At 45.4% G+C, this 144,179-nt stretch overlaps 2 protein-coding genes, 2 long non-coding RNA genes and 1 pseudogene across 5 annotated transcripts; 3 read left to right on the forward strand and 2 right to left on the reverse strand.

Annotated features, from left to right (window-relative positions):
• Positions 1–4,343: 4,343 nt before the first annotated feature.
• Positions 4,344–14,322, forward strand: LOC146175295 (uncharacterized). Of its 2 annotated transcripts, none has more exons than XR_014701926.1 (3): positions 4,344–4,527; positions 4,616–4,780; positions 14,013–14,322. It is a non-coding gene; the product is annotated as an uncharacterized LOC146175295 (long non-coding RNA). The 2 variants fall into 2 exon arrangements; XR_014701927.1 differs by lacking the exon at positions 14,013–14,322 and adding an exon at positions 10,127–10,296.
• A 9,741-nt stretch (positions 14,323–24,063) lies between these two features.
• On the forward strand, positions 24,064–87,918 carry LOC146175296 (uncharacterized). The gene is made up of 3 exons (XR_014702201.1): positions 24,064–24,183; positions 77,920–78,231; positions 84,001–87,918. It is a non-coding gene; the product is annotated as an uncharacterized LOC146175296 (long non-coding RNA).
• On the reverse strand, positions 44,763–54,271 carry LOC146175297 (uncharacterized). Its single transcript, XM_084584302.1, has 4 exons — positions 54,240–54,271; positions 53,645–53,772; positions 48,466–49,283; positions 44,763–44,933 (listed from the first exon to the last, which is right to left on the reverse strand). Exons 1-4 carry the CDS (start codon positions 54,269–54,271, stop codon positions 44,763–44,765), a joined length of 1,149 nt encoding a protein of 382 aa, XP_084440428.1.
• On the reverse strand, positions 57,942–60,051 carry LOC146175298 (uncharacterized; annotated as a pseudogene).
• Positions 87,919–117,915: 29,997 nt separating the features above from the next.
• On the forward strand, positions 117,916–125,176 carry LOC146175299 (uncharacterized). Its single transcript, XM_084584727.1, has 5 exons — positions 117,916–118,142; positions 119,800–119,941; positions 121,560–121,648; positions 124,530–124,749; positions 124,994–125,176. The coding sequence occupies exons 1-5, from the start codon at positions 118,092–118,094 to the stop codon at positions 125,074–125,076; spliced, it is 585 nt and encodes a 194-aa protein (XP_084440853.1). The 5' UTR covers positions 117,916–118,091; the 3' UTR covers positions 125,077–125,176.
• The last annotated feature ends 19,003 nt before the right edge of the window (positions 125,177–144,179 follow it).

Genomic DNA, 144,179 nt, shown 5'->3' on the forward strand with positions numbered 1-144,179 from the left:
GTAAGAGCTTAGGTAAGCAATTCAAATTGGGATTGCTAGTATTTAGAAGTTAATGCGTCTGAGAAGTGAAAATATCTACGATATAGCTTCGCTCCAATAAATCTCGCCCTGTTTACGATTCCATTATTTTACTCGCGCTTCATTTGCCACTGAGAGGAGTCAATGTGAGGTTACAAATTTACAACTTAAGCATTTCACATGTTCATGAGAGATATCCCATTGACAATAGGAACATCACTGTGATAACAGCTAAAGCACGTTCAGCGAACGTTGGTGCGGTAATACGACGCAGTAAGCAAAACACGCAGCAAAGGGAGCGGAACGGAAGGCTTTGAGCAATGCGACAAGCGTCTTGGGGGCAATAAAATCTCACCTCCACCGTTCAATTAAACCATGCAGCGATACGCCGCTCATGCAGACGTGTATCCGTAAAACAAGCCACCACTTTTGCGACGTGCCTGGGAGGCCGAGCCGACGAGCTGTGACGCAGGCACTATAGCAGCATTGTCCCATCGTCCGCAAATGCACACATGCGGCGGCAATCAGTTTCTCATCGAGCACACACAGTCTTCGCCTTGCTGTAAAGCTCTACCACAACCAGCAGAATGAAATACTGACTGTTTGGTACAGATAACCCACTATGTACGCAGCACGCAACGATGAATGTTGAACCGGGGCCGATGACGCGCCCGTTCCGCGGATGAAAAAAGCTTTGGTGTGAGCCATTTCTGAACTTTGGGCAACTACGCAGCGGATAATAAGTGGCCGAGAGAGGCCGTTAGAAACAAGTTAAAATATTATTAAAAATGTGACACGTTTTTTCTTACGCAAGAAGCAAAAAGTGCATTCATTCCTGAGCGCGAATATTATGTCTATTTTCTAGTTCTTTGGAGTTCTGGCAGATCTTATTTTCTGTGCGCTAGTAATTTGCCTCACAGTTCGCAGGAGCCCTCACCATCGAGTTGATGCCGCTGGCAGTAGGCGGCTGCACGCGTTTTCTTCCAAGTTGCGCGACCAGTTGTACATTGACCTTGCCCAAACCCCCAAGATGAAAAAGGGGGAAACAGCGAAGAAAGCCTGCGGAGTCGGACGAGAAATCAGGATCGGGATCTGGGTTCGAGAGTAAGCGCTAGCAAAACACAAAAATGGCAACTATATTACGTCACATCCGCCAGAATACAAACGATTCCTCCTCGCCTACCTCCTTTCTTTTCGCGCATGCGCAGTTTATTAAGATCGCGCGGTGGCGACCGGCAGGTGGGCCGAAGAGCTACCGAGTGCAGAACTACAACTTTTGGCCAAAGGTAAACGTTGTTCTACAGTAAATAATGTCCTAAGATTGAATATTGTGACTATAAATTGCAAAAAGAGAGAGAAACAGCATGTCAGTGTGAGATTTATCCAATATAAGCGATGGCTCTTTCTCCTATTGGCTTAGTTTTGAGCAGCACAAATACCAATATTTCGCACTTAATAGGCAAAATTTGAAATAAAAAAACATTATGAAAATATTTATGGTTGTGCAATCACTTAAGGAATATTTTAGTGGCATTTCGGGAAACAGAAACCATTTATTGGCAACGTCTGCTTTTGCGCTTTCGCTACTATGGCTTTCGCGGTCTATGTACGCACCTTCAGATGATGATGATGACGAAAAAGAAACATCACCGTAACGCCACTCCACGTACCCGAGAAAACCCGACTGTCCCGCAACAAGTAGCACACCGGCCCATGATTCCTAGCGCGCCCATGGTGGCTGAACTGCAGCGCCCTCAGCTTTCCCTCTAGGTAGTGTAAGGAACTCTAATTTGCTGGGGAAGATGGACGAATGGATGAGGAACGCGTTCTGATAACAAAAGAGAGGTTAGAGGATTGGCGGAAAAAGTCAAGAGAATAAAGAGAGGAAAAAAAAAGGGAGGGGGGCAGATACGCATAGAGAAAGAGATCGGTAAGAGCGGACACTCCCATAGGGCCCAGCGGCCCATTTGACTGTAGTGCGCCAAGCGGCCGGCGGCAACTACTTCCGGTCTTGTTGAAAAGGCGCGTGATTTGAATGCTAGCATGCGCTGCGCCCTTCCCTGCCCTTTTGGCGCATTATTTTGGTTTTACTCGGTCTGCTAGTGTTTCTATTTATGTTCAGCATGCATAACATGAAAAATAATTCCCAGTTCTCTAAACTGGCCATCAACGCGGCTGCGCCACAGCCTTTGCAAAACAGTATTGCAGAAAAGACACCAAGTGCTTTGTGAAATGAACATTTATTTTGCTGCATATAAAACACACGAGACGCAACAGATGTAGACGGATGCATTGACAAAACTTGGCACACATTAGGCGATGTGCAAAATACAGTAAAATAAAAATACACAAGGCGAGAAACAGCACTTAGGTAGAGACAAAAAATAGCATAACGTTGATTTCCGAATGATGGCAAATGATATGTAGCAAAACAGGCATATACATAAACACAGATCCCAGTCGCGGCTACCTTAGCAAGGGTAACTTGTATTGTTCAGGGCAGAATGAAGTACTGACGCTTGGGGGAAAGCCACACCGTTCACTTGTCGCATCTGCCGTGCTTCGGCTGTAGCCCGTGGGTCCATTCGGTGCTGTTGGAAAAGGAATGAACATGATGCAGAAGGTTGCAATGAAATGTAAGGCCACTGCACCGCGCACACCTCTGTGCATGTGGGTGCGTACTGAAGACTTTATGAGCAGCAGTTATGGTCCAGAACAGAAAAGCTGTGATTCGTAAAATTGATACAAAAGCTACTCTTTCAACGTAGAGGTCAGGAAATGCATTTCTACAGTGAGTGAAATAACAGCCACTAAACTAACAATATTCCTCAAGAACACTGAACAGCTGAAGCAATGAAGCTTGCTGCATAATAAAACATTTCTCACTTTAACGTTGTCCCGTTAAATGCAACGCGACACCACGCAAAACTAGCCGCTCGCAAAACCGCGGCCGGCGGGCACACCATGTTGGCTTGCCCTTCATACGCGACTTTGTGAAGCGCGGACCACCGTGCTGAGCTAAACTGCCCGAAATGCCCCGCAGTTTGACAAGAATGAAACATTTCACACCTTGCGGTTGCCCTGTTAAACGCGACACCACGCAAAACTAGCCGTTCGCAAAATCGCGATGTCACGTCACCGCGGCGGTCAGCACGCCTTGTCATGCCTGTTAGCTTGCCCTTCACGCGCGACTTTGTGAAGCTCAGTCGCCGCCGTACTGAGTTAAACTGCCTGAAATACTGCACAGTTTGACAAGAAAGTCAAAAAGTCAAGAATGAAACGTTTCTCAATTTACCGTTGCTCTGCTAAACGCGACACTTAGCAAAACTAGCCGTTCGGCAAACTGCGTCAGCATGGCCGCACCGGCCGGCGAACACGCCATTTTGGCGCAACGGCGTGCCTTGGTGCCTTCACATGCCACTTTGTTAAGCGTGACGAGCTAAACTGTTGGAAATGAAGCTGTTTCCCGGGAACACAACATATTACACCTCGCCGTGGTTGGGAAAGGCCAGAGTTACGGCGTAACGAACTGCGAAACTTCTTGGCACCGGCTGGCATGGTAAGCGTAAACTGCTTGAAATGAAGCGTAGTTAATCAAAAACCGTTGCTCACCTTGCCGCCGTTCCAAACCGCTGTCGTTCCGCGCAGCAGCCCACGAGAGGTCTGCGCCGCACAAACGCGGCGAGGCACGAGCTCACAGCCGCTCCCTTCGACAACTTCTTGTCGTCTGCTCCGGCGGGCTACCGCTGCAGCGAGTGCCGTCGCGCGCGCGTCCGCGCATGCGCACGTTGGTGCCGCCATCCATTAATCGGCGGCAGCGCAAAAAATCTCGCGTCATTTCCTGGGGCCAGTTTTCACCGAGTGACCGCTCTTTACCAATCTCTTTCTCTATGAGATACGGGCGAATTAGAAGCTAAAAATGAGGAAGAGATAAATATATTTCTTTTAATTTTTTGGCTATGCGGCGCAAGCTGCCGTCCGATACGAAGGGCAGAGCCACTATCATTCATCCATGGGGACGGTTGGGGACATCCAGAAAGCTAGGGACCAAACAGCACTAGGTTTGAATGAACTAGGGAAGGCATAGGGACGGTTTGGAGTTGGGTTTGGCTGTATGTAAATCGTCAGCCAAACTCAACTCCAAGCCCTCCCTATGCCTTCCCTAGTTGAATCAAACCTAGTGCTGTTTGGTTTCTAGCTTTCTGGATGTCCCCAACCGTCCCCAACCACTGTACCCAACCAAGGTTTGTTGTATGCGTTGTGCACGTGTACCTTCTCTGCGCGCGAACTTTAGTTTGTTGCAGCCCACAGCGTCCATCATCCGCCATGGCATTACGAAGCGTCTCTGCGGTTAATTCCATCTGTAGAGACCTGCACATTTAGCTTCGAAGGCTACGCCGTGCGGCGCGCCTTGATCTGCGGCGCGCAGACTTTGCGATTGTATACGTCGGCGGCAACGACCTGTGCAACCCGGATTTCAGACCGCAAGATATTTGCGAGATCATTAAGGTACGTGATCTTACAAATCGTCGACGCTTTTTAATTGCAGTAATAAAGTCTCATTTATCATTTCACATCCTTGGCCCTCGTCCTGCAGCTTCTGGGTGGCGTGGGCATTGTTTTTGTCACGAACATTTTGCCACGCTGCTTCGGAGCAGACAATGAAGCAAGCCGCCGCTGGCTCAACGGCCGTCGATTACTCAACAAAAAGATCAAGAGGACTTTTCAGCTGATGAACCATGTTGTGATACTGAACCCGGAAGTGAGTATGCATGCTGTTTTGTGCAACGTTTGATCTCATGTGTGTCTTGATCTACGCATTACCAGCGAACAGAGCACAGAAGAAGCAAGCAGAATTGAGACCATATACTATGATCTGAGGGCTGATTTGCAGCAACATTTATTCATTGTACGTATAATCTATAAACGCGTTCTATATATCTATATCTATAATCTATATAAACGGTCTAGCAGAAATTTAGCGCCTGCATTTGGCCATGAACTGGCGAGCTCTTTCGGTAAAAAATAGTCTACTAGCATAATATTCGCCCTCTCTCCCCATTTCGATAATCTCAGCTTGGCTGTGTCAATTTACCTAATTTTTTTTTTGTTCACATGCCTAACATGCTCTAGCAAGTGTGAGGAGGCTGTATTAGAAACTGGGGTGACAATAGAACAGCATTATTTCAACATCATTTTACCATAGTAAATGACCAATTCGAAAATAGAGCTCATGATGGAAAACACTTCATAACAAAATGCAGCACATTTTTGCTTCGAAAGTAACGGGGTCAGAGACATGAACAACAATGTCTTGAAAAACACGACAATACAAAATAGCACATGACTGACAGTGCTGATTAATAAAAAGCAGTGGTTCTTTCCAAGGAACACTTGAAACTTGGGTAATCATGTGGAATGTGCAGCTCAGTTGTGCTCGAGGTAGGGTAAAACGGTGCCCGCTGTAAGCAATTTTATGGAAGAGGCAAATAAGTGCTGTTCTGTGAGATTCTAAGGACAAGAGGAACGGCAGTCTCTTAATCTTAGTAAAATTTCAGCTGTCATCTTGATCAATGAAACAAGCTGCAGCACTTTTTATGTGCTCTATGGAGTCAAGTAAGTAGTGTTGATGAAGGACAATGAAAGATGCATATTCAAGTTAAGGCAGAACAAACATTTGATAGGCAAGCTGCTGGGTGGAAGTGAGGTGATATTTTATATAGATGGACGGTTGTCTTTAGCAAAAGCTTTTTCTGTATTGGCTTTTCGTGAAAGAAAACAAAATTAACGCTAGGCACTTGTATGATGACACAACAGTGCCTGGACTTATGCAGTTAATAAGTAAAGAGAATCGGATTCTTTGTGACTAAATGACATTATCAGGCTTTTATAGCGTAAGGGGATTTTTCATAATGAACACCAGCTAGTACTGATCTTCCTGAAAAGCATTGTTGTCAATAGACAGGATTTTTCTATAAATAATGTAATACTCGGCAAATAGTCCGATGGCTGAGGCAATATTTAATGGCACGACATTTATGCAGGAATGGATTTGCTGCTCCATTCTGCTCCAAACTGCTTTCCTTGCTCCATCCTATTCGAAAATACAATATTGCACCATAACTTCTCCAAACTGGCTGCCTTGGTGTTTTGCCATTAAATTTAGCAGAACATGGGAGTCAGGCAGGTTCCTTATTCCGTCTTTCAGGCATTCTCCAACAAAGCCCAACAGCAGTTGACAATTCCAGATTACAAGGAATTGATTTCCATAATTGTGAACAATAAATTTCACTCAGAGTGTGGCTTCTCTGTTCGACACCAGAGTTCAATCTCTCCTGTCTCTTGCGTCGATCTGCTCTCCTCGATTTTGCCCTCTCCCTTGAAGTTTTTTTCACCTGATTGTTGGAAGATCCTTTTTCTTCGTTGTTTTCTTTTTCCAAATTTCTGAACGCCACAGTCGTGGTGGCTTCTTTGACCCCAGACCCCAATGGCCGTTACAGCCGTAAGTCATAGCTTCGAAGCACAGACTGAGGTCAGTTTGGAGTACACCCCTCCATAGAGTGGCATGCCTCTCTTCCAGCCTGTGTTTCATTTGCTTCTTACCGCCTTTCAGGCACTAGTCTTCCGGTCCCCATTACTGTTCTTCATCCCTCGTTTTGGGGATGTCTTTCGTCCATCACCACTTGTTAGGACGCAGAGCTCACACATAAATACGTAAAAAGACTACTGTTTGTTCTTTTAGTATTCGGTGCAAAACACATCATACACGACAATGGACTTTTGTCAAACGATGGGCCATTAATGCTGCCTACAGGAAAATATGATTCGATCCAATTCAATTAAGCAAATGTCAGAAGTGCAGCAGGTTGGTTGCATGTCAAGAGTTGCATGTCCATGCTATAAGGACTGTCTTAGTTCAAGCAATGGCAGCACACTGGTACCACAGTTATAAGTGTTCTTGCAATGGTAATACGAATAAAATTTTCATAAACTAAGAGATACACGAAGCATGATAAATATTTTTTTCGCGAGGAAATTTGAAACGAGAAACTAGTTTTTCTTTAGTTCCCCACTTCTTTCTATTCGCCACAATTCCTACCAGAGCTTGTTGCACCAACTTTCCAATATCTGTATACTAACACGCCTAGTGCATTTCGATGGAGCGGTCTTGATGCTGCACAAGTGATTGGAGGGAATTTCAAAAAATGTTATTTTTTTTGCCTCCCTAGTCTCCTAGCCTTTACCTCCTAGCCTTTTGAGTCACTGGTAGTAAGAGAAGCGAGAAAAGCAAACACTACAAACTACCACGAGATGTCGGCCAACTTGTCCAGCTACAAAGATCTACATGAGTTGTTCTGATGCTTCTGCTGCTAAAGCAAGAAGGTATTTCACCACTGAGCCTCTCTATTAACAACCATCTCAAGCCTACAAAAACGTAGTTGAAGCATTATGGGGTTGGCACCTTGAAGGTGCCAATTGCTACAAATGTTCTCACAAGTGTTGCAAAGCCATACAGGGCCTAATTCCAGTGTGTTGAAATTAAGGAAGCCCCAGCGTCTCTCAAGTGAAAGCATGAGGATGTACTGCCAAAAAGCAGTGAAGTAAACAAGCTAAAAGAGGAAAAGGCTGCTCTTTAGTTTTATCTATCCACCCTGAATGCACTACTGACAAATTCCCAGGAATTTTATAGGCACAAGCATAGGATGAAACAGGATATGCACAAGATAGGGAGCAGAAATATACTGCTCAATGATGTGAACTCCAAGCTAGTGGGAGTGCTTCAATGCATCAATGTGCTACACTCCACATTTGAATCAATGAAACCAAAATAGTCGAAAACTTTTAGTCAAACTTGATATTCAGTATTGTAGTGAAGCAAGCATTCTGTTTGCTGCTAGTCTGTTCTAAATTGTTGTTTAGGTCAGCTGTATTATTTTAATCTTCTGTACATGGTTTGGGCTGTTTGTCCTGACTCGACAGGGAGGCATGCATAGCCAGCGAAGCACTGAATGTTGAATTAAAATTCACCAAATGAAATTCCTATGTATTTCAGGGATAAAAAAATGCAGTTAATAAAAATGTTTGGCCCTATAAAACATGTTCCAATACATAATTGTTCAAAAATTCTCTTTTTATTGCTCCAAAGCTGCTCCATAATAGCATCATTACTGCCCCCTGGGCTACTCCAAAATGCTCGAGCGTGCTTCCAGCCCTTATTTTGCAGACCAAAAATAATAACGGGCCTATTATACTACCTTGTAGTATGTTAGGTGTTGTACTGTTTAAATAGGATCAATTATTGACAAAAGTGATGATGATGATTGACAAAAGTGAGCTGCTTACAAATTGAGAAAAAGTTTCTTATTCAAGCAATTGCTAAGGAATCATGGCCCAAAGATGATAGGTCAGCTATCAGACAACAATGTGGAAATGGAATGAAGGCTTTAGTATAGTCGAGGAATACATAGTTATTTTGAGGAGTCTTGTCTTCTGTGTAGCAGTAAGGCCCAGAGTTGCGTGGCTCATGATAGTATAGTTTTCTAAATCCGTGCTGTATTGGAAAGAAGGAACCTTCAGAAGCCTCCTAAAAATTGTGCCATGTTAGATGCAATGACGTGTTCGAGAAGTTTCATGACACATGCCAGTGATAGCAATGAAAAGCCGTTCACACAATTACCAACATGCCCATTCTTGTTTTTTTAAACAGTCAGTGGTGGTCATCAATGGTGTCTGGAGCATTTCACGTGGAATGACTGTTTCAGTACAGATGGTAGTGATAATTGCTCGCACAATTGTGAGCTTTTGAAAATGCAATGATTTTTGTCGCTTGGTGATCCAGAGCTCGATGAAGTGTCTTGTTCAAAAAAAAAGTAAAACTCAGCAACACCTGTATCCTCAAACTCCTGTCATATGCTGTGGTTGCTGAAATTCGGTGTCATTTGCAACTTGGGCTTGACATTGTTGATCTGCACAAGAAATAGTTAAAAGAAAACTTTTTGAATTCTTTGGAGAGGCATGCATGTCTTGGAACAAAATTTCACAATTTTCCTCCCTATCGTTGAGCAAATCTGCAAAAACATCACAAGATTCTAGCAATAGTTGTAAAGTGGTCCTGTGGACTTGCTCTTATTTGGTGCTGCCAGAGTTGTAATCTCACCTGAAAGGCACAAACATCCTTGCCTATTTTTTTCCTGAAGTTCTGCATTCAAGATGTTCAGAGGATCACATAACTATGTGAGAAATACAAGGGGAACAAAGCCACTTCTTATCTTACACCTAGTTTTCTCCTCAAGAAGGGGTTAGTTTCCTTTCTGAGGTACAAAAAATCTCTTCAGCACTTTTCCGCCAGCCATCCACAAGTCGCATCTCTGCTACTCCTGGATGATTTCCCAGTATTAGTATATTCTACCTCTTATTGCACAGATAGAAAGAGATTGTGATTGTGAACTCCCAATGGAGTGCACTGCACCAAATACAACGTCCATGACAGATTTTATGCTCAGTGACTTGCTGCATAGTACTTCTTGGTGGAAGGTGCAATGCACTGTAAAACACTATCTGTTGACACTGAAACCTTCGTTCTCAAATGTCCCACAAGGCTGCTCCTGGTTTCAACCTTAAAGGCTATCTGTCATTTGCAACACACACCATCCCTTCCTAGTGCTAACTGGTGTGTTGAACAACCCTTTCAAGAATATTAATGTCTTTTGCTGTAGTCGTACCTTTTATTGGGATAAAGTTTAGTAGTTCTCCTGTCACCTTGAGATCTTTGCACTCCTAATGAAAATGGCACACCAGGTGTAATCTCGAATGTCAATGTTTGTTGGCGAAAGAAGAAAATGCTTCAAAGTCCTCACACTGGTTCATCAAGGCATCCTCAATGTTGTGACTCAGTAATTTTTTACACAACCTCAAACAGGCAGCTTTTCACTGTAATACCTATCAGCAAAACACTTTCCAGATTTGACAGATATGGGAATTGATGCTTACTGTCACGATTTCTTAAGGTTCTTTGGCTAGATTTTGGAAAAATTCCTACTGCTTTTCAAGTAACGCTTTCAGTTGAGGCATATTTTCATTAGTGATATTTATTTATGATTTCTTACAGGGCCCAAAAAGACAGTGAGTGAGGAGGACAAAAAATGACATATGTACAAAAAATAAACAGTTAATACATGAAATACAAAGCACAAATGAACAGAAAGTATTGTGCATTACAAAACTTAAGGGTGCAAATTTTACATAGATTAAAGGTGCTTAGTAGCGGCATGAATGCAAAATATGGTAAGTACATGTCTAGAAAAAAAAAGGTAGTGGTCTTATTACTAATGTCAGTCATTGAAAAATTAAAGCGCACAAGAAACCAAAATAAAATTCCATAACAATGAAAAAAAAAAAATCGTGAACTGCAGAACAAAGATAAAGAATTGTTAAGATATCGCTACCCCGTCGGGGTGGTGCAGTGGTTACAGCGCTCGACTAGTGTTCCCAAGAATGCGGGATCGAATCCCAGCCTCGCCAGTCGCCTTTCGGTGGAGGTGAAGAGCAGGGTGCCCGTCTGCTGTGTGATGTCAGTGCACGTTAAGGAACCCCAGGAGGTCAAAATTCCGGAGTTCTCCACTACGGCTTCTCTCATAGCCTGAGTTGCTTTGGGACGTTAAAACCCCTCAAACCAAACCAAACCTGATATCGCAGGAGAAAATGTTTGCCTAGCTAGTCATGGAATGATTAATGGTTGCACATACACGCAATAATGGCAGGACGATCATTCCAAACTACAGCACATGGAAGTGCGGATGAATGAAAAGCTTGAGTTCTTCCGTGAGTGTGTTTTATGCTGCACTCGTTATGTAGGCAATGTGAAATGCATGAAACAGCTTCCAGAGGTAATGGAGGTGGCCTGGTGCTGTAAGAATATTTATGAAGTAACCATAAAAGAGCGATGGAGCAATGAATGTCTAATGGCTGAAGGCAGGTATCATGCTTGATCTGTGTTAACCTGCATAGCAACTGTAGTGTCATGGAGTACTTGTGTGTCGTGAGACAAGCAGCTCTATTTTGGATGGATTCTAGTGTGTTAATTAAGTAGCTTTGATATGGATCTATGCGGGTGATGCAAATTCTAGTTGTGGCTGTACGAATGCTAGGCATGCCTGTTTTCTTATGCTGTTAAAAGAGGTATGCAAGTTTCGATGCAGATACTCGAGTGATGTGGAAGCTTTCGCACAAATGGCATGAATGTGCGTGGGCCATGAAATATTGTGCATCAGATGAAGCCCGAGACACTGTGATGCTCTCTGTGAGGTACGAAAATTTATGATTAATACACTTGTGGCTTAAAATCTTGCATTTAGTAGAGTTAATATTCGTTTTTCATTTATTGCACCAGTCTCAGATTAGGTTCAGGTCAAGGTGATCAACTATGAATGCGGTCATCTGCGAAAAATTGAAGGGAAGATAAATCCAGTAGATAAATCATTTACAAATATTGAAAACAATAAAGGACCAAGAACACTGCCTTGAGGCATACCAGGTGCTGCATCACAGAGTGAAGAGGTGAAACTGCTGTCGAAAGTAAGAAAGGTGTGAAGCCATGTCAGTGTTAAAGAATCTAGACAAAGAGCATCTAATTTAAAAACAAAAGGGAGTGTGCAACACGGTTGAAAGCATTAGGAAAATATTGAAAAATGCACTTTGTTTGTAGGTTGCCGTATATGTTGAAATGCAAGTCAGTCGTAATTACAAATAGTTAACCAAATTTCTCAGGATGGCAGGACATGAAATGGTATTGTATATTGTGCTCCTTTGGCGGATAAAAAACTTTGGTTTGCTCTGCAATTCACTAAAGAAATACGACTGTTCCATTTGCGGCTGAAATCTAATTTTTATTTTCAACTTTATGCTTTGTTCATGTCTTCAACAGCGACCTTCCAACACTAAGCTTTCAGAGCATAAAGGCAATATTTTTACTGTATTTTACTGACTTTAAAAAAACATTAAAATATATATTTTAAATGTGCAACGCAAATTAGGGCATGCAATCCTTAAGTAGCATTTGGCGTGGCGACGCATCCTAATGCAGCTTTCCGAAGAGTATCACAAAGAATGACTTAGAAGCAGACAAAAAATTATTTCAAATCATCCCACAACAAGGAAAGGCAGGGGCCAGCTTAATTTTGTCTTCATCCTGGAAGCCCTAATGTTTGCCTGGAATTCCTAATCTCTGCTTGCAATAATTTGTAGATGTAAGCACGAATATTTTCAAACTTGTAGCCTTTCTCACATTGCATATTGTGGTAATTGCAGCGGTAGTTTTTCAGTCTATACCTAAGGGTAAGAATGAGGTTTTTGAAATGAAGGAGGAATAAGAACAAAGTTTTCAGCATGCTGCTGGCAATCAGGAAGGCCACACCTTGAAGGGAAAGAAATATGTGGCAGATGGAAATCCTTGCTTCCTCATTCAATACAGAAACAAGGACTTGGAAAGGGCTGCAGGCACTGCATGCTACCCCACATGACAAAAAAAAAAGACCTTACAGTCTGCTCACAGAGGCATACTCTGTGTGTAATGCGATTTGTGCCCTTAATGCCTTGAGAACTTGCTTTAGTTGCGAATCCCATTTTCTTCACAGCACTGAAAAAACATAATGCGATTGTTAATGCAGTGCCCCACAAGGCAAGTAATGGGCTAATTCACGGATTTAGTTCACCGTCGGCTACTGGGAACTGCATTTTCCATGCCCTTTATTGTCACCTCAGCGGGTTCTCCTCATACAAGATAAAAGTTAATCAGTGACTCACAGTGATCTGGATAGGGACAAGGCAGGATTTTACTGCCCTTCAGTTCTCACACCAAATTATAGCTACCTGCTGACACAGAGCAACAGGTAGCTGTGAGCGAGATCGCCTGGAAAGAGATAGACGCAATTAAAGATCAGTTTAGTGTTGTTAGGCTAAATGTGAATTAGGTTCTCTAACACTTCACATTTTCACTTTATTTTCAGGGCGCAAATATTAGCATACTGTCTTACTTTTCTGAAAGACCACTCTTTATAGTTATGTTGCTGCTACACGTATACTAAGCCATACAAACATATCCGCATGGCCTAGGTATAATATGTGTGCCTGACTCAGGATTCAGTGGTCCCATTCGCACCTCAAAGGAGCTACACAAATTGGCTGCTGCTGCCAACTTGGCCATGTCATTTCGTCTCATGACATCACATAGCCCTTGAAACGGTCAGTGGCCAGCCATGTCACCTGCCAGCTTCCACTTTCCACAAGCATGCTCGTGAGAAGGCCAGACAAACAGACATTGGAGAAATGCTGAAGTGGGATTCTTATGGGCGGCTGTTTAAATAAAAACATTCAACGGAACATTCGTTGATGACTCAGCTTCTCTTCAATGAAAAGATGGCTTAGACAGAGTTTTTGAAATGGTACGAATTATACCATTGTCATTTATTGTGAAGAGAGGAAATTTAGACTTTGATGCAAAATAGAAGGGGTTCTCTATCTTTCTTCTATATGCACTTTTGAATACAGTTAATGTTAATCCTGACTGCGCTTACATTAACGGGGTCCTACCTTTTTGTTTCCATGAAGTGACTGTCATTCCTGGCAATATGTTTTTGGTTGATCTCAGTTTAGAAACAAAGTTGGTGGTGAAGCTGAATCATGAGCTGACTTGTGAAGCCAACACATAATTCTGGAACAAAGGCTGGAATTTGAGGACCCAGCTCAACACATTCCTTCCCTCTGCAAGCCACATACTTGAGACTTTTATTATACCTTTCCAATAAATAGTCACTAGGCATCGTCATATTGTTCACTTGACTGCTTTTTGCACTTGGCACTAGCACAGTGGACGCTGCAGTGGAACTGGTTTTTCAGCAGCCTAGACACGAGAAGTGAACAATATGGTGATGACCATACATGCTTTCTAATTTGTCTCAATCTGCCTTGGTTCTGAAGAAAGTGTTTTTTTTTTTCAGCATCGCTTCCTGGATTCATCAAAAGCGCCCAAGAGACACTTTTTTGCTGACGACGGTTACCATCTGTCAGCTGGTGAGGGTATTCGGGAGGTGGCCGAGATCGTTGTCAGGGCCTTGGCTAAAGTGTACGGAGCAGGCATCCTTGGACCTTTCTCTAGAGCACCAGCCAGGCACATCATTTTTCGGTGCAGTCTCTGCGGTTCGAAGGGCCACGAGTACGGGGAGTGCTATGAGTACTGCAGGCTGTAGGACCTGCACTGTAACCTACAGGACTCATAGCAGTGGGTATTGCCGTGAAAGTGAGACCTGGGCCCGCATTCCAAGTTTACGTCGTTATCAAAGTGTCGCTATCTCATGTGACCTCGAGTCATCTGATTGGTGGAAACACCGGAACATTATCTTCCAGTTTCGTGGTGGCAGCACCCGGTTCTGGCATTTCCACCAATCAGATGACTCGAGGTCACGTGAGATAGCAACACTTCGATAACAACGCAAACTCGGAATATGGGCCCTGTTCGGTTTGATGCATGAGCTGTGCCCGCTGCTTGAAGACTGGGTACATCACCTGTGATCCTTTAATGTGCACTGACATGATAAATGGATGCCTTGTGCATGGCCTTAATTGAAACGCAGCTGCCGTGGATGCGATTGAAGGCATGACTTCAAAATCATCACTTAAGCACCTTAACCGCTGAGTGGTTCCTGTTATTTATTCATTTTATTTATTTAGAATACTGCCAACCCCAAAGGGGTCATTACAGGAGTGGGTTCACAAATGAGGGCAATAGGAGAAAATGAAGAAGTACGAAATGAATGAATGAATGAATGAAGAAGTACGAAAGTTACAGAACCAGCGCAAATAGTGGCTGCAACAATTTATGGGTCTAGATGGTGTACAGTTTGCTTCAGCAAAAAAGAAAAAAAAACACAATAACAAGCCAAATTCTTTTTTTTTTCCTATTCATGGTCAACGAAGAAAGGCCAGGAGCCTTGAAATATCAACCACAGCATGCTAACTGTGCTAACACAGCCTCAAGAGAAAATGAAGTATCAGAACGAGAAGCATGGTGGGATCGGTAAACTAAACAGTGCTACTACTTGATTTGAGTCATTTCTGCACTACCTGAAACATATGGCAGTACAGATGCATAGCACCACCTGTTCATAATTGGCAATACCCAATTAGAGCCATTGCATTGTTAAGGGGATTATGGCACTGTATGTACTGACACCGCAACTTGTAACCATATTAGGCCACAGTCAGTGCAAACCGTGCAGAAGCATAGCGAACAAGTGTCACATCCTAGCTTCCACGGTTGTTTAGTCATCTCTGAATTTCTCATTTTGGACGCCTTTCTCTACAGCATGCAATTTTATTTATGTGAGGCATTCAGTGGTTTCACATTTGTCCATGACTGAAGCATTAACCAGCAAGTTGCAAGGTGTAGTCATGAACTGATAACAGTTTCAATTTATCTTTTTGCCTCATCATGTAACTCTCATTAATACAATCCCTCTGGTAACGGCATTTTATTTTGTTAGCAATGCTCTGGACATAAAGACACTAATGCAGTTCAATGAATTTAACAAACAAGTCATCATTACATTACATTTGACTGCACAGAGGTGCCTCATATGTTGCTGGAAAAAAAAATAATTCTTTCAGAAGTTACAGTCACAAAAAGATGAGAAAAGAGTTCTGAAATAATCTTCAGAAAATCTCTACTGAACCTTCACGAAATCTCTACTGCACAGTTTCAGCAGAATCTGCAGTGGAGAAATGCGAAAGCCTGAGCGCCGCTACTGCATACGGTACATAGAGCGCCCCTTGTCGAACACAGCCAGCATTCCGTTGAACGCATCAAAGTTCACCGGCAATCTATAATTGTTTTACAGGAAAGGAAAGACACCGTATATGTCACTCGCAGAATCTCGCAGACAAATCTCGCTGACACGAGATTTTCACCATGAGCCTAGAAAGGCCTTAATAAAAAAGAAACTGAACACTTCAGCCCCCAGATATGACACGGTGTTTTTTTTTTTTTTTTTTTTTTTTGAGACTGCACAGTAAACGTTGAATATACTGGTGTGACTAGCCTAATAAGTGTTTAAAGCACTAAAGATGAACAGTATTCACGATTTTTTGCTTTTAGTTATCTATGTTATGATCTACCTGCTAACATTTTATTGTGCATGTTACTTTCTGTGGACAATTCTGTCATCTTTTGCTATCCTTGATCACCGTGGCGCCTCTAGTGCGACCTAAATGCCATGTTAACATGTTTGAAGGAAAGAAGCCAACAGTCGGCAAGGCCAAGGAAAGCGTTGGGAATGTTACTTTATGTCCTTTTTTTTTTTTTTTTTAATGTTTACTTGGATAATCACAGAAATTAGTAATGTAATCTTGTTTAGGGGAAAGATAATTAAACATGAAGTAGCAGAAAAAACAACGTGCCGATGGTGGGAACCAAACCCACGACCTCCGAATATCGCGTCCGGTGCTCTTCCAACTGAGCTACATCGGCCGCTGTCCCCCCTGCTACTTGCTTGGGTATTTATGTTATCTGTATACGAACCTTGAGAGTGTTCACCAGCTTCACCTTCAACCATAGCGGCGGACGTAGAATGTCCTTTGTTACCGCCAGCGTCACGTAGCACCCTCATTTCTTCTTAATTGATCTGCATGTTAACATGTTGGAATGCTTGGAAAAAGTGGCTCAATACACATCTAAATGAAAAACAGGTGTTTTTTTCTGTGACAGCACAAGCCCTAATTTCTCGTACAGTGTCTATAACACCACAGTAGTGAGGCACAAAATATTTTTAACTGTTTGTACTTGCATTTCATTCATGTTTTTTGGTTCTGCCTGTACTTGTTCAGTCTGCAGGCATGTTCGGATGAGGTCGTTGTTCTGAATTCGGGCTCGTGGCACTGTTAACACTCAAGCAAGTTCTTTTGTGGTCTGTACTTGTGCTCCAGATTGGAGGCTGTGAAATGGGCACCTACACAAAACTACCCATAATGTTTTCTTCATGAAGGTGCCTAGATAAATTCAGATAGTAGATGATTATAGTATTGGCTATAGAAATAGTAAGAGGCAGTTATTAGGCTAGTGTGCAGAATGCAATAGCTTGAGTAATGGATACCTTCTTCAGCAAAAATTCAGCAAACTGAAGCATTGGATTTGAGCCCGGAAAAACCAGAATGGGGAGACAAAATATTAAATTGAGTTCATATTGTGCTCAAACCCTGGCATTGTGCAGGATGTAGAAGTAATCGGAAATATGAAGTGCAGTGACTGGGACAGTAAGGTCGCAAATTAGTCTGCATTGTAAGAAGGAATGGAACTAAAAAGTAAGGCAGAAGTCCATCAATGGACTAGCAGTGAGAGAGAAAGTAGAGGAATTTTGGGTCCCGCTACAGAACAAATATGCTCTAAACCGAAGAAGACAACCTTAGCTTTCAAGCAGTGAAAGATAATTTGAGAGATATCATTACTTTTATTTTTATTTGTTTATTATAACCTCAAGGGTCCCCAGGTGGGACATTATTTGTAAGGTGATTCATTATCATCAGCCTGATTATATCCACTGCAGGGCGAAGGCCTCTCCCATATTTCTCCATTTTACCCGGTTCTGTGCTAGCTGCATCCACTTGACCCCTGCGAACTTCTTAATCTCATCCGCCCACCTAACTTTCTGCCGCCCCCTGCTACGCTTTCCTTCCCTTGGAATCCAGTTTGTTACCCTCAGCGACCATCGGTTATCCTCTCTTCGTACTACATGTCCTGCCCATGTCCATTTCTTCTTCTTAATTTCTACTAGAATGTCGGTAACTTGAGTTATTTCTCTCACCCACTCTGCATGCTTTCTATCTCTTAATGTTACCCCTACCATTTTTCGTTCCATAGCCCTCTGGGTTGTCCTCAACTTGGTGATTACAAGATGATTACAAAGATGATAAAGCCTCTGCAGTCTTGAAATGAGCAGGGTCATAGATTAGCACAAGACTGCTGGGAAGGTCATTCCAGTCTAGAATGCAGTAGTGTGGACACGATGCGGGATGACCCTGTTAGAATGGCCTGTGTGGGATGTTCGACCTACCGGTTGGGTAAGTTGGCTGTCACGAGGAGAACTATAAAAAAACTTGTGATAAAGGAAGAGGCATGAAATTTGGCGACGGAAAGCGAGAGAAGGAATTTGAAGCTTTAAGGTGGATATGCTAAAGTATCGTCACCAGTTTGAAAGGATAAAGCGAGTAGCATGGTTACGTACAGATTCAAGAGCTGTGATAAGGTTAGCTTTGTGCAGATTAAAGATTGCGCTAGTGTGTTGAAATTTAGATCGCACAAGTGTTTTGTAAGTTAATAATTTTAATGGAAAAGGAGCCATGCGTAGGTTACGACTAAGGTAGCCAATTGTTCGATGAGATGGATTTATTAATATGGTTAACATGGTAAGTTCATGATAAATCACTAGTTAGGGTAATACCAAGGTAATTAAATGAGTTAGTGGAAGTAATGGCAGAATCGTTAATTTTATCAGCAGGCGGAGTACAATTTTGGCAGCTGTGGAAAGTAGTACTGTCTTTGTGTTATTTAAAGAGATCAGCCACGCTGAGATGTATGCCATTGAGGTAATTTTGAAGCAGATGCGTCGCTAGGGTCATCCGCACCCGGTGCGAAAACGCCCCCCCCCCCCCCCCCTTTCTCGCGCATTTTTAAGCACAGAATCGCAACTTCCTTTCTACCTCTTCTGTTCTCATGGTTTGCTTTGAAGTCAAGTTCGCTATGCACCCAACCCCGCAGTGCGAGTGAATTGGCTTTTTTTTTTATTTGTAACACTTAGACGCAGTGATGGTGCCCCACGACAAATAATTCAGCAAAACATCAATTAAAAGCACATATTTTTGTAAAATGTAGAAAAACTAGCACTTATAAGTTGCGAGGAAATTCACTGAGCAAGCAACTTAAGACAGGTGATTGCCCAGTATGAGACCATAAGAAAAAATGGGCCTTATGCATTACGCATTGTGTAAACATTCCGTGCTTTTCGGTGTTTTGAAAGTGTAAGGCCTAGGAGCGAGAAAGGCACAGGAGATAAATGAAAAGACAAAGACTGCCGGAAAGATACTGCCAGTGGTCCTCGCTTGTGAAAGGAGAATGAACTACACGTACACAAAAAGAGGCGATGCGACGGAGCGGCTGCTGACAGTTGCCATCTAATGCTCCCGCGCACAGGGGTTTCCAATGGGTGTCGGGTACCTTAGCTGATGTTTACAGGGGATACACGCACATACACAGGCCGCTGCAACGTTAAAATGGTGTGGAGTCTCTGGCATAAACTAAGGCATGTGTTCAAGCACTCTCACAACAGACTAATTCGGTCTACGAGAAAATCCAGTCAGTGCCTCAGCGAGACCAATGAGTGCATTTTTGTGCCTTCAAACAATAATTCATTTCGTTCCCCCCCCCCGCCCCGCCTCTTCAAACGCTGCACCCGGTGCGGACCGCACCCGCCTTGCGACGCCACTGTTTTGAAGGACAGAAGTATCATTGGTGTTGGTTATAGGGCGGTAGAGTACACAGTCATCTACAAAGAGGCGGATGGTAGATATTAGCTTGGAAGGCAGGTCGTTCATGTATATTAAAGAGATTAAGGGGCCCAGGACTGTGCCTTGAGGCACTCCTGAAAGAACATGCGAGTAAGTCAATGAGAAGTTGTTAGCAAAACCAAATTACATGCAATCTGTTAAACAACTTCGGATCCGGTTGAAGACAAGTGAATGAAGATTTAAAAGGGACAGTTTGAGTAAGAGGCGGGAGTGAGGTACTTTATGGAATGCTTTCTCAAAATCCTAGAATAATGCATCGGTTGGGTATTGTGGTCAAGATTGGAATGAATATCATGCAGGAACAAAGCTGATTGGGTTTCACATGAATGACCTTTCGTTAAGACTGGATGGAAAAAGCTGACCGATGCTAGAAATGTAGCAACATTGTCGTGTTCCATGATTTTAGAGCATACACTAGTTAGCGAAATGGGTCGATAATTACCCGAAGATGATTGATCACCTTTTTTGGCTGCGATGACCTTCTCAATTTGCCAGTCAAGTGGAATGGAGCCAGTATCAAAAGACTGCTGAAAAATTAGTGAAAGAATAAGACTTGAAACATATTGTTACGGAGCACAGTATCGAGACGACGACGATGTGCTGGTGTGAAGTAGGGAAGAAGACGACGCTCAGGTTTAGCTAGCTTCGTTCTGTGGTGTGTGGTATGCATCTAACAGTGAACTAGCGTTTACCGTTGTGTACTTTTCCTTAACAATATTTACTGTTTTTCAAAGCTTTGGAATTAATTCCGCCGATACTGCAGGAAGATGAACATTTAAGTGAATTGGTTTGGTTTGGTTTGTGGGGTTTAACGTCCCAAAGCAACTCAGGCTATGAAAGACGCCGTAGTGGAGGACTCCGGTAATTTCGACCACCTGGGGTTCTTTAACGTGCACTGACATCGCACAGCACACGGGCGCCTTGCTTTTCGCCTCCATCGAAAAGCTGCCGCCGAGGCCGGGATTCGATCCCGCGTCCTTGGGAACAGTAGTCGAGCGCCGTAACCACTGCACCACCCCGGCGGGGTCATTTAAGTGAATTGATAAGTGTCCTCTGTTCTCCTGTTGTCATCGCTTGCCACCACGTAACAATATTATCATTTAAGTGAATTGATAATATTGTTACGTGGTGGCAAGCGATGACAACAGGAGAACAGAGGACAGAGAGAAGATGCTCGATGACAGTGAGATGACATTTAATGAATCTGTGTGCGGGCCTAGCGTGCGCGCTCCTTCCCGCGCCACTGCCTTCTTCCTCCTTCGTCCGTAACAATATTAACAACTTCATACAGTTGAATGTGATGCTGTCCATTGGCAGATGTGGCAATGGTGGAAGGTTGGAAATATCATGAGTGCACCTCAGAAATAGATGGTAGCATGGTTAGACAGGATACTGGTAAACTGTATGAGGGGATGAAATATTTGGTCAAAAAAAAACAAAAGGTGGGACCCTCCTACCAAAAAGACAGGATAGAACTGGCAGAGCTATTATAGCTAATCAACAGGCGTAAAGTGCCCAATTATAAAGCGCTATACGGAGAAAATTGAGCATAGAAAGAATGGCAGTAGCCTAAACGCAAGAGAACACTATGCGAGGCAAAAATTTGACCTATGCGCTCTATACGGAGAAAATTGAGCATAGAAAGAATGGCAGTAGCCTAAACTCAAGAGAACACTATGCGAGGCAAAAATTTGACCTATACGCTCATTGATAAGGTGGGCAATGCCATTACCAATATGGATGACATAGTCATAGCAGGCGAACAGTTCTGCATTCATCTATACAGTAGCCGAAGTAATCGGGACAATGATGAGAATAACAGTAGTGCAGGGCAAGCAGATGTTCAATCAATAACAAAGGACGGGTTTAAGACAGCTTTAGAAAATGTTAAGAGGGAAAGAAACTGGGTAAGATTAGGTAACTGCTTATTTTTGAAAGAGGGTAGGGATATTGCAGTACAAATATGTGTGCCATGACTTGAACAGCACCGAAATCTGTGCTGTTCAACTATATATAAATTTGCTATATATAAAATTGACGCTAACTATATATAAATTTGCTAAAATAATCACTAATAGAATCAGGGCAACCTTCGACTTCAATTGACCACAGGATCAAGCAGGTTTTCGGTAAAGGTTCTCTTCATGATAGTATCCATACTGTGAAACAGGTGATAGAAAAATGCTCTGGATAGAATTAATATAACCAGCCCTTTGATTACGCGAAAGCATTTGACTGGGTCGAAAGCTCAGCAGTCATGCTGACATTGTAAAACCAGGGTGTAGGTGAGCCACATGTGAAATTGCTGGGAGTTATCTATAGTGGCTGCACAGCAACTGCAGTCTTCAAATCATGTATACAGTGGAAAAAATACTTTTATATTGGAGCAGTTTATGAGATAGGATCGGGTAAAATGACCTGCCAGAACCCGGTTCCAAAATACAGATTTCGCCCTGCTTTACTTTCCTATTCCTTTCCTAATGCGATATCAGCATTATCAGTATGGTCATTTTCTCAATACTTGATACATTTGACTAAATGAAATATGCAAATTATGTACAGTTGCTTGATGTAATTGGCAGCAAACAGTACAGAATTATGCATGTTCCTGAATGGCCATTTTAAATCATAACATATTTTTTCATTTTCCTAGCATATCAACTGTTCAAGCTCATCATCACTACTACTAGGAAGCAGCTTTGTATATGCCTAACCTGTAATTAAATTCGATGCAGCTTCATGCCCCTCTTTGGCAAGCATGCTTTTGACTAAGTTGTGATACTTCATATCGTAAGAATTTCAGCCTTCCTCAAAGTTATTGCTTGCTCTTCTCATTCTCAGTATGTACGCGCATGACGAGGGAAACTGTCTGTGACCATTTTCCAGGGAGCACATTCTTGTGAGAAGTCGTGTTCATGCATATGTCATATGTGTGCTTTGAGTGCATAGTTGTGACCTCACACCCTGCTTGTATGTGTGTTTTATGAGAAGTTGTAAATGTATATTGTTGCGAACCATATTGTGTTACTGTGTAGTGTTTTCCATTTGCACCATTCATACTAGGCATGTGCCAAGCACCTCCGAGGCCAGAAATGTATGCGACACAAAATAGTGCAACAAAAACGTTACATTTTACAGTTTTTTATGTGGTCAGATAGGTAATGATTACATTTTTCCTTAATCATGCATTCTCCAGAGTCACCCGACCTGTCAAGGCATTTGACTATGAGAGGTCATTTTTTTTTTTTCCTCCTGAGCACACCCACCAACCTGTTACTTTCTTTTGCGTTATGGGTTATAAAAGGCGCTGTGGTTTATCAGCCTTATGCTTTGTAAGTGCCTGCTGTTTTGTCCACTAGTGTTTTATTTTGCTAAAGTGTGATGTCAATTGTGGGAAAATTAAGCGGGCTACTAAACATTACCTAAAGACTACCTTAAATTCATGAAATTTTGAAGTGAATGGCATATTAATATACAATATTGGGAATGAATGTCTGTTCAAAAATAACAGGTAAAGAGAAAGGTTAAACTATGGGTGCTCTTACAAATACCTCCACAGCCAACTTCGAGGTAGGAGAAAACGGGAAAACGAAAAGGCCGTGAGAAGTGCATTCAATTATAATAAAAAAAAAATAAAAAAAAAACTACGTGTAACACAGTGTCTTCTCGGTGTGGTCAGGACAATGAGGGCTGCAAATGTCGGTCAGCGAGTGTACCGCAGGATGACGGCTTCACTGCACTGTGTTTCTTGCAATGCCGTGAAGCTGCTCATATTGACAACATCGCCGTTTATCAAGAAGTATCGGTTAACTTTTAAGCATATATACCGCTCACGACAAGCGGAATACAGTGCCTACATGCGGTAAGTTTGAAAAGTTGTGCTTAGAGGCACGCCATGGGCACGCCGCGCGGGCTCATCTTGAACAGCGTGTGCTTTCTTTCGAACGGTGCGTAGTTTTTTATTGCTTGAGGTTTAGCGAACGCGTACTAAATAATTTGAAATTGTTATTGAATTTTTCTTATCATAGAGTTCCGTATGCTTGCATAACCTGCACAGAAATAATTTTGTTTTTGCAGTTGCTAAGAGGCTCTTTAAAATCGAAACCAGAACATATAGAAGTTCAGTATTCATTATTCGGTACATGTAAGAGTAATACACCTGTTGTAGTTAATATTTACTAATGTCAGAAGTAATGCACGACCAGAGTACGCAGATTAGCATAGAGTTAATATACAAACTCTGCAGCTTAGGCCTCTTTTTCAATGCGTACATATATAGATGCACGGCATTTCGTCTGCACGTTATTCCATGCTGGGGGCACTGAAAAGTTCTTAGTTATGAAATGTTGGTGTGCGTTTTGAAAAGCATTTAAAGCGCACAACTAAATTAGATAAGGTTTTCTTTTTCGTAATGTGCTTGCGTTCGCCGCTAGGAGTCTCAACAGCGCTTAGTAAAATGGCCGCGTCCGTGCTGCTACTTGCGTTACGTATCAAAACATGAAGGAAAGATTAATGAAAACATCGCAAAGAGTTGTGAAGACGTCAGCCTTGCTAAAGGTAATTAAGCTCTATGTAATAGCAACTCATGCACTGTGTGTTATAACCACACAATTGTTCGTTACCGGCCTTGGCTGATTTCAAGGCAGCTGTAGTCTGGTGCGTGGGGAGGCGGACAAATGCTGTTTTTACTTCAACATTATGTACCAGAGGCTGTTTAAGAAATAGTGGAAAGTGAGCAGTTGACTGTAAATGTTTCGCGTGATGTGAAGGCTTCGATTTTCAGCACACGGTGATTAAAATCAAACGTCAGGCAAGACCATTTACGTCGAGCATTGATGTTTCAGTAACAAGTGTGCATTGGCTCTGCTGTCTCTATGTTACTTAACGCTGGAGGCATGAACGTCCAGCATCTAGTTGGGCTACGCATCACAGCGAAACAGTATATTACCATTGTAGCTGATGAAATGGCCCGAATGCGACCATCTAGACAACCTCGTATTGAGAGCAATGGAAAGCGGTACGCCTAACTATTATAGGCATACGTCGTACTAATACCGCAATCTAAAGCTCCCCAACCATTGTGGCACTCAGCATTTGTGGTCTTTGATCTATTGCGCTGAGCCAGTAGGTAAACGACAAATCACCCAACCAAGGTATCGCGGAGAGTTTCAGACTTTAATGATACTACTATTTCCCGTTTGAATTCCGTTTTTCTGTTTCATTGACCAAGCCAAAATGCAGGTGATCCAAGCTTAAGGCCCCGCGACCCATTCAGTTCTCAGCAGCAGATGAGATTTGTAGTCGGGTACCGAGATAGGGGTGTGCAGATTGTCTGGTTCCGCTAAAAACGTCCTCGGAAAGAAGGTTCCCGGAATAAATGTTCCCGGAACAAACGCCCCCGGAAAGAAAGTTTTTTTTTTTTTTTTTGCGAAATAGGGGAACATATCCCCAAACGAGTGCAATCAAAGTAACGTATCGTAATCTCAGTCTTTCGCCTGCCCTGGAGATTGGCTTCTCTGGGATTAAATGCTCGGAAAATGGGTGTTTTGCCTAACATAGTGTGAAAAACGGCCGCAAGCGAGCCTTTACGTGATGAATTAACAAGAGGACACTAGTGTCGCCCCTGTTTGCTTATCTGACCTTGCATCTCCTTTTGTGATTTTAGCTTGAACCTGATTTGAATTTTTTGTGTATGTTTCTCTGCGTGTTTTCTCGTTCCACATGCTGCTGCAGCTCATTGTGCTATAAAGGCGTAGACTATGATTATACATGTCGAGTTGCAATAATCAGTGCGGATGCGCCCCATATCAGCATACATTATTGCAACAACAAAGATTATGGCAACGAGTAGTGGTAGCGTGGTGTTTTATGGCTTGACCTGCACTACATTATCGTGGCATGATCTGGTGCTGACCAGTAGCCTCGTCTTTTTCTTTTTTGCGCGCTGACCACCGGCTTTGGTGGCAGAAGCGGGGAAGGGCGTTTTAGGGTGGTCATCCTGATTTCCCTAGTAAAGCACTACTGGTAGTGCAGCTAGAATTTCGTACCGTGGACACCAGAACAGTTGACCCTCATCACTGAAAGATCTGTGAGGGTGTTTCAGTAATGCTTTCTACTGTGGGCGGCTACTCAAGGCTAAAATCGCGAAGATAGAGGATGATTGTGTTAGTAGCGCTTCGGTGGCTCTAACAGCGAAGGAAATGAGGTTTCTTAATGCAAGGCAATGACGCCGCTGTTGTCATCCACAGCTGGAGATTATTGTATCTTTGACTATCAGTGTCTTCACGTTTTATTGTTGTTTGTTCCATGGATATATTTTCGCGGGACAAGCAGTAAAGCGAGTTGAAAGTCAGCGCTCGTGTGTGTCTTCCTTCGTCCTCGTCTTTTTTTGCGCTGTTCACCCTCAATACTCAAGGCTACTAATTAGGCAATCACAGGACCCAGATGCTATACAATGCTTACATCTACTATCAACAGTTATTAACGTCAGCACAGAATGCAACAAAAGGTTCATTTTTTTGCGAAGTGAAATTTGGAAGGTTATATTCTGTGGGCAAAATTCGTCCTTGGGGATGTTTTCTCCTAGGAGTTGCTTCATAAGGGGCCCTTTCATCCAGGTACGGTTTTTCTGGCACCGAATTTTCCGGGGACGTTTTTACATACACCAGCAGATTACCTTGCACCCATGATATCTGTATGTACAATAGAACAGCTTATCTTAAATCTCCCTGTCACATCATGCTTCATGGTGTTAATGTAATCCAACGTATATTAATGTGATGTTTTGGTCTATATTTTTAAACTGCCAATAATTTAATGTGACATGAAAGTGTGGCTTGGTTTAGTTTGGATTACGTGTTTAGCTTCCCTAAGAGGAGGACTCCGAAAATGTGACCACCTGGAGTTCTTGAATGCGTACACATATTGCATAGTACACAAGCACCTCACGCTTAACTTTGAGCGAAATGCAGCAGGATGAACATTTTGCTCATATCAAACAGAAAATTAAGTTTTCAATGCTTCGCATATCTTAGGCATCTGAAAAACGCACAGCAACTACGGCTGTGATAATGCAACTATGGATGTTTCCACTGCCTAAGAAGTGGGGCTGAGATGCTGTCTGCTTCCTTGTCATTCGATTGATCATGCATTAAGTACCCACACTCAGGCTGTGTTACAAATCGGTATTCACCTAACCAAGCAATCGTTGCCCTTCCTTGATACATTCGCAATGGGATGCTGAGGCCGAAGTTTTAAGATTTCTGGCTGCCCTTCGGTCTGTCAAATGCATGTTTGACAACAAAGTCCTTTATTGAACACAGGCCACTTTATTCGGGCAGGCCACAAGCTACATTGGGGTCTAGCCAGGACTGTAAAACTCGTTTCAACCTGCAAGCTAGATTGCAAGTGTTCCATCTGGGCAACTGTACGCAGGGCAGTAGGCTCAAGGAAATGTAGCAGAACGGAGGTTTGGGCTAGTTGGTGATCACCCATGTTTAGGCAACAGCGCAAAAGGACAGAGACAAGTGGAAGGAGGTACACAACGACGACGCTGAACTTACAACTGGCTTTATTAGGAAAAACACAGATCAATATATACTCTACTCAATCAGCGCACATGCGCAGTGTCAAAAACATGCGTCAAACCCGGACATACTTATCAGGATAAAATCAATTTCAAATCGACATGCGTGTGCAATGAGCCTTTAACCTTTGTGAAGTAGGCTCATTTCTCTGGCTGATAAAGACACGGATGGTGTGCCGACACACCCATCTGTTTTTCTGATGATATGGAAAGCCTCAGCCAGCTCTCTTGTGCGCCGGTCATTATGCGCAAACAAAGCCTCTGTATCTACAAAAAATGGAACACATTTACATGAAAAGCAATGTTTGGCTAGGTTTGTGGCTTGTTTGTCTAATGCATTACAATGCTCCATGAGCCTAACGTTGATACATCGGCCAGTTTGGCCGATGTACGTTCGGCCACATGAGAGCAGTATTTGGTACACAACACCCTTTTGACACGGAACGTACTTACTCAAATGATTAATATTACACTTATGTCTATTGCGTCCTTCACTCTTCCTTTGAACGGCAGCCCCCAATTTTTCTAGTTTGTTAGGGGGTGAGAAAAACACATCCACTCATAGCTAAGCACGGAGTGGATGTGTTATTCTCAGCCCCTAACAAACTAGAAAAATTGGGGGCTGCCGTTCAAAGGAAGAGTGAAGGACGCAATAGACATAAGTGTAATATTAATCATTTGAGTAAGTATGTTCCGTGTCAAAAGGGTGTTGTGTACCAAATACCGCTCTCATGTGGCCGAACGTACATCGGCCAAACTGGCCGATGTATCAACGTTAGGCTCATGGAGCATTGTAATGCATTAGACAAACAAGCCACAAACCTAGCCAAACATTGCTTTTCATGTAAATGTGTTCCATTTTTTGTAGATACAGAGGCTTTGTTTGCGCATAATGACCGGCGCACAAGAGAGCTGGCTGAGGCTTTCCATATCATCAGAAAAACAGACGGGTGTGTCGGCACACCATCCGTGTCTTTATCAGCCAGAGAAATGAGCCTACTTCACAAAGGTTAAAGGCTCATTGCATACGCATGTCGATTTGAAATTGATTTTATCCTGATAAGTACGTCTGGGTTTGACGCATGTTTTTGACATTGCGCATGTGCGCTGATTGAGTAGCGTATATATTGATCTGTGTCTTTCCTAATAAAGACAGTTGTAAGTTCAGCATCGTCGTTGTGTACCTCCTTCCACTTGTCTCTGTCCTTTTGCGCTGTTGCCTAAACATGGCTCAAGGACAGAGGGTGTTGGACTGCTTTTGAAAGAAGGCATATCATACTCTGTATGCTATATGTAAAATGTGTTGAAACAGTGTGTGGTGGAAGGTTTATCTGCAAGAATGATGTTGGTACCATCTCTGCAGTTCAAGATCCTGAAGTGACCTGTCTTTCTCCTCTGCATGCTTACATTCCTTAGCACGTTTAGAAATGAAATTCTAATGGCTGACTAGTAACCTCAACCTTTTTAGTACAGAGTGGAGCAATGAAAAAGAGAATACATTTTCATTTTATGCTCAGCTTTAGCCTTAAAAGCTCGTCATGCCTATTTGTATTCAGGGAACTTCAAGTTTTGTTCTAGGCTTGGCTTTTCGAATAACTATTTCCATACGCCTGATACCAACCCGCATAGATGCATTACATAATCTGTGAAACCATAAATTAGACCTGTGTGCCTTGCCATTGCTACAAGTTGCTTGGAATAAGTGCACCTGGAACATTTGTTTAAGAGAGCAGATGACACTTGTTGTGGCATACCTACTCTAGTACTGACTTTTATAATAATGTAACAGGAAGAAATATGTTCACAAAAGAGTATTGAAGATATATACAGAGAGAGAGAGACGGCCAAGGAGCCAAGCAATGAGGGCTCATTCCTTGAATACACTTTGTCTTCCCCATCAACCACATAGCAGCATTGAGCCTCATCCTCTTTCTGCAAGCCTAAGGCCATGACTATATATTATTGTTATTAGCTTAAAAATAGCATCACTGTAAGTGTTGCTGAGCATCATTTGGTAATCTTTGCTTTTAACTGATCTGGGCTGCGCATGTACAACAGGTAACCAGAAAAGCAATGCAAGTGTTTCTTAGAGATTCTTGAGGAATTCAAAATTTTTGAACATGGAAATGTAGTTTAGTTTCTGCATGCCAAAAGTGAGAACACATGCTATAAATTGAGATTCAGCTTGTCGGAGACATACTGACGTCGATGTATATCGGTTTACCGTCGCCTCCCACACAGGCGCAGTGGCCGCAATTGCACTCACCCGTCAATGCGCGTGCGCAGGAGGGGCCCAGCAAACCGGTATACGTCTACGTCAGTACGTCTCCGGCAAGCTAAATCACTAATGATTCAAAGGAAAGCTGTGCATTTTCCTTACAATGGTTACTAGTGCATGTGCACCACCTGGTGCATTTTCACAACCTGCAGGTATTTATACTCTGGATAATCTATGAGGCTTAACATACCAAAGTGACTCGGGCTATGAAGGATGTTATAGGGGAGTGCTGTGGACATTTCGCCCACCTAGCATTCTGTAATGTGCACTGAATCGCATAGTGCAAGTGCACCATGTGTTTCACCTTCGTTCAGGGGTGGCAGTGCTTCTATAGGTACTCTGTTCTGCTTCAAACTGCTTTCCCTGCTGCATCCTGCTTCAAACCCGAAATTAGGCCTAAGACTGCTCCATACTAGGTGCCTGAATATTTTACCTTGAAATTTAGCAGAATGTGGCTTTTTGTCACACGGTAGGTCACTGTATTGCCTACTAAAAATGCGATCTGATTCAGACTGATTTAATTCATCAGGCCGGTGGCATGTTGTGAGTGGTGCATCGGTGCTATCCAGGCCGCCATAGTCGAAACGATGGAAGTGCAGCGGTGGCAGAGGTCTAATGCATATAGTGTGGGGCCAAAAACATGTTAAGTTTCTGTGAACTAGAGAAGCATGCAGCATGATAAGTGTTTATTTGCAACTAAATTGAAACGAACCACAAGTGATTGGAGGATATTGCGAAAAAAATGCTCTGTGAATGTTGCATAGCACATCTACCCAGCCTTTTCAGTCGCTGATGGCGAGCAAAGCAGACACTGCAAAGTACTGCGAGTTAGGAAATTTCTCCAGCTACAAAGAACTAAATTACTTGTTTCATGGCTTTCGCTATGAAAACAAGCGGGTACTACGCCATGGAGCCTTTTTGTCAATAACAAGCATGTCAAGCCTATTTCAAACAAAAGGATACTTTAAGTATTATGGGGATGATGCACCAAAGTTGCCAGTCACTAGAACCTTTCTCTAGGGTGTGGGAAATCTGTACAGGGCCTGTCGCCAACATGTTAAAATTGAAGAAGCTCTAGCATCACTCAACCAAAAATATGAGCCAGTGGCAAAAGGCAGTGAAGCAGCTAAATGACGGAAAAACTAACCTTTAGTGCTGTCTGTCCCCCTTAAGGCACTGCTGGCTATTGCTCAGAATCTGTCAGCGCAGGCATAGCATCAAAAATGGCATGCACAGGATAAAGAGTGGAAATGTCTTGTTTATTGGTGTGAGTTTCAATCTAGTGACGATGCTTGAGTGTATCCAAGTGGTAGACCTTGTTCAAATTGATCAGTTGAAGAGAGGAAGCAGCTTTTAGTCAAACTGGGCATTCACTTATAAAGCACGCATTCCTTTTTATGCCAGTCTGTGCCAAATTGGTGCGTATAGATCAGCCAATTTATTTTGAACGTGTACATGTTTAGCCTTCATCTTGTTTGTGATGCATGCATAGTAATCTTTAGTAGGCAAAGCAGTGAAGGTTGAATAAAAAGGAGTAATCTTTTTTTTTTGTATGTCAGGAATGGGCAGTCACAATTATTAATGTCTCTAGAAACATGTTACAAAACATGATTAGGATGCTGCAAAACTGACATTTAATTTCTGTAAATTGGTGTTACCACTGCTCCCTGGATCCCTGCGCCGCTCCAAAATACGCGAGCCTGTTTCCACTTGAGCACTGCAGTGGCTCGGGCTGGGCCAGCACATGAGTCGTTTCACTGGGCCTGGGCCGGGCCTGCGAATCAGGTTTGTGCCTGTACATAAGAGGGTTGATGTCTATTTTGATCCATAGTTGGAAAGTGAAGTACACTTGGGGCATTATAGCAATGAGATGAATGAAATAAAGCCATGCTTCCTGCTTTAAAAAATATTAAGATGTTTGACTTAATACACCGCCCCGGTGGCTCAGTGGTTAGAGCGCTCGATTGTTAGGCCACGGTGCCCGGGTTTGATACTGGCTGCAGCAGACCAGTTTCGATTGAACTGGCAAGTACGATAGATGTGTACTGCGTGGTTGTTGGTATATCTATGATAGCCATATACAGGCAAGAACGGTGGTTGCTATATTGCGAGCCTTCCGCGGATCTTCTTTCATTTGTACATACCATAATCTTCTTCTTTCTTTTGTACATACCATCGTCATCGTCCCGCGGCGCCGGCTCCAGCACACGCCTGGGTTCACCATCAGATTAAAACGCTGACACAGCGTACCTTGCCTTGCCGTCACGACTTTGGCGTCTCGACCTGGCCTTCTTTAACATAAACTCTTCTTTAACAGCTTTAACAAAATCTGCGCATCTTGACTAGTGTCGTCCTTATTGCCACTGCAAGCAACCTAAATTCCACGGCAGTTTTCCTGTCCGTAGAGCTGCATTGTTACTACACAAAGTATATATTATGTCCCTGACTTTTGGTGTGTTCTTCAATTTTGGAGGAGCTTTCAATTAATGCAAGAAAACAATGGTAGAAAAAAATTAGCTGGAGTTTAGCTCTAGTCAAATCCGGTAGGTTGCGTAGGCAAGGCCAACATATCTTTTTTTCCCTCTTCTTCTTCTTCTTCTCCAAAGGTCAACGGTCAAACGTGGCTACTGGCCGGGTTCCCGCAACGGGTTGGAACCTGGCGTAGTATTGCTTACGCAATAAAAGCGCTTTAACCTACCTGAGGATATAATTCTTTTAAGATTAAGATTTTGAAAAAGCATTTGATAAAGTGGCTTTAAACATATTTTATGCAAACTCTCACACTTGAACTGAAAGTTATTCTTGTTGCATTGGTAAAAGCATTTGGCACACACGCTTGAAACTGCTTCAGTGTGAGAATGCGAAAGCATAGCCATTTGTGTGGCTGCAATCTCGCTACAACTGTTTTAAATTCGTTGAAGTTCCTTCTTATAAAGTGCTGTACAACACTTGATATTTGGATCTTTTTGCTACAAAACGACAGATTCCAGTCCAACTATGTGTGGCCTGATAACACATAGGTGCGTTCGAGGCTTCACTCATGTTTATATCGTGCAGTGCTTCAGTGCGTGAAGGCCGGTCACATAACCCACCGCCTCAGCACATCCACTGCATTCCCCGATTGCATTCGGTGATTATTGCTGCAGTATCAGTATGCATCCCAAACATAAGTTATAGACCAACACCGTGTTTACAAACAAAGGGGGCGCTCGCGGCGTCGCAGCCGACTGGGGGTGAAAAATAGGGTTAGCGCCCATAGGAATACATGGAACCGAAATATTTCTAAGCAGTTTTCTCATTTCACAGGGTACCTGTGATGTCGTTATTCAGTACAAAGCAACTATGAACATCCTAGAATAGATGACGAAAGTATGAAATCTCATTAACAAGGCGAAGTATTTTTAAAATACCGCGAAACGTATGGTGGTGCAAGTTGGGAGGGCGACCCGTAGAAATACATGTAAACACAACTTACCGGAACATTTTTCTCATTTCACAGAGCATCAGAAGTGGTAGCCGGTCGTTAAACGTTGACCAGCGCTTTGAAGAAGTGTGTGATAAAGTATGGTGCGTCATTACGGAGGCAGTCTACTTTTAAAACTCCCCGAATGACCTGCGTTATGAATCCAGACACCGCTAAAAAGCCAAGCTGTGAGTAGCGAATCGCGCAGTTTTGCTTACAGTCTGATATGCTGCCGCTTAGAGTAAATAAGCTTGATAATACTGTCGCTCCAGTGATAAGTGCTAGACAGAATTACATTTAAAAAGTTGTTATCAAACGCCATACGACTATATGAACCGAACGCGATTCGCGCATTGCTGCAGACGACAGCGTAGCGGCGATACCCAACGCGGCCGCCTCCAGCTCCGGAGCGTCTGCTAGCGACAGCGCCGGTGGCGCATTGCAGTCTGCAACTGTGCGCGGTCAGTTTATCGTGCTGTGAACTGTCCCGCAAGTCGTAAGACTTGCAGTACTTGCAGTGTGCCATGCAACATGATGTCAGGGCGTGATACAAGACGTTCACCAAAAAATGAGAAGGGTTCAACGCTGCTGAACCGAGTAAATTGTTGCGGTAAGTTGTGTTTACATGTGTTTCGGGTCGCCCTCCCAACTCGCACCTGCATACGTTTCGCGATGTTTTAAAAATACTTCGCCTCGTTAATGAGAGTTGATACTTTTGTGACCTGTTCTGGATGTTCATGGTTGCTCTGTACCGAATAACGACATCACAGATGACCCGTGAAATTAGCAAACTGCTTTAGAATATTTCACTTCCATGTATTCCTATGGGCACTAAGCCTATTTTTCACCCCCAGTCGGACCACGCTGGCGATAGAAGCGCCACCGCATCGCGCTTACGTCACAGATCGGTGTTGGTCTATACACAAGAGTAGAAAACTGGGCAAGTTGGTATGGATTCATCTTGTTGTGGCACCACAGGGACGAGGACAGATACGGAGAAACACACCACATGCGTTCGCTAGGTACCGCTCCGACATGCTTGAGCCAACTACCCTTTGTGGCTGGCCTATGTGTCGCATGCCTGCTTAGTGTGCAGAGGGCTGGGGTTTAAACCTTAATGCCAAGCAATTAAATTGAATTAACTTTATTTTTCAGTGTACCACTTGCCTCATTTATGTTTGTTCTATAGTGTGCTGATAACATTAACTTTCGCATTAAGGGTTTTCAGAAGCTGCCAGCAATTTGTTTTGGCTACCATGAGTCTTCAATGTTCCCTGTAATGTGTAGTGTATCGCAAGGTACGGTCTTATCAAATGTCTTGAAGCCAAAGGATTTGTGCCCCGCCGGGGTGGCGCAGTGGTTAAGGTGCTCGACCACTGTTCCCAAGGACGCGGGATCGAATCCCAGCCTCGGCGGCCGCTTTTCGATGGAGGCGAAAAGCAAGGCGCCCGTGTACTGTGCGATGTCAGTGCACGTTAAAGAACCCCAGGTGGTCGAAATTTCCGGAGTCCTCCACTACGGCATCTCTCATAGCCTGAGTCGCTTTGGGACGTTAAACCCCACAAACCAACCAACAAACCAACCAACCAAAGGATTTGTCTGAACCGCAAAGTGGAGCAGTCAGGCTATCGTCGAAGGCCAAATGACATTTAAAATTCTAGGAAATCATTTATCACAGCAAGAAACTGTCTCATCGCATTTCACGGCTGTTTAGTTTTTAATGGTGCCATGACTGATTGATTTTGCACTTGAGATAAAAATCCTTGGCTTCAAGACTTTTGACCAAGACTGTGCAGTTATGAACAGTTTTAATTTCTAACCTGCGTTAAGTCTTCCAAATGGCAGCATCATCTAATGGAGCAACATTAGAAGTGCCTAATCCCATCTACAAAACAACTTAACACTAATTGAAAATTGCTGTTCTAACTTGACGTCCTTGAATGCTACTAATACCCCTGTCCCACGGCCAGTTTCAATGTCCCTTGAGTCGATGGAGATCGAACTCAATGGGGATCGGCCACTGCCTCACAGCAGTTTGAAGATTATTGAACTTGGTCAGCATTGACTCAATAGTTTGCGAATGACCATTGGAATGCCAAGGAATATTGAGAGCAGCCTTGTACCCACCCAATGAACATCTTCTGGGTTAAACAGTTCATAAACTAGTTTTTCAGGAGTCAAAAGGATTGTTCGATCTATAGAATGGGCAGTGTTCAGATGTAAACACATTGTTCTAGGGTGTCTAGCTGCTGGTGTGTGGCTGTGTGGAATCCTGCAGTGTTCCGCTCATGTTCGCCCTTTATCGTGCTTTGCGACAACTGAGACCAAGAGGCTCACATGTGCTTCTAACAATAGCAACTACGAACACAATGAAGACCACCAAGCCGTGGCAGCATCCTGGGGCAAAAGGAATGCCGCAATTGCACGTCATCGTTCCGTCGTCGCTTGCCTATGGGTTATGCAGTGCTGTGAGGTATTTGAATAACTTTCTATGAACAAACTTTCATTGAAAAATAGCTTTTAGTGTGATATCCACCCGTTGCACTTCATTTTTAATGGATGTTACCCGTGGCACTACCTGTTGGATCACACGCTCACTACTCAGTTGTCATTGAAATATGCCGTGCGGCAGTGGTGCATGTCGATGACCATCAAAAATTTCAATTGCCATTCACTTTATGGGCATCGAGATTGCCCATGTGACAGAGAGTGGAAGCAGGCTTAAACATTTTGGAACAGCTCAGGGAACAGTAATAAAGCCTATTTAGAGCAGGTTTGGAGCAATAAAATGATTCAGTAAGATGTGTTGTCGGCCTAGTTGGTGCAGTACTTCAGACATCTTATAGTAGCGCGAACAAAAACACACACAAGACAGGGTACAGGACGAGCGCTAACTGCCAACTGTTTATTGGAAGGAAAGAGGAAAGTATATTTAAACCCTCGGCCACTCAGGTGTTCATAGCCCCAATCACACTCACCCCACCCGGTATCAAAATTCATCAATTATTCACACATGCCTAGGCATGTGTGAATAAACACAACAAGGAAGCGATAAATAAACGATACAGATCTTAACAACAGTCAAACGTAGCAAAGCAGTGTGAAGACTTGAAGCAAAAGCAGTCAAAACTAAACAACGTAAAAATTAGAGCTCACAACAAGGTAATAACCAAAGGCAACTAGCAAAGAGGCATTAGCAGTCAATCCCTCGTAGCAAAAGCAGTGTCCATAGCAAAGCAAAAGCAGTCTAACAAAAAGCCGTAAAAAACCAGAACAAACAACAAGGTAACAAAAGCATTTTAACAAAAAAACCAACAAGGTAAGACCAAGGTAAAAAACCAAACCCAAGGGTAACTAACAAAAAAATTGTAGCAATAGCAGTCAATATCTCGTAGCAAAGGCAGTGTCATGTATACGAAGCAAAAGCAGTCAAAATCTAAAAATTAAACAAGGTAAAAAATCTATATATAAAAAAAAATATAAAAAACGCCACTAATACCAAAGACAGGTCGTCCGAAGCAGGTTACAAACAGTGGACAATGGAATACTCATTTCAGATCATATTATCGAGGAAAGATACCTCACTGCTGTAGAGCACTATAGAAGACTCACTGATACAGTCAGTCCCTCTTATCTTTATAAAGTACGCTTCCATGATTTCACGTGCGAGTGAATTGTTGCTCTTGCCAAGAATCCTAATCTCATACAGCCGAGGCTGGCAACCCCTACAGGACACGCAATGCTTAGCCAAATTAGAACCTTCCCCCGTTGTTAATGATAAGTCATGTTCCTGTGCACGATCGTTCACGCAGCGTCCAGTCTGGCCTACATACACCTTTCCACAAGACAATGGTATCTCGTAGACAACTCCGATGGCGCATTCCGCAAAGGGCCTAGCATGTTTCTTGCCACAGCCGCTCTCCTTTGCTCCTTGTTTGGCGATACGGGGGCATAGCTTTGCCATTTTGAAAGGTGCTGAAAACACCATCGGCACTTTGTACCTCCCCGCCACCTTCTTCAAGTTGTGCGACACCTTGTGCACATACGGCATGACTACAGGTTTACCTTTGCTTTCAGCCCTTTGCCGCGCTTTTCCCTTTATCTTTTGCAGCAATGTCTCAGCCACAGCCGCCACGATCGCACAGGAGAAACCGGCAGAAGAAAGCCTGCCCACCTGATCATTAAAACTTTCCTGCATTTTGTGCGGACACGACTTCATGAGGGCGGATTCCAGGCACAGAGCGACAATCCTCCTCTTAACTATTTTCGAGTGTGCCGAACTATAGGGCAACAGACCCTTCTGGACTCTGGGGTGATACAACCAGCAAACATTGCTGTTCGAAATGATCATGCGGATGTCTAAAAACTGTAGGCAGTCCTTCGAAGGCATTTCATGGGTAAATGTTAAACCTTTGTCATGCTGCCTAAACTGATTTAAAACATCATTCACCGTATCCTGTTACGTCATAGCATGGCTTTTGCTCAACAGAACTAGAAAATCATCCACGTGCCTGAACACTTTTAAAATCTTGGTGCCATCTAGGGCTGTCGTCAACGACTGGTCAAAAGGTCTACGACATCCACTGAAAACGCGAACCCGATTGATTACCTGGGGCACAACCAATCAATCAGGTTCGCGTTTTCAGTGGATGTCGTAGACCTTTTTTACTCCATACCACACGCGGATTTATTCGCATCGGTAAGGGCATGTGTGGAAGAACATGGAGAAGTGTCGTTCCAGAATTCTGTAGGCATGTCATTAGATGATTTTATGACTCTTCTGGAATTTTACCTCAGCAGTACCTTTATTTCATTTGACAAAGAGCATTATCTGCAATGCCGCGGCATTTGCATTGGTTCATGCGTAGCACCAGTACTAACCAACATCTTTTTATCGCATATTGACCAGTGCGAATAAATCCGCGTGTGGTATGGAGTAAAAAAGGTCTACGACATCCACTGAAAACGTGAACCCGATTGATTGGTTGTGCCCCAGGTAATCAATCGGGTTCGCGTTTTCAGTGGATGTCGTAAACCTTTTGACCAGTCGTTGACGACAGCCCTAGATGGCACCAAGATTTTAAAAGTGTTCAGATACGTGGATGATTTTCTAGTTCTGTTGAGCAAAAGCCATGCTATGACATACCAGGATACGGTGAATGATGTTTTAAATGAGTTTAGGCAGCATGGCAAAGGTTTAACATTTACCCATGAAATGCCTTCGAAGGACTGCCTACAGATTTTAGACATCCGCATGATCATTTCGAACAGCAATGTTTGCTGGTTGTATCACCCCAGAGTCCAGAAGGGTCTGTTGCCCTATAGTTCGGCACACTCGAAAATAGTTAAAAGGGGGATTGTCGCTCTGTGCCTGGAATCCGCCCTCATGAAGTCGTGTCCGCACAAAATGCAGGAAAGTTTTAATGATCAGGTGGGCAGGCTTTCTTCTGCCGGTTTCTCCTGTGCGATCGTGGCGGCTGTGGCTGAGACATTGCTGCAAAAGATAAAGGGAAAAGCGCGGCAAAGGGCTGAATGCAAATGTAAACCTGTAGTCATGCCGTATGTGCACAAGGTGTCGCACAACTTGAAGAAGGTGGCGGGGAGGTACAAAGTGCCGATGGTGTTTTCAGCAGCTTTCAAAATGGCAAAGCTATGCCCCCGTATCGCCAAAGAAGAGCGGCTGTGGCAAGAAACATGCTAGGCCCTTTGCGGAATGCGCCATCGGAGTTGTCTACGAGATACCATTGTCTTGTGGAAAGGTGTATGTAGGCCAGACTGGACGCTGCGTGAACGATCGTGCACAGGAACATGACTTATCATTAACAACGGGGGAAGGTTCTAATTTGGCTAAGCATTGCGTGTCCTGTAGGGGTTGCCAGCCTCGGCTGTATGAGATTAGGATTCTTGGCAAGAGCCGCAATTCACTCGCACATGAAATCATGGAAGCGTACTTTTATAAAGATAAGAGGGACTGACTGTATCAGTGAGTCTTCTGTAGTGCTCTACAGCAGTGAGGTATCTTTCCTCGATAATATGATCTGAAATGAGTATTCCATTGTCCACTGTTTGTAACCTGCTTCGGACGACCTGTCTTTGGTATTAGTGGCGTTTTTTTATATTTTTTTTTATATATAGATTTTTTACCTTGTTTAATTTTTAGATTTTGACTGCTTTTGCTTCGTATACATGACACTGCCTTTGCTACGAGATATTGACTGCTATTGCTACAATTTTTTTGTTAGTTACCCTTGGGTTTGGTTTTTTACCTTGGTCTTACCTTGTTGGTTTTTTTGTTAAAATGCTTTTGTTACCTTGTTGTTTGTTCTGGTTTTTTACGGCTTTTTGTTAGACTGCTTTTGCTTTGCTATGGACACTGCTTTTGCTACGAGGGATTGACTGCTAATGCCTCTTTGCTAGTTACCTTTGGTTATTACCTTGTTGTGAGCTCTAATTTTTACGTTGTTTAGTTTTGACTGCTTTTGCTTCAAGTCTTCACACTGCTTTGCTACGTTTGACTGTTGTTAAGATCTGTATCGTTTATTTATCGCTTCCTTGTTGTGTTTATTCACACATGCCTAGGCATGTGTGAATAATTGATGAATTTTGATACCGGGTGGGGTGAGTGCGATTGGGGCTATGAACACCTGAGTGGCCGAGGGTTTAAATATACTTTCCTCTTTCCTTCCAATAAACAGTTGGCAGTTAGCGCTCGTCCTGTACCCTGTCTTGTGTGTGTTTTTGTTCGCGCTACTATAAGATGTCTGAAGCAATAAAATGAGAATTTGGAGCATTCATATATTTTAGAGCATGCTTTCAATAATTGCAAGTTTTTGTTCCTGACACCAAAATACCCGATTTGATTCCTTTCTATTAAGTCTGACTGTTTTGACACGATAGGTTCAAACGTGGGGTTCACCACTTGATGTGCTCAAGCGCCACCCACCACTAGTTTGAAGTTGACATCAATGAAAAGCACATTTCAACTCTGTCTTGTGCATATCAGTTTAAACATATACCTTGCTGAAAAATTCCAGGGAACTGGTCAGCAGTGCCTTCAGGAAGGATAGACGACACTCAAGGATGGTAGTTTCCTCCTCCACATTCTTTTGCTTCATAGCCTTTTGCCAATGGCTCATCATATTTTCATCTGAGCGACTCCAGCGCTTCCTTAATTGAAACGCGTTGGCGATAGGCCCGTGTGGCTTTCGAGCATTTTTGAGAACATGTGAAGTGAATGGCATTTTTGTGGCGTGACTCCTTTTGCTTCATGTATGCTTTGGTCTGATGTATGCTTCACACGCTTGTTACTAACAAAAAGGCATGATGGTGAAGTACCTGCTGGTTTTCAGAGCTGAACCCTTAGAATTTGAGTTGTACTGTGTTGTCGAAAAACTTTACTAATGGCTCGAGATACCCGCCGTGACTGCTTTGCTCACTTCTCTCACCACTGACGATTCAAAACGTACCTATTGTGCTGCCTTTGTTTCGACTGAAGCGGCCCCTAGAGTGTGTACACGGAACTCACAGCATGCCACCGCCCCAGTGTGTTTCTCTCAGTCACTTAATCAAATTGCATCGAATCACATTTTTCTGAAGAAATATTATGATTTATAAATAACCCTCTGTGCAGCAAAAGTCTGTGTTCTGCTAAATTTGATGGCAAAACATTGAGGCAGCTGGTCTGGAGCAGAATGGAGTAAATGGAGCAGCACTTCCACCTCTGGTATAGGAGAACACTAGTCCCATTTCATCGTCATCCTGCAAATTATAGCATATGCAGCCACTAACCATTTCCTTGGCTACCTAAAACACCATATATTCGTCCCACCTGTAGTAGTAAAAGTAGCTATTCATTTAACTTTGATAAAAAAAATAATCTTGAATATGCATGTGCGATTTTGGACTCCCGTCAAACTTTAGCCCTTGAAATTCATCCTGAATCATGCTTTTCATCTATGAAATCTCAAGCTGACTTTCCCTGCATTGAACTGCACCGAAAAAATGAAAGGGTTCAACGCTGCTGAACCAAATATGGAGCGAAAGCATTAGCTGCGGGTGACAGAGCATTCTTTTTGTTTACGGACACGGCACACTGCGACGAGCGGTTAGACTTGGCGTAGTATTGCTTTTGCAATCAAATACATTTTTTTCCTTTCACAATATTTTGCTGTTCTTCCCCAAATGCTTTCGTCATTCATGCCATATTGACCACACCTGACCATTTGAAGTGTTTTTTTGCCCAGACTGGAAAAGTGGAACAACCTGGCAACAAAAAGACATCAGTCACAATCGAACTAATACCTATGTGAGTCGACCCCTAATGCAATGTTTTCTGCAGGGCAAGAGCTACAAAGAAATAAAGGGTTATTGTTCATCAATATAAGTGACAGCAGAGTTAACACTGCATCCTGTTGCTCTTTTTTGCATGAACTAAAAGCACGCAAAGAGTTTTGCTGGATGCATTGTTATTAGGACTATGCTGCGGCTTGGTCAGTCATGAAATGCATAAACAAAATGAAGGTTCGGTAGTGCACTGCTGCCTACCTTGACCTTGTTGGTCAACAAAGCCTGAACTTGTGTAAATAAATAATGCAACAACAAGCTGTGTTCCTTTGCTCCTTTATTTCACACCTCCAGAAAGGATAGAAAGCCTTGGAAACTCGTAGTTGCAAGCAGCACCCTGGAAAGAAAGGCACATTATCACAATGTAATTAGCACAAAGAGCTAAAATGAACCATTACAAATATCACCATCCTAGAAATCTAAACTGACTACAAAATGTCATCTAAATGTAAATACAGCCGCAACCACCGCAGGTAACAGCAAAATAGACAAAAGTAAAGCTAGCAAGTAAAAATAGAGGAATAGAATACCTTAAGATAAAAAGAGCAGGCATGCTCAGATGCTTAGAAAACCTGCAAACTAAGGAAAGAACAGCCCATTTTAATGGGCCATATGGATTAAGGTATGACTCATGCCTCACTAGACTGAAATGCACCCGAAAGTGAACACCTAATTATAGTAAAAGCTTTTGAATGAGTGATACCTAGAATTTAATGCCATGGTACTGTAAGCAGGTCAGCACAACCTAGATAGTTGTACAAAATTGTTCTATAATTTGACAATTCAGCAAGACCAAGATTCGGAGGGAGCTGTAAGGCATTGGCTCAGAATGCACACCCTACAAACATTATTAGACAGGGCCGAATTTAACAATATTCACTGCACTACAGTACCTAGATTGCAGGAAGCTCAAATGTGTTCCTCTATTGACCGTGACAGCCCGCCACCACCCAGACAGATGTCTGCACCATCACAGCACACAGCATTATGCCTGTTTAACCTATGCAGCAGGTAACATTAACTCCATTCATTATCATTATTGAACAATCGTTATTGAACAGTGCTTAAGGCAGAGATGAAAACTGACTTTGACAGGGTACCTAGACACCAAGCTCAAATTTTTCTCTATTGACCGTGACAGCCCACCGCCACTCACAGACAGATGTTTGCACCGTCACAGCACATAACATTATGCCTGTAACCTATGCAACTGGCAACACTGACCCCCCTGTTTTACCACAGCAAGATTTTGAAAACCAGTTAGTGGCTGCAAACTGAGACTACACTGCATTCATGCACACCATCACCATACACCTGTTCGTGCTATGCATGAGGGAACAACACTTGAGGTGACTGTCACACATGTAACACAACGCCAGTTAGTGGCTGAAACTACCCACACCGTGTCAGCACATCATCACCATACACCTGTTCCCACAATGCATGTGGCAACAACACCTGGAGGAAAATATCACTATGTTCCTCCAAGGCTAGTTAATGCCACTTGACTGCAAACTATGACTGCCCACACCGTGTGTGCACACTATCACCATACACCTGTTCACACAATGATGTGGCAACAACACCTGGAGGAAACTATCACTACGTTCCTCCAAGGCTAGTTAATGCCACTTGGCTGCAAACTATGACTGCCCACACCGTGTGAGCACACCATCACTATACACCTGTTCCCACAATGCATGTGGCAACAACACCTGGAGGAAACTATCACTACGTTCCTCCAAGGCTAGTTAATGCCACTTGACTGCAAACTATGACTGCCCACACCGTGTGTGCACACTATCACCATACACCTGTTCCCACAATGCATGTGGGAACAACATCTGGAGGAAACTATCACTATGTTCCTCCAAGGCTAGTTAATGCCACTTGGCTGCAAACTATGACTGCCCACACCGTGTGAGCACACCACCATACACCTGTTCCCACAATGCATGTGGCAACAACACCTGGAGGAAACTATCACTACGTTCCTCCAAAGCTAGTTAATGCCACTTGGCCGCAAACTATGACTGCCCACACCGTGTGAGCACACCATCACAATACACCTGTTCCCACAATGCATGTGGGAACAACACCTGGAGGAAACTATCACTACGTTCCTCCAAGGCTAGTTAATGCCACTTGGCTGCAAACTATGACTGCCCACACCGTGTGAGCACACCATCACAATACACCTGTTCCCACAATGCATGTGGCAACAACACCTGGAGGAAACTATCACTACGTTCCTCCAAGGCTAGTTAATGCCACTTGGCTGCAAACTATGACTGCCCACAACGTGTGAGCACACCATCACCATACACGTGTTCCCACTATGCATGTGGCAACACCTGGGGAATCTACTGCAGACATACTAACAAAGCCAGATAGTTCAACAAAACTGCAGACTACACACAAGCTCACCACTGAAAAAAAAGCAGTACCACAATTTCAAGGAAACCACAGCAGGCACATCAATGCTTAACCCTGTAATGCCCGGCTTCGCATATGTGTAGGGTTGGACTTTTTGGTTAAAGCAATTAGAAGTGTGCCAAAATCGTATTTCATAATTTGCCTGTCAACGAAAGAGGTCACCAATTTAACATGCAATGCATATGTAGGTAGCTATTATGAGTGAGTTACATGCACTTGTTGAAAATTTGCCATATGTATCACTTTAATAGCTTCAGCAACATCATGGAATACAAGGGATTTTTGTATCAACGTTACGAAAGATCTATCACTAGCACAAACCTTGATTCCTTGCCCTCTTGCTCAACTGCGATGATTGTGCTGTGAATATCAATGTCATTTACAATCACTTGCATTTTTGTCTGCAGGCGAATGTAATTTGAATTGCTTTTGTAATGAGGTTAGAACAAGCATGGCTTGAAGCACTGCCGTTTACACGTAAGCTATGGCATATAAACTGTTTAAGTTGGAAATAGATGGTAAAACATAATTAATCACACAATGTACAATACAAGCATTGTGAGAAACATGTAAAATTGTGAGAATATAGCCAAAAACTCCAATCCCAAAATATGATAGAGTATAAATGAATTAATTTTCGCTCGTACAAGTAGTATTCTTGCAGTAATAGTAATTTAGAACATATCTATCAATGGAAAGCAAAAGCAGGCAAAAATGCCAAAGGCTTGTGAAAAGAAATGTTAATGCAAAAGCAAAAACCAACTAAGCAAAACAGCCTCAAATTCTTAAAGCAGTTTTCAAATTTGCACCTTATTTCCTGTGACTTTATATTTGCACACTTTTATTGCCTGAGATATTCAGAAATTACAATTAGCTGTAACCATTTTGTCATGGAAATATTTGCAATGAGTCACAAGGTTTTTAGATTCCTGTCATCAAAGAACCATTATTGACGTTCAAGGCATTTACGTTTTCGACACCCAAGATTACAGAGTTAAGATAATGCTGCTGTTACATGGATCCTGTTGACATTAGGGCTGCTGTCTTGCATGCTCACTTTGTGAACTTGATGCAGCTGACGCAGAAATGGTGGCATTGCTACTTTTTGGCCAGTACCTTGACTGCTTCTCGTGCAGTTTGTTGGCAGGAGGTGGCCTAGGCAGAGGTGGTTCCTCTTCCTTATCAGCACATCTCCCGACAATCTGCTTAAGTATGCCAATTTGTTTATGCAGAGCTGCTGCCACTTCTGGGTCGGCTGAAGTCTTTTTACTGACTTCGCGTGTAAGAGCAGCAAGCTCAATGTCAATACCTGCGAGTACACTTGATTCTTGTGACTGAATCATGTCACTTTGAATACTCTCAAATAGTGCCTCAGGATTACTGGCAGGGATTGAATGGCCATCTGCAGATGCGTCCTCACTGACCAGCTCATGAACGGTACCATCTGCTGCCCGCAGCTCCCACTGCACAACTGCATGGATATGGTGGCACAGTTTAATGCGTGCAAAAAATTCTAACTTGTATTACAGCGCGAACCACAAGAAGGGACGACGACAGACAGAGTGAAAAGAGCGCTGACTTCCAACTGTTTATTATTCTGATATGCTACGCATTTATACACATTTGAAGCTTCAGCAGGAAAGATCAGGAAAAGCAATCAGCATGAAAGGCATAGGCGATAGGACAAGGCCCTAATCACCATCGATCGAGAAACTTCAGCTCTTTCTTGGTTAGTGCGACTGATGGCATGCTTACACACCTTTCCTCTGCACGAGCAATGTTCACCGCCTCAATTATCTCCCTGACACACTGATCATTGTGTCGAGCAACGATTGTGCTTTTTTGAAACTCGGGCACACAAGGTTTTCTGCGGCGACGTGTAGACTCATCGCCACAATTACGACAGTGCATGCTAAGATGGCCCTGGTCCCCATCATTTACATTCTTGTTGTGTTGTTTCAATCTGGTATTAATACACCTGCCGGTTTGTCCAATGTATTCGCGTCCGCAGGACAACGGAACGCGATATACAACACTTTCATCGCAAGTGGCAAACTGATTCTGGTGTCTAATCATGCACGATTTTTTCTTTTTGCTATAGCACGGGTTCGTTTTCTTGCATAGAACTGATAGTTTGAGTGGGGCCGAAAACACAACGTCAACGCCTGCGCGCTTTCCAATCTTCTTCAGGTTGTGGGAAGTCTGGTGGATATACGGAACGACTGCTACCCTTTTGCGTGCATCCGGGCCTGTCACGGCATTCTTTTCAGATTTTCAGATTGCCGGACTTGTTTCATTTTCTGGAGCAGGCCCTCGGCCACAGAAACTACAAGAGCCTCCGGGAACTCCGCGTCAGACAGGCGTCTAATTTGCAGGGCTAGACTTTCTTTAAGCATATGGTCACAGGATTTAGTCAGGGCATTTACAAAACAATATTTGACAACGCTGCGTTTTACAAGCTTCGAGTGAGCAGATTCAGCGGGTACTAAACCTTTTTTTCCCCGTGGTTCATACCTCCAACAAACATGGTTATTACAAAACTTTAGTCTTAGCTCCAAAAATCTAATGGAATGGTTGTTGGGCATTTTATGCGTCAAAATTAAAGGTGATAAGTTCCGCTTGAATATGTAAAGCACGTCTTCAGTTGTTACATGAAAATCCGCGTTGGCATTGTCAATTATGATTAAAAAGTCATCTACAAATCTAAAGACTTGGACAACACTTGTACCTTCGAGACATCTTTCAATTATTCTGTCGTGCATGGCTAAAAACAAGTCGCTAAGGACCGGGGCAATACATGATCCAATGCATACTCCGCGTTTTTGCAGGTAAAAACCTTTGTCCCAGGTGGCAAACGTAGATCGCAGGTACACATCAAGCAATTCTAGAAAGCCACTAACATTTAAACCACAACTGTTCTGGAACGAAATGGCACCCATCCTATCAATGGCCTGTTCAACACATGATAGCAAGGCATCATGCGGCAAAGAGTAAAAAAGGTCCTTTATGTCTATGGAAAAGGCCGATACACTTGCAGTCTCATGCTGCCGCAAGTATTCAACAACCTGTTCAGAGTTCCTAACAAGGAATGGGTCTTCAATTGTTAGCATGGCCAACTTATCCTGCAGAAAAAGAGCTAAACATTTCTGCCACGTTTCCTTTTCTGAAATAATCACACGAAGTGGACAGCCATCCTTATGAGTTTTTGCGGAAAAGAACATGTCTAAACAAGGTTTTTCCTTGTCCTGAATTTGCTTGACGAGTGTTTGTAATCCTAACCGCTTGCACAGTTTTTTTGCCACAGCCTTAGCTTTCTTTAGTTTTACTTCGCTCATTCTATTAAAATTGCTCTCGATAGCTTCGGAGGCTTTCTTCCGGAAGAGGTCATGCGGAAAAACGGCGAAACCACCCTCCTTATCAGCCGTAAGAACACAAAGTTTGTTGTTGCACAAAAAGTCAGACACAGTTTTTCAACGGCACAGTGCGTCTTGACCTCACTGCGCGCTCGAGAACATCCACTCCCTGGGATATACAGTTGCTTTTCTGATCTTCCGGTGCGAATCTTGCAACTTGTCTGACCATCGCCAACATTTCCGGCGCTTTCTTCCTAGGTTCAACAGCACACTTTGGCCCGAGCTGTAGGGTCCGTAGAATATCCCCCGGAATATCCGCGTCACCTTCGATGTGAACAGGGTTGCAGGGCCTCGCCTCTTTTTTGACGGGCTGGAGAGCTCGAAGCCAAGGTAGCAAGCCATGCCAGCGGATCTCCGTTAACTGATCGATGTTCCTACGGCAGTGCTGCTAAATATGTGCAGCCGTACAATAGGAGGCAGTCCTGTTCACTTGCACAAACAGGTACTCCCTGTAGAGCCGGACCTGTCTTCGCCATTCGGGCCGTAGAATCTTGAGGATCCGGATTCCGTGACCGACAGAAGGATTGATGATCCCGAAGTTCATGCGAATGGGAGGCGGCAAAAACTTCCCTCGTATGCAGAAAGACAGTGCGCGAGCCTGGCACGTTGCGTCGGCAACCAAGAACGAGAGAACACATGGATGAAGAGAACACGTCCCTTCTTGTGGTTCGCGCTGTAATACAAGTTAGATATGAACCAACTAGCCTGCCAAGCAACCGTTCTGCAAAAAATTCCATGCATGTGCACTGGAAGCTGTGGACACAAGTAACACAAACAAAGCAGCTTTGCGGGCACCATTTGTTGCACTGTGTGTCTGTCTTGACAACAGTGTACTCGACACACTCCTTGGACTGTGACTGCACAAACCACTTTCCATCAGAAAATCTGGTCACACCAGATTTGCAGATTTCCATTCCTGCAGTATGCTTTTTGAAGCAGTCTACTGTGCGATGGTTTGCCTTGGGTGTCTCTCGGCAGATAAGCTGCTTCATCAGCCGGTCACGTGCCAAATTCATCACAGATGCCAGCAATTTGTCAAACCGCCAGTTCTGAAGCCCTCCCAAATAACCTTTCTTGAGCTCATTATGCATAGACTCAAGGTGATTGTCAGTTGTCAGTCCTGCGTCCTGCCTGTACAAAAGAGCCCACTGTTCCGGCCGCTTGGCATACACTTTGTCAAAATACTCAACAAAATGTACCCATCATGCTCCTTTAAAGCACGGAACTCTGAGAGCTCTTTCAGGAAGTCTTCTTCATTTCTGCTGGTCCACATAGCAGTCAGCTTCTCCTGGACAACTTCTCTGCTTTGGCTATTACTTACCTTAGCCCTGTTGAGCTTCCAGTTCCGTCTCACATGCCACACGCATAGCAGGCGTTTCTCAGGGGCACCCATAACATATTCCCAAGCATTTGCATATGCTGGTGCATCATCTGACATGAATGCACTACAGGAAACTTGACTCCCAAGCCTGTCCCTGATGGCAATAAAAAACCTTACCATGACATCCTCTGACACGCTCCGAGACAGGAGAAAGGCACACGGAATGCCTGACCCATCATTGCCTATAACCATCACAGTTGCAAGTTGGTGCTTATACCTGTTTGTGCCATGAGTAGAATCAACACACACTGTTCTTTGGCCATGCTTAAGTAGCATATCGCCCTGGGTAGGAGTCATCAGTGCAACCACAAAGTCACCAATACCTTCTTTTGTCAGGTTATCTAGGTCTGCATACAGCAAAGCATTGCAGTTCTTCAGGTCTTTAATCCACATCTGAGTACTGATGTAGTCATCATGATTTTTCTCCACTTCATTGCCAATTTTAAACTTTCCCTTTACATTCTGAATATCTGACGAGGTCAGAAGGTGAAGCCTGTCCAGTGGAGCTCTGGCAGGCGAGCGTGCCTCTGAAAGAATAGCTCTACGAGGGACCTGCATCTTCAATCTGGATGCTATGTCCTTCTGGTCAGCAAGTGACAAGGGTTGGCACCGTAGCTCGTTGTCATGGCCATAGTGCTCAACTTGATAATCTACTACCACATTTTCATCACCTACAGTCACGTTCATTGTTGCCAAGCAGTGCTTCTCACACTTTACACTGCCATGAACCTTTGACTGACGCTTACCTTCTCCTGTCCCTGCACGATGACAAACAAGATACTTCTTTGTCTCTCCTGATGCCAGATGTTTCATACCCTTACACACGAAGTGAACCACCTCCTTCTTTTCTTCAGTCTTTCCAGCTTTCAAAATCTGTGTATAGGAACAATAAACATCAACGTGGACTAGGCTGGAGCAAAAAAACCACCAGAACTGCAATTATGCCTAACTGAAAGCAGCAATGATTGCTTCTCATTGTAATGTGTCCGCAAAATAATGCTACACTTTTCTGGCATTCATATGTTGTCCAGGTGGTTTATTCCCAGCTGAAGCACATCAAATCTTATGCTGATAGGTTTTTGTTACCATATTTCTTTCCAGCCATCTCAGTATGTTAGCATATCTGTCTTGGTTAATTTTAGAGTGCTTGTGTCATCGGCATACGGTTATGTCTACGTGGTTAGCTTGCATCCAAGAGACTATGCGCTAGACATGCAGTTTTCCTGCACTGTGTGCCTCACCGTGATGCTTCAGTGCATCGACAGCATGGTGAAGTATCCTGAAAACACGAGGGAACAGGTTTGTGAAGAGGCACCATTGCAACTGCGTCTCGCTGCAGAAAGGCTAGTGAAAGCACATACAATTCTGGAGCACTATTTCAATGCTGCCAACAAAGCAAAACGAAAGCACATGACAAAACTGGTAAAATCCATCATCCTCACTTGGATTCCACCTACAGATAATGGATAAGATTACTGTGATAGAAATGGTTTTCGACGTTTTTTTTTGGCCCTATTCGATAATTTGAACCTTTGAATAATTTAAAACATTTTTTCTAGCACCTTGTATGCCCAACTAACGAATGTTTACTATATTTTCAGTCACCGCAGCATAAAGAGTGTGCGTAGTACTGTGTTCTCCTAGAACAGGTAGAATAAGCAATTTGATTGGTTCGTTCATTTAGGCTAATATGACCATATTAGCCTAGTACCCAAAAACAAAGGCACCAAGAAGCGCTGTCAACGAAGGCGGTTGAGATGTTTGACTTTGGTTTGGTTTGTGGGGATTAACGTCCCAAAGCAACTCCAGCTTTGAGACACGCCATAGTTGAGGCCTCCAGAAATTTCAACCACCTGGGGTTAACTTGCACTGACATCACACAGCCCACGTGCACCTGGCTTTGATTATGGCTGCGGCTCGCTGAACAATGCAGGCCTTCGAGCCATAGGCAGAATGAAAGCGAGCCTTTTCTGGCCTATCCAGCCGCTGTGCAAGCAGACGTGAGTTTGGGGAGGCCACGGAGGGGCTGGCATTAGTGATCAAGATAAGATTTCTTTTTATGATTCAAACACGTACAGCTTGGAAAGCAGAAAAATAAAAATAAATTTGCTCGTGTTGCTTGTACCAACCATGTTTCAAAGCAGACGATGCTAAGAGCGATTTATCAACCAGCGCTTCATTCAGAAAAGCTAAAGCGGAACAAAACGGCATCCCACAATCACCTCGGTGGGACACCGTGACCAAAGTTGCAAAAGCAGGACTGTCCCACCTAAATCGGGGCCAATGTCTGCTAAAATAATCAACAAAGCTCAACACTGGCTGCGTGCCCAATCAGAAAAAAAATTCCACGGGTGCACTTTAAGTTGGTGCAGTAGTATAAAAACATTGCAAGCTCTGTGAGACTTGGTAGATTCGCCTGACACTACACTAGTGAACCTCAGCCACACTCGGTCGGGCGGCTTATTACCTAGGTTAAATGAAGGTACGGCGCAGATGGAACTTCAATGAAGACTATGTTTACTACTCAGCGCAAGAGTGTGTGGCAATTTACACAAGGTGTGATAGACCGCAGCAATGCATAGTGCTCTCAAGCCTGCACCAGAGAAGCTTATCTGTTCGTTTGAAGTCCAGTGATGGCTTGTTATTTTATTTTTTTTAACTGACAAAGCGGACAGCTCTGCCCACAAATCCCGTCCACGCTCCTCATGCGCCAAGAAATGTTTTCCACTAAAACTTGACACTGAAAGGGTCAGTGATGTCAACCATATTGTGCATGCAAACACTGCAACTGGCTAGTTATATGAAACAGAATAATCTGGCTGAAATGATTACATGAGCGGTGTGTGTGACTGTCGCAAAACTATCGCCTCAGCGGATCGAGCACATGAAATGCATAGCTTAATAATAAAACAATGAGAACCTTCTATACAATATCAAAATATATGTTTACAGCACAACTTTACTGGCGCGGGTTTGAAGTCCAGTGATGGCATGTTATTTTATTTTTTTTAACTGACAAAGCGGACACCTCTGCCCACAGATCCCGTCCACGCTCCTCATGCGCCAAGAAATGTTTTCCACTAAAACTTGACACTGAAAGGGTCAATGATGTCAACCATATTGTGCATGCAAACACTGCAACCGGCTAGTTATATGAAACAGAATAATCTGGCTGAAATGATTACATGAGCGGTGTGCGTGACTGTCGCAAAACTATCGCCTCAGCGGATCGAACACATGAAATGCATAGCTTAATAATAAAACAATGAGAACCTTCTATACAATATCAAAATATATGTTTACAGCACAACTTTACTGGCGCGGGTTTGAAGTCCAGTGATGGCATGTTATTTTATTTTTTTTAACTGACAAAGCGGACACCTCTGCCCACAGATCCCGTCCACGCTCCTCATGCGCCAAGAAATGTTTTCCACTAAAACTTGACACTGAAAGGGTCAATGATGTTAACCATCTTGTGCATGCAAACACTGCAACCAGCTAGTTATATGAAACAGAATAATCTGGCTGAAATGATTACGTATGAGTGGTGTGCGTGACTGTCGCAAAACTATCGCCTCAGCGGATCGAGCACATGAAATGCATAGCTTAATAATAAAACAATGAGAACCTTCTATACAATATCAAAATATATGTTTACAGCACAACTTTACTGGCGCGGGTTTGAATTCCAGTGATGGCATGTTATTTTATTTTTTTTAACTGACAAAGCGGACACCTCTGCCCACAGATCCCGTCCACGCTCCTCATGCGCCAAGAAATGTTTTCCACTAAAACTTGACACTGAAAGGGTCAATGATGTCAACCATATTGTGCATGCAAACACTGCAACCGGCTAGTTATATGAAACAGAATAATCTGGCTGAAATGATTACATGAGCGGTGTGCGTGACTGTCGCAAAACTATCGCCTCAGCGGATCGAACACATGAAATGCATAGCTTAATAATAAAACAATGAGAACCTTCTATACAATATCAAAATATATGTTTACAGCACAACTTTACTGGCGCGGGTTTGAAGTCCAGTGATGGCATGCTATTTTATTTTTTTAACTGAAAGTTCGGACAGCTCTGTCCACAGATACTGTCCACGCTCCTCATGCGCCAAGAAATGTTTTCCACTAAAACTTGACACTGAAAGGGTCAATGATGTCAACCATATTGTGCATGCAAACACTGCAACCGGCTAGTTATATGAAACAGAATAATCTGGCTGAAATGATTACATGAGCGGTGTGCGTGACTGTCGCAAAACTATCGCCTCAGCGGATCGAGCACATGAAATGCATAGCTTAATAACAAAACAATAAGAACCTTCTATACAATATCAAAATATATGTTTACAGCACAACTTTACTGGCGCGGGTTTGAAGTCCAGTGATGGCATGTTATTTTATTTTTTTTAACTGACAAAGCGGACACCTCTGCCCACAGATCCCGTCCACGCTCCTCATGCGCCAAGAAATGTTTTCCACTAAAACTTGACACTGAAAGGGTCAATGATGTCAACCATATTGTGCATGCAAACACTGCAACCGGCTAGTTATATGAAACAGAATAATCTGGCTGAAATGATTACATGAGCAGTGTGCGTGACTGTCGCAAAACTATCGCCTCAGCGGATCGAGCACATGAAATGCATAGCTTAATAATAAAACAATGAGAACCTTCTATACAATATCAAAATATATGTTTACAGCACAACCTTACTGGCGCGTGTTTGAAGTCCAGTGATGACATTTCTTTTTTTTTTTTTTAACTGACAGTCCGGACAGCTCTGTCCACAGATACTGTCACGCTCCTCATGCGCCAAGAAATGTTTTCCACTAAAACTTGACACTGAAAGGGTCAATGATGTTAACCATCTTGTGCATGCAAACACTGCAACCAGCTAGTTATATGAAACAGAATAATCTGGCTGAAATGATTACGTATGAGTGGTGTGCGTGACTGTCGCAAAACTATCGCCTCAGCGGATCGAGCACATGAAATGCATAGCTAAATAATAAAGCAATGAGAACCTTTTATACAATATCAAAATCACAACTTCACACGCTCAATCTGCCGGTATAACAATAGCGCATGCGGCGCCGCACTCACCTGCTACAGAAGAGAATTCGAGCTTGATACGCCTCGACACAAACCCGTGGACCTGCTCGTGGTGCCGCAAGAGGCCACCACGATGTGGAAATGCCACGTTAGAACAAACATCGCATGCAAACGAAGCGCTGCGATTAGGAACCAACGAGTCGGCAATGTCAGGGTGCTGTTTTCGCACGTGCCGCCTTCGGGCACTTTCATAGGTGAAAACAGCATTACACACCGAACAGTGATACTTATCTTGTTCAGCGGAGACCGCAGCAGGGATTCCCGCGCTACTTGCACTTTTGCTTTCCATGTCAGCGACGAAAAGAACAGTTGGATAAAAGCAAAGAGTTCAAACCGACCGCTCTGGCACGCGCAGCAAGGAGCAATGGGCACAAAAAATGTGCGCAAGAAATGTGGTCACGTGTCTAACGTATTACTACCACGTTAATAGCATATAAATGTAGCAAGTATAAAATATTTTGTTAGACAATAACTAAAATGACAAGATAAAGTTTTAAGCATTACTTTTATGCACTCTTGAATATGCATATTATTAACAAAAATACAACAGGTACAAAAAGCAGGGACGGCTGGGGAAATCCCTGACCGTGCTGAACCTAGGTACCCATCAGCCGTCATGGGGAAAGTGGGCGGAGCCTCGTGGGTTCAGCTCGCTATTTACTACGCTCCCGAATACTGGGGTTTAGAGATGCGAGTGGCCGGGTGAATAAATCGGCGGTGGAAGCTAGCAAAAAACGACTGGAAGATTAAAGTAAGATAATGTTAGTAATGTTGAAACAAAAATTTAATAAGTAGAATGATGGTCAGTTCAGTTTAGTCGTTCAGTCGTGTCCGACTCTTCGTGACCCTATGGACCATGTCACGCCACGCTTTCCGGTCTCTCACTATCTTCCTAACATCACATAACTTCATCTGCAGTGCCTCGAGGATGCCATCTAACCAATGCGTTCGCTGCCTACCCCTTCTCCGGCGACCCTCAACCTTTCCCAACATCAAATCTTTCTCCAGCGACTCCTCTCTTCTCATCAGATGACCAAAGTAGCTGAGCTTTAACTTTAAAATTTGACCCTCCAATGAGCAGTATGGGTTTATGGTTGACAATATTGACTGATTTGATCTTCTGGCAGTCCAAGGAACTCTCAAGAGTCTTCGCCAGCACCACAATTCAAACGTGTCAATTCTTCGGCGGTCAGCCTTTTTCACAGTCCAACTCTGGCATCCATACATCACAACTGGAAAGACCATAGCACGAGTTATACGGATCTTGGTTGGCAGACTAATGTCTCTGCTCTTTACTAGGTGGTCAAGGCTCACCATTGCTCTCTTTCCCAGAAGCAGGCGTCTCCTAATTTCATGGCTGCAGTCTCCTTCCGAGGTAATCTTGGAGCCCAAGAACAGAAAATCTGTCACAGCTTCCACTTCTTGTCCATTGATGCTCCAGGACTTGATAGGGCAAGACGCCATGATCTTTGTCTTTTTAATGTTCAGTTTAAGCCCAAACTTCTCACTCTCTTCTTGTACGCGGATCAGAAGTCTCTTGAGATTCACTTCACTTTCTGCCATTAAAGTGGTATCATCCGCATATCTAAGGTTGTTGATACGTTTTCCAGCAATCTTCACTCCAGCTGAAGACTCGTCCAGACCGGCCTTCCTCATGATGCACTCTGCATATAGGTTAAATAGGCAGGGCGACAGTATGCAACCTTGCCTCACTCCTTTCCCGATCGGAAACCAATCAGTAACACCATGCCCAGTTCTGACTGTGGCCTCTTGCCCTTCATACAGGTTCCTGAGGAGACAGATTAGGTGAGTTGGAACTCCCATCTCTTGGAGAGCTTGCCACAATCTGCTGTGATCTACGCAGTCAAACGCTTTTGCATAATCAATAAAGCAGAAGTAGATGGGTTTCTGGAACTCTCTTGCTTTTTCCATGATCCAGCGAAGGTTGGCAACTTGGTCTCTAGTTCCTCTGCCCTTGCGAAACCCAGCTTGCACGTCCGGAAGCTCCCGATCCACATACTGCTGCAGCCTACCTTGGAGGATTTTCAACATCACCTTGCTAGCATGCGAAATAAGCGCGATCGTGCGGTAGTTGGAACAATCTTTGGCACTGCCTTTCTTTGGAATGGGGATATAAACTGACCTCCTCCAATCCTGTGGCCACTGCAGGGTTGTCCAAATCTTCTGACATAATGTATGCAGAATGTTAACAGCGTCATGGTTGAGGTTTTGAAGCAACTCAGCTGGAATGCCATCAATTCCGCTAGCTTTGTTCTTAGCAAGGCTGGCTAAGGCCCATTCAACTTCACTCTTCAGGATGCCCGGCTCGAGATCAGTAATCACAACCGTCTTATGTTGGGTTTGCACATTCGGGTCCTTCTTGTACAGTTCTTCTGTGTATTCCTGCCACCTCTTCTTTATCTCTGAGGCTTCAGTGAGGTCCTTGCCTTGTTTGCCCCCTTTATCACACCCAGCTTAGCACAGAAGCTTCCTTTGATATCTTTGATTGTCTTATACAGAGCTCCAGTGTTCCTTAATTGGCTGTTGTCCTCAACTGCTTGGCACTGTATGTTCAGGAAGGCATTCTTATCTCTCCTTGCTATTTTCTGAAAATCCGCATTGAGAACCTTGTATCTTTCTCTTTCCCCCATAACTTTTGCCATCCTCCTTTCCTCAGCTATTTGCAAAGCCTCTTCAGATAACCAGTTTGCTTTCTTGCATTTCTTTTGTTTTGGAACTACCTTAGTAGCAACTTCTTGTATTATATCACGAACATCAGTCCACATCTCTTCGGGCTCTCTGTCTTCCAGATCTAATTCTTGAAATCGATTCCTCACTTCCACAGCATATTCTAATGGAATTTGATCCAGATCATACCTGAAAGTCCTTCTAGTTTTCTGCGTTTTCCTCAATCGAAGCTTAATTTTGGCAACAAGAAGCTGATGATCGGTGCCACAATCGGCCCCAGGCCTTGTTTTTACTGCTTGTATAGCGCTTCTCCATCTCTGCCGGCAAAGAATATAATCGATCTGATTCCTGTACAGACCGTCCGGTGAAGTCCATGTGTACAGGCGCCTCTTGGGCTGTTGAAAATGAGTATTCGCTATGGTCAGGTTGTTTTCTTGACAAAACTCTACTAGCCTCTGCCCAGCTTCATTTGGCTCGCCAAGACCGAACTTGCCTATAATTCCGGATATTTCTTCACTCCCGACCTTAGCATTCCAGTATCCTATGAGAAAAACAACGTCTTATGATGGGGTGCGGTCTAAAAGGCATTGTAGGTCCGCATAAAATCTCTCAACGTCAGCTTCTTCAGCAGCAGTGGTCGGTGCATAGACTTGGATAACTGTTATGTTCAAAGGCTGACCTTGGATCCGAAGTGAAATCATTCGGTCATTTTTGGGGTTGTACCCTAGCACTGCTTTGCCCATTCTTCTGTTTACTATGAGAGCGACCCCATTCCTTCTCTTGGATTCGTGCCCACAAAAAAAGACATAATGGTCGCCGGAGTTAAATTCTCCCATTCCGGTCCACTTGAGTTCGCTGATACCCAAGATATCAATGTTCAATCTGTCCATTTCTCGCTTGATGACATCCAGTTTACCTTGCGTCATAGATCTTACATTCCATGTTGCTATGTGATATATCTCCTTGCAACATCGGACTTTCCGGTCGCTTCCCGACACATCCACAACTGAGCGTCCGTTTGGCTTTAGCCCAGCCGCTTCATTCGTCCTGGAGCTACTAGGAATCGCCCTTTGTTCATCCCCAGTAACATGTGGGACGCCTTCCAACCTGGTGGGCTCATCTTCCGGCGCCATATGATTAATGGTATTGTGACTGGCCATAGGGTTTTCTTGGCAGGAAATACTGGAGTGGGTTGCCATTACCTTCTCCAGTGAATCACATTTTGTCAGAACTCTCTGCCGTGACCTGTCTATCTTGGGTGGCCCTACACAGCAGAGCTCACGACTTCATCGAGTTTCGCAAGCCCCTCCGCCACGACAAGGCAGTGATCCATGAAGGGGAGAATGATGGTATAGTTTTCTCCCTATATCTTAATTATTGTTTTAGATTTGTTAACTAGAATGATGGTATAGTTAACAAATCTAAAACAATAATTAAGATATAGGGAGAAAAATGAGCAGATAGCTACTGCTACCACCCCGTTTCAAAGGGGACGCTCCTATATTCCATCCATCCATCCCGAGGAGAAAAGTTTGCCGTCTGCTTCGCAACGTGGCGTAGGAGAGTAGAGAGAGAAAAACACTTTATTTAAGAGCGCAAATTAAGCACTCAACATATCCTTCGCCTGGTTTACCAAGGCAAGCTGGTCTTCCATCTGTGCCGATGACAGCCAGGCACTCTAGGAGGGAGGTGAAGGGAAGGGGATGTAGTTACTGGACTGGGCGGCTGGACAGGAGCAGAGGCAGTGTTCTAGATTGGCATACAGCGCAGGACAGTTGGAACAGGAAGGGCGGAAGGGTCTGAACGAAGACGGAAGTGGAATTGTCGGGAAGGTGTAATAAGAGTGTTCGCTTGAATCCTACGAAGTATATGTGCTTGAGCAACGTTGAGATGCCGATGGGGGCGGGGTACGTGCCTAAATGACGTTTTTAGTTGGCGGTAGTGTTCCTTAATTGTGAGTTTATAGGCCAATGCATCGTCGCACGTCGGGGGGCCTGACCAAGGGATCACAGGCGCCCGGATGTGAATATCGCGGGCTAGCTGATGAGCCAGCTCATTTCCTGTGATCCCTGCATGGCCAGGGACCCACTGTATCGTGACTGACGATGGAACCAACGAACGTAAGGCGTGGTGTAATGCTGTTTCTAGGTCCGAAGGAATCAGCCGACGCTGCAGCAAGCGAATAGCCGCCATTGAGTCAGTGTAAGTGGTGTACGAAGAAGTGCGAGGAAGTTCAGAGAAGGACATGCAGGCATGAATGATAGGCACAATCTCTAGAGTAGTGATGGGGGGAGGATTGCTGTATGGGCCGCATATATGAAGGGAAGGGTCCGCCTCCAAAGGGGTGAAGATTACATATGCCGCAGAACCGTTGTCCAATATGGTGGCGTCTGTATATGCTACTGTCTGTGTTGATAAGGGAGGACTGTGGTGAGCTGCCTGAGCTTCCCTGCGACCATTATTCACACAAGGTGCCATATGACGGGGTAGAGGGGCGAAGCGCATGTTGGAGGGAAGGGGTGCAGATGATTCTTCGATAGGCAGGTTGATAGGAGACAGATTTGCTTTCTCTAGGAGCCAGCGACCCTGCAAAGTGCCAGACAGTCGAGCCAGCTGCCTGTCTCTGTGGAGAACGAGTAATGTGGGGAGGGGAAGAAAAAGGCCTGTGTCGTAGAGCCTCTTGTTTGAAGTGTGTACAAGGAGGTTAAGGGATGCTTTATATAGGCTGTTGAGCGCTGATGAAGCTTTTATAGTTTGCTGTTGTGTGAGTTCAAAATAAGGAAGAGCGTATAAAATTTAGCTTATTGCTAGTGCGTGTACTGACTGGCTTGTTTTTCTTGCAATCCTGCTTGGCATTTAACAACACGCCTGACCAGGTGAGTAACGGAGCGGCACGTGCTAATCGCTGAATTGACACTTAATTGATTGGACCTTTCATGAATATTAATGCCTAGAATTCTGCATGAAGAAACCTGTGGGATAGGATGGTTGGCTAAATGAAGAGATATGTGATGATTGACGGATCTCTGATAGCGGGTACGCGATAAGAGGAGGAGCTCGGACTTTTCTGGTGCTGGCTGGAGCCCAGCAGAAGTTAGAAACTGGGATATATTATCGAGGCCTTGTTGAAGTGCTGCCTCGACCTCCCCTGGGGAGCCTTGTGTGCACCACAGCGTGAGGTCGTCAGCATAAAATATGTGAGACAAGTTTGGAATTTTTTGAAGTTGGCGTGAAAGTGGGGCCATACCAAGATTAAAGAGGGTGGGGGAAAGAACAGCGCCTTGAGGGGTGCCACGGGTGAGAGCAAAGGGAAGGGAATTCTCGCCTGCTATGCGGAAACATGCAGTGCGATCTTTGAGGAAGTTGCGTATGTATGAGTAGAGAGTGGACCCACACTCAGTTTCTTGAACACAGCGAAGTATATGATCGTGGGAGATATTATCGAATGCTTTTCGCACATCTACTGTGACTAGGGCATGGACTTGGGAGGAGGGCGGTGAAAGGAAGGTATGCTGGAGAAGCAAAAAGAGATCTTGAGTAGACACGTGGGGGCGGAAGCCAATCTGGTTATGTGGGAGAAACGATGTGGTTTCCAGATGACGTTGAAATCGGTCCAACACCATCCGTTCCATCGTATTGCCCACACAAGAAGTAAGCGAAATGGGACGGAGGTTTTGCAGTGCCGGCGGCTTGCCAGATTTTGGGATCATGACAATGGTAGAGGAACGCCATTCCTGGGGGAAAGTTCCCTCTGACCAATGTGTATTGATGAAGGAAAGTAGTTGCTCCTTGTCGTGCTCAGGAAGGTTCCGGAGTAATGTGTAAGTGATTTCATCATCTCCTGGGGAAGATGTTATGGAATTTCTCGCGAGAGCCCAGTCCAGATCTGCCAGCGTGAATTCCTCGTCGAGGTCTGGGTTATCTGGCCCTGAGTACGAGGGGTACGAGCATAGCAGTGGTGGGGGTATATAAAGATCCTGCAGTGTTTTAGTAAGCTGTGCTGGGCCATGTATGGTTAAGTGCTTATCTAGAGTTGGCACGGGGGGCGGTTGCGGACCAAGTAAAGCACGAAGTAGGTGCCATGCAGATTTTTGATGCAAGCTACCGTCAATCTGATCACATATTTTTGTCCAGTTCGAGTTCTCAATGGAAGCACAGTGCTGACGGACTTGAAGATCCAAAGATTCTACTCGCTCCCTAAGCTGGTAATTTTGGGGCTGCTCCCTGATCCGCCTCAGGATCCGTTTTCGGCGCTTCCACAGGCGGATCAGATGCGGGTCTGGATGCTGGCCAGGGGCCGTGGTTACCTCCTCTTTAGTTGCTTGTGCCTGCGCCCGCTTTACAGATTGAACCCACTCATCATACGATTCAGTGGAGCTATTTGAATTCACAAGAAGTTTGCGGAACGCATCCCAATTGGTGTGCTTGACTTGAATTTTACGTTTCCGAGAGCACATGTCTAATGAAATAATGATAATGTAGTGATCGCTAAAATGTTGTTCTTGAGTGTGAGTCCAGGATACATATGCCGATCCGAGAAAGAGTGTGAGGTCAGGTGAGGTAGATAGCTGACGACCTACACCTTCCCTGGTTGGGGTATCAGGATTATTAATTATAGTGAAATGCTGCTGCGTGATATACGAATGCAGAATCCTGCCTGGGCGTAGGGTGCTCCGATATCCCCAGCTGACGTGGGGGGCATTGAAATCGCCGCCCAAAAGGACCTCATACTTATTGGCGAGCTCTGCAGTGAAACTGAAAAGGGCCTTGAAGAGTTTGTGTTCTTTAGGAGGATTGTAAAAATTTAGAAAACAAAAAGGTTTACGTTTTGGGGAGGGGTAGAAAGCGAATGCAGTCAGGTGATTTGCAAGAGCTGTGGGAGGTTCTAAAGGTTCATACTGGAGATCCCGTCGAATGAATGTGGACACGAGGGGGGCCTCGTTTGATTGAGCATGAAGGGCGCGATACCCAGGAATATTCATCGCATGTCGAGTTTCTTGAAGTAAGACAACCTGAGGAAGGAACGGGAGGGTGAGAATCCACTGATGAAGGGGTGTGCGGTTGGATTTCAAGCTCCTACAATTCCACTGGATGACGCTGCATGCCGATTTAACATCCATTATGAAATATACGAGGATCCGGTTGAAGGGGAGAGTGGAGGGGGCGGCTGTGAAGGAGGAATGCCCGGCTGTGCGGGCTCAGGCGATCGAGGTCTTTTGAGAGATTGAAATGTTGCTTCCATAGGTGTTTGTGATGCTGAGAGAGCTGAAAAAGTCTTTTCTAACGAAACTACAACTTTGGTGTGCTCTTCTATGCGGCAGACAAGGGGGTTAACCATATTTAGAATGTTGGACACCATTTTCTCCAAGTTTGTCATGCGTTCGGTGAGTTCAGCTATATGTTGTTCACACGGAGCTAATCTTTCTTTCAGCAATGTGAGTTGTTGGTTAATGTGCGGATGGTTAAAGGGAGCTTGGATTATGGGGGAGGAATGAGTAAGGGGTACTGGATAGGGGTGAGGAGTACCTGGCAGATTCGTTGGTGGAGAAAGTCCAGGCGGGTTTGCGGGCAGTGAAGTGGACGGCAATCGTGCGTCCTCGGTGGGGTCAGCGTTGGAAGCCTTGGTATCAAAAGTGGGCTTCGGAACTCTTCCGACTGGAGGCTGTAGAATGGCCGGCTGGAGAATCGGTCGTTGTTGGGTGCACTGCTGTGACGGTTCAATAGGCGTTGCAGGAGGTGGAGACACACGTCCCCATACCGATGTTTGTGGTAGCGTTGATGTTTGCACGGGCGGAGGTGCTTGGTGCTGAACTGTGTGGCATGATGTGTCAAGTCGCTGATAGTGCGGTGCCTGCTGGTTTGCATTTGTCTTGGTTGTTGGCGCTTTTCGCAGCGGCTCTTTTTGTTGACTGCGACTGTTGCGCTTGGCGGGTGATGACGTCCGTGTAATGGCTTTTTGACGGTTTTTGCGCTCGCTGGTCGTAGGCTGCCTTGATACTGGCTTTGTCCTTTTGTTGTTGCACTGAGCATGTAGGATCGAAAGAGGGATGTTCACCGCCGCAGTGATAACACCAGGGAATACATTCATGTGTTGTCTGATCTTGATGCAAAGGAGTAGCACACGTAGGACATCTCCAGAAAGTCGGCACTTGGGGGCAATTCATGGCACGATGTCCGTAGGTCCTGCATCTTTCACATTTCAGGGCTTTTGGATGATAAGGGCGGCACCTGTACGATGCTCGCCGGAAAGCACTGTATGGGGTACAGTGGTGCCTTCGAATGTTATGAGAACTGATTCGGTCTCACCCATCATTCTCGCCGTGATGATGGTGGCTTGATAGCTGTCCAGGCAATTCATTCAGTGGTAGAAAGGCCCGCATCCACTCCGTGGATAACACCCTTGCACGAGTTGAGCGGTGCGGTGAGGTACGGCGTGCCTTGATGGATATGGTTGTTCATGCGTATTTCTTCCACTTGGGCGAGGCGCTTCGCGGCCACTTCATAAGCAGTTTTCAGGATGATGACTCTTTGCTGCGGCCGAGTCTGGATGGCCACTTCTTGGCGAATGTGGGCTGCCTCAGAGATGAAGGCGGATAAGATGGCATACGGTTTGACGGCTTCAAATCGCAGGGTGTGGGAGACGCACACTACGATGGTATGTAGTTCGTGCCTGGGGCGCGGCGTTCTTTCCTGGTCTTGATGGGTGTTATCCACCCTTCTTCTGTATTGGGATCGCAGTTGTCTGCAAATGCAGCTTCATCCGAGTCGACATCAATATCAATAGTGCCAGAGCAATGGGCAGGAGGTGGCGTAGAAGATGGCAGTAGCGGCGACGCAGCATCCGTCATTACGCTGCGGAATGTGGATGCTGGTGTCGAAAAAGAGCTGGCAGCGTCTGGAACCCGAGGCGAACTCGGGCGACGAAGATCACGGGACAGAGAAACGGCCGGGAACGCGGGGCTCGCCTTGCAGGCGCGCGGCGTCCCGGGAGGCCCGATTTTGGGGGCGGCGCGGTCCAGAGATCGCGTGGCTCGGAGCGAGCGAAAGTCACGTCCGTCCGCTCTCGGAGCCGCTGAAGGAATCCCCGTGGCGTAGGAGTGAGGCCCAGCGCAGCGAGTTCGAGCGTTGCCGTTGAAAAAAAGCGACGAATTCGGCTGGTAGTCGTGTTGAGGTGCAAAAAAAAAATAAAAAATAAAAATAGGAATATTCATGGGGGCACGAACACGGGGGGATTCCCTCACACGTGACATCGCTCAACAGAGAGGAAGCCGTGAACAATTAAGCAACCTGGCAAACTTTTCGAATAAAAAACAAACAGCCTGAACTGGACTCTGCGCGGAAGCACTGCTATCACCGAAGGTTAGGGTGCGTCGCTGAAACGTATGAAGAGTGAAAAACACTTGGAGCAGTGAAACTGCGCAACACAGCGTTTTTTTTTTTACCCGCTTTCGTTTCTTATGTTGCCTTAATTGGTTCGTTAATTGAACTATAGATTGCTTTACATTGTGTATTTCTGGGGAATACTGGGCTCATAGGCGTGTTTTCATTTTTATTCATTCACGTGGAATACTGGGCTCATAGGCGTGTTTTCATTTTTATTCATTCACGTTAGTGCTTCCTGCGATAGAAAACGAAAAAAGCAGGAGAGTGTTCTGATCACTAGGAATCACATATGAGTACTGCTGTGGAAGTGAGGAATCGATTACAAGAATTAGATCTAGAAGACAGAGAGCCTGAAGAGATGTGGACTGATGTTTGTGATAGTTGCTACTAAAGTAGTTTCAAAGGAAAAGAAATGCAAGAACGCAAACTGGTTGTCTAAAGAGGCTGTGCAAATAGCCGACGAAGAAAGGAGGATGGCAAAAGTTATGGGTGAAGGAGTATGATACAAGGTTCCCAATGCGGATTTTCAGAGAATAGCAAAGGGAGATAATGCCTTCCTGAACATAAAGCGCCAAGCAGTTGGGGACAACAGCCAATCGAGGAACACAAGAGCTCTGTATAAGACAATCAAAGATATCAACGGAAGCTTTAAAACGCAAGCTTGGGCACGTTGATAATCAATTGTGTCCAGGGAAGAAGAGATGGAAAGAATATTCGGACTTGGCTAATGCGACCGCTGACTTTGTGTGGCAAAAGTACTGTTTGTGAGCTCCGTGCGTCGCAAGCCAGAGATCAGAAGACCACGAACGACATCCATAAAACAGGCAACGTTTCCCTCCCGGAGGACGTACATCGAGTTCTCTCCCATGGTCCAAAATTTGCTACGGAAGAAGTACTTTGCTTTGGGCTAGTTGGTTCATGGTTGAAGGGGATTATGAAGACGGCGCGTTGAAAGTTGAAAGTTGGCGCCTGTCCTGTTATTTTGGTGTTCCTTCCTTGTCCTCGTCCCTTTCGCGCCGTCTTCATAATCCACTTTGCTACGGAACCAAAGAAAACGGCTGCCGAACTTCTAGGGATGGCCAGACTAGTCTCCAGAACGTCACCTGAGGCTGAGAGTAACAGGTGTGTTTCCGAGGGAGTTGATGCCGTGCTTCGCTACCAAGGTCCAGTGAACACCCTTCCTGTGGGGAAGACTGTTTCATACTTAAGACAGAATTCGTTGTGCCTGCTCCCGGCCGACAATGGAAGGGGGATTTATGGTATTACCTTCACATCTGTATATAACTAAAAGCCATGAAGCAGTCCATTCCTCCTTAAGTATTGCAACAAACATCTCTCTAAAGAAGGTGAAAGCGAAAGCTAAAAAACTTAATCTGGAAACACTAGGCAAATCTATCGAGAAAAGCAAGGGTCTGGGTTTACAGCTGTTCTTTAGTGCCAAACCCCACAAACCAGATTATCCTTTTAGAGTTATTATTTCTGAAAATGGTACGTGGCAGAAATGTGTATCAATATATTTGAAAGGAATCCTTAACATGCTTGCCCTGGATGATCCATCATCATCATCATCATCAGCCTGACTATTCCCACTGCAGGGCGAAGGCCTCTCCCATATTTCTCCAATTAACCCGGTTCTGTGCTAGCTACATCCACTTGACCCCTGCGAACTTCTTAACCTCATCCGCCCACCTAACTTTCTGCCGCCCCGTGCTACGCTTTCCTTCTCTTGGAATCCAGTTTGTGACCCTAAGCGACCATCGGTTATCCTCTCTTCGCACTACATGTCCTGCCCATGCCCATTTCTTCTTCTTAATTTCCACTAGAATTTCAGTAACTTGAGTTATTTCTCTGACCTACTCTGCGCGCTTCCTACCTCTTAATGTTACCCCTACCATTTTTCGTTCCATAGCCCTCTGAGTTGTCCTCAAGTAGAACCCTCTTCGTTAGCCTCCACGTTTCAGCCCCATATGTGAGCACAGGTAAGATGCAACTGTTGTATACTTTCCTCTTGAGCGATACGGTAAGCTGCTAGTCATATTCTGCGAGTGCTTGCCAAATGCGCTCCATCCCAATCTTATTCTTCTTGTTGTTTACTTTTCATTGTCCGGATCTGCAGTTACTACCTGTCCTAAGTAGACATATTCGCCTACTACTTCCAGTGCTTCGCTACCTAATGTAAACTGCCGTTCCTTCCCGAGGCTGTTGAATATTACCTTAGTCTTCTGCATATTGATTTTCAAGCCTACCTTTCTACTTTTCCTGTCTAGGTCATCAATCATTATTTGCAGTTCATCCCCCGAGTTACAGCAAGGCAATGTCATCAGCAAATCGCAGATTACTGAGGTATTCTCCATCTATCCTTATCCCTCACTGTTCCCATTCGAAGTCTCTGAATACTTCCTCTAAGCAAGCTGCGAAGAGTGCTGGGGATATCGTATCTCCTTGCCTAACACATTTCTTTATGGGAATTTTGTTTCTTTATGCAGAACTATGGTTGCTGTGCAGCCACTATATATATCTTCCAGCACTTTCACGTACGGCTCGTCTACCCCCTGATTTCGCAATGCCTGCATCACCGCCGAAGTTTCAACTGAATCAAATGTTTTTTTGTAATCAATGAATGTTATGTATAACGCTGGTTATATTCCGAGCATTTTTCTATCACCTGGTTGATGGTATTGATATGATCGATAATAGAGTATTGTTTCCGAAAACCTGCTTGATCCTTTGCTTGATTGCAGTCTAAGGCTGTCCTGATTCTATTAGCGATTACCTTAGTAAATACCTTATACGTAACCGACAGTAAGCTGATTGGTCTGTAATTTTTAAGGTCCTTAGAGTCCCCTTTCTTATAAAGGAGGATAATGTTTTCGTTCTTCCGTGGTTCCGGTACCGTCGATGACACCAGGCACTGCGTATACTGGGTGGCCAGTTTTTCTAGCACGATATGCCGCTCGTCCTTTAACAAATCTGTAGTTATCTGGTCTTCTCCGATGATCCATACTACACTAAAAGTTCAGTAGAAGTAATCCAATTTTTAGAAACCCATAGGAACAAAATAGTCATGGCTTGTTCGTTTGATGTTGAAGATCTTTACTATTCCCTGCCGCATGAGGGATTGTTTTCGTGCATAGAAGATTGCATAGACCGGCAAGGGGTGGTAACATATCAAAATGAGACAGGTCTGTCGGTGGGGGGCTTCTTAGAACTTTTGCGTATGTATTTAACGTCTACCTTCGCCAATTGGGACGGTGACACCTACTTACAAAAACAAGGGGTTTGCATAGGGTCATGCATTGCTCCAATGACTTGAGCAGGGGGTGATAGTAAAACGTGTGAAAAAGGCAAAGTCTAGTAATTTTGCGTCTGTACGCTAAGTTAGTAAGGTGAGCATTTTGTTTTAGTTCAGTGACACTTACATGATAGGCATAAGCCGAGTATATGAATCTTGCCGCGCGATTTTGTGTTGCTTCTAGTATGCTGGAAAGGTTATTTTGGTAAGGATCCCAGACAGCGCATGCATACTCTAATTTGGGACGAATAAATGTTAGATAAGCTAGTAACTTAACTGATGGGGGAGTTGCGCGCAGTGTTCGCCGAAAAAAGCCGAGCACGCGGTTAGCATCGTTTGTTACCTGCGTTATATGATGGGACCAATCTAGATCGCGAGTTAAATAAATGCCTAGGTATTTATACGTTGATACAGCGACGATTTCGGTGTTGGAGATAAAGTATTTTGATGATGGCAGGGAGCGACGACGATGGAAAGATGGTAATGATGTTTTCTTCGTGTTTAATGATATTAACCAATTATTGCACCAGGTTGTTACGCTTTCGATGTCCAGTTGAAGAGTTTGGGGGTCTTTGCTATTAATTATAGGACGGAAAATAACGCACTCATCTGCAAACATCCGGATGTTAGAGCGTATGTTAGATGGTAAGTCATTTATATAAATAAGAAAAAGCAGAGGCCCCAGGACGGTGCCCTGGGGAACGCCGGACATAACAGATGTACGTGAAGATGAATATTTATTAGCTAGAAAAAATTGCTGCCGGTTAGTGAGGAAGTTGCGAATCCATTCTAAAACAAAGGGATTAAGGTTCAGGCGGGTAAGTTTTAATAAAAGCCGTTTATAAGGAACTTTGTCGAATGCCTTTTCAAAGTCTAGGAGCACGGCGTCAATAGGAATATTAAAATCAATGTTAGAGCTTAGGTCGTTAATGAACAATGCTAACTGAGTGTCGCAGGATAAACCTTTGAGGAGGCCGTGTTGACTAGGGTGAAAAAAGTTGACCGATACTAGGAAATTCATAATATAAGAAAAGAGGACATGTAATTATGACGTGAAGGTGAAGAACCCTTTTTTGGAACTGGAATGACCTTGCCCACTTTCCAGTCATGTGGTACAACACCTGATGACAAAGATTGTTGAAAGATATGAGACTGTATGATACTAGTAGTGTGCTTCGTGTTTTTCAATACCTTTGCATTGATGCCGTCAGTGCCTGCTGATGATGTTAGTTTTAATGAGTCTATAAGTTTCAGAATACCATTGTGTTCAAAACTGATAGCAGGCATTAGCGGGAAGAAAGGGAAATTAGGGAGATCACCGTCGTGGGTGAACTGAAGGTTGAGTTCAGAACTTCCGCTACGTCTTGTTCTGCGATTACTGTCTTCGTCGCAAAGTGTCAGGGTATCGTTGGAGTCGGGATTGATGTGTTTCCAGAATTGACGAGGGTTTGTGCGAAGCATATTAGGCAGTGTAGATGCTTGGCTTGGAAAACTTCAGAGGTGTAAGATTTTTCGGCATCGTGTATTTTTGCCATCTGTTGGGATTGTTTGTTCTTGTGCCGGATCGAAAAAGCCTTTTTTTCTTGTTGTTGAGACGCTTGAGAGTATTAGTAAACCATGGTGAAGTAATGCGCTCAGTTATTGTGATTGTGGGAATGTATATTGAAATCAGTTCGCGCATTTTGTCCTGAAAAAGTGACCAGTTAGTTTCGAGTGTGCGTTGTTCAAAGTCGATTAAAAAACTGGTACAGAATGTTTCGAGTTCATTGGTAATGCTTTTGTAATCGCCTTTATCATAAAGTGTTATTATTTTGGTAGCCTTTTTTTGGTTTGGGCAGGTGGCTAAGAAACGGGGCGTAGATTACTGAATGATCACTAAGTCCCGGAAGATATGATAGCATTGATTCTGGGTGAGAAGTTAGAATCAGATCTAGAATGTTAGACGATTGTGTAGTTTGCCTTGTAGGGGTGGTGATCAGTTGAGTTAAAGCAAATGTCTGGCACGTGTTGATAAAATCACACTCTGAAGAATTTGGAGACGACTGAGTTGGGTTAGACCAGTATTGCGGGGAAGTTAAAATCGTTTAGTATGAAAATAGAAGCCTGTGAGAGTTTCGAAGTTGAAGGGCACTGGGGAACGAACGAAATGTCACTACCGGGGGGGCGGTAGCAAGCGCAGATCACTGTTGGCGGAAACGAGGCATTTGAGCAGATAAATAATATTTCGAGAGAGGACTCTACATTTAAGTTGCAGCACTGAAGGTTGCGGTGTGTGGCTACTAAGACACCCCCGCCTCGTTTGCCAACATGGTCGCAGCGGAAAACATCAAAATTTGGAAATATGGGATGTACTTCGTTATTGTGTATTGATTCATTTAACCAGGTTTCAGTTAGTACGACAATGTTGCACCCAGTGGTGTCAATGAGACTTGCATCGCGTTTTGGCAGAAGGCTTCGGATGTTAGTGTACAGAAACGAGATTGAATGAGGTAGCGAACAATGATGGGAACTGGCTGAATGCTACGGGGAGTTGCTTGTGCGATCACGCGTGTTAATAGGTATTACCTGTTGTGACTCGTGATTGAATATATATGTAGTATTTCCTATTTTCATCGTCTTGTGTCGAGAGTGAATTTTCCTGGCTGGGTTTTTGCAAATCGGATGAGTTTCTTACGGATTAGGCGGGTATTTGGGGAATAGTCTTCAGGAAGGCTGTAGTCCTTTTAGTTTCGTTGCATTAGTGAGGACTTGTTCCTTGACCTTGAAATGATTGGTCTATCTTTGTTCTCGTCGTACCGGCCAAGTCTTTGTGCCCTTTCTATGTCAATCGGCGCGATTGAAACATTGAGGTTAGTGCAGCAGAGATCAATTATCAGCTTTTCTGACTCCACCCACGTTTCGCGGTCGATGTTTTTAAAGGGGCCCACAAACACCTCCCGAGCACTCCTCACAAACTATCTCAGTCGCTAGATTATGCTGCGATACACATTTGAACGCAATAATACACGTCTACGCGAAGTGCAGCTCCCACCATCCCATTCGAAAGTTGGCGCGTTCTTTCCTTCGACTTTTGCCAATCCTCCTTCTCCTCTGTGCAACGCTGCTACGTGCATGCTTGCGACGTCACTGCATGCGCGCTGTTTTTTCTTTTTTTATTATGCAAGCTTGCCATAAGGCATATTATAAGAACCCGTGCAAATTATTTTCCGTTAGGAACCGGAGAAGGCTCCTGCTCTTATTGCTGTCGGTGAGCCATTTGGAGAAGTCCTCTTCCCTTGTTGCGGTTTATCTCCCCCCCCCCCTCCCCCTTTTTGCTGAAGGGTAAAGCCTCTTGGCACTTTTTTTTTTTTTTCTGTTTCCATCTCTTCATTCCTGACAGTGTCCCTTCTTTCTTCTCTTTCTTCTTATCAACGCCCATCTCGGTTTCACGTGTTTCTTTCCTGGCTGTCTCGGTTGGTGAACTTGGACGCGGCTCCATTCGCGCGACATTTCAGAGTGCGCTCTGTACAAACACCACATGGCGTAAAAAAAAAAAAAAAAAAAAAAACGAAAAAAAAAATGCTACAGGGCGGGAGTCATGCTGCGATAATAATCGGGCACCGAACAGAGTTTGTTCACTTCCTGTCGGCGCGCGCGTTCTCCGTTGCAGTCAGCTGACGCCGAACCGCGGCTGACAAACTACACCACAGCGCACAACTACGCAGTCCCCTTCTCCTCATCCCCTTCCTTTTCTTTACAATCGATCGTTATCTTTCACGAAGGGGCATCGTATAGTCAAACGCAAGAGGAGCCTAAACACGAAGGTTTCAAGGTTCGGGCGGTTCGGGCAAGGTGCACGAGAGAGTTTCCCTCCGCAACGCCCGGAAGACCGCTCTCTGCGATCTCGATTCTGAATTTCTAGTCTTTCGCTAACATCTCATGCCCTTGCTGCGGTACGGATATTATGGACCCCGAGCTCGAAAAGCGACTTCGGCTAATGAGTACCGAGAAGGGATTCGACCCCCATAAGTACACGCCGTTGAAGAATCCGCTGCTGAACCCCGACGATGATAGTATACGGCTTATATGGGTGCATTGGTGCGTGGGGTCGACTAGCGTAACATTAAAAAATAAAATCCCATCGTAAGCTCGCCACTGGTTTATTTTGAGCAGTGTAGTTCACAGTGATCATGACAAATCTTGCTATATGCATGCCACAACGCCGAGCAAGATCGCCTGAGTTAAAAAAAAATTCCACACTACTGTGATAACGCGTCTAAAGCTAATATTATCACAATCTTTTCATTTTACACTTACCGGCAGGGTTGGAAGAAACAGCGTTGGTACCGTTCCTTCACGCAGACTCAGTCTTGTTGGGATCCCCCAATCGCGAACCACATATCCTGGTAAAGCAAACGTAGATAAACGCTTTGTTCACCGATGCTGGCTATCCGATGAGCTGTAGCCACTGTTTCCGGAGGTTGGCGTTTTTAAGCACTTGATGCAGAATTTTTTTCCTCCCGTCACTAGCAATACCTTCGCAGCCAGGGACTGCACACTGTAACAACCTCCCGCTCATGTCCCGTCAACAACAATTCAGCGCTTCGATAACTGCATTCGCGAATTCAAGAGAGCGACCAGTCTAGCCCAAAACTGTCCTGCACCCGTCGCGCACACGACGTAACAGAAAATCAAAGGTGAGGTCAACGCCAGGGATGTATAGCGTGGCAACAAAACTTGCGAGTTCGTGCCGAAGGGCGATGACGATGAAGCAGACGACAAGAGGCCCCCGGCGGCGCGTCGGCAAGCAAGCGCGACAAAACGGAAGTTGCGGCGTGCGGCGCTAAGCAAAATAAGTAAAAGCGCAGATGCGTCAGTTGTGACGTGTCAGTGGGCGAGGCCTTGGAGGAGGGCCAGCCTTTGCGCGCGATAAAAAGTTGAAAAGAGGAGGAAAGCCGCGAAGGCGCATATATTCAAAATTTGATTGCAAATAACTGTGCTTCCAAATGCCGCATTTAAAAAATTTTTGCGGGAAGGTTATCTTACATCGACATTCTTTCACATAGGGAAACTGTATTGCTATGGCTGTTTTGGGCCCCTTTAAGGCCAAAAACACAAGGTTAGATCGATGGGCACGGTCTTCAGCGTCATCTACTCTATGCATCATATATTCTATTTTTTGCGAATTGTTTTCAGCCAGACACTGGACGTTATCAAGCTGGGCTTTGAGCGTGCTCAATGAAGCGCAGTCGTCTTCAATTTTTGTCAGCCTTATTTTAATTTTTAAGGAATAACAGCGCGGAGACGAAGGACAAGGAAGGAGACAACACCTGCGCTGTACTATCAACTGCAGTTTATTAGAAATAAACACGCAAAATATACTCTTTTCACAACCAATAACGCATGTGCGACACCAATCGCCAAACAGATACTTCAGTCTTTTGAATCAAGATACATTAGTTCACAGTCATGAACAGATACAGAAGGGGTGCTTACACAGGAGTCATGATTTTTATGAATATTAAAGGCTTCACTGATTTCCCTTGTTAGTTTATCTTTGTGTTTGTACAGAATTTTTGTTTCATTAAAAAGGGGAACACATGAATTTTTAGAACAATTCAGTTGGTTGTTAAGCGGACAGTTCCTGTAATGCAGAGCAAGATTTGAGGATGGGGCGCCCTTCAATGAAGTGTTGTGGTCACGTAAGCGGGTATTTAAGCACCTTCCCGTTTGACCTATGTAGGTCTTCCCGCATGTAAAAGGCACTTCATACATAACGCCTTCTGCGCAACCGACAAACCTCAAGTCATGCTTTATCTGGCACCCTCTTTTCATTTTTCTTTGTTTCTTTTCATCTTCCCTAGATTTTGCTTCAACCACGGCGCATATTTTTTCCAGCTTTTTGGGGGCAGAAAAAAGAACATCTACTCCATATTTGCTACCTACTTGCTTCAAACGGTGAGACATTTGGTGAATATACGGCAGGACTGCAATTTTATTTTTCTGTTTTTGGGAATGCTGAGGCGATTCTTGTCTACCGCACGATTTCATCCTTTTTAGTATCTTGCTGCATGCAAGAACTATGGTATCATCCGGAAACCCCGCTGTTCTTAGTCTTTGAACCTGTCGATTAAAACTGTCACTGATAGCATGTACACATGACTTATAAATGGCGGCACCTAAACAAGAAACAGCTATACCACATTTTACAATCTTGGAATGCGCGGAATAATAACTAAGTAAAGGCTTTTCAGATCTTTGCAGAAAGGACCAGCACACATGATCCGGCTTCATTTCCAGTCTAATATCTAAAAATTGCAGCTCATTCCCATTAGGCTTTTGAAAGGTGAATGTAAGGCCGTGTCCACTGTACTCAAAAACCTTTAACACGTCAATGAGCTGCCTATTGAAGTCACCGGGATCCACAAAAACAAGGTAATCATCGACGTACCTGAAGATGCGTTTTGTTTTGACCGACAGGTTACTTACAATGGCTTTATCTACATAGCTAAGAAAGATGTTGCTTAGTACCGGAGCCACCTTTGAGCCAATGCATACCCCCTTTTTCTGAGTATATACAGTCTTCCCATTCAACAAAGGTGGACCCAAGATAAAACGACAAAAGTTTCAAAAAAGCCCCCACAGAAATTCCGCATTTTGAAATGAATTCTTCTTCATCGTTATCATCGTGTATACATTTGCTAACAAACTGAAGTAGGCTATTGTGCGGGAGGGAATAAAACTAGTCCTGAACGTCTATACTGAACACACTGCACAAACCGGGATTATGAGACTTGAAATAATCAACAACACCCAGAGAATTAGACACTAGGAACGGATCGTCAATGGTGACAGAACCAAGATTTTTCTGTAAAAAACTCGAAACTTCGTACTGCCAAGTAGCGCGTTCAGTAACAATGCAGCGAAAAGGAAAATCAGGCTTGTGTGTTTTCACCGAAAAAAAAAATACATCCAAACTGACCTCTTTTGCATTCTTAACTGAAGACTGAAGTGCAGCTAGATTCATTTCCCCCAGCATCCGCAACGCTTCACGCTTTTTCTGTTTTACATTGAGGCAATTGTTTAAAGTTCTTTGCAATAGCTTCACTAGCTTTTTCCTTGAACACAATTTCTGGGCAAATAACAAAATACCCCTCTTTAACTTTTCGGAATGCAGAAATGGTGCAAAGCTACCATTTTTCATAGTTACGCCCCGAGTCTCTTTAAGAGCTTCAACACATTCTACCACGCACCTAGGCCGCTCCTCTTGCCGGGCATGACGCGAGATGGACCTGCCAGTTTTTCCTCTTTGTTGAGCGTAGGCTGAAAACAAAACTTCGGTCCGAGCTTCAGCACCTTTTGGAACTTCTCTGGCGCAGGTGTTCCTTCGTCTCCGCGCTGTTATTCCTTAAAAATATGTACCAACTAGCTCCGTGTTATTTGTCAGCCACGCACGGATAGCTTTCATTTAAAAGCGGCTTTATATTTCGTCACTACTGTTGCCCTTATCACCCCTGCCGAAGCGATTAGCACATGTGCACATTCAATTGCAAGAGCAGCATAACCAGTTCGCTTTGCGTAAAGAGTGGCTTACCTGCTGATTACGGGGAGGCTTTTATGCGGTGATGTAATGCGTGGAGAGGGTGCGCAGAAAAGTGGTTCCGGGGATGGTGCGACAGAGCATGAGTGCGGGTCTGGGGCGACGACAGGTGATGTAGCTGGAGTAGCATTCCTTCGGCGGGACTGCGTAGTCGCAGCGCTACAGTACACCGGGATGGAACACAAGGCAAAGGTGAGGCATGTCTGGCTTCCAGATTAACCAGTGAATGGCCACAGGATCAGCTTTCTAGATCTTAAACTGAATTTCAAGCCTAATCACACGTGTTGGACATACGAACCGCGCGCCGTTGCTTTCCTTCGAGTCCTCATATTCGAAATTAGTGAAATTATGCTATATTAATGCTTTAAGAAAATCATGCATCCATTCTAATTAAGATAGTTTCATCTGTCAAACTCGACGGCTTCAAAACGCAGGATATCCTTGGAGAGCTCAGCCATAAACCAGCGGACAAAAGAAAAGATAGCGGTCATTCCGTACATTCATCACCTCTCGCATAGACTAAAATGTATAGGAAATCTGGCAGGTGTGAAAGTTGTGCTTTCGGCTCCCATAAATTAGGGAAAATGTGCAAAAAAGTTAATTTTACGAGAAGCATTTGTCAGGGCTGTACCATAAAACACAAAGACCCTTATGTGGTTTGCCAAAAGGGGATGGTGGACTCTGTTTCACTGTCACGTGGAAAACATTATGTCGGACAGACGGGATGTTGTATTAACGAAAGACTAATGGACCATCACAATGTTTTTGGTACGGTAAAAGAAACTATGTGCATACACTGCAGGTACTGTAAAAGCGACGCTTGCCAGCCCTTTCTAGAGGAATAAATGAAGCAAAAATAATCAATAGGCATAATGACTAGACAGTTAGTGAAATTTTAGAAGCAAAAGAAATCAACAGGATAAAGGAAATTTGTATCAGCAGCCTGTCTATAGCGTTATCGGAACGTGAAGTAAGATTTATGAACACGAGAAAGTTATGCGTTGTGAAATTCTGGATGACACATGTTTCTCTTGCATATCTAACATTTTCTGGTGTATTGCTCATTTGTTCTTGTTTCTTTTATTGTGTGAACGTGTTCATATATTGATGCAAGCATGCAGTAAACTTGTCAGTTGAAAGTCAGCGCTCGTCTTGTTGAGCTTCCTTCGATCGTCCCTGTAAGTTTTTTCTTTCTTCGCGTTGTTCTACACAAAGGAAGCTTCTGTGCTCTTCCTGTGCTAAGCTGGGCGTGAATAAGAACAAACGAGGCAGGGACCTCACTGAAGCCTCAGAGATAAAGAAGAGGTGGCAAGAACTGTACAAGAAGGACCCGAATGTGCAAACCCAACATAAGACGGTTGTGGTTACTGATCTCGAGCCGGGCATCCTGAGGAGTGAAGTTGAATGGGCGTTAGCCAACCTTGCTAAGAACAAAGGTAGCGGAATTGATGGCATTCCAGCTGAGTTGCTTCAAAACTTTAACGATGACGCTGTTAACGTTGTACATACCTTATGTCAGCAAATTTCGAGAACCTTGCAGTGACCACAGGATTGGAGGTCAGTTTACATCCCCATTCCAAAGAAAGGCAGTGCCAAAGATTGTTCCAACTATCGCACGATCGCGCTTATTTCGCATGCTAGCAAGGTGATGTTGTAAATCCTTCTAAGTAGGCTGCAGCAGCATGTGGATCGGGAGCTTCCGGACGTGCAAGCTGGGTTTCGCAAGAGCAGAGGAACTAGAGACCTGATTGCCAATCTTCGCTGCATCATGGAAAAAGCAAGAGAGTTCCATGCAGAAACCCATCTACTTCGGCGTTATTGATTATGCGAAAGCGTTTGACTGCGTAGATCACAGCAGATTATGGCAAGCTCTCCAAGAGATGGGAGTTTCAATTCACCTCATTTGTCTCTTCAGGAACCTGTATGAAGGGCAAAAGGCCACAGTCAGAACTGGGCATGGTCTTACTGATTGGTTTCAGATTGAGAAAGGAGTGAGGCAAGGCTGCATGCTGTCGCCCTGCCTATTTAACCTATATATGCTGAGTGCATCATGAAGAAGGCCAGTCTGGGCGAGTCTTCAGCTGGAGTGAAGATTGCTGGAAAACATATCAACAACCTTAGATGTGCGGATGATACCACTTTAATGGCAGAAAGTGAAGTGGAACTCAAGAGACTTCTGATGTGCGTACAAGAGAGTGAGAAGTTTGGGCTTAAACTGAACATTAAAAATTAAAAAGACAAAGATCATAGCGTCTTGCCCTATCAAATCCTTGAGCATCAAGGAACAAGAAGTGGAAGCTGTGACAGATTTTCTCTTCTTGGGCTCCAAGATTATCCCGGAAGGACACTGCAGCCATGAAATTATAAGACGCCTGCTTCTGGGAAAGAGAGCCATGGCTTGCCTTGACCGCCTAGTAAAGAGCAGAGACATTACACTGCCAACCAAGATCCGTATAACTCGTGCTCTGGTCTTTCCAGTTGTGATGCATGGATGAGAGAGTTGGACTGTGAAGAAGGCTGACCGCCGAAGAATTGACGCGTTTTAATTGTGGTGCTGGTGGAGACTCTTGAGAGTTCCTTGGACTGCCAGAAGATCATATCAGTCGATATTGTCGACCATAAACTCTGACTGCTCATTGGAGGGTCAAATTCCAAAGTTAAAGCTCAGCTACTTTGGTCATCTGATGAGAAGAGAGGAGTTGCTGGAGAAAGATTTGATGTTGGGAAAGGTTGAGGGTCACCGAAGAAGGGGTAGGCAGCGAACGCGATGGTTAGATGGCATCCTCGAGGCGCTGCGGATGAAGTTATGTGATGTTAGGAAGATAGTGAGAGACCGGAAAGCGTGGCGTGATATGGTCCATAGGGTCACGAAGTGTCGGACCGAACTAAACTGAACCGAGAGGATGTCATATTATGTGATAAAGTTGTACCACTGTACACTTCGCTAAACGTAGGTCGATCGCACACGACTTTTACCTTTAATGCGTTAATTATGGAGTGTTTGCCTGTGCCTGTCAGGGCTTAAATCTAAGTCAGGGCTCGGAGGTCTTAGTCCCCCCAGTTGTATTTTACAAGGATTTGAGGCCTTCCGCGCTGGAATTTAAAGACTACATGAATATAAAGTAGGCAATAATTTTTTATCTAGTTGTCAGTGATGGTCTGAGTATTAACATTCCTTCTCTATCGTTTCAAAAACTTCGCAGTGTTTTAGAAAGAATCATTAACATGTTTTCTGTATCCCGAGACGGGGAAAGATAAGTCAGTTTCGCCGCACAAGCCGGCACGCTAGCCGACATGAGGCTCATGCATCTTTTGGCTCTGCAGGTTGCTGCCGTATTTGGAACTGCGCTGGAAACCGTCACGATCGGTCAAGGGGCGGCACTGTTTCTTCTCAAACCGTTTTCAGCAGCAACAACATGCCACGCGCGTCCAAGATACTGCCTGGATGAGCCAGCCGCCATCGACGATAAGCGCCTCAGTGATACGAGTTGTATCGCTGCTGATATGCCGGAAGATACCGAGCGCGATACATCACATGACCACGGACTACCCTACTTAACCAAGCGTCTGCATGCCTTCGGGGGATTTGGAGCCAGCACGCTGGCCGACATGAGGCTCATTCACCTTTTGGTGCAGGTTAGTAATTATTATCCCTTTCAAGTACGCATACTATTGAGTGCGTTGCCGGCTCCTCCCATAACGGCATGTGTTTGATCTGATTGTAAACGACTGAGGGAACGCTTACTCCATAGGGGATTTCGTTTCTTTGCTAACCGGATATTGTTACTTTCCGGTGATGTGGAGCGCAACCCTGGCCCCCTCAGCGAGTCTGAATTGGAATTGCTCCAAAGTTTACAGGCTGGTCAGAACACGATCATGAATAAGCTGAATGACATTGAAGCTCAATTTGCTGAGCATGAGGCTATGCTCAGCGAAATAAATAGTAAATTGGGAACTGCTGAGTGAAAGATTGTTTCACTTAACGAGGCTGTAGAGGAACAAGGGAAAGCAGTTAAACAAGTCATGAAAGATGTTAGGGACCTGCAAAAAAAGAAGCATCGACCTTGAAAATAGAAGTCGAAGGCAGAACCTTGTTTTTTATGGTGTCAAAGACGACAAGGACGGAACATGGGATCAGTCAGAAGCCGGGCACAGCTTAATATCGACTTGAAGACAGTTCAAAGAGCGCATCAAGTCGGTCGATATAACGACAAGTTCACACGGTCGATTTTTCTCGGACAAGGAAAAAAGGGATGTCCTTAAAAACGCAAAAAAATTCAAAGGGTCTGTTTATAGTGTAGATCAGGATTACGCACCATGGGTACGAGATATCCGAAAAAGATTATGGAAATTCTTTATCTCTGAGGCTTCAGTGAGGTCCCTGCCTCGTTTGTCCTTATTCACGCCCAGCTTAGCACAGGAAGAGCACAGAAGCTTCCTTTGTGCAGAACAACGCGAAGAAAAAAAACTTACAGGGACGAAGGAAGACAATTCCAAAACAGAAATAACTGACAGCAGCAGTATAGATTAAACTAAGGTTTGACAAGCTGATTGTTGATGGTAAGGCCTTCACCTGGGATACAGACAAAGAGGAAGTTGTTCCAGTCCTAACGAAGTGACATCCTGTTGTCAAATCGGCTCACACAATCTAACAGCTGTTGTCATAAACTGCAGAAGCATAGTGCACAAGGTAGATGAATTATCAGGTCTGATTGAATCTTTGAAGGCTGACATCGTGTTTCGAACGGAATCATGGCTGAACCCGTCCATCACTGATAGGTGTTCCCTAAGCACTTTACCGCTTATCGTAATGATAGGTGACGAAAAGGCGGAGGGGTGTTTCTGCTATCTTTACCGACATCCTTGTTAGATATTGGACATGAAGACGTTGAATCAGTCTGGTCCTGATAAGGCTAAATTTATTGCTGGAGCATTTTACCGCCCACCAAATTCCGATGCACTTACATTGCAGCGACTTTACGAGATTATTTCTAAAACGTCGGAAGAGATAATTCTTGCCGACGATTTTAATCTACCGGACTTGAACTGGTCTAATGGAACATGTGTAACTATTACTGGTTCTCGCGAAAACTTTGAAATGAAAAACATTATTGACACGTTTGGCTTCACCCAATATGTGATGAGGCCAACGCGCAACAGCAACATTTTCGATCTCTTACTTTTTAATTCGCCTAATTTAATAGACTCTGTCACTTGCATTCCTGGCATTAGTGACCACCCAGCTGTCAGGGCTAGCATTAAATATGCAGCCAAACGAAACAAGGCCCCTCAATCGAGGAAGGTATTCTTATTTGATAGGGGCGATTATTCTGCCATTCCTCAACAGCTGTTTAGTCACTTGTCTGTGTTTGGCTGTGTTTCCGAAAATGCTGACGTTGAACAAATGTGGTCACTGTTCAAACAAAAAGTGACAGAGAAGTATGTGCCGAGTATCGAGTCAACCAGGCTGAAAAAGTGCAAGAAGCCATGGGTGACTCCTAGTATCTTGAGACTAATCAGGAAAAGAAGACGTGTATATATTGCATACAAAAGGACACAAAGTAGTTATCAGTATAACAAGTTAATCGAGGTAACTAATGAATATCAATCTAAAATAATCACTGCGAAGGAACAGTACTTCAGCCGACTGAATGATAACATGAATACCAGTCCCAAATTGTTTTGGAAATAAGTGAAAAGCTGTGGTTCTGATGCGACTGGAATAAGATAAATTTATCACAACAACGAGGTCTTATCTGAAGGCGTCTTTCTTGAATAACTTTTTTCATTCCGTATTTCACTCCGATTTTCCGATGTGTGTGTGTGCTGCGCCACCGATGCCACCTGTAGAGATTAGCGTGAATGGTACTGAATCATTGTTAAGAAATATAGATGAAACTGAGGCACCAGAAGGCATTTCTCCCCGCATACTGAGGCGCTGTGCGTGGGCTGCCTCCTTTATCTCTTTCCACTGGCTACCAGCTGAATGAAAAATGGCACATGTAGTTCCTATTCATAAGGGTGGTTCTAAAAAAGAGGTAAACAACAACAGGCCTATCTCATTAGTATCTATCTGTTGCAAAATATTGGAGCATATTCTGTACAAGGAAATAATGAAACATTTATTAGAATACAGATTGCTAATTGATGAACAACATTGTTTTCGTAAGGGATTGTCCTGTACTACACAACTAATAGTTTTACCATGACTTAGCATCGGAGGTAGATGAAAACTGACAATTTTTATTTTCGTAAAGCATTCGACACGGTGTGTCACCCATTGCTTCTTCACAAACTTCACGTATTAAATATTAACCAGGAACTGGATCGCCAATTACCTGTCCCAGCGTGGACAATTCGTCGTATTAAACGGAGCTTTTTCCCCTACTGTTGAGGTCACTCCGTCTTAGGGCCGTTATTATTTTTGGTTTATATTAATGGCATTCATACCGGTATATCTTCGCGACTACGCTTATTTGCCGGCGACTGCATTATATAGGCAACCTGCAGTGGCCAGGCGGCGCCGAATAAACTGAGGCGTCCGGCGCGGTTGGGTTGCGTTCGCGTTGTACGGCTGGAAGCATCTCGACTTTCATTTTCTGTAGTTTTAAGGCAATCGAATGTCTTCAGAGCTACTTGCGAAAACCAATACTGGCGAAAGGACACCGCCTGTTCGAGAATGGCCATGTCTAGAACGTGAACGGTGTCGAAGTCACCTTGAAGTGCGCGCCGCTCGCGACGGAACACCCGCGCGCACAGCTTTGAATTTCGCGTGTGTAGACGGAACATTTTTTTTTTTTTGGTAACGAAATTTATTCTCTAAGGGCACCAGTCCGATATGTGATGATGAATTAAGAAATTATTAAATGAATGAAAAATGTTGTAAACGTAGCTTTTCATTTACCTATTGCGTTCACACCTCATACCCAAACATTGAAAGTGCAGAGAGAACCTGAGAAGAGATTGATCGCCGTTTCTTCTTTTTTTTGTTCTTGCTTTTTGATACAGCAGCATAATAATTTCCTCGCGGTTTCGCTTCAGAGTTTAATATCATGACGAACACCTTTGTTTGTGGTGCACCTTTCGACAGTGCCGCGGAGGTTACAGGAGGCGTGGTGCGGTACCCGTTACGGATGTCGTGGCGATTGCAAGCACTGTGCGGTTGTAGCGCGCGTCATCAACGAAAACTGCGCGTGCCGGGGGCGGGGAATAGGGGGCCTCCTACACCGTTGGAAAAATAAAGCTCTGGCATGCATTTTGTACCTCCGTACCTCAAGCTCAAGCTTGGGGAAAGCCGGCGGGTAATGCTGGCACTCAACGGCAAAGCTTTCATAAAGGAGGTCGTTAAGAGTTAGCATTTTTTACTGTTGCTACTAATGATGAAACAGTCTATCGTCTGGGACAAGAAACTCTTGAGCAGCTTCAGCAGTCGGTGTAAGAAATGTATGGCGCGGAATGATAGAACGAAGTTCCATTCTCAACAGTATCACGGGCCTCTACACTCCGTCACTTCGACTTTTTCAGCACCTTAATAACTAATTTACAGATAAATATGTTTATTCAAATCTGTAATCGGAAGTTTTGAACATATTTTGGCTTTGTGGTTCCGAATAGACCCCGCTTTAGAAATCCGGTTCACAGATCCACGAACATTTGTTTTTTTTTTTTTTTTTTTTTTTTTTTTATTTCGCCTCCGTTGAAATGCCGTTGGAATACGATGCTGCGGCTGCGCAGCTTTGTTGCTTTTCTGGCGCTACCTCCTTTAAAGGGACAATGCCACTCGATCTTGCACAGCATATACCAGTACACGCCAGATTTTACAGCGCGGAGCGCATACTGAGTAGTGGGCCCCAGCCATCGTGCGACTCCCCGAGTCAGAAGTTTATACGGTTTCCTCCGCTCACGGGCGATCGTCTTATTTTAGCTTCTTGGCGTCTGTACGCCAATGGCCCCATAACAAAACGAATTTCAGTTACATTACTCTCTCGCAGTCCCTACCTCCTTCTCTCATCATTCTCCTCAGGTTCTCCCAGCAAGCGGTACGCTTAGGTTTCCTTCGTGATTGTGGCAGTCTTTCTCGCCGCCCCTGCGCTTATTTTTATTCTTGTTCACATTCGTAGTGGTCGAAGCAACGCACGAGACTACCGAGGTCACTAAATGAGTAAATCACACTTACTGGCATAACAAAAAGCGAACGCAGAAGGAACACAGCGGCCGCAACATATACGGCGTCTGCTTCTGCGCCGCCTCAGTATTAGCTCCCGTCGGCCGCCAGGTGGCACCACAAGTCTCGGCAAACTCCATTGCAGGTTGCCTATACAGAAAAATCAAAACTGAACAGGATTCCCAGATTTGCAGACTGATATAGCGAAAATTGTTGCTTGGTGTAAGAAGTGGAAAATGGAACTAAATATAAACAAATGTGTCCATCTGTCCTTCACGAAAAAAAAAAAAAAAAGAAACTGCAGAGAGAGAGAAAGAGAGAGAAGGCAGAGAGGTTAACCAGGAAAGCTTCCGGTTTGCTACCCTGCACTGGGGAAGGGGAATGAGAGGAATGCAGACGTTACTATTTGAATACTGATGTTATTAATCGCCAATCGATGTATAAATATCTGGGTGTGACATTTTCGTCAGATTGTTCCTGGAATGCCCATGTGAGTGAAGTAGTTTCAAAGGCCGCCAAAACTCAAAACATCATTCAACGGAACCTGAAATCTTCACCTCGTACCCTGGAAAACACCGCTTATCTGTCTTACGTTACACCGATCCTTGAATATGCTTGTTGTGTGTGGGCCCTCATCAAAAAACCTTTATAGACAAAATAGAGAGAGCACAGAACAGAGCAGCAAGGTTCGTTCATGGGCAGTAAAATCGAGGTGAGAGCTGCACTGAAATGAAAAGAGAACTGGAGAAGCGCTGTCGACTCGTCGAAGGAAATTGCGATTGAAATTGTTTTTTAGAATTTATCATAGCAGGACTGGCATTAATAAAGATTTATTTTAAACAACCGCATTACGTGTCTAGAAGAACTGATCATGACCTGAAAATTTGCGAATACCGGACTAGAACGAACTTTTAACTCATTTTTTGTCAGAACCATATCAGAGTGGAATGATTTGTCTCGTGACCATGTGTGCTGTACTAATGAAGATCGGTTCTATTCCAAGTTGTAACCCCCCCCCCCCCCCCCCCTTTACTTGTACGCCCTCGAGCGAAGCGGGGTATCCCTGAATAAATAAAAAAAGTAACTTATTCTGCACTGGCACCAAGTCTCTCTGATTTTTTAAAGCATCGACTGAGCGATATATTGTCGATATGCTCGCAGCTCGTGCGATATAGGTTGTATGTCGCCCGTCCAACAGATTAACCATGCAGTTCTTATATATATATGCTTTCATGACGCAGTTGATCACCGCTTCGCAAGATTTTTGCCCCGTCAACCATCGCAGAAGATATAAATGGCGTCGCCACCGGCATGGGACACGATGTGGTTCACCAATGTGTTTCGTTTTTTCATCCTACAGGTTAGTCCAGTTTCATCCACTGCGTTCAAATAATGTCTGCCTCGTTATGCTCCCTTGCCCACAAGCGCTGTTAGAAAATGTGTACCAGTGTTACTGTGTGCTCAAATTGCTCTTGTCCGGAGACGTTGAATTAAACTCTGGCCCCTCGTAGGAGCACTCAAAAGCCGAATCTAACAGCGGTGCCCTTCTGGAGGAATCAGCTCAACAAACATTGAAATATTGAACTCAGAAATGCAACCAAGAGGAATAAGACGTGAAGGTTACTGATATTTCAAACCGGCTTACTACTGTTGAGACCGGTCTTGAATCCTTCCGTCAGGACCTGAATGCAAGCAACTGCTGAATGCCTAGCCAAAGAAAATTACTCATTAAGGGCCCGAATGAATGATCTCGAAGATAGATCCCGCAGAGATAACCTCTTATTTTTCGGTATATCTGAAGGCGCTGGAGGCACCGAAACATGGTTGCAATCAGAAGAAAAAATTGTAATGCAATACAGCAAGAAATGTCAATTACCATTTCTAGTACTGATATCGCCCGGGCCCACCGAATCGGCATTGCAGACCCTAATAATGGCAAATTTTTCCAACTACAAAACAAAAGAAATGCTGCTAAACGCTCAGTCTAAACTGAAAGATTCAGACGTTTGTATGTCTGAAGATTTTAGTCCATCTACAAGGCATGCTAGAAAAAAACTGGTGGAATTTGCGAAGGAAACTGCGCCTAACACGCGCTTTAAACTGAGACACGTAAGGTGATTAAACAAGAAATGCTACACCTATTGTGCTGAAAGTGATAAAATTTGTGAACAAACTAGCGTGCATGCTACTACCTCACGTGTTGATTCTAGTGCCGCGGGTGGTTCTGATTGTTCGAGATAGCTGGCTGCTTCCGTCCACGTGCGCGGCCGATCTTTGGAATTTCAGTACTATTCACCAATATACGCAGTGTTGTGCGAAATCGTGATGACCTTTCCTCGATACCACATCGGCCGACATTATTGTCCTAACGGAATGATTGTGTTAGAAGCACCGAAATCCTCGCTACCGAAAAGCGCTACTCCATATTTCGCTGTGATCGCGCAGTCTCACGAGGTGTTGCCGTCTCGGACCATCTTGATAGCCTTGATATTCCTACGTCACTGGAGTTTTTATGATCTCGACTGAAACTTGTATTTTGTGCATGCTACCGTCCACTGGGATTGGTTTTTCCAGTGACCTAATTCATGACACGCTAAGCGCGGTGTGTTTCCCAATTTTCCTGTTTTTTTTTATTTGGTGATTTTAATTACCCTAATATTACCTGGTCTAGCGTTCCGTATACCGCAACCAACTCTCCGTCAGAATTGTCTAACTTTTTAAATGTTTGTTCAGACTTTTGCTTAACACAGGTAATCACGCAGCCTACGAGGGTCACCATCTTCAACTTCCAATATATTAGACTTGTTGCTAACAACAGCCCCTGATGCTGTATCTAATATTGCCTACTTATCAGGTATAAGCGATTATTCTTTATTACATGTCATGTTGAACGTCGTATAACAATATAAAACTAATATATGATTATGCTAAGGGAAATTACACTGCGACCAATAAAGCACTTGAAGACTTCCTTGACGAATTTCTGGCAAATGTCAATGAAAGATCCGTAAATACCAATTGGCACCTTTTCAGAGACAGGCTTTGCGAGCTGGTCGACTTGTATATTCCTCGAAAAAAGCTTTTAACCAACCGGCAGTGTCCATGGTATAACAGCTCATTAGAACGACTGGCAAACAAAAAAAGGAGGCTTTTCCGCAAAGCTAAGTCTTTTGGAAAGCGTCAACTGTTACAGGAAAATTGTCAACAGTTACAAGAAGTCTTTAAAGGAATCGAAACACTACTATTTTAATGTGACGTTGCCGACGCTCCTAACGAACAATAAAAAAAAAAAGTTTGGAGTAGTGTCAATCAACGATCACTTGTATCCCTTGTTGACTCTCTATCAAACACTATTCCAAGCACTGACGTCGCTGGCATCTTTAATGAGACCTTTAGTGCAGCGTTTTCAAGTACTCACATTAATCCAATGGACCCTGTCAGGTTTAGTTATGACGCCATTATTAACATAATTACCAATTTGTAAACCTCCTCTTCTTGCGGGCCTGATAACATTAACACCAAAGTCTTTAAGAATACTGAAAATACGTGAACAGTCGCTTCAAACAGGAGATATGCCACACGAATGGAAACTAAAGTGATTCCACTCCATAAATATGGCGACATACATTCACCCCTTAATTATCGTCCAATATCATTAACTTCCATTTCCTGTAAAATAATGCAGTTAGCTAATTTTCTTGAATCATTTTCGTTTTTCACACCTACACAACATGGTTTGAGGTAGCAGTTTTCCCGTGAAACACAATTATTATCGTTTAGCAACGAAATTCATTCCATTCTTGATAAAGGTTCAGTGGTCGACGTCATTTTTTTTAGATTTTTGCAGGGCTTTCGATAAGGTGTCCCATAGTCCGCTGTTGTATAAGCTTGCTCATCTTCATATCGACCCAAATGTTCTAACATGAATTCGTTGTTTTTTAACTAATCGCTCGCAGTTTGTCTACATTAACGATCCTCTTTTATGCCGGTTACGTCTGGGGTACCACAAGGATCGGTACTGGGACCTTCGTTATTCCTTGTGTGCATTGATGATCTGCCTAACAATACAAATTCCTCAATTAAACTTTTTGCAGATGATTGCATACTGTACCGTGAAATCAAAAACACTAATGATGCCATTGCAAGCAGATCTTAATTGTATTACTGACTGGTGCATTAAATGGAAAATGGTTTTAAACACATCAAAATGCAAAGCCATGCGATTTTCCCGTCAAGGCGTCTCGCCACCAGCATCAACAGTTATCTCGTACAAATACCTCTGTGTACATCTCACATCAAACTTATCCTGGAACCAGCATATCACCTACATTATTGGAAACGCTAACCGCATGCTCGGTTACATAAGAAGAAACTTTTCTAATGCACCCACTTGAAACTCCTTCTGTATAAGACACTGGTTCGTTCGAAGCTTGAACACGCCGCGTCAATATGGGACCCTCGAGCGAAGTCACTTATATCTGCTTTGGAAGCTGTTCAGAACCGTGCCGCTCGTTTTATCCTTGATGACTGTGGCCCTACATCAAGTGCCACACAAACGAAAAGCACTTTGTCACTACCATTACTTTCACTGCGCCGAAAAATTTCACGACTCTGTCTTAAGAATTTGAATCCTGTTTTGAAAAATGCTTTCCTCATTCCACGCACCTATGTTTCATCGCATTAACCAGTCATGCAAAGTGGGCGTTCCACCTCGCCAAAATTCATTCCAACTACATCATCCGAGAGGAAGCCAGCAGATGTGGCACTCACCGACGATCTCGAGCATTTTAAGAATAAGTTGAGTGCAAGCTCCAAGTATCCAAGTATCCCAGCTCTCATTACTAGTGACTCCCTCCGAAGCAGCTAAACTTGCACCAGTGCCAATTGTTACTTACGGTTGCCATGTATGTTCTCACTCGTGTGCACTGTCAAGATAAAAATATAATTTACACGTATCTTTCTATTTTTTTTTTTTGTAATGCCATCAAAGGCTATGCGCAAAAATTTTACATGCATGCATTTCTATAGCGTATAAGGAACAAGATTTTGGTTATATTGCCACGTGCCTAGCGCCGCGCGACAGCCGTGTTTGGTGCCGACGACGACGAAGCGGTTGTTGTTGGCACGAGCGGCGCGCTGGTGCTGGACTTTGCGATCGGAACGACAAGCCGACCTTATTCTCTGGTCCTCGGCTACGTGTACCTTCACGGCTCCCTGTGACTTCAGTCGTGACACTGGTGGAGGTGCCATCGATGATCCCTTCTCCTGCGGACGATCCTACGCGGCCGCCTCTCGTGACCACTCCTGTTCATCGTACCAGCCGACGGCTCCGAGGCTTGCGCCCCGAGGCCTTCGCTCTTGACGAAGAGACCCTAGCTGTGGCAACGACACCGCCCCATGACTGTCCCTTCCACCCCTTCGTCCTGTCTCATCCTTCAGACCCCACGTACCCCTAAACCATTTCACGGTGAGCAGTCTGAAGACGTCGAGGACTGGCTAGCTCACTACGAAAGGGTCGCGAGAGAGAGAGAGAGAAAAACACTTTAAGAGACGTTTAACGGCTGGGACGACGCTGCGAAAATGCGGAACGTCTACTTCAGCCTTGAAGACGCTGCTCGGACATGGTTCGAGAACCGCGAGGCCACATTCTCTACGTGGCCGGCCTTCCGAAACCAGCTCCCCGGTACGTACGCCAACAGTGACCGCCGAGAGAATGCCGAGCGTGCCCTGACCTCTCGAGTTCAGCATCAGAACGAAGGGGTCGCAATGTACGTTGAAGACGTCATGCGCCTTTGCCATCGCGCCGACCCGTCCATGAGTGAGGAGAAGGTGCGGCACCTGATGCACGGAGTCAAAGGCCAGCTTTTTTCCGGCCTCGTGCGGAACCCGCCCACCACCGTCGCGGCGTTTCTGGCTGAAGCTGTGATCATGGAGAAACTGCTACAGCAGCGATGCAGCCAGTACGCTCGGCCGCTGAATTCCATCTCCACACTACCGCCGTCTGACCGAACCGACTAGTGTCACGACTGAAGTCACAGGGAGCCGTGAAGGTACACGTAGCCAAGGACCAGAGAATAAGGTCGGCTTGTTCCGATCACAGAGTCCAGCACCAGCGCGCCGCTCGTGCCAACAACAACCGCTTCGTCGTCGTCGGCACCAAACACGGCTGTCGCGCGGCGCTAGGCACGTGGCAATATATATATATATATATATATATATATATATATATATATATATATATATATATATATATATATATATATATATACCTCACTGCTGCTGCAATAAATGTCCGCGAAAATATATTTACAGCTTGTTTTCCGTTTTCATATTTTCTCATAAAATTGAGCAAAGTGACATTACGTCCGAAGTGATTCGTAGCGGTGCGTTTGCACGGAAATCAGCCCATCAACAGAAACATCGTCGATCGTGTCACAGAACGCGTTTCAGGCTTGCACCTAAGCTGACCCCATTAGGACAAAACTGGTATTTGAAGAAATATAGTTTATTTCTCTTTCAGATCTGCAGTTTTACTTCATCGTCGTGTCCCAAAGCAGCTATAATTGTCTGTATAGTTGTGCCATATGTAACCATATTATATGCAATTGCCCTTATTACACTACATTCAGAGTTTCGGTTCGCTTGTAGATTTATGTTGTGCACAACATAATTATACCATTTAAATACTGGCAGTAATAATTGTGAGGGCTGCATTGTTTATTTTAACGAGTGTCGCGAAGTCTTGTATATTTCACGTAGCCACCAATCTTGAAAGAAATAAATACAATAAAACTATACCTACTGCAGCCAACTGATTTACTTAAAAAGAGTAGGAGCAAGGACCCATTCGGTTTTATTCATCTCCATTGCAAGCCTGGCGAGAAAAAAGCACTCCGTGCAGCGCTCCCTCACTCACGTCCTCGGAACTTTCCTCCTCGCAATCCCACTCTTGCAATACCGCGCTTGCCGCTGCAAAATAGCGCTCGCTATGACCGTTGGCGGCTGCTAATTTCGACAACGCGTTCTGTGAAAGTTTTTTTTTTCTTCGGGCTATTCTTGGCATTGTTTTCCTCCTTTCAGCTGCTCTCAAATACCGCGATTGCCGTTACACAATAACCGTTACCTCGGCCCGCCTGTTTTTCGGCTGACGTTACATAACCTCGACAGCCAAATTTTTATTTTACGGCCATTTTTTTTTTATTTCGCTTCTGTTCCGGCTGGCGTTACATTACCTCGAAGGCGCTTATAGTAGCCTTACCTGTCTTCCGGCTGGCGTTGCCAACTTTTTTTTAAATTTTGCTTCGGTTCCGTCTGGGGTTACATAACCTCGACGGCCAAATTATTTTACGGCCAATTTTTTTACTTTGCTTTGGTTCCAGCTGGCATTACATAACATCGACGACGCTTATGGCAGCGTTAGCGGCTGCGACGCACATAGTAGCCTTAGCGGTGGGCTCTGATATATACTTCCGAACTTCGCAGCTGCGAATTTACCTGTCTTCCAGCTGGCGTTACATTACCTCGATGGCGCTTATGGCAGCCTTAGCGGCAATCTCTGATATATACTTCCGAACTTCACAGCTGCGAATTTACCTGTCTTCCAGCTGGCGTTACATAACCTCGATGGCGCTTATAGCAGCCTTAGCGGCTGCGACGCACATAGTAGCCTTAGCGGTGGGCTCTGATATATACTTCCGAACTTCGCAGCTGCGAATTTACCTGTCTTCCAGCTGGCGTTACATAACCTCGATGGCGCTTATAGCAGCCTTAGCGGCTGCGACGCACATAGTAGCCTTAGCGGCGGGCTTTGATATATACTTCCGAACTTCGCAGCTGCGAATTTACCTGTCTTCCAGCTGGCGTTACATTACCTCGATGGCGCTTATGGCAGCCTTAGCGGCAATCTCTGATATATACTTCCGAACTTCACAGCTGAGAATTTACCTGTCTTCCAGCTGGCGTTACATTACCTCCATGGCGCTTATGGCAGCCTTAGCGCCTGCGGCGTAAATAGTAGCCTTAGCGGCAATCTGATATATACTTCCCAACTTCACAGCTGCGAATTTACCTGTCTTCCAGCTGGCGTTACATAACCTCGATGGCGCTTATAGCAGCCTTAGCGGCTGCGACGTACATAGTAGCCTTAGCGGCAATCTATGATATATACTTCCGAACTTCACAGCTGCGAATTTACCTGTCTTCCAGCTGGCGTTACATTACCTCGATGGCGCTTATGGCAGCCTTAGCGGCTGCGACGTACATAGTAGCCCTAGCGGCAATCTCTGATATATACTTCCGAACTTCACAGCTGCGAATTTACCTGTCTTCCAGCTGGCGTTACATTACCTCGATGGCGCTTATGGCAGCCTTAGCGGCAATCTCTGATATATACTTCCGAACTTCGCAGCTGCGAATTTACCTGTCTTCCAGCTGGCGTTACATAACCTCGATGGCGCTTATAGCAGCCTTAGCGGCTGCGACGCACATAGTAGCCTTAGCGGCGGGCTTTGATATATACTTCCGAACTTCGCAGCTGCGAATTTACCTGTCTTCCAGCTGGCGTTACATTACCTCGATGGCGCTTATGGCAGCCTTAGCGGCAATCTCTGATATATACTTCCGAACTTCGCAGCTGCGAATTTACCTGTCTTCCAGCTGGCGTTACATAACCTCGATGGCGCTTATAGCAGCCTTAGCGGCTGCGACGCACATAGTAGCCTTAGCGGCGGGCTTTGATATATACTTCCGAACTTCGCAGCTGCGAATTTACCTGTCTTCCAGCTGGCGTTACATAACCTCGATGGCGCTTATAGCAGCCTTAGCGGCTGCGACGCACATAGTAGCCTTAGCGGTGGGCTCTGATATATACTTCCGAACTTCGCAGCTGCGAATTTACCTGTCTTCCAGCTGGCGTTACATTACCTCGATGGCGCTTATGGCAGCCTTAGCGGCAATCTCTGATATATACTTCCGAACTTCACAGCTGCGAATTTACCTGTCTTCCAGCTGGCGTTACATAACCTCGATGGCGCTTATAGCAGCCTTAGCGGCTGCGACGCACATAGTAGCCTTAGCGGTGGGCTCTGATATATACTTCCGAACTTCGCAGCTGCGAATTTACATGTCTTCCAGCTGGCGTTACATAACCTCGATGGCGCTTATAGCAGCCTTAGCGGCTGCGACGCACATAGTAGCCTTAGCGGCGGGCTTTGATATATACTTCCGAACTTCGCAGCTGCGAATTTACCTGTCTTCCAGCTGGCGTTACATTACCTCGATGGCGCTTATGGCAGCCTTAGCGGCAATCTCTGATATATACTTCCGAACTTCACAGCTGAGAATTTACCTGTCTTCCAGCTGGCGTTACATTACCTCCATGGCGCTTATGGCAGCCTTAGCGCCTGCGGCGTAAATAGTAGCCTTAGCGGCAATCTGATATATACTTCCCAACTTCACAGCTGCGAATTTACCTGTCTTCCAGCTGGCGTTACATAACCTCGATGGCGCTTATAGCAGCCTTAGCGGCTGCGACGTACATAGTAGCCTTAGCGGCAATCTCTGATATATACTTCCGAACTTCACAGCTGCGAATTTACCTGTCTTCCAGCTGGCGTTACATTACCTCGATGGCGCTTATGGCAGCCTTAGCGACTGCGACGTACATAGTAGCCCTAGCGGCAATCTCTGATATATACTTCCGAACTTCACAGCTGCGAATTTACCTGTCTTCCAGCTGGCGTTACATAACCTCGATGGCGCTTATAGCAGCCTTAGCGGCTGCGACGCACATAGTAGCCTTAGCGGCGGGCTTTGATATATACTTCCGAACTTCGCAGCTGCGAATTTACCTGTCTTCCAGCTGGCGTTACATTACCTCGATGGCGCTTATGGCAGCCTTAGCGGCAATCTCTGATATATACTTCCGAACTTCGCAGCTGCGAATTTACCTGTCTTCCAGCTGGCGTTACATAACCTCGATGGCGCTTATAGCAGCCTTAGCGGCTGCGACGCACATAGTAGCCTTAGCGGCGGGCTTTGATATATACTTCCGAACTTCGCAGCTGCGAATTTACCTGTCTTCCAGCTGGCGTTACATAACCTCGATGGCGCTTATAGCAGCCTTAGCGGCTGCGACGCACATAGTAGCCTTAGCGGTGGGCTCTGATATATACTTCCGAACTTCGCAGCTGCGAATTTACCTGTCTTCCAGCTGGCGTTACATTACCTCGATGGCGCTTATGGCAGCCTTAGCGGCAATCTCTGATATATACTTCCGAACTTCACAGCTGCGAATTTACCTGTCTTCCAGCTGGCGTTACATAACCTCGATGGCGCTTATAGCAGCCTTAGCGGCTGCGACGCACATAGTAGCCTTAGCGGTGGGCTCTGATATATACTTCCGAACTTCGCAGCTGCGAATTTACCTGTCTTCCAGCTGGCGTTACATAACCTCGATGGCGCTTATAGCAGCCTTAGCGGCTGCGACGCACATAGTAGCCTTAGCGGCGGGCTTTGATATATACTTCCGAACTTCGCAGCTGCGAATTTACCTGTCTTCCAGCTGGCGTTACATTACCTCGATGGCGCTTATGGCAGCCTTAGCGGCAATCTCTGATATATACTTCCGAACTTCACAGCTGAGAATTTACCTGTCTTCCAGCTGGCGTTACATTACCTCCATGGCGCTTATGGCAGCCTTAGCGCCTGCGGCGTAAATAGTAGCCTTAGCGGCAATCTGATATATACTTCCCAACTTCACAGCTGCGAATTTACCTGTCTTCCAGCTGGCGTTACATAACCTCGATGGCGCTTATAGCAGCCTTAGCGGCTGCGACGTACATAGTAGCCTTAGCGGCAATCTCTGATATATACTTCCGAACTTCACAGCTGCGAATTTACCTGTCTTCCAGCTGGCGTTACATTACCTCGATGGCGCTTATGGCAGCCTTAGCGGCTGCGACGTACATAGTAGCCCTAGCGGCAATCTCTGATATATACTTCCGAACTTCACAGCTGCGAATTTACCTGTCTTCCAGCTGGCGTTACATTAGAGACTTTTAGTATAGCGTATGGACTCTTTCGTACGATAAACGCTAGAAAATTATGGGACGCTATTCCGTGTGTGGAATCGGCGCTTTTAGTTGGCCGTACGAAAGAGCGAACGCAAACTACAGTGGCGACATCTAGGTTTAGAATAAGAAAACATATTCGGGTTTTTTTTTTTACTCGCAAGCCAAACCTAGCCAAGTCGCACCGGAGCCAGTTTCTTAGCTGTGGCAGTTTTGTTGTACTCCCTAACGCTGGTATTCCTGCGCTGACGACTTTTACCTTGTATTGCCATCATGGTGCATAACGGCCTCCTTTCAGACCCGTACTGCCAAGCATATTTTTACGGATACACGCGTGTAAGCAGTCAAGCCAAGACGATTCACTTCATGGCGTTGCCATACCAACAAAGCAACGCTACTCGTCAGGCTTAAGGACTGCGCTGCCGCGGTGCAAAATAAAAAATAGAGGTAAATATTCGCTAATTATTTGTGCTAAATGCTACACGAGGCAAAGCGAAAACCCCGTGTGCCATTTATAGGCGCCAGCGCGCACAAAAACGTGGTAACGAAGACAAATTCACTCTGAAGCGGTAGGCCTGGACGCCGCCATCTTGTCAACGCTGATCTCCCATCGTACGTGAGGGCTGCGTACGATAAACTCAAGTTTCAGCGTACGCTGGCCTATCGTACGAAAGAGTTCGGTCTCGGCTATCGTATAGCGCATGCGCAGTGCCTGTCACGATATTTTTGGCGTGCGCTATTCCTTTGCGTGTGTCTGTGTACGCTATACTAAAAGTCTCTATTACCTCGATGGCGCTTATAGCAGCCTTAGCGGCTGCGACGCACATAGTAGCCTTAGCGGTGGGCTCTGATATATACTTCCGAACTTCGCAGCTGCGAAATTACCTGTCTTCCGGCTGGCGTTACATAACCTCGATGGCGCTATGGCAGCCTTAGCGGCTGCGACGCACATAGTAGCCTTAGCGACGGGCTTTGATATATACTTCCGAACTTCGCAGCTGCGAAATTACCTGTCTTCCGGCTGGCGTTACATAACCTCGATGGCGCTTATAGCAGCCTTAGCGGCTGCGACGCACATAGTAGCCTTAGCGACGGGCTTTGATATATACTTCCGAACTTCGCAGCTGCGAAATTACCTGTCTTCCGGCTGGCGTTACATAACCTCGATGGCGCTTATAGCAGCCTTAGCGGCTGCGACGTACATAGTAGCCTTAGCGACGGGCTTTGATATATACTTCCGAACTTCGCAGCTGCGAAATTACCTGTCTTCCGGCTGGCGTTACATAACCTCGATGGCGCTATGGCAGCCTTAGCGGCTGCGACGCACATAGTAGCCTTAGCGACGGGCTTTGATATATACTTCCGAACTTCGCAGCTGCGAAATTACCTGTCTTCCGGCTGGCGTTACATAACCTCGATGGCGCTTATAGCAGCCTTAGCGGCTGCGACGCACATAGTAGCCTTAGCGACGGGCTTTGATATATACTTCCGAACTTCGCAGCTGCGAAATTACCTGTCTTCCGGCTGGCGTTACATAACCTCGATGGCGCTTATAGCAGCCTTAGCGGCTGCGACGTACATAGTAGCCTTAGCGACGGGCTTTGATATATACTTCCGAACTTCGCAGCGGCGAAATTACCTGTCTTCCGGCTGGCGTTACATAACCTCGATGGCGCTTATAGCAGCCTTAGCGGCTGCGACGCACATAGTAGCCTTAGCGACGGGCTTTGATATATACTTCCGAACTTCGCAGCTGCGAAATTACCTGTCTTCCGGCTGGCGTTACATAACCTCGATGGCGCTTATAGCAGCCTTAGCGGCTGCGACGCACATAGTAGCCTTAGCGACGGGCTTTGATATATACTTCCGAACTTCGCAGCTGCGAATTTACCTGTCTTCCAGCTGGCGTTACATTACCTCGATGGCGCTTATGGCAGCCTTAGCGGCTGCGACGTACATAGTAGCCCTAGCGGCAATCTCTGATATATACTTCCCAACTTCACAGCTGCGAATTTACCTGTCTTCCAGCTGGCGTTACATAACCTCGATGGCGCTTATAGCAGCCTTAGCGGCTGCGACGTACATAGTAGCCTTAGCGGCAATCTCTGATATATACTTCCGAACTTCACAGCTGCGAATTTACCTGACTTCCAGCTGGCGTTACATTACCTCGATGGCGCTTATGGCAGCCTTAGCGGCTGCGACGTACATAGTAGCCCTAGCGGCAATCTCTGATATATACTTCCGAACTTCACAGCTGCGAATTTACCTGTCTTCCAGCTGGCGTTACATTACCTCGATGGCGCTTATAGCAGCCTTAGCGGCTGCGACGCACATAGTAGCCTTAGCGGTGGGCTCTGATATATACTTCCGAACTTCGCAGCTGCGAATTTACCTGTCTTCCAGCTGGCGTTACATAACCTCGATGGCGCTTATAGCAGCCTTAGCGGCTGCGACGCACATAGTAGCCTTAGCGACGGGCTTTGATATATACTTCCGAACTTCGCAGCTGCGAAATTACCTGTCTTCCGGCTGGCGTTACATAACCTCGATGGCGCTACGGCAGCCTTAGCGGCTGCGACGCACATAGTAGCCTTAGCGACGGGCTTTGATATATACTTCCGAACTTCGCAGCTGCGAAATTACCTGTCTTCCGGCTGGCGTTACATAACCTCGATGGCGCTTATAGCAGCCTTAGCGGCTGCGACGCACATAGTAGCCTTAGCGACGGGCTTTGATATATACTTCCGAACTTCGCAGCTGCGAAATTACCTGTCTTCCGGCTGGCGTTACATAACCTCGATGGCGCTTATAGCAGCCTTAGCGGCTGCGACGTACATAGTAGCCTTAGCGGCGGGCTTTGATATATACTTCCGAACTTCGCAGCGGCGAAATTACCTGTCTTCCGGCTGGCGTTACATAACCTCGATGGCGCTTATAGCAGCCTTAGCGGCTGCGACGCACATAGTAGCCTTAGCGACGGGCTTTGATATATACTTCCGAACTTCGCAGCTGCGAAATTACCTGTCTTCCGGCTGGCGTTACATAACCTCGATGGCGCTTATAGCAGCCTTAGCGGCTGCGACGCACATAGTAGCCTTAGCGACGGGCTTTGATATATACTTTCGAACTTCGCAGCTGCGAAATTACCTGTCTTCCGGCTGGCGTTACATAACCTCGATGGCGCTTATAGCAGCCTTAGCGGCTGCGACGCACATAGTAGCCTTAGCGACGGGCTTTGATATATGCTTTCGAACTTCGCAGCTGCGAAATTACCTGTCTTCCGGCTGGCGTTACATAACCTCGATGGCGCTTATAGCAGCCTTAGCGGCTGCGACGCACATAGTAGCCTTAGCGACGGGCTTTGATATATACTTCCGAACTTCGCAGCGGCGAAATTACCTGTCTTCCGGCTGGCGTTACATAACCTCGATGGCGCTTATAGCAGCCTTAGCGGCTGCGACGCACATAGTAGCCTTAGCGACGGGCTTTGATATATACTTTCGAACTTCGCAGCTGCGAAATTACCTGTCTTCCGGCTGGCGTTACATAACCTCGATGGCGCTTATAGCAGCCTTAGCGGCTGCGACGCACATAGTAGCCTTAGCGACGGGCTTTGATATATACTTCCGAACTTCGCAGCTGCGAAATTACCTGTCTTCCGGCTGGCGTTACATAACCTCGATGGCGCTTATGGCAGCCTTAGTGGCTTCGACGCACATAGTAGCCTTAGCGACGGGCTTTGATATATACTTCCGAACTTCGCAGCTGCGAAATTACCTGTCTTCCGGCTGGCGTTACATAACCTCGATGGCGCTTATAGCAGCCTTAGCGGCTGCGACGCACATAGTAGCCTTAGCGACGGGCTTTGATAAATACTTCCGAACTTCGCAGCGGCGAAATTACCTGTCTTCCGGCTGGCGTTACATAACCTCGATGGCGCTTATAGCAGCCTTAGCGGCTGCGACGCGTATAGTAGCCTTAGCGACGGGCTTTGATATATACTTTCGAACTTCGCAGCTGCGAAATTACCTGTCTTCCGGCTGGCGTTACATAACCTCGATGGCGCTTATAGCAGCCTTAGCGGCTGCGACGCACATAGTAGCCTTAGCGACGGGCTTTGATATATACTTCCGAACTTCGCAGCTGCGAAATTACCTGTCTTCCGGCTGGCGTTACATAACCTCGATGGCGCTTATGGCAGCCTTAGTGGCTTCGACGCACATAGTAGCCTTAGCGACGGGCTTTGATATATACTTCCGAACTTCGCAGCTGCGAAATTACCTGTCTTCCGGCTGGCGTTACATAACCTCGATGGCGCTTATAGCAGCCTTAGCGGCTGCGACGCACATAGTAGCCTTAGCGACGGGCTTTGATATATACTTCCGAACTTCGCAGCTGCGAAATTACCTGTCTTCCGGCTGGCGTTACATAACCTCGATGGCGCTTATGGCAGCCTTAGTGGCTTCGACGCACATAGTAGCCTTAGCGACGGGCTTTGATATATACTTCCGAACTTCGCAGCTGCGAAATTACCTGTCTTCCGGCTGGCGTTACATAACCTCGATGGCGCTTATAGCAGCCTTAGCGGCTGCGACGCACATAGTAGCCTTAGCGACGGGCTTTGATAAATACTTCCGAACTTCGCAGCGGCGAAATTACCTGTCTTCCGGCTGGCGTTACATAACCTCGATGGCGCTTATAGCAGCCTTAGCGGCTGCGACGCATATAGTAGCCTTAGCGACGGGCTTTGATATATACTTCCGAACTTCGCAGCTGCGAAATTCCCTGTCTTCCGGCTGGCGTTACATAACCTCGATGGCGCTTATAGCAGCCTTAGCGGCTGCGACGCCCATAGTAGCCTTAGCGACGGGCTTTGATATATACTTCCGAACTTCGCAGCTGCGAAATTACCTGTCTTCCGGCTGGCGTTACATAACCTCGATGGCGCTTATGGCAGCCTTAGCGGCTTCGACGCTTCCAACTCATTCAACTTCTTTCAATCGGGTTTCACGAAGGACCGCTCTACTTCCACCAACCTTTTGCTCCTCCAGACACTTATGAAGCATCTCAAGAAGGCAAAACGGCCCTTTATTGCAGTCAGCTTAGACGTCCGGAAGGCTTTTGACTCAGTTTCCCATCATGCAATTTTTTCTGCGCTTGCGTCCAAGCAAGTATCTCTCAAAATCCAATTGCTCCTGCTTGAAATGTACACTAATTGTGCAACTAAGTATTGGTGTTTAGGGCACATTGATAACGTCAGTCTCTGAAAAGAGGGGTATTAAACAAGGGGACCCTCTATTACCCTTTTTGTTCAACTTTGTCATCGATCTTTTGCTCGAACAGCTAAACTCCATCCCAGCCGGAGTGCACCTGGAGGACGCTTCTCTGTCAGCTTTGGCATTTGCGGATGATTTGCTTCTACTTTCTGACAGTTTTGAGGGCTTCAAGGCACTCATAAGTCATACTTCTAGCTATCTTCCGAATGTTAGCCTAGAAATTAATCCAACAAAAACGCAGTATTTTGGTTGGCGAGTAGATCATCAAAAGAAATAGTTCTACTATAATCTTCCTGCTATCTCCATTAATGATAATGTAATTTACAGTAAACAACCTAATCAGCCAATAAAGTATTTAGGTCTATCTTTGTTCATCAATAATTGCCCATTAGTTGAGTCGGAATAGGCTAGTGCGTTGCTAGAACTTGTTTCCAAATCGTCCTTGAAAACATTTCAGAAACTTTACTGCTGGAGACAGCTGGTTCTGCCAGCATTTCTTTATGGCCCTTGCAATACCTTGTTAGTGAAACAGGAGGGTTGTCGTCTTGAAAAGCTTATCCGAGTCAAAGTTAAGCGTACTTTGCACCTGCCTCTTGGGTTTCCTAACTCCCACATTTCGTTACCTACGAAGTGTGGTGGGCTAGGTTTCATTTCACTTGAGAAAACGGCTCAGTGCGTTCAGCAATGCTTCGCCTCAATGAACCTTTTATTTTCAATTTGTTTTATCTTGAGTTGGAACCTCACTGCCGTTGTCTCAATGAGCTGTTTGAAATTCCCGATGGCATCACTTCTGCTACGTCTGTTCAGGCTGCTCTCAAACGGGGTAGCGATAGATGGTGGAATAATTATGTCTCTCGATATGAAAACAAAGATCTCTTCGCCTACCAGCACCAAGCCCAGGCAAACACCTGGCTTAACTGTAATCTTTTGTGTGATGGCAATCGGATTAAGGCTCTTCGCCTTAGAACGAATCTGTATCCGACCAGGTCTTTAACAAATAAGCCAAGTACAGATCCTTCCGCTCAACACTGTCGTCGTTGCGGTCTCCGCAAAAAGACAACTTTCCATACCTTGCAAGAGTGTGAGCCGATCGACCCTCCCTGAAAAGAGCGCCACAATTACAGAGCCGAGCATTTGCTCGCTTGGCTAAGCAGAAACTTCCCAATGTAACGGTCCGAGAAGAGCCTGTCTTCACTACCAACACAGGGACCCGCCTGAAACCGGACTTGGTTGTTGAAACACCCAATGAGGCCATCATTGTTGACGTTGCTGTCGCGATGCAAACGAGGGCGTCCTTACCAACAAATGCAGAGACAAAATTAAAAAAATATTCCACTCTTCGTTCTGAGTTTTCAACCGCCAAGAAATTCCAAGTGGTCGCAATGGCCTTTGGAGCGAGAGGAATGCTTTGTCCTGCTACGAGTGAAGCAGGCAAAACTTTGGGATCATCCAAACGTGACTTAACTTGGCTCTCTTCCCGAGTTCAAATTTTACGGAGCTTTATATGCTTGCAAAGGTTCACCAGGAAAATAATCTGCAGCGCGTGCGACTGCAGAGGCATGGGGTGGGGGGCTCTGTAAACCGTCTCTCTCTCTCTCTCTCTATCTCTCTCTCTCTCTCTCTCTCTCTCTTTATTCTGGCTTACTTTGGGTTATTGTTCTTTTATGTGTGTTAGTCGGCCGCTATTTTTCCATCTTTGTGGTTGTAGAATCCCAGCTTTGGTTTTCCCTCCATTGGTAGCTGTAATGCATCTCATGGAGCCGAAGCAGCTTCTTGCCAAACGCGGTGGGGCTACGGCCCCGCTGCTTCGGACTCGGTGAAGCACAGCCCTAGAAGCGGCCACACCTACTCCTGTTACTTTCGCGCTGGCAGCGGAAATCTGTTTTTAGCCTTAGCGGCGTGCTCTGGTATACACTTCCGACCTTCGCAGCTGCGAACTTACCTGTCTTCCGGCTGGCGTTACATAACCTCGATGGCGCTTAAGGCAGCCTTGGCGACTTGCTCTGATATATACTTCCGAACTTCGCAGCTGCGAATTTACCTGTCTTCCGGCTGGCATTACATAACTTCGATGGCGCTTATAGCAGCCTTAGCGGCGTGGTCTAATATATACTTCCGAACTTCGCAGATGCGAATTTACCTGTTTTCGGCTGGCATTACATTACCTCGATGGCGCTTATGGCAGCCTTAGCGGCTGCGACGCATGTAGTGGCCTTACCGGCGTGTTATGATATATACTTCCGAACTTCGCAGCTGCGAATTTACCTGTCTTCCGGCTGGCGTTACATACCCTCGATGGCGCTTATAGCAGCCTTAGCGGCGTGGTCTAATATATACTTCCGAACTTCGCAGATGCGAATTTACCTGTTTTCGGCTGGCATTACATTACCTCGATGGCGCTTATGGCAGCCTTAGCGGCTGCGACGCATGTAGTGGCCTTACCGGCGTGTTATGATATATACTTCCGAACTTCGCAGCTGCGAATTTACCTGTCTTCCGGCTGGCGTTACATACCCTCGATGGCGCTTATCGCAGCCTTAGCGGCTGCGACGCATGTAGTAGCCTTAGCGGCGTGCTCTGATATATACTTCCGAACTTCGCAGCTGCGAATTTACCTGTCTTCGGCTGGCATTACATAACCTCGATGGCGCTTAAGGCAGCCTTAGCGGCTTGCTCTGAGATATACTTCCGAACTTCGCAGCTGCGAATTTACCTGTGTTCCGGCTGGCTATACATAACGTCGATGGCGCTTATAGCAGCCTTAGCGGCGTGGTCTAATATATACTTCCGAACTTCGCAGATGCGAATTTACCTGTTTTCGGCTGGCATTACATTACCTCGACGGCGCTTATGGCAGCCTTAGCGGCTGCGACGCATGTAGTAGCCTTACCGGCGTGCTATGATATATACTTCCGAACTTCGCAGCTGTGAATTTACCTGTCTTCCGGCTGGCGTTACATACCCTCGATGGCGCTTATGGCAGCCTTACTGGCTGCGACGCATATAGTAGCCTTAGCGGCGTGCTCTGATGTATACTTCCGAACTTCGCAGCTGCAATTTACCTGTTTTCGGCTGGCATTACATAACCTCGATAGCGCTTATGGCAGCCTTAGTGGCTGCGACGCATATAGTAGCCTTAGCGGCGTGCTCTGGTGTATACTTCCGTACTTCACAGATGCAATTTACCTGTTTTCGGCTGGCATTACATAACCTCGATAGCGCTTATGGCAGCCTTAGTTGCTGCGACGCATATAGTAGCATTAGCGGCGTGCTCTGGTGTATACTTCCGTACTTCACAGATGCAATTTACCTGTTTTCGGCTGGCATTACATAACCTCGATAGCGCTTATGGCAGCCTTAGTTGCTGCGACGCATATAGTAGCATTAGCGGCGTGCTCTGGTGTATACTTCCGTACTTCACAGATGCAATTTACCTGTTTTCGGCTGGCATTACATAACCTCGATAGCGCTTATGGCAGCCTTAGTTGCTGCGACGCATATAGTAGCATTAGCGGCGTTCTCTGATGTATACTTCCGTACTTCACAGATGCAATTTCCCTGTTTTCGGCTGGCATTACATAACCTCGATAGCGCTTATGGCAGCCTTAGTGGCTGCGACGCATATAGTAGCATTAGCGGCGTTCTCTGATGTATACTTCCGTACTTCACAGATGCAATTTACCTGTTTTCGGCTGGCATTACATAACCTCGATAGCGCTTATGGCAGCCTTAGTGGCTGCGACGAATATAGTAGCATTAGCGGCGTGCTCTGATGTATACTTCCGTACTTCACAGATGCAATTTCCCTGTTTTCGGCTGGCATTACATAACCTCGATAGCGCTTATGGCAGCCTTAGTTGCTGCGACGCATATAGTAGCATTAGCGGCGTTCTCTGATGTATACTTCCGTACTTCACAGATGCAATTTACCTGTTTTCGGCTGGCATTACATAACCTCGATAGCGCTTATGGCAGCCTTAGTTGCTGCGACGCATATAGTAGCATTAGCGGCGTGCTCTGGTGTATACTTCCGTACTTCACAGATGCAATTTACCTGTTTTCGGCTGGCATTACATAACCTCGATAGCGCTTATGGCAGCCTTAGTGGCTGCGACGCATATAGTAGCATTAGCGGCGTTCTCTGATGTATACTTCCGTACTTCACAGATGCAATTTACCTGTTTTCGGCTGGCATTACATAACCTCGATAGCGCTTATGGCAGCCTTAGTTGCTGCGACGCATATAGTAGCATTAGCGGCGTGCTCTGGTGTATACTTCCGTACTTCACAGATGCAATTTACCTGTTTTCGGCTGGCATTACATAACCTCGATAGCGCTTATGGCAGCCTTAGTGGCTGCGACGAATATAGTAGCATTAGCGGCGTTCTCTGATGTATACTTCCGTACTTCACAGATGCAATTTACCTGTTTTCGGCTGGCATTACATAACCTCGATAGCGCTTATGGCAGCCTTAGTGGCTGCGACGAATATAGTAGCATTAGCGGCGTGCTCTGATGTATACTTCCGTACTTCACAGATGCAATTTCCCTGTTTTCGGCTGGCATTACATAACCTCGATAGCGCTTATGGCAGCCTTAGTTGCTGCGACGCATATAGTAGCATTAGCGGCGTTCTCTGATGTATACTTCCGTACTTCACAGATGCAATTTCCCTGTTTTCGGCTGGCATTACATAACCTCGATAGCGCTTATGGCAGCCTTAGTGGCTGCGACGCATATAGTAGCATTAGCGGCGTTCTCTGATGTATACTTCCGTACTTCACAGATGCAATTTCCCTGTTTTCGGCTGGCATTACATAACCTCGATAGCGCTTATGGCAGCCTTAGTGGCTGCGACGCATATAGTAGCATTAGCGGCGTTCTCTGATGTATACTTCCGTACTTCACAGATGCAATTTACCTGTTTTCGGCTGGCATTACATAACCTCGATAGCGCTTATGGCAGCCTTAGTTGCTGCGACGCATATAGTAGCATTAGCGGCGTGCTCTGGTGTATACTTCCGTACTTCACAGATGCAATTTACCTGTTTTCGGCTGGCATTACATAACCTCGATAGCGCTTATGGCAGCCTTAGTGGCTGCGACGAATATAGTAGCATTAGCGGCGTGCTCTGATGTATACTTCCGTACTTCACAGATGCAATTTCCCTGTTTTCGGCTGGCATTACATAACCTCGATAGCGCTTATGGCAGCCTTAGTTGCTGCGACGCATATAGTAGCATTAGCGGCGTTCTCTGATGTATACTTCCGTACTTCACAGATGCAATTTCCCTGTTTTCGGCTGGCATTACATAATCTCTATAGCGCTTATGGCAGCCTTAGTGGCTGCGACGCATATAGTAGCATTAGCGGCGTTCTCTGATGTATACTTCCGTACTTCACAGATGCAATTTACCTGTTTTCGGCTGGCATTACATAACCTCGATAGCGCTTATGGCAGCCTTAGTTGCTGCGACGCATATAGTAGCCTTAGCGGCGTGCTCTGGTGTATACTTCCGTACTTCACAGATGCAATTTACCTGTTTTCGGCTGACATTACATAACCTCGATAGCGCTTATGGCAGCCTTAGTGGCTGCGACGAATATAGTAGCATTAGCGGCGTGCTCTGATGTATACTTCCGTACTTCACAGATGCAATTTCCCTGTTTTCGGCTGGCATTACATAACCTCGATAGCGCTTATGGCAGCCTTAGTTGCTGCGACGCATATAGTAGCATTAGCGGCGTGCTCTGGTGTATACTTCCGTACTTCACAGATGCAATTTACCTGTTTTCGGCTGGCATTACATAACCTCGATAGCGCTTATGGCAGCCTTAGTTGCTGCGACGCATATAGTAGCCTTAGCGGCGTGCTCTGATGTATACTTCCGTACTTCACAGATGCAATTTACCTGTTTTCGGCTGGCATTACATAACCCCGATAGCGCTTATGGCAGCCTTAGTTGCTGCGACGCATATAGTAGCATTAGCGGCGTGCTCTGGTGTATACTTCCGTACTTCACAGATGCAATTTACCTGTTTTCGGCTGGCATTACATAACCTCGATAGCGCTTATGGCAGCCTTAGTTGCTGCGACGCATATAGTAGCATTAGCGGCGTGCTCTGGTGTATACTTCCGTACTTCACAGATGCAATTTCCCTGTTTTCGGCTGGCATTACATAACCACGATAGCGCTTATGGCAGCCTTAGTTGCTGCGACGCATATAGTAGCATTAGCGGCGTGCTCTGGTGTATACTTCCGTACTCCGCAGATGCAATTTACCTGTTTTCGGCTGGCATTACATAACCTCGATAGCGCTTATGGCAGCCTTAGTTGCTGCGACGCATATAGTAGCATTAGCGGCGTGCTCTGGTGTATACTTCCGTACTTCACAGATGCAATTTACCTGTTTTCGGCTGGCATTACATAACCTCGATAGCGCTTATGGCAGCCTTAGTTGCTGCGACGCATATAGTAGCATTAGCGGCGTGCTCTGGTGTATACTTCCGTACTTCACAGATGCAATTTCCCTGTTTTCGGCTGGCATTACATAACCTCGATAGCGCTTATGGCAGCCTTAGTTGCTGCGACGCATATAGTAGCATTAGCGGCGTGCTCTGGTGTATACTTCCGTACTCCGCAGATGCAATTTACCTGTTTTCGGCTGGCATTACATAACCTCGATAGCGCTTATGGCAGCCTTAGTTGCTGCGACGCATATAGTAGCATTAGCGGCGTGCTCTGGTGTATACTTCCGTACTCCGCAGATGCAATTTACCTGTTTTCGGCTGGCATTACATAACCTCGATAGCGCTTATGGCAGCCTTAGTTGCTGCGACGCATATAGTAGCATTAGCGGCGTGCTCTGGTGTATACTTCCGTACTTCACAGATGCAATTTCCCTGTTTTCGGCTGGCATTACATAACCTCGATAGCGCTTATGGCAGCCTTAGTTGCTGCGACGCATATAGTAGCATTAGCGGCGTGCTCTGGTGTATACTTCCGTACTCCGCAGATGCAATTTACCTGTTTTCGGCTGGCATTACATAACCTCGATAGCGCTTATGGCAGCCTTAGTTGCTGCGACGCATATAGTAGCATTAGCGGCGTGCTCTGGTGTATACTTCCGTACTCCGCAGATGCAATTTACCTGTTTTCGGCTGGCATTACATAACCCCGATAGCGCTTATGGCAGCCTTAGTTGCTGCGACGCATATAGTAGCATTAGCGGCGTGCTCTGGTGTATACTTCCGTACTTCACAGATGCAATTTCCCTGTTTTCGGCTGGCATTACATAACCTCGATAGCGCTTATGGCAGCCTTAGTTGCTGCGACGCATATAGTAGCATTAGCGGCGTGCTCTGGTGTATACTTCCGTACTTCACTGATGCAATTTACCTGTTTTCGGCTGGCATTACATAACCTCGATAGCGCTTATGGCAGCCTTAGTTGCTGCGACGCATATAGTAGCATTAGCGGCGTGCTCTGGTGTATACTTCCGTACTTCACAGATGCAATTTACCTGTTTTCGGCTGGCATTACATAACCTCGATAGCGCTTATGGCAGCCTTAGTTGCTGCGACGCATATAGTAGCATTAGCGGCGTGCTCTGGTGTATACTTCCGTACTTCACAGATGCAATTTACCTGTTTTCGGCTGGCATTACATAACCTCGATAGCGCTTATGGCAGCCTTAGTTGCTGCGACGCATATAGTAGCATTAGCGGCGTGCTCTGGTGTATACTTCCGTACTTCACAGATGCAATTTACCTGTTTTCGGCTGGCATTACATAACCTCGATAGCGCTTATGGCAGCCTTAGTTGCTGCGACGCATATAGTAGCATTAGCGGCGTGCTCTGGTGTATACTTCCGTACTTCACTGATGCAATTTACCTGTTTTCGGCTGGCATTACATAACCTCGATAGCGCTTATGGCAGCCTTAGTTGCTGCGACGCATATAGTAGCATTAGCGGCGTGCTCTGGTGTATACTTCCGTACTTCACAGATGCAATTTACCTGTTTTCGGCTGGCATTACATAACCTCGATAGCGCTTATGGCAGCCTTAGTTGCTGCGACGCATATAGTAGCATTAGCGGCGTGCTCTGGTGTATACTTCCGTACTTCACAGATGCAATTTCCCTGTTTTCGGCTGGCATTACATAACCTCGATAGCGCTTATGGCAGCCTTAGTTGCTGCGACGCATATAGTAGCATTAGCGGCGTGCTCTGGTGTATACTTCCGTACTTCACAGATGCAGTTTACCTGTTTTCGGCTGGCATTACATAACCTCGATAGCGCTTATGGCAGCCTTAGTTGCTGCGACGCATATAGTAGCATTAGCGGCGTGCTCTGGTGTATACTTCCGTACTTCACAGATGCAATTTACCTGTTTTCGGCTGGCATTACATAACCTCGATAGCGCTTATGGCAGCCTTAGTTGCTGCGACGCGTATAGTAGCATTAGCGGCGTGCTCTGGTGTATACTTCCGTACTTCACAGATGCAATTTCCCTGTTTTCGGCTGGCATTACATAACCTCGATAGCGCTTATGGCAGCCTTAGTTGCTGCGACGCATATAGTAGCATTAGCGGCGTGCTCTGGTGTATACTTCCGTACTCCGCAGATGCAATTTACCTGTTTTCGGCTGGCATTACATAACCTCGATAGCGCTTATGGCAGCCTTAGTTGCTGCGACGCATATAGTAGCATTAGCGGCGTGCTCTGGTGTATACTTCCGTACTCCGCAGATGCAATTTACCTGTTTTCGGCTGGCATTACATAACCTCGATAGCGCTTATGGCAGCCTTAGTTGCTGCGACGCATATAGTAGCATTAGCGGCGTGCTCTGGTGTATACTTCCGTACTTCACAGATGCAATTTCCCTGTTTTCGGCTGGCATTACATAACCTCGATAGCGCTTATGGCAGCCTTAGTTGCTGCGACGCATATAGTAGCATTAGCGGCGTGCTCTGGTGTATACTTCCGTACTTCACAGATGCAATTTACCTGTTTTCGGCTGGCATTACATAACCTCGATAGCGCTTATGGCAGCCTTAGTTGCTGCGACGCATATAGTAGCATTAGCGGCGTGCTCTGGTGTATACTTCCGTACTTCACAGATGCAATTTCCCTGTTTTCGGCTGGCATTACATAACCTCGATAGCGCTTATGGCAGCCTTAGTTGCTGCGACGCATATAGTAGCATTAGCGGCGTGCTCTGGTGTATACTTCCGTACTTCACAGATGCAATTTACCTGTTTTCGGCTGGCATTACATAACCTCGATAGCGCTTATGGCAGCCTTAGTTGGTGCGACGCATATAGTAGCATTAGCGGCGTGCTCTGGTGTATACTTCCGTACTTCACAGATGCAATTTCCCTGTTTTCGGCTGGCATTACATAACCTCGATAGCGCTTATGGCAGCCTTAGTTGCTGCGACGCATATAGTAGCATTAGCGGCGTTCTCTGATGTATACTTCCGTACTTCACAGATGCAATTTCCCTGTTTTCGGCTGGCATTACATAACCTCGATAGCGCTTATGGCAGCCTTAGTGGCTGCGACGCATATAGTAGCATTAGCGGCGTTCTCTGATGTATACTTCCGTACTTCACAGATGCAATTTACCTGTTTTCGGCTGGCATTACATAACCTCGATAGCGCTTATGGCAGCCTTAGTGGCTGCGACGAATATAGTAGCATTAGCGGCGTGCTCTGATGTATACTTCCGTACTTCACAGATGCAATTTCCCTGTTTTCGGCTGGCATTACATAACCTCGATAGCGCTTATGGCAGCCTTAGTTGCTGCGACGCATATAGTAGCATTAGCGGCGTTCTCTGATGTATACTTCCGTACTTCACAGATGCAATTTACCTGTTTTCGGCTGGCATTACATAACCTCGATAGCGCTTATGGCAGCCTTAGTTGCTGCGACGCATATAGTAGCATTAGCGGCGTGCTCTGGTGTATACTTCCGTACTTCACAGATGCAATTTACCTGTTTTCGGCTGGCATTACATAACCTCGATAGCGCTTATGGCAGCCTTAGTGGCTGCGACGCATATAGTAGCATTAGCGGCGTTCTCTGATGTATACTTCCGTACTTCACAGATGCAATTTACCTGTTTTCGGCTGGCATTACATAACCTCGATAGCGCTTATGGCAGCCTTAGTTGCTGCGACGCATATAGTAGCATTAGCGGCGTGCTCTGGTGTATACTTCCGTACTTCACAGATGCAATTTACCTGTTTTCGGCTGGCATTACATAACCTCGATAGCGCTTATGGCAGCCTTAGTGGCTGCGACGAATATAGTAGCATTAGCGGCGTTCTCTGATGTATACTTCCGTACTTCACAGATGCAATTTACCTGTTTTCGGCTGGCATTACATAACCTCGATAGCGCTTATGGCAGCCTTAGTGGCTGCGACGAATATAGTAGCATTAGCGGCGTGCTCTGATGTATACTTCCGTACTTCACAGATGCAATTTCCCTGTTTTCGGCTGGCATTACATAACCTCGATAGCGCTTATGGCAGCCTTAGTTGCTGCGACGCATATAGTAGCATTAGCGGCGTGCTCTGGTGTATACTTCCGTACTTCACAGATGCAATTTACCTGTTTTCGGCTGGCATTACATAACCTCGATAGCGCTTATGGCAGCCTTAGTTGCTGCGACGCATATAGTAGCCTTAGCGGCGTGCTCTGATGTATACTTCCGTACTTCACAGATGCAATTTACCTGTTTTCGGCTGGCATTACATAACCCCGATAGCGCTTATGGCAGCCTTAGTTGCTGCGACGCATATAGTAGCATTAGCGGCGTGCTCTGGTGTATACTTCCGTACTTCACAGATGCAATTTACCTGTTTTCGGCTGGCATTACATAACCTCGATAGCGCTTATGGCAGCCTTAGTTGCTGCGACGCATATAGTAGCATTAGCGGCGTGCTCTGGTGTATACTTCCGTACTTCACAGATGCAATTTCCCTGTTTTCGGCTGGCATTACATAACCACGATAGCACTTATGGCAGCCTTAGTTGCTGCGACGCATATAGTAGCATTAGCGGCGTGCTCTGGTGTATACTTCCGTACTCCGCAGATGCAATTTACCTGTTTTCGGCTGGCATTACATAACCTCGATAGCGCTTATGGCAGCCTTAGTTGCTGCGACGCATATAGTAGCATTAGCGGCGTGCTCTGGTGTATACTTCCGTACTTCACAGATGCAATTTACCTGTTTTCGGCTGGCATTACATAACCTCGATAGCGCTTATGGCAGCCTTAGTTGCTGCGACGCATATAGTAGCATTAGCGGCGTGCTCTGGTGTATACTTCCGTACTTCACAGATGCAATTTCCCTGTTTTCGGCTGGCATTACATAACCTCGATAGCGCTTATGGCAGCCTTAGTTGCTGCGACGCATATAGTAGCATTAGCGGCGTGCTCTGGTGTATACTTCCGTACTCCGCAGATGCAATTTACCTGTTTTCGGCTGGCATTACATAACCTCGATAGCGCTTATGGCAGCCTTAGTTGCTGCGACGCATATAGTAGCATTAGCGGCGTGCTCTGGTGTATACTTCCGTACTCCGCAGATGCAATTTACCTGTTTTCGGCTGGCATTACATAACCTCGATAGCGCTTATGGCAGCCTTAGTTGCTGCGACGCATATAGTAGCATTAGCGGCGTGCTCTGGTGTATACTTCCGTACTTCACAGATGCAATTTCCCTGTTTTCGGCTGGCATTACATAACCTCGATAGCGCTTATGGCAGCCTTAGTTGCTGCGACGCATATAGTAGCATTAGCGGCGTGCTCTGGTGTATACTTCCGTACTTCACAGATGCAATTTACCTGTTTTCGGCTGGCATTACATAACCTCGATAGCGCTTATGGCAGCCTTAGTTGCTGCGACGCATATAGTAGCATTAGCGGCGTGCTCTGGTGTATACTTCCGTACTTCACAGATGCAATTTCCCTGTTTTCGGCTGGCATTACATAACCTCGATAGCGCTTATGGCAGCCTTAGTTGCTGCGACGCATATAGTAGCATTAGCGGCGTGCTCTGGTGTATACTTCCGTACTTCACAGATGCAATTTACCTGTTTTCGGCTGGCATTACATAACCTCGATAGCGCTTATGGCAGCCTTAGTTGCTGCGACGCATATAGTAGCATTAGCGGCGTTCTCTGATGTATACTTCCGTACTTCACAGATGCAATTTCCCTGTTTTCGGCTGGCATTACATAACCTCGATAGCGCTTATGGCAGCCTTAGTGGCTGCGACGCATATAGTAGCATTAGCGGCGTTCTCTGATGTATACTTCCGTACTTCACAGATGCAATTTACCTGTTTTCGGCTGGCATTACATAACCTCGATAGCGCTTATGGCAGCCTTAGTGGCTGCGACGAATATAGTAGCATTAGCGGCGTGCTCTGATGTATACTTCCGTACTTCACAGATGCAATTTCCCTGTTTTCGGCTGGCATTACATAACCTCGATAGCGCTTATGGCAGCCTTAGTTGCTGCGACGCATATAGTAGCATTAGCGGCGTTCTCTGATGTATACTTCCGTACTTCACAGATGCAATTTACCTGTTTTCGGCTGGCATTACATAACCTCGATAGCGCTTATGGCAGCCTTAGTTGCTGCGACGCATATAGTAGCATTAGCGGCGTGCTCTGGTGTATACTTCCGTACTTCACAGATGCAATTTACCTGTTTTCGGCTGGCATTACATAACCTCGATAGCGCTTATGGCAGCCTTAGTGGCTGCGACGCATATAGTAGCATTAGCGGCGTTCTCTGATGTATACTTCCGTACTTCACAGATGCAATTTACCTGTTTTCGGCTGGCATTACATAACCTCGATAGCGCTTATGGCAGCCTTAGTTGCTGCAACGCATATAGTAGCATTAGCGGCGTGCTCTGGTGTATACTTCCGTACTTCACAGATGCAATTTACCTGTTTTCGGCTGGCATTACATAACCTCGATAGCGCTTATGGCAGCCTTAGTGGCTGCGACGAATATAGTAGCATTAGCGGCGTTCTCTGATGTATACTTCCGTACTTCACAGATGCAATTTACCTGTTTTCGGCTGGCATTACATAACCTCGATAGCGCTTATGGCAGCCTTAGTGGCTGCGACGAATATAGTAGCATTAGCGGCGTGCTCTGATGTATACTTCCGTACTTCACAGATGCAATTTCCCTGTTTTCGGCTGGCATTACATAACCTCGATAGCGCTTATGGCAGCCTTAGTTGCTGCGACGCATATAGACCCTTTACAGCGCGAGCGCATGGGCGCTGCCATATTTGATCATGTGACCCTTCCGCCATCGCTGGCCTTCGGGCCTTCTGGTTTGACGGCTTTCGGCGCGCTAGTACTCGGCTGCACGGTGCAGCGTACCCGCTATCGCTGGGGGCAACGAGCTTGTAGACAGCCGAAAAACTTCCTGTGAATGCTCATAGTGTGTGTGTAGGCGCTAAAAAATGTTTAATTTAACCACGTAGTTCATTAATTGCGTCCTCTTAAATGTCTGCATTGGCTAGAACGTTTCTACAAACCCATCAGCCGTCGACTTTTTTTTTTTTTTGCTTTTTTTATCAATTCCCTCTCTAGTGCTCTTTGTGGAAAACGTGACTTTCTGTGAAACTGAATAGATTACAAACTGATTATTCCCTCAAACTTATTATTTTTTTTATTTTCTTGCGCAAAGGGCGAACGCATGCTCAGACTATGCTGGCTGAGACGCATTATGAATGTTCATTTAACATTGTGCACAATACTTACTACTCAATGTGGACGCGCGTGTAATCCCCGACAATTGATAAGATATAATTTTATCTCCTGTAAACGTCCTGGCTTCAAAAGACTATTACGCTGCTTGAAGGCCGCATCAGGCGCTCAGCAGCGTTCACCTGGGCTCGGGCGAAGGTGACTGGAAACTGCACCGGAATTCAGAACGCACAGTACGCAGCCCAAGCAAGCGGGGATATAAAAAAATCTTATCATGGTAAATTTTATCATTGGCCCGTGCATTAGTTTCATAAAAGCAACACTTGCTGTTGGGCTAGTTGGTTCAAATCCATATTTGGGAACACAGCGCTGAACAGGACGCAACACAAGAGAACGAAGGTAGACAGGACGGAGCACTGAACTGACAACTTTTATTTCAAAAGAAAGAAGGTGACTAGTATTTAAGCGGTGCCTATCAAAACACGTGATCAATGCAGGGAGCAAAAGCATAAAAGCAGCAGTTATTACATGTATTTCAGCAGTACTTGTCTAATTAAAGTTTGGTTTTGTTTGTGCGGTGTTACGTCCCAAAGCGACTCAGGCTGTGAGTGGAGGACTGCGGAAATTCCCATCCCCTTGGGGTTCTTTAATGTGCACTGATATCGCACAAAACACGGGCGCCTGGGTTTTTGGCTCCAGAGAAAAGCAGCCGCCGAGGCCGAGATTCGATCCCGCATATCCTAGGGAATAGTACCTAATTAAAGTAAACAGATTCACTTACATGCCCACACTAACTTTCCTTCTCTGCGCAATCAATTCTTATAACTGCATAGACATTAATAGCAACGTCAAGGTACCTCTTAACGCCCTGCGAAAAAAACTCGGCAGCAGTGCAAAGACTCAATATCCAATTCCTGAGAAAACGTCAGGGTCGTTCTCGCATTGCCATGGCTACTGCCGGTGCTAAAACGAGCTGGGGCGTGAGGTATAGCCATTCTCTTCAATTCACAGGCGCTTTCTTGTCCCAGAAAGGAACACGAACTCGTGATACATCTCCAAGAAAAACGGTTGCCTAGGCCATGATGTGCACCTTATGTAGAAAGCGTCTTCTGTTCTTCCGCCAATAAACAACAGGGTCATTAGCACTACTTCCTCGCAGAATACTTCGATAATACAGATGACACCTGCATCAAAGCAGCGCTGTTTAAAAGTCAGCTGGTATTCTTACACAAGATACACAGCAGCAGTTAGCACTGCGCACCGATGCGTTCCGAAGGCCAGCAATGACGGCCGTCCTAGTGGCGCCACCTGTTAGGGAAGAGTTGAACTACTCGCTGTAAACGGTCTATAGTAGCATTAGCGGCGTTCTCTGATGTATACTTCCGTACTTCACAGATGCAATTTCCCTGTTTTCGGCTGGCATTACATAACCTCGATAGCGCTTATGGCAGCCTTAGTGGCTGCGACGCATATAGTAGCATTAGCGGCGTTCTCTGATGTATACTTCCGTACTTCACAGATGCAATTTCCCTGTTTTCGGCTGGCATTACATAACCTCGATAGCGCTTATGGCAGCCTTAGTGGCTGCGACGCATATAGTAGCATTAGCGGCGTTCTCTGATGTATACTTCCGTACTTCACAGATGCAATTTACCTGTTTTCGGCTGGCATTACATAACCTCGATAGCGCTTATGGCAGCCTTAGTTGCTGCGACGCATATAGTAGCATTAGCGGCGTGCTCTGGTGTATACTTCCGTACTTCACAGATGCAATTTACCTGTTTTCGGCTGGCATTACATAACCTCGATAGCGCTTATGGCAGCCTTAGTGGCTGCGACGAATATAGTAGCATTAGCGGCGTGCTCTGATGTATACTTCCGTACTTCACAGATGCAATTTCCCTGTTTTCGGCTGGCATTACATAACCTCGATAGCGCTTATGGCAGCCTTAGTTGCTGCGACGCATATAGTAGCATTAGCGGCGTTCTCTGATGTATACTTCCGTACTTCACAGATGCAATTTCCCTGTTTTCGGCTGGCATTACATAATCTCTATAGCGCTTATGGCAGCCTTAGTGGCTGCGACGCATATAGTAGCATTAGCGGCGTTCTCTGATGTATACTTCCGTACTTCACAGATGCAATTTACCTGTTTTCGGCTGGCATTACATAACCTCGATAGCGCTTATGGCAGCCTTAGTTGCTGCGACGCATATAGTAGCCTTAGCGGCGTGCTCTGGTGTATACTTCCGTACTTCACAGATGCAATTTACCTGTTTTCGGCTGACATTACATAACCTCGATAGCGCTTATGGCAGCCTTAGTGGCTGCGACGAATATAGTAGCATTAGCGGCGTGCTCTGATGTATACTTCCGTACTTCACAGATGCAATTTCCCTGTTTTCGGCTGGCATTACATAACCTCGATAGCGCTTATGGCAGCCTTAGTTGCTGCGACGCATATAGTAGCATTAGCGGCGTGCTCTGGTGTATACTTCCGTACTTCACAGATGCAATTTACCTGTTTTCGGCTGGCATTACATAACCTCGATAGCGCTTATGGCAGCCTTAGTTGCTGCGACGCATATAGTAGCCTTAGCGGCGTGCTCTGATGTATACTTCCGTACTTCACAGATGCAATTTACCTGTTTTCGGCTGGCATTACATAACCCCGATAGCGCTTATGGCAGCCTTAGTTGCTGCGACGCATATAGTAGCATTAGCGGCGTGCTCTGGTGTATACTTCCGTACTTCACAGATGCAATTTACCTGTTTTCGGCTGGCATTACATAACCTCGATAGCGCTTATGGCAGCCTTAGTTGCTGCGACGCATATAGTAGCATTAGCGGCGTGCTCTGGTGTATACTTCCGTACTTCACAGATGCAATTTCCCTGTTTTCGGCTGGCATTACATAACCACGATAGCACTTATGGCAGCCTTAGTTGCTGCGACGCATATAGTAGCATTAGCGGCGTGCTCTGGTGTATACTTCCGTACTCCGCAGATGCAATTTACCTGTTTTCGGCTGGCATTACATAACCTCGATAGCGCTTATGGCAGCCTTAGTTGCTGCGACGCATATAGTAGCATTAGCGGCGTGCTCTGGTGTATACTTCCGTACTTCACAGATGCAATTTACCTGTTTTCGGCTGGCATTACATAACCTCGATAGCGCTTATGGCAGCCTTAGTTGCTGCGACGCATATAGTAGCATTAGCGGCGTGCTCTGGTGTATACTTCCGTACTTCACAGATGCAATTTCCCTGTTTTCGGCTGGCATTACATAACCTCGATAGCGCTTATGGCAGCCTTAGTTGCTGCGACGCATATAGTAGCATTAGCGGCGTGCTCTGGTGTATACTTCCGTACTCCGCAGATGCAATTTACCTGTTTTCGGCTGGCATTACATAACCTCGATAGCGCTTATGGCAGCCTTCCCTTATGAAAATCGAATTTTCCTTTTTACTTCCTTTATTTTTCCTTTTTGCTTCCTGAACAGCCTTCCTATAGACTTTTCCTTTCTTTTGACTAAAGGAAGTTTCCTTTGAGCTCACCTTGTTGAGACTTTCCTTTCTTTTGACAGAAGGAAGCTCATTTTTAAACTAGCTCTCTTTGGCAATATCAATAATGACCTTCCTTTGTTTTTCCTCAAGTAAAGAGAAAGTTCTCTTTACTCTTTATGCATCATACCTTCTTTTTTTGTTCTTAAGCGAAAACATAGGAAGCTCATTTTTCTTTTCAGCTATACTTCTAATTTTTTTTCTTTTATTAGTATCCCTTGCACTTTTTTAACTTCTGAACTTTTTTGAATAAACCAATTATACATTTATCAAAATATACAAAATCGCATTCGTTTCTTTGTTGTGCAAGTAAACATCATTTTAATTTTTTTTTTCATTTTATATTAAATCCATGCTTTTTTTTTTTTTTTTCACGCGCTAGATCTTATTTTTAGCGCAAGTTTCTTCTTAGTCACCACACAAGGACCAATAATATTCACCACCTTCCTTCCTTTGTCCTTAAGTGTAAAGATAACTTTCTTTTCATTCATTTCTTGTGCTTATTTTTGTGTGTGTGGCATTACTTGGTCTATTTCTTGCCCCTCTGAATTTTTTAAGATAAAATATAATACATTCAAGAATTTTCACACATGTTAAAGAATGCCAGGTGGTTCTAATTCATCGCTTTCGCAGCCCGCTGGTTCGATGGCGATGCATGCGCGAGACGGCATGTACATACATCCGTGACCGCTGCTTCAGCACTCTGACACGGTACGCAACAAAGCTCGGCGCAGGGCTGGCAGGGTTCGTCAGTATTTGCGTCGGCATTGCAGCCTGGCAACTCTTGGCTCGCAGCGACGCCAAGGGCGACGCTGTTAGCAAGCGCGGCCTGCTTCCGTCGTGATTTAGTGCACTTCGGTACGGCGCGACGTTGACGTCGCGCAAGTACGCTTTCGTGGTGGCATTTCCAGTGCGTTCGACGGGTAGGCGGTTACCGCAGCACCATCGATAACGGCTTCAAAAGCCTGCAGTTAAATGCACTTCACGATGTGCCTAGTACCGGATGTCACATTGTTCACGAAAGTCAAGCTCGTTTACCTCCTATCACAGTTTAAAGACCAGCAATTAATACGTCAGCGACGTCGGTACGTCGGTACCACCACGCACAGAAGCCCCCGCAGCCGAGGTTACGAATACTGCCAGTAAAACCAACGTTCTCACGGCGAGTAAAACCAATGAAGATTGACATGCACCACAAGAATTCCGCAGCAAAAAAAAGGGCGCTGCAGCTGCTTGTGGCAATAATTTGCTTAAATTATTTTGTGTTTTGTTACGCATCACATATTACTACTAAAAAAACAAACGTTTAAGGTTGTTTATAAATTATAAGTTTTATTTTGAAAGTTTGTGAAGTTTGCAAAAATGCATTTAAAAGTTTGCAATGGCGCTTGAGACTCTAGCGCTATCGTTTTCGTGAAACAGCCGGCGGCATGCTTCACTATGTGTTTCATGACCGTAGGAAGTTGATTGTTCGCGTTCGTCGTGTTCGTCGTGTTTTCTTAGCGTGAGTAGTGCAAATGGCCGATCGTGTCTTGGTTAAATGGGCGACCGCTCAGAAGTGGGACGTATACCCTGTAAGAAACCTACAATCAAAAGAACTGCAGGCGAAACTGATGGATAATCCAAAATACTGGAAGATTATTCCAAACCAAGGAGTACTACATGCCCGGTGGAAGGAGGGGTCGTACTCTCCTACGTTCATTCTCGGAGTGGGTAAATAGTCAAACGTCTCTTGTCTCTTTTCGTATTTGTGTCTTAATAATGTTTACCTGTGAAACACCTTCCTTTGCTACTCGCGGTGAGTCGTGTCGCGAAGTCGTTTACATGCCCGTATTACGACCGCATTGTGTTAACCGGCAGGTGACAGTAGTGCACATGGTGAAAGAGGTAGACATTTGATCCCGGGAATTGCGTGAAATTAAAACAAAAATGCATAATGAACTGAATTTGCGGAAATAAGAAGTAGAATAAACGCGGCTGCTGTCGTTACGTGGACCTGATTCTCCCTGTTTACACAGCAAATGGCAATTCGCGGTGTTTCGTGATAACAGGAGTAGGCTTCCCAATTTGGGCTCTCTCTATATATATATATATATATATATAAAAAAAAAAAAAAAACAACACCCTGCTCGCATCGTCGTCTCGGAACGGTGCGGCATGGAGAATGGCAGCTCCTTGATTATTGAAGCTGATTTAGAACAAGTTTTAAAGATGCCCAGGGTGCTCGTTCCGAGACAATTGGTAGTGTAGCAGCGAAACGGACGCTTTCACAGCTGCAGGCGACTGAAGTTTAAGCAGATAAAAGCGCCTAACGTGTTGTCGCATTCATTTACTTTCATATTCATTTGTTTCTTTCTTTTTATTGAAGCGTCAAACATGCTTCCTTTCTTCGCTACCAGCCATTCCTCAGATTTCGCGCATAGAGAGAAAACTTTATTAAAAAAAGGGGAAAAAAAAAAAAGTGTGTGTGGTGGGGAGGCAGTGTGTGGAGTCTCCATTCTAAGACTCCAGTGGCCTGGGCTGCCGCTTTTGCCCGAGTTACCAGCCTACGCTGGGTTGCTAGGTCAGAGCATAGCAAAGCAAGCAGTGATATCAGTTTCCAACAGCATAATGCTGCAATGATTTTTAGCTGCCGATGTAAAAGTTGCTCCCAGTGCATGGGGTACGGCCAACAGGTGGAAGGGCACCGCTCTCTCCACTTCATTTTCAATGCTGCCGTTGCACTTTGCCACTACTTCTGGATGAGGCTATCTGCCACGGGATCGCATGCTCCCTTTCATAAAGCTCACGACTGTACATGGTACAATCCCAGCATTCATGGCCGCATTTCAGTGGAGGTGAAATGCAAGTTGACTGTGTACTGTATGTCATTTGCACATTAAAAAACCCCAGGTGAGCCCACCACTACGGCATCCCTCATCGCTATAGCTTAAGTCGCTTTGGGACATAAAACACCATGAACCTACCATAAAGCAGAGTGGCTATGTTTTACGGTATGCGTGGGAGCTCAAACTGTTTTTCTGGAAATACATCCTTTGTTTTGTCCACTACTGCTCAAGTGGGCATTCTGCCCACTTGAGCAGTAGTGATGCTGGATGGTGTCACCTCGCAGTTAAACATTACCATGTCCTTTTATGTGCCAAGGTTTTCTCAAGGGCTAATGTTCCTCCTTAAGAAGTGTTGCTTTGAACCCTAAACAGTATCCATGCTACGTTTCTCTTGTCAGTGGTCTTCATTTGGTCACTATTTTGCTAATCTCATGTGTAGAACCAGATATCTGCACAATGCGTTATACTGAATAATTTTTGTATGATGCATTTGAGTGCAAATACAATTTAGTGAATAGACCTTGCCACATGTCGTTTTGCAGGAAAACTGCAGCTGTGACAAAATGTCTAAGCCAACAGATGCAAAAAAGAGAGTCCTGGAGCTTGAGGATGAAGTGGGGTCTGCAAAAAAAAAAAGAATGAAGAAATATAAGGCCGCAAGAGATGAAGCACGTCAGATGCTTGGTATGTGATCGCTTTTTGCTGAAGCCATTGGAATGCTGATCTCCATTGCCATGAGACTGAAATTATTTGCTGTGTCACCAGATGCTACGTAAAGCATAACAAATTCAAGTGCTAACTCTTAAATGAATAAGACCTCTTGGTCTGTAGCACGTCCTAGTAAAAGCACCAGTAAGATTATGTTGCTGCAATAAGGTTCCCCCTACACTGAGGATTAGGATTGGTGTTCCTCCTGTAGTTGTCTTTGCGACACATTATAAGTGGTGTACAGTAGTGCTCAGCTACACCGTGGCGCTGCTGCATGACGCCACCAACCACCATGCTTGCAGTGCACGTAGCAGATGAACTGCTGCCACTCCTGCTCTGCAAGCATGCTTTGTTTGTGTTACAGTGACTTGCGTGTCACATGTCATTGCTTGGGATCGGCATGCATCTGAGATTGAGCCTGTTGTCGTATGTGATAGCTGCATAAAAATGCATGGTAAACAAATGCCACTCAAGGTGAGCACCTGTGCTGATTTGTGCTGCTCAAGCCGAGGCCGAAAAACGGGCGCGGGATTGGGTTCCTTTCTGTTCTGGAGTGGTCGGTGACAACAACGCTCCAGTGAACCCGGAGAGCTGCATTAGGTTCAAACACATTCACGGGGTATAAGTTGTAGCCAGATGGCTGCGGCAGGTCTGTGGTGCTCTTGCATTACTGTGGACGGCGTATCTGAATGGAACCCTTGATTCCCTCAGATTTTAACCTCAGAGTCTCCTGCAAATGATAAGGTGCATCTAGAATGAGCGCAGGAGGGACAGCAAAAAATCTAAATTTGTATGAAATTATCATATGTGGCCTCGTCCTGTCTTGGACGTTGGAATCCTTATGGCATGCGCTTCATTTTCCTGTGCCATTTTGGTCACTTAGGTGGTGTTTTTTTTTTTTTTTTGCACAACAGGAAATTTATGCTTGTCCAAGCTCGGCACCTGGCTCAGCAATCTGCCTAACTTAACTCGGTCACTACACCATGTTAGCAAATGTCGACACGAAAGACAGACACGAGATAGGTGAAGCATGGGTTATCGAGTATCAGCTACACACTCGAGTGTCAGCCTTTGTCCAAATGTATGGCGCATTGCTGCCGCCATACATGTATATTGCATGCTGACCTCTTCAAGGCCCTTGCTACCGACAAACTGTTTCAGGGATGTGATCTGACTAACTTCTGTTAAAGTGCTCACAGCTATCTCGGCATCATCATTCGCACCCATGAATTCATTGTAAGCAATAGCAGCACCCGTCAGTTGCACTGTAGTTACAACGTCCTCCGCAGTTAATTCAATCCAGGCATTTCCACAGCGAACAAAGAGATCAGAAGTGGGATGTCAGCATTGGCTTCATCAATTGCTATCAGCATCCCCTAGATTATGTACCGCTGATAGGGCGCCTTGAGTGCGTGAGTGATGCCAGTGTCTAGCAGCTAAATTTTGAATGGCGCATTTGGTGACAGAAAAGGGTTGGTCATGCAGTCAAGGGCAAAGAAAAGGCTTTTCTCCTGTGGTGAATGTTACATGGGCTGCTGCTGCTAGTGATGAAATAGTATGTTTTGTTCCAGCTTTCCTTTTTTGTTTTTTTCAGATGTTGCTGAGCTGGTCAATCAGCTGACGGAATCCGTTAATAATGCTGCGTGTACAACACAAGCAGTTGTGCCGCCAACCGAGGCTCAGGTTAGTTGCTTTAGTCTAGTTTCTGCATGGTTGTGCTCATTACTGCCTTTCTCGATGAAACATTTTTAAGGGTCACACAAGAACTTGGTTCTAGCTTTATGATAGCACGGCCACAAGTCATGCACTTCCATTGAGAAGTGTGCAGGGATAGGGGAACGAGGAGCTCATTATCCATGTGAATGAAGTCAGCAGTCACTGAATTCAGAGATAGGCAAGAAGCAATGCTCTTTATGATTGGTTGGCTCTTAGGGTTTAATGTCCAAAGCGACTCAGGCTATGAGAGATACTGTAGTGCAAGGCTCTGGAAATTTCGACCACCTGGGGTGCTTTAACGTGCACTGACAACACAGAGCACACGGGCACCTTGCGTTCCGGCTCCACTGAAAAGCGGCTGCCCTGGCTGGGATGCTGTTTATGAGGCTGGGCTCACAGACTGCATAATTAGTAGCATAATGATATTTATAAATTAATGTCAGTTTGATAGAAACGACAAAAGACAGACAGTGCTATTTTCTTAAATTCGTCAAAAAACCATGAAAAAAAATCCCAACTGCTTCCTTTCATTTTAGTGACTTACTTCATTCGTGTGTATATTGATTTGGAAGAGTTTTTGTGAAAGCTGTAGTGATTGGAAGTGCAAGGTTACTTTTGTTTACGCTTCCTGTTGAGCATACTTCGCTTGGGCTATAGCAAAGCCCTTTTCATCAGAAAAGAGATTTCCATTAGCTTGTTTAATATTCAGCAATTTCTTAGGTTATCGATCTCGGAAGGCCATCTTTTTGCACTACAACTCGAATGACGCAGCTGGTGCTCCTCTAATCAGTCATTTTAGCGACTTGGGCCAGTCATCATGGTATTCAAGCTAATGTGCATATAATCCACTTGCACCTGACAGCCACCTGCAATGTCACTCTGGCAAGTCAAAGGCAATTAACCACCATGGTATTGCCAGGAGGGTCTCCTTTGAGAAGGAGTTGTGGCTTCTTAAGCTGATCCAACAATAGTTCAATTTCACTTTAACCCCTTGAGCACTATTATTTCGAGATTTCTAGCTAAAATTGCTTAAAGTTACGATATCGTTAAAGGCCCCATTACATGAAAATTTGTTGTCTGTGTTGTGAGTGAAACATCAAGAGCATGGTGCTGGCAAGTGGCATGGCCGAACACACATTCTTCGATGATTTGTGTGGCTTAACGAGACCACATGATATCTAAAAGTTAGGAGGAGCTGCTAACTCTGGTCGTTCATTTGAGGTGGGAAGGTGAAATACGAATCAACATTCCAGTGCTCTTCAATGCTGAGTCAGGCTTGCTACACCTAGGCTACGCAGACATGTTGATACAGCTTGGTTAAAGCAGGGCTTTATATGTTGGGTGGTAGCCTACACTGGTCGCATCATACCCTTAAAGGCGGAGCTTAAGTGTCCCTTTAGTTTTTATTTTTACTGCTGGTTTCTAGAAATTGGTATTGTAATATAAAAGGCGGTATCCGAGACAAAAATATTTGAACCAGAAAGTAAGTCAAATGAGCGCAGTGAAGTTTATTGCTCATTACGTGAAAAATCAACTGCCCGCCAATAAGCAGCAATCTAGTCGAGTAACATATAGCGAGGTAACTGGAAACGTTTTACAAGGGACGACCAAGAATGGAAGCCCAGGGGGTTTCATCGGAATGTTGTCAATTTTCATCCACTGACACAGAACTCGCAATAGTATCGTCTGAGCTGTCATCATCTTCGTCAGAAGAACTACTCATGTCATCACTGTCATCTTCACTTCCCATAACAATGCAAAAATTGGTGTCTGAGCCATCTTCGGATGGCGAGGATGGCAACGAAGAAAAGCTTCTTTCCCGCGATGACAGGCCAACAGTGCATGCGTTGCCTCTACCAGGCACCATTTTTCACATTAAGGCTGCTTAAAAGGCTTTCAAGCGGTAGAACAAAAAGCAGTTAACGGGTCAGTGGTGCCATCTGTCAAATGGCGCATGACCTAAGCCACAGAGGAGCGCTGTACTCACCTAAAACTCTCAGGGTGAGGATCTATCCTGCAAGGGCAAGCACTCGTCCAAAATGGCTTGAGGGCATCTTTGCAAGGACGAGCTGCTTGTCCAAAGCGCTTGAGGGGTTAAATTATGAAAGCTACCTGTGCAAGCTGGAAACTAAATGTTGCCTCAAAGTAGCACATACAGAGCAGGGAGTGCATGCTTTTGCTAAACCTTCATTGGCAGTTTTTTTAATTGGTTGAGCTTCTGATGTATGAAAAGGATGTTAGTATTTTTAAACAGGAGGTGACAATGTGGGCACTGTGCTCTGTCTAAACTGGCTTTTAATGGCCTTTGCAATGTTAATGATGAGTAAATCCCTTTATTTTCTGACTTAAAATCTGTTTTTTTTTTATTGTTGAAATGCAAGCATAAATTAGGTCGTTAAAAAATCTCTTATTTCTTGTTTTTTCTTCTGCTATAGCAATGCACTATTAGCGCTCAATCCTTTGTGGGGCATTATGTGCCCTCTTTTTGGCTAGTTACTTTAAATACATATTACACAATTGTCAGGTTACACTAATAAAAATGTTAACAGATGTTTGGCCCGATTCAAAATTAGATCAAAACACCGCTCGGGAAGGTGTCAAAAACATCCAATAGTTTTCGTATGCCTTCATTGTTGTACATGTTAGAGTACGGCTTCTTGAATGTGTATTTTTACTTGCAAACAAATGACCTTAATTATGCATTTTGGGGTTTCTTTGAATGTTCTTAAGCTGGTCTAAGTTTTTTGTTGTTTGTAAAGCCCCTTCATTTTCTTATTGCATATCAAGGAATATTGTTGTATGTTACAATACTGGTCATAGTACTAATATTTGCTTTTTGTTCTTGCAGGTGCACATTGGCAGCAATATTATGGTAAATCAGCAGTTGATTGACCGCATGAAACTCAGTGCGGGCAATCAAGCAACAAAGTTTGCGTGTAACTTGGTGCGGGTTGTGTTCTCACCCGAAGAACTGGAAGAAAGCTCACTCTATGGCCGTGTCTGCAATGCCCGCAAGGAACAAGCTCCAAAAAAGGCACTGGGCTGCCCAAAATTGGATGCTGTTATCTGTAAGTCCTCGAGCTCATAGCCTGTGCATGTGATGCAAGAGCATTCTGAAATATTGTCCAAACAGCTGACTTTTCAGTGATGGTCAGGGCCATAATGCTTGCCTTAATGCATAATGCTGTGGTGCCTGCATGGCGCTCACACTGTTCGTGCTCTGTATATTTAATTTACAAAAGCTAAGGAAGGCTGGATGGACTCTAGCTTGTTCATTGCAGTCATGCTTCTGTTTTTTTTTTCTTTTTGCAGCCTACACCTGCTTGCTCAATGGAGTACTAGCCAAGGTGGTCACCGGCAGTTGCGCAAGTTTGCACTGGGATTGTGGACAGTGATCCAATTTTTTGTCGCAGGGTCTTCGAAAGCAGGCCTAATTGCAAGGCCTAAACAGAGGAAGTACATCTATTCAAATAAATATAAGCTCATACAAACAAATGTTTCAGTCTGAACCTACTTCCTTCGAACATCCACCAAATATCCCATAGTCATCATTCCTTTGAACTTCCTTTGAACCAATAATTGGCCACTGCCTGTGAACTCAACTCAAACTGACAACGGTCTGTTCCCTGGGAGCTCAAAGGAAATTCACAGGATGGTCAGAGAAAGTTAATTCACTGTGAATTCAAAATCAGTAGCCAATTCTCAGTTCAGAGGAAGTTGCTTCCTTCTGACTTTTTTGAGTTCACATTGAACTCAAAGGATGTTCCCATTTTTATAAGGGTTAGTTGCTGCGACGCATATAGTAGCATTAGCGGCGTGCTCTGGTGTATACTTCCGTACTCCGCAGATGCAATTTACCTGTTTTCGGCTGGCATTACATAACCTCGATAGCGCTTATGGCAGCCTTAGTTGCTGCGACGCATATAGTAGCATTAGCGGCGTGCTCTGGTGTATACTTCCGTACTTCACAGATGCAATTTCCCTGTTTTCGGCTGGCATTACATAACCTCGATAGCGCTTATGGCAGCCTTAGTTGCTGCGACGCATATAGTAGCATTAGCGGCGTGCTCTGGTGTATACTTCCGTACTCCGCAGATGCAATTTACCTGTTTTCGGCTGGCATTACATAACCTCGATAGCGCTTATGGCAGCCTTAGTTGCTGCGACGCATATAGTAGCATTAGCGGCGTGCTCTGGTGTATACTTCCGTACTCCGCAGATGCAATTTACCTGTTTTCGGCTGGCATTACATAACCCCGATAGCGCTTATGGCAGCCTTAGTTGCTGCGACGCATATAGTAGCATTAGCGGCGTGCTCTGGTGTATACTTCCGTACTTCACAGATGCAATTTCCCTGTTTTCGGCTGGCATTACATAACCTCGATAGCGCTTATGGCAGCCTTAGTTGCTGCGACGCATATAGTAGCATTAGCGGCGTGCTCTGGTGTATACTTCCGTACTTCACTGATGCAATTTACCTGTTTTCGGCTGGCATTACATAACCTCGATAGCGCTTATGGCAGCCTTAGTTGCTGCGACGCATATAGTAGCATTAGCGGCGTGCTCTGGTGTATACTTCCGTACTTCACAGATGCAATTTACCTGTTTTCGGCTGGCATTACATAACCTCGATAGCGCTTATGGCAGCCTTAGTTGCTGCGACGCATATAGTAGCATTAGCGGCGTGCTCTGGTGTATACTTCCGTACTTCACAGATGCAATTTACCTGTTTTCGGCTGGCATTACATAACCTCGATAGCGCTTATGGCAGCCTTAGTTGCTGCGACGCATATAGTAGCATTAGCGGCGTGCTCTGGTGTATACTTCCGTACTTCACAGATGCAATTTACCTGTTTTCGGCTGGCATTACATAACCTCGATAGCGCTTATGGCAGCCTTAGTTGCTGCGACGCATATAGTAGCATTAGCGGCGTGCTCTGGTGTATACTTCCGTACTTCACTGATGCAATTTCCCTGTTTTCGGCTGGCATTACATAACCTCGATAGCGCTTATGGCAGCCTTAGTTGCTGCGACGCATATAGTAGCATTAGCGGCGTTCTCTGATGTATACTTCCGTACTTCACAGATGCAATTTCCCTGTTTTCGGCTGGCATTACATAACCTCGATAGCGCTTATGGCAGCCTTAGTGGCTGCGACGCATATAGTAGCATTAGCGGCGTTCTCTGATGTATACTTCCGTACTTCACAGATGCAATTTCCCTGTTTTCGGCTGGCATTACATAACCTCGATAGCGCTTATGGCAGCCTTAGTGGCTGCGACGCATATAGTAGCATTAGCGGCGTTCTCTGATGTATACTTCCGTACTTCACAGATGCAATTTACCTGTTTTCGGCTGGCATTACATAACCTCGATAGCGCTTATGGCAGCCTTAGTTGCTGCGACGCATATAGTAGCATTAGCGGCGTGCTCTGGTGTATACTTCCGTACTTCACAGATGCAATTTACCTGTTTTCGGCTGGCATTACATAACCTCGATAGCGCTTATGGCAGCCTTAGTGGCTGCGACGAATATAGTAGCATTAGCGGCGTGCTCTGATGTATACTTCCGTACTTCACAGATGCAATTTCCCTGTTTTCGGCTGGCATTACATAACCTCGATAGCGCTTATGGCAGCCTTAGTTGCTGCGACGCATATAGTAGCATTAGCGGCGTTCTCTGATGTATACTTCCGTACTTCACAGATGCAATTTCCCTGTTTTCGGCTGGCATTACATAATCTCTATAGCGCTTATGGCAGCCTTAGTGGCTGCGACGCATATAGTAGCATTAGCGGCGTTCTCTGATGTATACTTCCGTACTTCACAGATGCAATTTACCTGTTTTCGGCTGGCATTACATAACCTCGATAGCGCTTATGGCAGCCTTAGTTGCTGCGACGCATATAGTAGCCTTAGCGGCGTGCTCTGGTGTATACTTCCGTACTTCACAGATGCAATTTACCTGTTTTCGGCTGACATTACATAACCTCGATAGCGCTTATGGCAGCCTTAGTGGCTGCGACGAATATAGTAGCATTAGCGGCGTGCTCTGATGTATACTTCCGTACTTCACAGATGCAATTTCCCTGTTTTCGGCTGGCATTACATAACCTCGATAGCGCTTATGGCAGCCTTAGTTGCTGCGACGCATATAGTAGCATTAGCGGCGTGCTCTGGTGTATACTTCCGTACTTCACAGATGCAATTTACCTGTTTTCGGCTGGCATTACATAACCTCGATAGCGCTTATGGCAGCCTTAGTTGCTGCGACACATATAGTAGCCTTAGCGGCGTGCTCTGATGTATACTTCCGTACTTCACAGATGCAATTTACCTGTTTTCGGCTGGCATTACATAACCCCGATAGCGCTTATGGCAGCCTTAGTTGCTGCGACGCATATAGTAGCATTAGCGGCGTGCTCTGGTGTATACTTCCGTACTTCACAGATGCAATTTACCTGTTTTCGGCTGGCATTACATAACCTCGATAGCGCTTATGGCAGCCTTAGTTGCTGCGACGCATATAGTAGCATTAGCGGCGTGCTCTGGTGTATACTTCCGTACTTCACAGATGCAATTTCCCTGTTTTCGGCTGGCATTACATAACCACGATAGCGCTTATGGCAGCCTTAGTTGCTGCGACGCATATAGTAGCATTAGCGGCGTGCTCTGGTGTATACTTCCGTACTCCGCAGATGCAATTTACCTGTTTTCGGCTGGCATTACATAACCTCGATAGCGCTTATGGCAGCCTTAGTTGCTGCGACGCATATAGTAGCATTAGCGGCGTGCTCTGGTGTATACTTCCGTACTTCACAGATGCAATTTACCTGTTTTCGGCTGGCATTACATAACCTCGATAGCGCTTATGGCAGCCTTAGTTGCTGCGACGCATATAGTAGCATTAGCGGCGTGCTCTGGTGTATACTTCCGTACTTCACAGATGCAATTTCCCTGTTTTCGGCTGGCATTACATAACCTCGATAGCGCTTATGGCAGCCTTAGTTGCTGCGACGCATATAGTAGCATTAGCGGCGTGCTCTGGTGTATACTTCCGTACTCCGCAGATGCAATTTACCTGTTTTCGGCTGGCATTACATAACCTCGATAGCGCTTATGGCAGCCTTAGTTGCTGCGACGCATATAGTAGCATTAGCGGCGTGCTCTGGTGTATACTTCCGTACTCCGCAGATGCAATTTACCTGTTTTCGGCTGGCATTACATAACCTCGATAGCGCTTATGGCAGCCTTAGTTGCTGCGACGCATATAGTAGCATTAGCGGCGTGCTCTGGTGTATACTTCCGTACTTCACAGATGCAATTTCCCTGTTTTCGGCTGGCATTACATAACCTCGATAGCGCTTATGGCAGCCTTAGTTGCTGCGACGCATATAGTAGCATTAGCGGCGTGCTCTGGTGTATACTTCCGTACTCCGCAGATGCAATTTACCTGTTTTCGGCTGGCATTACATAACCTCGATAGCGCTTATGGCAGCCTTAGTTGCTGCGACGCATATAGTAGCATTAGCGGCGTGCTCTGGTGTATACTTCCGTACTCCGCAGATGCAATTTACCTGTTTTCGGCTGGCATTACATAACCCCGATAGCGCTTATGGCAGCCTTAGTTGCTGCGACGCATATAGTAGCATTAGCGGCGTGCTCTGGTGTATACTTCCGTACTTCACAGATGCAATTTCCCTGTTTTCGGCTGGCATTACATAACCTCGATAGCGCTTATGGCAGCCTTAGTTGCTGCGACGCATATAGTAGCATTAGCGGCGTGCTCTGGTGTATACTTCCGTACTTCACTGATGCAATTTACCTGTTTTCGGCTGGCATTACATAACCTCGATAGCGCTTATGGCAGCCTTAGTTGCTGCGACGCATATAGTAGCATTAGCGGCGTGCTCTGGTGTATACTTCCGTACTTCACAGATGCAATTTACCTGTTTTCGGCTGGCATTACATAACCTCAATAGCGCTTATGGCAGCCTTAGTTGCTGCGACGCATATAGTAGCATTAGCGGCGTGCTCTGGTGTATACTTCCGTACTTCACAGATGCAATTTACCTGTTTTCGGCTGGCATTACATAACCTCGATAGCGCTTATGGCAGCCTTAGTTGCTGCGACGCATATAGTAGAATTAGCGGCGTGCTCTGGTGTATACTTCCGTACTTCACAGATGCAATTTACCTGTTTTCGGCTGGCATTACATAACCTCGATAGCGCTTATGGCAGCCTTAGTTGCTGCGACGCATATAGTAGCATTAGCGGCGTGCTCTGGTGTATACTTCCGTACTTCACTGATGCAATTTACCTGTTTTCGGCTGGCATTACATAACCTCGATAGCGCTTATGGCAGCCTTAGTTGCTGCGACGCATATAGTAGCATTAGCGGCGTGCTCTGGTGTATACTTCCGTACTTCACAGATGCAATTTACCTGTTTTCGGCTGGCATTACATAACCTCGATAGCGCTTATGGCAGCCTTAGTTGCTGCGACGCATATAGTAGCATTAGCGGCGTGCTCTGGTGTATACTTCCGTACTTCACAGATGCAATTTACCTGTTTTCGGCTGGCATTACATAACCTCGATAGCGCTTATGGCAGCCTTAGTTGCTGCGACGCATATAGTAGCATTAGCGGCGTGCTCTGGTGTATACTTCCGTACTTCACAGATGCAATTTACCTGTTTTCGGCTGGCATTACATAACCTCGATAGCGCTTATGGCAGCCTTAGTTGCTGCGACGCATATAGTAGCATTAGCGGCGTGCTCTGGTGTATACTTCCGTACTTCACTGATGCAATTTACCTGTTTTCGGCTGGCATTACATAACCTCGATAGCGCTTATGGCAGCCTTAGTTGCTGCGACGCATATAGTAGCATTAGCGGCGTGCTCTGGTGTATACTTCCGTACTTCACAGATGCAATTTACCTGTTTTCGGCTGGCATTACATAACCTCGATAGCGCTTATGGCAGCCTTAGTTGCTGCGACGCATATAGTAGCATTAGCGGCGTGCTCTGGTGTATACTTCCGTACTTCACAGATGCAATTTCCCTGTTTTCGGCTGGCATTACATAACCTCGATAGCGCTTATGGCAGCCTTAGTTGCTGCGACGCATATAGTAGCATTAGCGGCGTGCTCTGGTGTATACTTCCGTACTTCACAGATGCAGTTTACCTGTTTTCGGCTGGCATTACATAACCTCGATAGCGCTTATGGCAGCCTTAGTTGCTGCGACGCATATAGTAGCATTAGCGGCGTGCTCTGGTGTATACTTCCGTACTTCACAGATGCAATTTACCTGTTTTCGGCTGGCATTACATAACCTCGATAGCGCTTATGGCAGCCTTAGTTGCTGCGACGCATATAGTAGCATTAGCGGCGTGCTCTGGTGTATACTTCCGTACTTCACAGATGCAATTTCCCTGTTTTCGGCTGGCATTACATAACCTCGATAGCGCTTATGGCAGCCTTAGTTGCTGCGACGCATATAGTAGCATTAGCGGCGTGCTCTGGTGTATACTTCCGTACTCCGCAGATGCAATTTACCTGTTTTCGGCTGGCATTACATAACCTCGATAGCGCTTATGGCAGCCTTAGTTGCTGCGACGCATATAGTAGCATTAGCGGCGTGCTCTGGTGTATACTTCCGTACTCCGCAGATGCAATTTACCTGTTTTCGGCTGGCATTACATAACCTCGATAGCGCTTATGGCAGCCTTAGTTGCTGCGACGCATATAGTAGCATTAGCGGCGTGCTCTGGTGTATACTTCCGTACTTCACAGATGCAATTTCCGTGTTTTCGGCTGGCATTACATAACCTCGATAGCGCTTATGGCAGCCTTAGTTGCTGCGACGCATATAGTAGCATTAGCGGCGTGCTCTGGTGTATACTTCCGTACTTCACAGATGCAATTTACCTGTTTTCGGCTGGCATTACATAACCTCGATAGCGCTTATGGCAGCCTTAGTTGCTGCGACGCATATAGTAGCATTAGCGGCGTGCTCTGGTGTATACTTCCGTACTTCACAGATGCAATTTCCCTGTTTTCGGCTGGCATTACATAACCTCGATAGCGCTTATGGCAGCCTTAGTTGCTGCGACGCATATAGTAGCATTAGCGGCGTGCTCTGGTGTATACTTCCGTACTTCACAGATGCAATTTACCTGTTTTCGGCTGGCATTACATAACCTCGATAGCGCTTATGGCAGCCTTAGTTGGTGCGACGCATATAGTAGCATTAGCGGCGTGCTCTGGTGTATACTTCCGTACTTCACAGATGCAATTTCCCTGTTTTCGGCTGGCATTACATAACCTCGATAGCGCTTATGGCAGCCTTAGTTGCTGCGACGCATATAGTAGCATTAGCGGCGTTCTCTGATGTATACTTCCGTACTTCACAGATGCAATTTCCCTGTTTTCGGCTGGCATTACATAACCTCGATAGCGCTTATGGCAGCCTTAGTGGCTGCGACGCATATAGTAGCATTAGCGGCGTTCTCTGATGTATACTTCCGTACTTCACAGATGCAATTTACCTGTTTTCGGCTGGCATTACATAACCTCGATTGCGCTTATGGCAGCCTTAGTGGCTGCGACGAATATAGTAGCATTAGCGGCGTGCTCTGATGTATACTTCCGTACTTCACAGATGCAATTTCCCTGTTTTCGGCTGGCATTACATAACCTCGATAGCGCTTATGGCAGCCTTAGTTGCTGCGACGCATATAGTAGCATTAGCGGCGTTCTCTGATGTATACTTCCGTACTTCACAGATGCAATTTACCTGTTTTCGGCTGGCATTACATAACCTCGATAGCGCTTATGGCAGCCTTAGTTGCTGCGACGCATATAGTAGCATTAGCGGCGTGCTCTGGTGTATACTTCCGTACTTCACAGATGCAATTTACCTGTTTTCGGCTGGCATTACATAACCTCGATAGCGCTTATGGCAGCCTTAGTGGCTGCGACGCATATAGTAGCATTAGCGGCGTTCTCTGATGTATACTTCCGTACTTCACAGATGCAATTTACCTGTTTTCGGCTGGCATTACATAACCTCGATAGCGCTTATGGCAGCCTTAGTTGCTGCGACGCATATAGTAGCATTAGCGGCGTGCTCTGGTGTATACTTCCGTACTTCACAGATGCAATTTACCTGTTTTCGGCTGGCATTACATAACCTCGATAGCGCTTATGGCAGCCTTAGTGGCTGCGACGAATATAGTAGCATTAGCGGCGTTCTCTGATGTATACTTCCGTACTTCACAGATGCAATTTACCTGTTTTCGGCTGGCATTACATAACCTCGATAGCGCTTATGGCAGCCTTAGTGGCTGCGACGAATATAGTAGCATTAGCGGCGTGCTCTGATGTATACTTCCGTACTTCACAGATGCAATTTCCCTGTTTTCGGCTGGCATTACATAACCTCGATAGCGCTTATGGCAGCCTTAGTTGCTGCGACGCATATAGTAGCATTAGCGGCGTGCTCTGGTGTATACTTCCGTACTTCACAGATGCAATTTACCTGTTTTCGGCTGGCATTACATAACCTCGATAGCGCTTATGGCAGCCTTAGTTGCTGCGACGCATATAGTAGCCTTAGCGGCGTGCTCTGATGTATACTTCCGTACTTCACAGATGCAATTTACCTGTTTTCGGCTGGCATTACATAACCCCGATAGCGCTTATGGCAGCCTTAGTTGCTGCGACGCATATAGTAGCATTAGCGGCGTGCTCTGGTGTATACTTCCGTACTTCACAGATGCAATTTACCTGTTTTCGGCTGGCATTACATAACCTCGATAGCGCTTATGGCAGCCTTAGTTGCTGCGACGCATATAGTAGCATTAGCGGCGTGCTCTGGTGTATACTTCCGTACTTCACAGATGCAATTTCCCTGTTTTCGGCTGGCATTACATAACCACGATAGCACTTATGGCAGCCTTAGTTGCTGCGACGCATATAGTAGCATTAGCGGCGTGCTCTGGTGTATACTTCCGTACTCCGCAGATGCAATTTACCTGTTTTCGGCTGGCATTACATAACCTCGATAGCGCTTATGGCAGCCTTAGTTGCTGCGACGCATATAGTAGCATTAGCGGCGTGCTCTGGTGTATACTTCCGTACTTCACAGATGCAATTTACCTGTTTTCGGCTGGCATTACATAACCTCGATAGCGCTTATGGCAGCCTTAGTTGCTGCGACGCATATAGTAGCATTAGCGGCGTGCTCTGGTGTATACTTCCGTACTTCACAGATGCAATTTCCCTGTTTTCGGCTGGCATTACATAACCTCGATAGCGCTTATGGCAGCCTTAGTTGCTGCGACGCATATAGTAGCATTAGCGGCGTGCTCTGGTGTATACTTCCGTACTCCGCAGATGCAATTTACCTGTTTTCGGCTGGCATTACATAACCTCGATAGCGCTTATGGCAGCCTTAGTTGCTGCGACGCATATAGTAGCATTAGCGGCGTGCTCTGGTGTATACTTCCGTACTCCGCAGATGCAATTTACCTGTTTTCGGCTGGCATTACATAACCTCGATAGCGCTTATGGCAGCCTTAGTTGCTGCGACGCATATAGTAGCATTAGCGGCGTGCTCTGGTGTATACTTCCGTACTTCACAGATGCAATTTCCCTGTTTTCGGCTGGCATTACATAACCTCGATAGCGCTTATGGCAGCCTTAGTTGCTGCGACGCATATAGTAGCATTAGCGGCGTGCTCTGGTGTATACTTCCGTACTTCACAGATGCAATTTACCTGTTTTCGGCTGGCATTACATAACCTCGATAGCGCTTATGGCAGCCTTAGTTGCTGCGACGCATATAGTAGCATTAGCGGCGTGCTCTGGTGTATACTTCCGTACTTCACAGATGCAATTTCCCTGTTTTCGGCTGGCATTACATAACCTCGATAGCGCTTATGGCAGCCTTAGTTGCTGCGACGCATATAGTAGCATTAGCGGCGTGCTCTGGTGTATACTTCCGTACTTCACAGATGCAATTTACCTGTTTTCGGCTGGCATTACATAACCTCGATAGCGCTTATGGCAGCCTTAGTTGCTGCGACGCATATAGTAGCATTAGCGGCGTTCTCTGATGTATACTTCCGTACTTCACAGATGCAATTTCCCTGTTTTCGGCTGGCATTACATAACCTCGATAGCGCTTATGGCAGCCTTAGTGGCTGCGACGCATATAGTAGCATTAGCGGCGTTCTCTGATGTATACTTCCGTACTTCACAGATGCAATTTACCTGTTTTCGGCTGGCATTACATAACCTCGATAGCGCTTATGGCAGCCTTAGTGGCTGCGACGAATATAGTAGCATTAGCGGCGTGCTCTGATGTATACTTCCGTACTTCACAGATGCAATTTCCCTGTTTTCGGCTGGCATTACATAACCTCGATAGCGCTTATGGCAGCCTTAGTTGCTGCGACGCATATAGTAGCATTAGCGGCGTTCTCTGATGTATACTTCCGTACTTCACAGATGCAATTTACCTGTTTTCGGCTGGCATTACATAACCTCGATAGCGCTTATGGCAGCCTTAGTTGCTGCGACGCATATAGTAGCATTAGCGGCGTGCTCTGGTGTATACTTCCGTACTTCACAGATGCAATTTACCTGTTTTCGGCTGGCATTACATAACCTCGATAGCGCTTATGGCAGCCTTAGTGGCTGCGACGCATATAGTAGCATTAGCGGCGTTCTCTGATGTATACTTCCGTACTTCACAGATGCAATTTACCTGTTTTCGGCTGGCATTACATAACCTCGATAGCGCTTATGGCAGCCTTAGTTGCTGCGACGCATATAGTAGCATTAGCGGCGTGCTCTGGTGTATACTTCCGTACTTCACAGATGCAATTTACCTGTTTTCGGCTGGCATTACATAACCTCGATAGCGCTTATGGCAGCCTTAGTGGCTGCGACGAATATAGTAGCATTAGCGGCGTTCTCTGATGTATACTTCCGTACTTCACAGATGCAATTTACCTGTTTTCGGCTGGCATTACATAACCTCGATAGCGCTTATGGCAGCCTTAGTGGCTGCGACGAATATAGTAGCATTAGCGGCGTGCTCTGATGTATACTTCCGTACTTCACAGATGCAATTTCCCTGTTTTCGGCTGGCATTACATAACCTCGATAGCGCTTATGGCAGCCTTAGTTGCTGCGACGCATATAGTAGCATTAGCGGCGTTCTCTGATGTATACTTCCGTACTTCACAGATGCAATTTCCCTGTTTTCGGCTGGCATTACATAACCTCGATAGCGCTTATGGCAGCCTTAGTGGCTGCGACGCATATAGTAGCATTAGCGGCGTTCTCTGATGTATACTTCCGTACTTCACAGATGCAATTTCCCTGTTTTCGGCTGGCATTACTTAACCTCGATAGCGCTTATGGCAGCCTTAGTGGCTGCGACGCATATAGTAGCATTAGCGGCGTTCTCTGATGTATACTTCCGTACTTCACAGATGCAATTTACCTGTTTTCGGCTGGCATTACATAACCTCGATAGCGCTTATGGCAGCCTTAGTTGCTGCGACGCATATAGTAGCATTAGCGGCGTGCTCTGGTGTATACTTCCGTACTTCACAGATGCAATTTACCTGTTTTCGGCTGGCATTACATAACCTCGATAGCGCTTATGGCAGCCTTAGTGGCTGCGACGAATATAGTAGCATTAGCGGCGTGCTCTGATGTATACTTCCGTACTTCACAGATGCAATTTCCCTGTTTTCGGCTGGCATTACATAACCTCGATAGCGCTTATGGCAGCCTTAGTTGCTGCGACGCATATAGTAGCATTAGCGGCGTTCTCTGATGTATACTTCCGTACTTCACAGATGCAATTTCCCTGTTTTCGGCTGGCATTACATAATCTCTATAGCGCTTATGGCAGCCTTAGTGGCTGCGACGCATATAGTAGCATTAGCGGCGTTCTCTGATGTATACTTCCGTACTTCACAGATGCAATTTACCTGTTTTCGGCTGGCATTACATAACCTCGATAGCGCTTATGGCAGCCTTAGTTGCTGCGACGCATATAGTAGCCTTAGCGGCGTGCTCTGGTGTATACTTCCGTACTTCACAGATGCAATTTACCTGTTTTCGGCTGACATTACATAACCTCGATAGCGCTTATGGCAGCCTTAGTGGCTGCGACGAATATAGTAGCATTAGCGGCGTGCTCTGATGTATACTTCCGTACTTCACAGATGCAATTTCCCTGTTTTCGGCTGGCATTACATAACCTCGATAGCGCTTATGGCAGCCTTAGTTGCTGCGACGCATATAGTAGCATTAGCGGCGTGCTCTGGTGTATACTTCCGTACTTCACAGATGCAATTTACCTGTTTTCGGCTGGCATTACATAACCTCGATAGCGCTTATGGCAGCCTTAGTTGCTGCGACGCATATAGTAGCCTTAGCGGCGTGCTCTGATGTATACTTCCGTACTTCACAGATGCAATTTACCTGTTTTCGGCTGGCATTACATAACCCCGATAGCGCTTATGGCAGCCTTAGTTGCTGCGACGCATATAGTAGCATTAGCGGCGTGCTCTGGTGTATACTTCCGTACTTCACAGATGCAATTTACCTGTTTTCGGCTGGCATTACATAACCTCGATAGCGCTTATGGCAGCCTTAGTTGCTGCGACGCATATAGTAGCATTAGCGGCGTGCTCTGGTGTATACTTCCGTACTTCACAGATGCAATTTCCCTGTTTTCGGCTGGCATTACATAACCACGATAGCACTTATGGCAGCCTTAGTTGCTGCGACGCATATAGTAGCATTAGCGGCGTGCTCTGGTGTATACTTCCGTACTCCGCAGATGCAATTTACCTGTTTTCGGCTGGCATTACATAACCTCGATAGCGCTTATGGCAGCCTTAGTTGCTGCGACGCATATAGTAGCATTAGCGGCGTGCTCTGGTGTATACTTCCGTACTTCACAGATGCAATTTACCTGTTTTCGGCTGGCATTACATAACCTCGATAGCGCTTATGGCAGCCTTAGTTGCTGCGACGCATATAGTAGCATTAGCGGCGTGCTCTGGTGTATACTTCCGTACTTCACAGATGCAATTTCCCTGTTTTCGGCTGGCATTACATAACCTCGATAGCGCTTATGGCAGCCTTAGTTGCTGCGACGCATATAGTAGCATTAGCGGCGTGCTCTGGTGTATACTTCCGTACTCCGCAGATGCAATTTACCTGTTTTCGGCTGGCATTACATAACCTCGATAGCGCTTATGGCAGCCTTAGTTGCTGCGACGCATATAGTAGCATTAGCGGCGTGCTCTGGTGTATACTTCCGTACTCCGCAGATGCAATTTACCTGTTTTCGGCTGGCATTACATAACCTCGATAGCGCTTATGGCAGCCTTAGTTGCTGCGACGCATATAGTAGCATTAGCGGCGTGCTCTGGTGTATACTTCCGTACTTCACAGATGCAATTTCCCTGTTTTCGGCTGGCATTACATAACCTCGATAGCGCTTATGGCAGCCTTAGTTGCTGCGACGCATATAGTAGCATTAGCGGCGTGCTCTGGTGTATACTTCCGTACTCCGCAGATGCAATTTACCTGTTTTCGGCTGGCATTACATAACCTCGATAGCGCTTATGGCAGCCTTAGTTGCTGCGACGCATATAGTAGCATTAGCGGCGTGCTCTGGTGTATACTTCCGTACTCCGCAGATGCAATTTACCTGTTTTCGGCTGGCATTACATAACCCCGATAGCGCTTATGGCAGCCTTAGTTGCTGCGACGCATATAGTAGCATTAGCGGCGTGCTCTGGTGTATACTTCCGTACTTCACAGATGCAATTTCCCTGTTTTCGGCTGGCATTACATAACCTCGATAGCGCTTATGGCAGCCTTAGTTGCTGCGACGCATATAGTAGCATTAGCGGCGTGCTCTGGTGTATACTTCCGTACTTCACTGATGCAATTTACCTGTTTTCGGCTGGCATTACATAACCTCGATAGCGCTTATGGCAGCCTTAGTTGCTGCGACGCATATAGTAGCATTAGCGGCGTGCTCTGGTGTATACTTCCGTACTTCACAGATGCAATTTACCTGTTTTCGGCTGGCATTACATAACCTCGATAGCGCTTATGGCAGCCTTAGTTGCTGCGACGCATATAGTAGCATTAGCGGCGTGCTCTGGTGTATACTTCCGTACTTCACAGATGCAATTTACCTGTTTTCGGCTGGCATTACATAACCTCGATAGCGCTTATGGCAGCCTTAGTTGCTGCGACGCATATAGTAGCATTAGCGGCGTGCTCTGGTGTATACTTCCGTACTTCACAGATGCAATTTACCTGTTTTCGGCTGGCATTACATAACCTCGATAGCGCTTATGGCAGCCTTAGTTGCTGCGACGCATATAGTAGCATTAGCGGCGTGCTCTGGTGTATACTTCCGTACTTCACTGATGCAATTTACCTGTTTTCGGCTGGCATTACATAACCTCGATAGCGCTTATGGCAGCCTTAGTTGCTGCGACGCATATAGTAGCATTAGCGGCGTGCTCTGGTGTATACTTCCGTACTTCACAGATGCAATTTACCTGTTTTCGGCTGGCATTACATAACCTCGATAGCGCTTATGGCAGCCTTAGTTGCTGCGACGCATATAGTAGCATTAGCGGCGTGCTCTGGTGTATACTTCCGTACTTCACAGATGCAATTTCCCTGTTTTCGGCTGGCATTACATAACCTCGATAGCGCTTATGGCAGCCTTAGTTGCTGCGACGCATATAGTAGCATTAGCGGCGTGCTCTGGTGTATACTTCCGTACTTCACAGATGCAGTTTACCTGTTTTCGGCTGGCATTACATAACCTCGATAGCGCTTATGGCAGCCTTAGTTGCTGCGACGCATATAGTAGCATTAGCGGCGTGCTCTGGTGTATACTTCCGTACTTCACAGATGCAATTTACCTGTTTTCGGCTGGCATTACATAACCTCGATAGCGCTTATGGCAGCCTTAGTTGCTGCGACGCATATAGTAGCATTAGCGGCGTGCTCTGGTGTATACTTCCGTACTTCACAGATGCAATTTACCTGTTTTCGGCTGGCATTACATAACCTCGATAGCGCTTATGGCAGCCTTAGTTGCTGCGACGCATATAGTAGCATTAGCGGCGTGCTCTGGTGTATACTTCCGTACTTCACAGATGCAATTTCCCTGTTTTCGGCTGGCATTACATAACCTCGATAGCGCTTATGGCAGCCTTAGTTGCTGCGACGCATATAGTAGCATTAGCGGCGTGCTCTGGTGTATACTTCCGTACTTCACAGATGCAATTTACCTGTTTTCGGCTGGCATTACATAACCTCGATAGCGCTTATGGCAGCCTTAGTTGCTGCGACGCATATAGTAGTATTAGCGGCGTGCTCTGGTGTATACTTCCGTACTTCACAGATGCAATTTCCCTGTTTTCGGCTGGCACTACATAACCTCGATAGCGCTTATGGCAGCCTTAGTTGCTGCGACGCATATAGTAGCATTAGCGGCGTGCTCTGGTGTATACTTCCGTACTTCACAGATGCAATTTACCTGTTTTCGGCTGGCATTACATAACCTCGATAGCGCTTATGGCAGCCTTAGTTGCTGCGACGCATATAGTAGCATTAGCGGCGTGCTCTGGTGTATACTTCCGTACTTCACAGATGCAATTTCCCTGTTTTCGGCTGGCATTACATAACCTCGATAGCGCTTATGGCAGCCTTAGTTGCTGCGACGCATATAGTAGCATTAGCGGCGTGCTCTGGTGTATACTTCCGTACTTCACAGATGCAATTTACCTGTTTTCGGCTGGCATTACATAACCTCGATAGCGCTTATGGCAGCCTTAGTTGGTGCGACGCATATAGTAGCATTAGCGGCGTGCTCTGGTGTATACTTCCGTACTTCACAGATGCAATTTCCCTGTTTTCGGCTGGCATTACATAACCTCGATAGCGCTTATGGCAGCCTTAGTTGCTGCGACGCATATAGTAGCATTAGCGGCGTGCTCTGGTGTATACTTCCGTACTTCACAGATGCAATTTACCTGTTTTCGGCTGGCATTACATAACCTCGATAGCGCTTATGGCAGCCTTAGTTGCTGCGACGCATATAGTAGCATTAGCGGCGTGCTCTGGTGTATACTTCCGTACTTCACAGATGCAATTTACCTGTTTTCGGCTGGCATTACATAACCTCGATAGCGCTTATGGCAGCCTTAGTTGCTGCGACGCATATAGTAGCATTAGCGGCGTGCTCTGGTGTATACTTCCGTACTTCACAGATGCAATTTCCCTGTTTTCGGCTGGCATTACATAACCTCGATAGCGCTTATGGCAGCCTTAGTTGCTGCGACGCATATAGTAGCATTAGCGGCGTGCTCTGGTGTATACTTCCGTACTTCACAGATGCAATTTACCTGTTTTCGGCTGGCATTACATAACCTCGATAGCGCTTATGGCAGCCTTAGTTGCTGCGACGCATATAGTAGCATTAGCGGCGTGCTCTGGTGTATACTTCCGTACTTCACAGATGCAATTTACCTGTTTTCGGCTGGCATTACATAACCTCGATAGCGCTTATGGCAGCCTTAGTTGCTGCGACGCATATAGTAGCATTAGCGGCGTGCTCTGGTGTATACTTCCGTACTTCACAGATGCAATTTACCTGTTTTCGGCTGGCATTACATAACCTCGATAGCGCTTATGGCAGCCTTAGTTGCTGCGACGCATATAGTAGCATTAGCGGCGTGCTCTGGTGTATACTTCCGTACTTCACAGATGCAATTTACCTGTTTTCGGCTGGCATTACATAACCTCGATAGCGCTTATGGCAGCCTTAGTTGCTGCGACGCATATAGTAGCATTAGCGGCGTGCTCTGGTGTATACTTCCGTACTTCACAGATGCAATTTACCTGTTTTCGGCTGGCATTACATAACCTCGATAGCGCTTATGGCAGCCTTAGTTGCTGCGACGCATATTGTAGCATTAGCGGCGTGCTCTGGTGTATACTTCCGTACTTCACAGATGCAATTTCCCTGTTTTCGGCTGGCATTACATAACCTCGATAGCGCTTATGGCAGCCTTAGTTGCTGCGACGCATATAGTAGCATTAGCGGCGTGCTCTGGTGTATACTTCCGTACTCCGCAGATGCAATTTACCTGTTTTCGGCTGGCATTACATAACCCCGATAGCGCTTATGGCAGCCTTAGTTGCTGCGACGCATATAGTAGCATTAGCGGTGTTACGACCAAGCATCCGCATTTGCGCGCTCTATTGTTCGCCTGTGGGCATGGAAAAGTTTTGTGAATATGTGGTGATGGTCCATTGGCTCTAAGTGAGCCTGTTTCCAGGAATCCTGTTTTGTAAGCATGTTTTGCTTTGTGGACAACCTGCAAATGCCAAAGTGGCCCTGTCAAGAGAACGTCTGGAAAAACACAAAGAAACGTCCCCCTGCGGGAAATAGCAGGAAGTGCTTTCTTTTGTTCACCCTTCCAGTCGAGAAGTGCTATCCTCCAGTGATGAATGCCTCCTATCCAAAGGAGACGACAGAGTGACATGTCCGCTGACGTGCAGGACAAGAGAAGAGCATGACTCATACGGCCATTAAGTGATTTCCCGGGAATGCAGGAAAGATTTGCAATTGTCGAAAAGGGACCATGTTGGGAGCCCTATGCGGCGCCACGTGCACTCGGGTTTCTGAGAAGTAAAACCCCCAGAACCAGCCTGTGGTTTCTTTGCTGAAGAATAGAAATGTACCTCCTCTCCTCGCCGTTCCCAAGCTTTTCCCGCCAACAAGTGATCACGCCCAACGAATGAATGCCGGACCAGTCAGTGCTTCAGACCATCAGTGCAGTGATGTGTTCGATTGGATGCCGATACCTGAGGGGCGTGCCCTGGATTTGGTTGGTCAGCATCTTCAGAGAGGGGCTGGACATAGGGGGTTTTTAAGGACGCTGCAGAGCACGAAATGTCGCTCTGGGCCCTGGGTAAACGGCTCATCCAGTCGCTTCTCGCTATGAACTCTTAACGCTTGTCATTTTGCTGATGTACCCTTCTTCTTCATGTAAATATTCTTGTAAATACGTTTTCTCAAAGTGCCAGTAAACCTGCTTGTACATATTTTACCAACTTCGAAGATTCAGTCCTTCTTCAACCCGGAGTCTCTGCACGCTACCAAGTGAAGGCCGGGTCGCCATAGCCCCAGCGTCACGACAACTGGTGGCAGCGGTGGGATCTGAATCTACAAGCCACAACATCTGGTGATTCGAGGTGGATCAGAATCTGCAAGCCACAACATCTGGTGATCGGAGGTGGCATCTCAAGCAACAAGCAGGAGCAACAATCGGCCAACAAGAGGGCAGCTCGGAACATCGATCGCATGTGTGGGTGAGTGCTTGGCTTTTCTTCTGATGTGGACCAGGTTCTAGAACAGGGTTAGATTTTAGAACTGGTAAAGAGAGTGTGGAAACGCCTTTAGGTTTGGTAGTTTGCACTGTTGTTTTGGAAGTAGCCGACACTCGGAGCGATCATGGACCTACAAAAGCTGCAGAAACCGGAACTGTTGCAATTGTGTGAGGAATTGGGAATTGATACAAGTGGTTTGGCACGAAAACCTTTGATTATAAAGGCAATCACAGATTTGGGAGCCGATGATGAGGAGCTCAGTGAAGCATGGAACCTCATCGGTCAAAAAAAGGAACAGCTCAGACAGCAGAAAGAGCGGGAAAAAGAGGAAAAGGAGCGGGAAAAAGAGCAGAAAGAGCGGGAAAAAGAGGAAAAGAGGCGTGAGCGTGAACTTGAGAGGGAAAAAGAGGAAAGGGAGCGCGAACGTGAGTGGGAAAAAGAGGAAAAGAAGCGTGAAAGAGAAGCAAAAAAGCTGGACCAAGAAATTGAGCTCCGGAAATTAGAACTAGAGTTGAGCAAGAGGTCGGGCAATTGTCCCCAGCTAGCGGTACCTCTTCTCAACAAGGAGGCAGATTTCAAGATGTCAAAGTACATGCAGCCATATGTGATATCAGGGGATATCGGTCTGTATCTGGCTAACTTTGAGCGAACCTGCGAAAAACTGTCCTTCCAGCGAGACACTTGGTCTCAGAGATTATTGACGGTTCTGCCCTGCGAGGCAGCGGAGGTTGTCGCGCGGCTAAGCAAGGAGGACGCGGACAACTACGAGAAGGTCAAAGCTTGCCTTCTGAGAAAGTATAGGCTTAGCGCCGAGGCGTTCAGACAACGTTTTCGGAAAGCTACTAAGTCCAGGGACGAGAGTTACCCTGAATTCCTGTACAATTTAAGAGTTAATTTGGGCGAGTGGCTAAAGAGCACAGATTCCTACAGTGATAGGGACGCTGTAGTCGAGCAAATTCTTTTGGAGCAGTTTTATAACTGCCTCCCAGAAAAAGAAAGAAATTGGTTACAGGACCGAGGCGAAAT

The sequence above is a fragment of the Amblyomma maculatum genome, chromosome 11, assembly GCF_055883805.1.
Source record: "Amblyomma maculatum isolate TAMU_Amacu chromosome 11, ASM5588380v1, whole genome shotgun sequence".
Taxonomy (NCBI): domain Eukaryota; kingdom Metazoa; phylum Arthropoda; class Arachnida; order Ixodida; family Ixodidae; genus Amblyomma; species Amblyomma maculatum.

Bases quoted from the DNA above. Each gene is read 5' to 3' on its own strand.
- LOC146175297 (XM_084584302.1), bottom strand. From the start codon at position 54,271: ATGACGGCTGATGGGTACCTAGGTTCAGCACG. The intron at 49,284-53,644 runs GTGAGTGCGGCG...GTCATCGTGCAG, and splicing joins CGAATTCTCTTCTGTAGCAG to GGACAGGAGAAGGTAAGCGT. The intron at 44,934-48,465 runs GTAAGTAATAGC...ATACTTAAGCAG, and splicing joins GGAAGCTCAACAGGGCTAAG to ATTGTCGGGAGATGTGCTGA.
- LOC146175299 (XM_084584727.1), top strand. From the start codon at position 118,092: ATGCCCGGTGGAAGGAGGGGTCGTACTCTCCTACGTTCATTCTCGGAG. The intron at 118,143-119,799 runs GTAAATAGTCAA...GTCGTTTTGCAG, and splicing joins TACGTTCATTCTCGGAGTGG to GAAAACTGCAGCTGTGACAA. The intron at 124,750-124,993 runs GTAAGTCCTCGA...TTCTTTTTGCAG, and splicing joins AAAATTGGATGCTGTTATCT to CCTACACCTGCTTGCTCAAT.